Below are 136,555 nucleotides of genomic sequence, written 5' to 3'. Positions count from 1 at the left end.
AAGGGTGAGGGATTTCCCCCCTTGCCCTTCAGAGTGATCCTTCCCTCCCTCTCCTTTCTCTTTTCTGCCCTCCGGCAGCTAAACCCTAGTACTCCTCAGACAACTGAGGGTCTCTGGCCACGGCAGCTCCCTGGTGTGGTTTGAAGGTCTGAGGGCAAATGAGTTGGACTGCCCATGACCTCCCCTGTCCCACTCTGTCCCCTGAGGCCTCCTTTCCCAATGTGTGGCACAATTGGCAGTGGCAGCCCATCAAAGGTGAATCTGCACATTTTGCAGACTTGGTTGGGACCCTTTCCTGAAACTGGCTGACTCTCAGCCGCCTTGCTTCTTTCAGCACTCCCTTTGTTCCCATGGGTCCAGTCACCATCTTGATCTACAGGCACAACACATTACTATGGGTCTGAGTGAATGCAACAATTCCATACAAGAATGCTGATTCCACAAGGGTTCCAGCCCATGCCATCGGAGGGTCCCCTCCCCCGAAATCCCATGGACCTGGCTATCAGAGAATTTCACTCAAATCCCCTCTCAGCATGTTAATCTAATACCATCCTCTGGTCTCCAACTGCACAGAACCCCTGATGGACACTTTAGGTAGGGACAGCCTCCCCACCTCTATCTAGCAGGAAGCAGCTACTGAAGATGAGCCCTCCACCCAAATGCCAAAGATTTGTCATCATGGAACCATCAGGGAGAATGTAGAGGCCACTTTTAGGCAAACAGGCTTGAGTAATGGAAGCCTGAGTGAGGCAAAGAGCCCATAGTGACTACTGAGCTAAGTACAGACAGGCCCAGCAACTCATCTCAAAATAAAAATAGGCCCTACCAATGGGCTACTTACAACTGGGAGGGAATAGGTACCAAATATGTTCCTATGCCTTCTCACTCCCATCCATAGCTACAGCCCCCCCCCCCCCTGCCCACCTCCTGGCAGACAGTCTTTCCTTTGTTGACTGCCCTGCTGCTCCCCTGCAGTGTATTCAATAAACTTCTGTCTCCTTGTGAATTAATTAAAGAAAAAAAAAAAAACCACTTGTAACCTCAAGTAACTTGACCTAGCCTCTCAGTTTTCTCATCTGTAAAATAAGGATAATAACAGGATCTACTTCATGTGATTTTTGTGAAGATTAAGTGAGATAATCCATATAAAATACTTTGCACAGTACTGAACCCAAGAAATAAAAGTTATTCAAGTGCTTTTCAAGTGCTTTTATTAACCAATCAAGAGCAAAGTCAAAACTCACTCAGCAGATATGTGATAACAATTATTTTTGTGCCAGGCCTTGTCTAAGGTGTGATTCCAAGGTGAATACCCCCAATCTGGTAGAGAAGGCAGACACGAACATGAACATACGTAAAGGCCATGTGCAGTGGGGTCAGTGCTATGACAGAGGTAAGTACAGAGGTGGGATGAAAGGTGGCAAGTGTTACTGCTGTTTCCTTCCACTTGTCTTAGAGTTAGGGAAGCTCGAGTGGATTTCTGGTACTTTCCTGCATTTGACATTCACCAAAATAATATGTATTGCTTGCGTTAGCTGTTGTTGCATACCAAACCATCCCAAAACTAAAATGGCTTAAAACAACCACGGATTGTTAGCTCAGTGGGATGGTTTGTTTCTGCTCCATATGTTGTTGGCTGGGTGACTTGACTAAGGTTGGAGGATCCAAGATGGCATCCTTCACATGTCTAGCGCCTCGGCTGTGTTTGCTGGAAAAGCAGGGCCTGGTGTTTGTTTTTCTCTCTTTGTGGTCTCTCCACACTTCCCTTTTTGCTGGACCCCCCTACCAGGGGCTGAGGGCTCTAAGAAGAGGAAGGCTTAAGCTGACAGGTGTCTTAAGACCTAGACCCAGATCTGGGCAACAAGTTACTCAACCTCTCTTCCATGCTCTTCATCTGTAAAATGAGGGGCAGTAAGATCTAACTTGCCAGGTGTTTTTTGAGAATGAGAGAGGGTGCAATGAAAGCACTGGCACATGGTAGATGAGACAGTTGAGCAGTGATAGAATATTGTTTTTGCTAGTTTTCTTGACTTTCTTCTTAAGTAAGGTAATATGACTGGTATATTTGGAAACATTTTTCCCCCACCTGTTATGGGAACACCCAACAGACCTCTAGTATTGCCTGCCCCTCCCTAAAAACCTCAGCAATTATGCCATGGAGTTGGGGCTTGGCTTTGCGAATTTGTTCAACCTTTTGGAAAGCAATTTAGTAATCATTAACAGACTCATAAAAAACGTTCATATCCTTTGACCCAATAACTAGATTTTCAGAAAATTATCTCAAAAGAAAAGCCACATACACATCAAGTTCTTCATTGCCATTTTCTGTAGAGCAGTCTAAAATAGAGAAGCAGGGACACCTTGCTGGCTTAGTCAGTGGAGTGTCTGACTCTTGATCTCAAGGTTGCAAGTTCAAGCCCCACATTGGGTGTAGAGATCACATAAAAAAATAGAGAAATAGCTTAAGTGTCCAATAGTAAGGGAATGGTTAGCTAAAATATAATACAAATAAATACTTTCTGGAATATTATACAATTCCTAAAATGACTATTCTTATCACTATATGATAGCATGGAAATTTTTATAAATAAAATGCTAAGTGACAAATTCAGAACTCAAAAATGTCTCTACATGAAAAAAGACTAGAGCCAGACATGGAAAAAAAAAATCTGTGTTTGGGAAGTGATTTTGGAATTGATTTCTTTTCTTTTCTTTTCTTTTTTAAGATTTTATTTATTTATTCACAAGAGACACAGAGAGAGACAGAGGCAGAGACACAGGCAGAGGGAGAAGCAGGCTCCATGCAGGGAGCCTGATGTGAGACTCAATCCCGGGTCTCCAGGATCACACCCTGGGCTGAAGGTGGTGCTAAACTGCTGAGCCACCTGGGCTTCCCTGATTTATTTTCTTTAAAAATGTTTTTTATTATTTAAAATCAAAATCAGGAGAAAAATTTAGGCAAGCCCATATAGAAAAAAAATGGTTTACTGAAAAAGAAAGGTCATAGAGTAAATGCTAGAGAATAAATTGCAGAGCTTTTAAAAATACAAGTGCCTGGGGCACCTGGGTGGCTCAGTCAGTTAAGCGTCCAACTCTTGATTTCTGCTCAGGTCATGATCTCAGGGTTGTGGGATGAAGTCCCACATCAGGCTCTGCACTCAGCAGCTGAGATTCTCTCTCTTCCTCTCCCTCTGCCCCTCCCCTGCTCACACTCTTTCTCTAAATAAGTGAATAAATAAAATCTTAAAAGAAAAAAAATACAAGTGCCTAAGCTTCGTCCTACAGATTCCAATGCAGAGTCTCAGGTAGGGCTTAGCTATTTTTTTAAGATTTTATTTATTTATTCATGAGAAACATGGAAAGAGAGGCAGAGACATAGGCAGAGGGAGAAGCAGGCTCTGTGCAGGGAGCCCGATGCGGAACTCGATCCCAGGACCCCAGAACCATGCCTTGAGCCAAAAGCAGATGCTCAACCACTGAGCCACCCAGGTGCCCCAGGTTTAACTATTTATATTTTTTCAGAGTTCCACAAATTATTTTGATGTACACCAGGGCAAGACCCGCTGCGATGGAAACATCATTATTCTTTCAAATGATCTAATAAACACTCTGATCAGAAATAGTAATACAGGGGCGCCTGGCTGGTTCAGTGTTACAGCATGTGACTCTTGATCTCAGGGTCATGAGTTTGAGCTCCAGGTTGGACAGAGAGTTTATTTTTAAAAAATAGTAACACAAGGAAGATTTACATAATTAAAACATTTTCCCCCTAATAAAATATGTTCCTACTTGTGGGCCTTTTCTATTTCCATTTATTTACTTGTACTCTGATAAATTTGTAGCCTTTGTACATAATCCAGAACACAAAAAGGACAGCTTTCGATAAACACATGTGGTTCTGTACAATGTAAGGAAAAAAACATGGCATAAGAGCTGATGGCCTGAGGTTTAGCAGGAAGAGTAATAGAAGCAGAGAAAGATCTCATCTCCATATCAGTCAAAATATATTGACAGAATTTCAAGGACGATCTCCCGCTGTGACCAGCTGTGGACCTTTCCTGAGGAATAGAAGTAGTGAGTAGTTTCATGAGATTTGATATGCATATTTTTCTTTCTTTTATAACACTGGCATTAACTCACAGGGATTTATTATTAAAGACTGAAGAGTAGAAACTGAAAAAGCCAAATTGAGCCTTGTTCTACCCAACTTAGCTTTCAGAGAATATGATGAAAGAGACAGTAGATTCTTTGAGAAAATCCTGGAGTTAAGCAATTTTCATGATGACTGTGTTTCCTAAGACCATCATTTCCCAAAGTCTGCTCTTTGTATAAAACAGTCCCTCAGAAGACTGGAAGATATTGCTTGAAAAGGGATTTCACCATAAAGTTAGTTTGGAATGTAGGATTTAACCAAGTTAGAAAGATTTCTTAAAAAAAAAAGAAGAAAGAAAGAAAGAAAGAAAGAAAGAAAGAAAGAAAGAAAGAAAGATTTCTTTGCAGGACTTCTCAGGGCCTTTGTGAATCTCTAAGAAAGAATATAGTAGGAAACATGAAAACCTTATGTTGGTGGATGGAATATACTTTACAAAACACTTCCATAGGCCATGAGATTTCCAGTAAAAGCTAAATAAATATTAGTTGTTAAAAGCAAAGAAAATTAGTATAGGGTATTATGGTCCTAGGTTTATATTATTTCATTTGCATTTTCACCAAAGAAAAATTAACTTTTATGTGAAAATCAGGAGATAATATTTAGAAAATTCAAGAGCTTCTCCAGATAAACTCTTAGGATTAATGAGAAAGTTCACTAAAGTTTCCAGACATAAGATCCTTGCCCCCTCCCACAAATAGATTTCCTATATACCAATAGCAAACAATTAGAAACTTTAATCTTAAAAATATCATTTATAATAGGGCCAAAATCTATACACTATCTAGAAAGAAGTTCAACAAAATATGGTCTAACTACTATGTATAAAACTTAAAGTCTTTATTCAAGGATATAACATAATTCATAAACAGAGAGAGAAATTATATACCATGTTTATGGTTGGTGAGACTCAATATGGTAAAGATGTAACGGCCTGCATCTTTCACTTACTTCATTTCCTGACTAAAACTTCTATTTCTCTTTTACCTTTCATTTTCTTGTTTCTTGTAATATCTAAGAACAAAGATGGTCTCCACTCTTACAGAAGGTCTTCCGCCTGTCTTAGCAAGCCTCTCATGAGACATGTTTCAGAGCTCCGTGTAGAGATGCCCAGTAATACCTGGCTAGCTCAGTTGGAAGGGCATGTGACTCTTGATCTTGAAGTTCTGAGTTTGAGCCCCATGTTGGGTGTAGATATTACTTAAAAAATAAAATCTTAGAGGACACCTGCGTGGCTCAGTGGTTGAGTGTCTGCCTTTGGCTCAGGTAGTGATCCCAGGGTTCTGGGATAGAGTCATGTATTAGGCTCCCTGCAGGGAGTCTGCTTCTCCCTCTGCCTATGTCTCTGCCTCTCTCTCTGTGTCTCTCATGAATAAATAAATAAAATCTTTTAAAAATAAAATAAAATAAAATCTTAGAAAGAAAGAAAAAGATGCCGAGTAATATATCCTGGTGGCTGTTTGTAAGAGTTCCAGTACAGTGCAGAAAGGTCTTAAAGCATTTTAGTGTACTGTCAGATTTTCTGAGCACCTATGCAATTTATTTGTGTCTTCCAACCCTTAGATATCTCTTTGGAAACCTTAGCTAGAAAGGGCTTTCTTTGTGCCCCAAACTGCCCAATTTAAAATTGTTTGTAGATGTAAATGAAGATGGCTTCCTGGCTCACAGCAATACCCACAGAGGCCACATTTGTGCAACATTTCCTCTGATAATAAATTCAACCCCAAATCATAAAGATGGAGAGGAGGTAATCCAGGCTGGGTAGATTATAATGCCTCATTCCTCTGCCCTATAATTGGACGAGATGGTGAACACATGGCCCAGGCTGAGCTGATCAGTCTTCCCTGATGGAGGAAAGAATAAAGCTAACAGAAAAAGAGCAGAAGAGACCAGTCATTTTTGAACTTCTGGCTTTAGTCACCCCTGCACTTTCATGGGTTGAGGATATGAGCCAATAAAGGTCCCCTTTTTTTTCTTAAATTTGTTCAATATGGCTTTCCGTCTCTTGCAACCAAAGAATCTGTAATAAGTGGGACACCTGGGTGGCTCAGCGGTTGAACATCTGCCCTTGGCCCAGGGCATGATCCTGGAGTCCCTGGATCGAGTCCCACATCAGGCTCCCTGCGAGGAGTCTGCTTCTCTCTCTGTCTATATCTCACCTCTCTCTGTGTGTCTCTCATGAATAAATAAATAAAATCTTAAGTAAATAAATAGCAAAAAAATAAAAGATTATTTAAAAAAAAGAATCTATAATAAGTAAGCAGATGGAAGCTTCCATGCTTCAACTGCCCTGGAGTCTACACAGGCTACTAGTAGTATAGTCAGAGGTTATTCAGGGAAGCAGAAATGCTACAAGTTATGGGATAAAGAATTTATTACAGGAAAGAGAGCATGCACCATGGTGAGAGTAGCTCAGGAAGTACAGAACCCGTAGGAAAGTCAGGGGTCAGAGAAGAGGTCACTGTTTGGTCAATCTGAGAAGTTAAACACATCCAGAACTGAAACGAGATGGCAAAGGCAAGTTCACAGGAGGTCAGTGGGAAGCTGTGCCCCTATGTAGTTACTTACTTTGAGGATTACTGTCAAGCATCTGGCATTGAGTCTTGGGCCACCATCAGTCAATAGGGTCAGCAGTTGGTAAAAAAAAAAAAAAAAAAATGCAGATCAGGAGCAGAGGAGAATAAGAACAAGCTGGAACCCACAGGCACCTCTGTGTCTATCTGTAACTGCTTCCAACCTTGACAATCTTCATAAGGTAATGACTGCTGCTTCACCTTCACCTTCCAAATCTTAAGCAAATTTCTCTAATGGCTAACTCCCACCTGGAACCATACAGAATCTGGGAAATGTAGATTCCAAGTCCACTGCTTGGGTACACAACACAAAGTTAAGTTTGCTCAGAGACCACCTCTGACTTCTTGCCCCTGTCCTAGGTTCTGTTGTCTGACTTCTGCCTTGCTCTCGGAGCTGAAAAATGCCCTTTTGATTATCTGCTGAGAATTCTCTTTAGGCCCCCTAGGACTAGTCCTTGCTGTACCCTATCAACCGCACCCAAGTCCTCTGACCTCTATCTGGGAGCAGTGGGCACTACTTGCAAGCATGCCTTCCTGATATCAGCTCCTTCAAGTTTGATTTCTGATTGCAGCACACCCATGATATGCTTGAGCAATACTCCTCCAAGCCGTTTTGAACCTCTACATTGTTTGTACAGGTGGTTCTTACCCTCCAGAAGCAGAGTCACCTGCTTGTTGTACATAGTCTCATCACATTTTCATCTCCTTTCCAACTTTCACTAAAGTGTAACTTTCCCTTGATCACCAGCTTTTGTGCCATACTTAAATAGCTTTAATTTTTTTTGTATAGAGTCCAATTGGGATGTTCTTCCCTTTAACCCAGCACAGCTGATTTCAACATTCAGTTTTATTTCATTCTATGACTGAATTCCTCTTTACTTTAATACTAGCATCAGCAGCTGACTTTCTTTTCCAAAGAGAAAAAAATTGTGGTTATTGTTATTTTTTTAATCACTTAAGGAAAGTTTCTGCATGACTAATCATGAGCTAAGAACTAGAGTCATGGTGAGATGGGATACTGGTCATTCATTCAACTGGATTCCATGGATCAGATATTTAAGATGCTTGTCCTGGCAAAATGACAAATGACTACATGTCACAGATCTTTAGGGTCACTCAAAAGTATCTTTAGTGGTGAATGTGGCATTCAAGAGTGCCAAAGGTGTTAATTTATCTCTTGCTCTATTGCTACCCTCTGTCAACCTCTTGTCATATCAGATGACCCTGATATCTCCTGCTTTACTAAATAAATTCTTATCATCAATTGTCCTGGTCCCCAGATTCCATGCTTTGCCTACAAATTAGACAGCCTCCCAGAACCCACACCTGTGGACCACCTTCCTTGGGTATATCCTGAGTGGGTGTGGTTTTTTTTTTTTTTTAAGTAAACTCTGCACCCATTCTGGGACTCAAACTCATGACCCTGAGATCAAGAATCATATGCTCTACTGACTGAGCCAGCCAAGAACCATTGAGCAGGTGTGTGCTCTTTCTCTTTCTCTCTCTCTAAAAAAAATTTTTTTAAAGATTGATTTTATTTATTCATGAGAGACATACACAGAGAGAGGCACAGACATAGGCAGAGGGAGAAGCAGGCTCCATGCAGGGAGCCCGATGCAGGACTTGATCCCAGGTCTCCAGGATCACACCCTGGGCTGAAGGCAGTGCTAAACCACTGAGCTACCTGAGCTGCCCCTAAACAAATTTTAAAATTTAAAAATTTGGGGCACTTGAGTGGCTCAGCCAGTTAAGCATCTGACTTTGGCTCAGGTCATCTCAGGGTGCTGGGATGGAGCCCTATATGAAGTCAGTCTCCGTGCTCAGTGAGGAGTCTGTTTGTCCCTCTCTCTCTTTGCCCCCTCCCCCAACTCATGCTCACTCTCTCTCCCTCAAATAAAAAATAAAATCCTTTAAAAAAATTTTTAAATCTTAAAAAATCTTTTAAATTAAAAAAGTAGGTTCCATGCCCAACATGGGGCTTGAATTCATGTCCCTGAGATCAAGAGTTGCATCCCCTACTGACTGAGACAGTCAGGTGCCCCGAACATTTTAATTTTTGCTTTTTGTTTTAAGATTTTTTAATTTATTTATTCATGAGAGACAGAAAGAGAGAAACAGAGATATAGGCAGAGGGAGAAGCCTGCTCCCTGAAGGGAGCCCGATGTGGGACTTGATCCCAGGGCCTGCGATCATGACCTGAGCCATAGGCAGATGCTCAACCTCTGAGCCACCCAGGTGTCCCTCATTTTAATTTTTGAATGATCCACTCTACCACTGAACACATCATGAAAGTTCTGCCTGATTTGTGCACTGAGGGTGTGTGTCTGTAGCAGACTGGGAGGAAGGGGATGGTGTGGAATGGATATGATCCTTGGAGGAGAAGCTCCATTCTCACACTGATAACTGTGACAAGTTTCCTAAATAGTAAGAGAGAGAGCAGAGAGAGACAGAGAAGAAAGAAAAGAAAAGAAAAGAAAAGAAAGAAAGAAAGAAAGAAAGAAAGAAAGAAAGAAAGAAAGAAAGGAAGGAAGGAAGGAAGGAAGGAAGAAAGAAAGAAAGAAAGAAAGAAGAAAGAAAGAAAGAAAGAAAGAAAGAAAAGAAAAAGAAAGAAAGAAAGGAAGGAAGGAAGGAAGGAAGGAAGGAAGGAAGGAAGGAAGAAAGAAAAGAAAAGAAAAGAAAAGAAAAGAAAAGAAAAGAAAAGAAAGAAAAAAAGAGAAAGAAAGAAAGAAAGAAAGAAAGAAAGAAAGAAAGAAAGAAAGAAAGAAAGAGAAGGGAGGAAAGGAGAAGAGAACGGAAGGGAAGGGAATGCAAGACAAGAACCTGTGAATTCACTACCTTACATCGTATAGGAGACTTGATGGATGCCATTAAGTTACAGGTCTTGAGATGGGGAGATTATCGTGGATTACCTGAGTGGGCCCAGCAAAATCTCAAAGGTCCTTATGAGAGGAATGTGAGAGGGTTAGAGTTAGAGAAGGAGATGTGACTATGGAAGCAGAGGTTGGAGTGATGGGGCCATGAGCCAGGGAATGCAGAGAGCCTTATAAAAACTCAAAAAGGCAAGCCTACGATTTCTCCAGAAAGAAGGCAACCTAATCAGTATCTTAGCCCAGTAAGACCCATTTTGGACTTCTGACATCCAGAACCGTACGTTTGTGTCATCTTATTACATGAAATTCGGGATGATCTGTTACAGCAGCAATAGGAAACTAATACAGTGCCCCAGGCAGCATTGACTGAAAGGTAGAGATGGCAGGGTTATCGAGAGCTGTGCTGCTCTGATGGCAGCCACTAGTGACATGCTGCTATTGAGTAACCACCATGTGTCTAGTCTGAATTGAGATGGACTGCAAGTGTAAAATACATATCATATCTTAAGGACTTCATTAATATTTTGGGTACATCAGGTTAAATAAAATATACTATTAGAAATACTTTCATTTATTTTTACTTATTTAAACGTAACCACAAGAAAATTAAGAATTCCATGTGTGACCTGCATCCTATTTTTATTGATCAGAGATTTGGATGAATCTCGCTGCTGCAGTTCCTGACATTACTGTGAAACCTGGGTTGGTCCAAGCCTTGCACTTCTAGCTCATATGTCTCTAGTTCCTATCAAGTACTCCAGGATGCTGCCAGAAGGGAACATGCCCTGAACTACCCTAAACCTGCCTGGCTTGAGTCTTGGCAACCTGCTTTAAGTTTTTCAAATTTATGTTTTATGAGCTGAGGCCATCTTTAAAGAAAAGATCACAGGAATGCCTAGGTGGCTCAGTCAGGTTAACTGTCTGCCTTCGGCTCAGGTCCTGATCCCTTGGTCCTAAGGGGCTCGCTGCTCCGCAGGGAGTCTGCTTCTCCCTCTCCCTCTGCTGCTCCCCCTGCTTGTGCACTCTCTTTGTCTCTGTCTCTCTCTCAAATAAATAAATCTTTTTTAAAAATCACAAAATTAGGTATGAGTCTTGGAGTAATCTGTACCAAGTGAAGGACCTCAAAACTTCATTAGCCTCACCATGAATCTGCCTCTGTCTTCACTCTCAAATCTCACCTGGAATGGCTCCTTTCTTCTAGTTTCTTTCTTTCTTTCTTTTTAAGTTTATTTATTTATTTTTTTTAGTCATCTCTATGTCCAACATGGGGCTGGAACTCACAACCCCAAGGTCAAGAGTCGCACACTCAGGCAGCCCGGGTGGCTCAGCGGTTTAGCGCTGCCTTCAGCCCAGGGCCTGATCCTGGAGAAGACCTGGGATCCACTTCCACGTCGGGCTCCCTGCATGGAGCCTGCTTCTCCCTCTGCCTGTGTCTCTGCTTCTCTCTCTCTCTCTCTCTCTTTCTCTCTCTGTCTCTCATGAATAAATAAATAAAATCTTAAAAAAAAAAAAGTCACATACTCCTCTGACTGAGCCAGCCATGTGCCCTTCTCCCAGTTTCTACTCTGCCAGAGATCTCACTTCCCATAAATCTCTCACTCGTTCCTAAGATAATATACAAAGTGGTCACCACTGCCCTTAACTCAGGCAAAAGAGGCCTGGCCCTTAAGCTTTGGAGGACACCATATATCAGGAACACAACAGAGAGGTATATTAAAGAATGTAAGAGTGCCTGCCAGCTGAGATTTGGCACTCAGTGCTACTACAGCACAATCCATAAGCCCTAAACATTCATTCTGGTGACTAACCCTGTTCAGGTCCCAAGAAATTGCTTCATTACATTTCTAGCCTCATGTCCTTGAAACAAAAAGGGACTGAGACCAAATGCCATGATTTGTAAGTTGTACTGCTGATAACAGAGCTAGACACTGCTCTGGAATACAAGGAGGAGGAAGCACTTAAAAAAAAAAAAAAAAAAGACAAATCAATTAACTTGTCAACCCTTCCTCCCAGCTAGCATGAATGCAATGGGCTCTTACATAACAAGGTATCATTTCCGAGGGGTACCTGCTGCTGATATTTGCAACAGTTGCAAGTGACAGCTAAGGAATATTTTGTAACATTAAATAATTCATTCATATTACTCTTGAATTTATATATATTCAGGTCTAGATGCAGCATTCATGAAACATTATATGACTTGGCAACTAGATAGACAAATACATTGGCAACTTGATGCATACTGAATGCTAGAATTATGAGTTTTTATAAAAATTTTAATAAGAAAGTAAATTTTTCAAAAACTTGGTTATAAATTTCCACTTTATTGAAATAATTTTGAAAGTGAGTACAACTCAAGATTATCACAGAGGCAGAAAATGCAGAAGTGGAGTTCAGAGAAGGAAAAGCCTGAAGGAAGAGGAAATAGAAAGTCATCTGTTTAAATTTCTAAAAACTGGAAATAGTGAAAGTGAGCTATGATCCACATAAAAAACTGCACACAGGACTTTACAAATCTTTAGTCAATAAAGATTCATTACCAAATGAACAACGAAAATAAAAAAACTCCAATCTCAAAAAAAAAAAAAAAAAACCTCCCAATACACATTTTGAAAAGATCAGATGAAATTTCTGCAACTCCTCATTTTTCATTAAATGAAGATTTAATTATTGGTTAAAACAATGAGAAAAAAAAGAATTATTTATAACAAAGTCATAACTCAGCTGAATGCAATTCTGGGCAGTCCATTAGCACATGAAAAAAACTGCATTTAAAAAATCTGTAATTGAATGTAAAAAATCAAAAACCTCTGGACCTTTAATATGCTTATTGGATAGTGATCCTGAAAAATGCCTGTCACATCTTTTGGGCAGTGTAAATACATCCCTAGCAAAGTGCAACCTAACTCAAATTAATGGCTATAATTTTCTATTGCATGAATGTGGCAGAAAATTTAGTATTTAACTTTACAGCAGAATTATTTTAGACAGAGAAAGAAATTGTAGAAATCACTTTTATATGTTTGTACATCAGAGGTCCCAAAACAAATATTTTGTTACTACTGCTGTGACAGAGTTTTATAACTGATCCTAAAGATCAGCTTAGGCCAATTAAGTTATTTCTGTCCGGAAACATGCAGGTTCTTGACTAAAGTGAAACTTACTGTACCACCCAAAAAATACATATACAATCACTAGAATTAATTTTTTAAGAGACTGAATAAACAGCAAAACAAAAATAGTATTCAGTATAGATAAATGGTGTTCTTCTGTGATATATGATGTTATTATAAAATTATGTGTATCTCGTATTTAATCGAGGATAATGATGCTTTTTGTGGCAGCCTCAACATGCATGGAAAACAATAGAAATTTTCTAGGTTTCATAGAAATTCTTTTGAAATGTGATACAAAAAGGTTCCACATGCAAGGGTGCCTGGGTGCCTCAGTCAGTTAAGCATCTGTCTTCGGCTCTGGTCCTGATCCTGGGCTCCTGGGATAGAGCCCCACATAGAGCTCCCTGCTCCTCGGGGAGTCTGCTTCTCCCTCTCCCTCTGCCTGCCACTCCCCCTGCCCTATTTATGCTCTCTCTCTCCCTCCCTCTCTGTCAAATAAATAAATAAAATCTTCTTTATATTGTTCAACACATAATATAAGTTTTAAAATGCACCAAATGAGGGGAACCTGGGTGGCTCAGTCAATAAAGCATCTGATTCTTGATATCAGCTCAGGTCTTAATCTCAGGATTGTGAATTTAAGTCTGGAATTGGGCTCCATGCTTGGCATGGAGCCTTCTAAATACATACATGCATGCATACATACATAAAATGCACCAAATGATCACTATGTGGAATGGAGTACTCAAAATGAGATTATTAATTTAATGTGCTTCAATGTAAGAGAAGAAATCATACACAACATATTTAGAAGTAAATCTTTTATTTTTTTAAGATTTTATTTATTTATTCATGAGAGACACACACACACCGAGGCAGAGACACAGGCAGAGGGAAAAGCAGGCCCCATGCAGGGAGCCCGATATGGGACTCAATCCCAAGACTTCAGGATCACACCCTGGACTGAAGATAGGCACTAAACTCCTGAGCCACCCAGGGATCCTAGAAATAAATCTTTGTTACTCAATTTACCTAGATTATATTATGATATATAATAATATTATTTATTTTTCTTTTATCATTTTAAAAGTAATAGATTTTAAAAAAATAAAATAAATAAAAGTAATAGATTTCAAAAGCCACGAAAAACAATTTATGCATATTATATACATAATCACCAAAAGAAAAAAAAGGAAATGGAAATTAATTTTCATTAGTTTTACATCTGCAGTAATAATTATATTCAGTTATCTTTGCTATTTTGCTGGTTTTCAGTCATATAAAAACTATAGTTTTATGGATTTTTTTAGAAGATTTTCTTTTTAAGTAATCTCTACATCCAACATGGGGCTGGAACTTAAAACCCGGAGATCAAGAGTTGAATGCTCTACCAACTGAGCCAGTCAGGCACTCCTTATGGATGTTTTTTGATGTTTTAAGCTTTTAGTTATTTAAGACCTGGTACATTAGTATTTTATTCTTATCTTATTCTTTGTTGAGAGTAGACCCAGTGTCCACTACCAGTGTTGCTACCCACTGACCTCACTTTCTCAGATACAGAGCCCCAGAGCATACAGGAGCCAACCTGGCAGCTGGATCTGTTGCCAGTTTGTGGTCACTCCAATTCCCAGCTTCTGCCTCCACCTACCCAGCCTGTTGCTGACATACCAACAGGTGTCAGGATCAAGAGCATCAGCCAGTTCAAATCTAATTTCTGTCATTTGCAACTGAAAGAGATTTGTAGTATTCATTCATAGGGCTCTTTACAAATTTTCCATTTCCTTATTTTCAGACACACGATAGGAGCATACTTCCACATCCTCTTTGAAGTTAGGTATGGTTATGGCACCTGTTTTGACCAATACCATGTAAGCAGAGATTTTAAGATCCAGTACAAGATCAGCCACTCTTTTCTCTCTGTCATAGCAAATGGCAACACTCCAGATGCTTTCTTAAGTTGCGTATCATTTAAATATTTTTTTTAATTTTTATTTATTTATGATAGTCACAGAGAGAGAAAGAGAGGCAGAGACACAGGCAGAGAGAAGCAGGCTCCATGCACCGGGAGCCCGATGTGGGAATCGATCCTGGGTCTCCAGGATTGCGCCCTAGGCCAAAGGCAGGCGCCAAACCGCTGCGCCACCCAGGGATCCCAAGTTGCGTATCATTTAAAAATCATCATCATGCACAGCATGTACTTAATGCCACTGAACTATATACCCTTAAAAATTATTTCTCCCTTCACCCTGGCTCCCAAAGTGAGGATAATGTGGGACAGAGCCCCCAGCAACCTGCAATCCATAAAACTATAGTTTTTATATGACTGAAAACCAGCAAAATAGCAAAGATAACTGAATATAATTATTACTGCAGATGTAAAACTAATGAAAATTAATTTCCATTTCCTTTTTTTTCTTTTGGTGATTAATCTATGTATATAATATGCATAAATTGTTTTTCGTGGCTTTTGAAATCTATTACTTTTATTTATTTTATTTTTTTAAATCTATTACTTTTAAAATGATAAAAGAAAAATAAATAATATTATTATATATCATAATATAATCTAGGTAAATTGAGTAACAATTGCTCATGTAAGCATGAGCAAGAAACAAACTTTTACTTTTTCTTTTTTTAAGTAAGCTATATGCCCAACATATGGCTTGAACTTATTTTTTTAAAATTTTTTTATTTATTTATGATAGTCACACACAGAGAGAGAGAGAGAGGGGGGCAGAGACACAGGCAGAGGGAGAAGCAGGCTCCATGCACCAAGAGCCCGACATGGGACTCAATCCCGGGTCTCCGGGACCGCGCCCTGGGCCAAAGGCAGGCGCCAAACCGCTGCGCCACCCAGGGATCCCTGGCTTGAACTTATGATCAGGAGTTGCATGCTCTACCAACTGAGTCAGCCAGGCAGCCCCCTAAACCTTTGCTTTTTTTAAGCTACTGAGATTTTGGAGTTTTTGTTACCACAGCATAACCTATGACATCCTGACCAATACGAATGTTGACTAGTTTAGGGACAAAAAAGCATTATTGCTCTCTTAATTTGCATATCATTTAAAAATTATCAGCTTGCACAACATGTACTTAATGCCACTGAACTATACACTTAAAAAGTATTAAAATGGTCAATTTCATGCTGTCTGTATTTTACCACAATAATAATAATAAAAGAGATTATCAGCAGGCAATTGTATATTAGCCACAGCCCTAGGGGTAATTTCATGTAAATGGCTATGATGGCTCAAAAAAGGGTCTTTCCTGCATTCATTTGGCAAACTTTTATTGAGCACCTACCTACCATGTGCTCACCACCATGCTAGGCACTGGTGGTACCAAGACTATACTTCTTTTTTTTTTTTTTTTTTTCCCAAGACTATACTTCTGACCTTGAAAAGCTTTCTTCCTATAACAGAGCCCTCATCATAGCTGTCTGCCATCCATCCTAGCCCACCTTCCACGTCCCCTGCCCCAGCCCCTCTTAGATTCTTGCTTTATCAGTAGACCCATCAGTAGCCCATATCAAGCAGTGATAGCTATAGCTGAAAGCCACTGTAGCCACTTAAGGAACACTTGCTCTTCCTAATCTTTTTGCCCCTTTCCTTACTAGTGTGGTGTGTAAAAGGACCAGGTCTCCAGTCCAGCAAGCCAGACTCAATTCCCTGCTCTACTACATCATAGTTTGGTGACATGGGCAAGTGACATAATTTCTCTATGCCCCATTTCTTCGCTGGTCAAGTAGAGATACAAAGAATGCCTGCCTCTTGTGATCATTGCAAAGATTACATGAGTTATTTCATATAATCATTTAGCCCAATGCCTGGTACAGATTAAGTGCTGAATAAATATTAGTTATTGATGAGTTGTTGTATGCTCCTGGTTTACCCTGTGATGCTGGTGTATCCAGCCCACTAATGGAAGTTACAGTCAAGGATTCTGCACCCTGGACTTCTCCAGGTCTCTATCCACTGATACTTCTATACTTACAGTTGGGCTCTCACATCTTGCCTTTCTCTGCAGGGGACTGTTGCTGGTACACAGCCACTTGGGAGCACCCTCGAGTTAAGCGCGATCCGTTCTCTCTCCTGACAAGGTGGCTCAGTTCCCAGCCAGTGAGTTCAGTGAGAACCTTTCACTTTCAAATCTAGCCAGAGCTGGGGAACTGGGTGTTTCCTCTCAGACACTTGGCGGGGAAACTGGCTCTCAACAGTGAAGTAGCAATAAACCAGGAGGTGCCTGGCTGGCTCAGTTGTTGGAACCTTCAACTCTTGATCTCAGGATCATAAGTTCAAGCCCCACACTGGGTATGGAGGAAGAAGGAGAAAGAGAAGGAGAAGGGAAAGGAGAAAAGGAGAAGAGAAGAAAAAAAAGAAAGCCATAAAACTGAGACCACTTCCACAAGCGAAGACTTCTTTTTTTTTTTTTTTTCACAAGCGAAGACTTCTAACAGCACAGTATCCCAACCTCTGGAGGCAATCTGAATGTAAAGTCCTAGATGATGATAATTTTCTTTCCATCATTCATGGTTATCTCAACCAAATCTAAGTTCAGTAGTTCAGTGACTTCTTTCTTTCTTTTTTTCTTTTTTTTTTTTTAGCAACTGTCCCTTATTCAGAAATTCCAAAATATATAATTTGGGGTTTTTCTTCTATTTTCCTTATTTTGTTAAAAATTAGCAGATGGGATGCCTGGGTGGCTCAGCAGTTTAGCACTTGCATTCAGCACAGGGTGTGATCCTGGAGTCCCGGGATCGAGTCCCACGTCAGGCTCCCTGTATAGAGCTGACTTCTCCCTCTGCCTATGTCTCTGCCTCTCTCTCTCTCTCTCTCTCTCTCTCTCTCCTTGTCTCTCATGAATAAATGAATAAAAAATCTTTTAAAAAAGTTTTTAAAAAATTAGACTTGATTTTTTAAGATCAGTTTTATTTTCATTAATTGTTTAAAAAGATTTTATTTATTTATTTATGAGAAACACAGAGAGAGGCAGTGACATATGCAGAGGGAGAAACAGGCTCCTAGCAGAGAGCCCTATGCAGGACTTGATCCCAGATCCCGGGATCATGCCCTGAGCTGAAGACAGATGCTCAACCGTTAAGCTACTCAAGCTTCCCTTTAGAGCAGTTTTAGATTTATAGAAAAACTAAGCAGAAAGTAGAGAGAGTTCCTATATATGCTCTCTCCCCAGGACATACTTTCCCGTTATTAACATCTTGTATTGGTACATTTATTATAATTAATGAATCAATATTGGTACATTATTGTTAAGTTAAACCCATAGTTTACATTAAGCCTCATTTTCTGTGTTATATAGTTCTATAGGTTTTTTATTTTTTTTATTTTTTTTTAAATTTTTTTAATTTTTATTTATTTATGATAGTCACACAGAGAGAAAGAGAGAGAGGCAGAGACACAGGCAGAGGGAGAAGCAGGCTCCACGCACTAGGAGCCCGATGTGGGATTCGATCCCGGGTCTCCAGAATCGCGCCCTGGGCCAAAGGCAGGCGCCAAACCGCTGCGCCACCCAGGGATCCCTCTATAGGTTTTTTAAAAAATATTTTATTTATGTGTTTGAGAGAGAGGCAGAGAGAGAAAGAGAGAGAGAGAGAGCATGAGTGGGGCAGGGAGGGGCACTGGGAGAAGGAGAAGCAGGCTCTTCACTTAGCTGGGAGCCCAATGTGAGGCTTGAACCCAGGACACTTAACCAACTGAGTTACCTAGGTGTTCCTATAGTTCTATAGGTTTGGACAAATGCATAATGTCATGTACAGTAACAGAATAGTTTCACTGATCTAAAATCCCCTATATTCCACTTAATCGTTCCTTCCTACCATGCCTCTCCTCTAACCCCTGGCAACCACTGTCTATGTCAGTTGCCTTTTCCAGAATGTCATATAGTTAAAATTATACAGTGTGGCTGTAGCCTTTTCATACTGGCTTCCTTCACTTAGTAATATGCATTTAAGTTTCCTCCATGTCTTTTCCTGGCTGATGGCTCATTTCTCCCTCCCCTCTCCATCTTTATTAAGAAATATTTGACACATAACATTGTGTAAATTTAAGGTATAAACATATTGACTGCATACATTTATAAATTGCAAAATTATTACATTATAGTATTAACTACCACCTCCATCCCATCACATAATTACCACTTCTATTTTGTGTGAGAATTTAAGATCTCATCTCTTTGCAACATTCAAGTATATGTGTTGCAGGATCATTAAGTGTGGTCAAAGAAAAATTCTTTTTTTTAAATATTTTATTTATTTATTCATGAGAGAGAGAGAGAGGCAGAGACACAGGCAGAGGGAGAAGCAGGCTCCATGCAGGGAGCCCGATGTGGGACTCGATCCCGGGACTCCAGGATCACACCCTGGGTGGAAGGCAGGCACTAAACCACTGAGCCACCCAGAGATCCCAAGGAAAAATTCTTGAGATGTTTTATGGTACAAATCAGTAAGTTTAAGTAGCACAGGGACAGGACCAGTGGGCAGAAAGAGCCGCAATTTTTGCTCTATGAAGCTGGTGACCAGATGCTTAATGCCCAAGGGGAAGGGGATGTGCAGGGAGTATGAGATCATAAATGTCTTTGAATTTCTACACATAAAACTACTTTCGCAAGGTTTCTCTGCTGCTTATTATTTAGTTTGATATTAACTATGGGTGAGATGTACAGGCAGTCATGGGACCCTTTAAGAATGCAGCAACCAGCACGTATTTGATCCTTATCAAAACTATGCAGGCTTTAGGCCAGCCTTCTGGGATAAAGGTGAACATTTTTCTGCTTCTGTCCCTCATCATTTCTCCCCTAACTAATTTTCAGATCTTAAATCTTTAAGGTTGTTGAAGGGCAAAGGGCTCATCTTCTGTAACTTCTGCAAGCTGACAAGGGCCATAGAGCTGTCCCTACCTATGGACCAAAATTGGTCTCTATCTGTCCTTACAAGTAACTATAACGGAAGGCCATTGCTATAGAGTCCAGAATGACATCAGAGTGAATTTGTTTAGAGTAGTAAGAATCATCTGCTGGCTGGGCGAAGGAGTCAGGAACTGCTTGCATGTATCTCAACAATAGGAAAGAACAAAGCAAAAGAGACAACACATTAGGATTATTATGATGATGAAAATAAGAAGAGCAATGAGAAGACCCTTTGGTATAGTCCATAGTCCTCTTCCTGACCAGGAGTGTATCCAATCATTAAGTGGCAATATAGGGCCTTTAAGAGCACCAATTTGATTATTCATGTCAGTAAGTACTCCTGTTATATTTTTGTTATAATCTGGAATGTAGACACAGAATTCTGCTTTAAAAATGGCACGTATTCCTCCTTGCACTGCTGTTAAGACATCTAACACCATTCTATTTTGTAACTGCTTTACCCACTTAGATCATTCTAGTGTTTTATAATATAATGCTATTTTGAGAGTCATTTAAGGCCTTAATTATGTAGTTATCAAGGACCTCCATGTGCTATTTAACATCTTATAGTCCTAGTGATGGAAGAAAAACAGATGTCAGATGATCATACCAATGGAATGCAGGTCTTGTCCATTATTGTTTTAGATATGGAAGATTAGCTCAACTTGTGATAATCTTATTGCTATGACCACGTGTCCAGGCATAATCCATAGTACATTTTCCAATCCAGCCTGATGGAAGCCATGGCCATAAACTTGACCCACATAACCATTGTGTTCCATTAGGTGCTAGCCATCTGACATCTTGTCAGTTTGTCCAGTCCGTAGCAAACCAATTGGTTGCCTTAAAATAATGGTATCACCACATACTTCCAGAGGGAGCCATCTCATTTGGCAAGTACTATCGGACCATGAATTGAGGGTATGGTTTTTCTATTCCAAGCATAAAAGGGCCTTTTGGCTTAGTTGTCCTATTGTGGGAGTAAGCCACATATATCTATCCTATATTTGATATAATCCTTCCTGAGTGTATCAATAGGAAGAATTACATAATCAAGAAATCTGTTGTCATAAGCCTACCTATGGGTTGGCATAATTGGTTAAAATTTTGATAGTTTGAGGATAAGAGAAAGGCCTCATATGGCCTGGAGAGTCCCATGTAACATTTACCATGTAACATAGGCCAGCAAGAAACATTCTTTTTAGTAATAGAGATATCCCTATATGTACTAGTATTAGGGTGATGTATCATATCGACTACATATTGATATAAATAATGCCAATCTGTACTTTGTCACAGAGAAATCCACCAAGGAAGTCCTGAGGGGCTTGATATGGGCAGTAAGCCACAAATCCAGCATGTAGATTGGTTTTGGAGTTCAGAGTAATATGCCCATTGTCGAAAAAGTTTACCATTTAGGTATGGTTTGCAGATGGCAGGTAGAAGAAAAACAACCTACACTCTTTTTTCTTATCTCATTGTTTAAAGAGGAGTTTGATATCTTTCACCAGTTCACAGAATATGAGGACACGTTGTCCAGTTTGTTGTCAGCCTGTGTTAAAGAAGGTATAAGTTTAATTCTGGAAATACGAGTCCATGTTGAGTGGCTTTCTGGTTTTATCACAGTGGGAGTGCTTAATATACCCTGTAAATTCCTTTGCATTTAGAAATTAGTTGTCCAGAGTTATCTGCCTTCCAATCTTTTATATATATTTTTAAAGATTTTATTTATTTATTCATGAGAGACACAGAGAGAGAGGCAGAGACATAGCCAGAGGGAGAAGCAGACTCTCTGCAAGGAGCCTGATGTGGGACTGGATCCCAGGACTCCAGGATCATAACCTGAGCCAAAGGCAGATGCTCAACCACTGAGTCACCCACGTGTCCCTCAACCCTTTAAATAGACTAGTTCTCCAGGGTTTACTTGCAAAGAATTTTGAGTTTCCTTAGGTCTGGTTTTGGCAGTTCCTTATTAGCATATTCATTGAGAGTTTTATGGATTAATCTAGCTTCTAATAAAAACTGTAAAAGATTATTATAATCTTGGGTCTAAGGATAAGTCAATGGTAAGGAAAGGTCTGCCATGTATTAATTCAAAAAGGCTTAACCCCAATCTTTCCCACGGGGTGTTTTTTAAAATTTTACTTATTTGAGAGAGAGAGAGAGAGAGCAAGTGGGAGGAGGGGCAGAGGGACAAGCAGACTCCCTGCTGAGTATGGAGCCCAAGGCAGGGCTCTATCTCAGAATCCTGAGATCCTGACCTAAGCCAAAGTCAGATACTTACTGAGAGCCATCCAGGTGCCCCTCCCATGGGGTGGTTCTTATTCTCAAGAGACCTAGTGGTAAAGAGTTATCCATTTTTCTTGTGTTTCTACATTCATCTTAGTGAGGTGTCTTTTTTTCTTTTTTTTTTAATTTAATTATTTATTTATTTTAGAGAGAGAAGGTGAGCAGAGGGAGGGGCAGAAGGAGATGGAGAGAAAATCTGGAGCAGACTCTGAGCTGAATGTGGAGCTCAATGTAGGGCTTGATCCCACAATTCTGAGATCACAACCTGAGCCAAACTCAAGAATCAGACGCCTAACCTACTGAGCCACCCAGGTGCCCTGTGAGGTGTCTTTTTAAATTATGGCTAATCTTGGGGCACCTGGGTGGCTCAGTTGTTGAACATCTGTCTTTGGCTCAGGTCATGATCCCAGGGTCCTGGAATCGAATCCTGCATTGGGCTCCCAGTGAGCCTGACTCTCCCTCTGCCTATGTCTCTGCTGCTCTCTCTGTATCTCTCATGAATAAATAAAATCTTAAAAAAAAAAAACAGAATCCCATAAATTATGTTAATCTTTTTAATTTAGTGTGATGAGTGAGGATGCCAGGTTCTATGCAAAAAATATTTAATTTTAAGGGCTTGGCCTACCTGTTGAGTTAGTTGGGCTGTAAAGGATGAGCTGTTGTCACTTTGAAGAGATCAAAGGAGCTCAAACCAGGGATAATTTCCCTTATAAAGTCTTTGCTACCTCAGTAGCCTTTTCTGTCCTACGTGGGAAGGCTTCCACCCATCCAGTAAGGTATCTATATAAGCTAATAAATATTTATATCCCTTACAAGGTGGCATTTGTGTGAAATCAATTTGCCAGCCTTCTCCAGTATATGTTCTACATCTTTGTTCAAGTGTTAAAAGAGGGGGTAGCCAGGTTACCTGGCTGGCTTAGTTGATAGAGCATGTGACTCTTGATCTTGAGGTTGTAAACTTGAGCCCCATATTGAGTGTGGAGGTTACTTTAAAAAGTTTTTAAATCTTAAGGGATGCCTGGGCTGGCTCAGCGGTAGAGTGTTTGCCTTCAGCCCAGGGCATGATCTGGGTCCCTGCATGGAGCCTGCTTCTCTCTCTGCCTGTGTCTCTGCCACTCTCTGTGTGTGTCTCTCATGAATAAATAAACAAAATCTTTAAGAAAAAAAAGGTTTTGAATCTTTAAAAAAAAAAAAAAGAGGGGGATGGTTGTAATGTACCTTCTCAGTTAACCTGGGCACATATTGCCCAAGATTTACATGTCTTTTGTAAAAGCACTCTTAATCCTATTCTATCAAACAAGGATTTGGTGAAATCCCATAAAGCTTCTCTTCCCATAAGAGAGTAGCTTGGTGCAGGCCTGTTGCTAATTTCCATTGTTTTTCCTTAGGGACAAAGATTTTTCCTTCATCATTCTTATACTATCCCTTGGCAGTTTTAGTAGTTCTTTCAAGTGCTCTGTCGTTCCCTTCTATAGTATAAATGGGAACAAAAATGCTTAAGGGATTAGAGACTAGTATAAAACCCCTAACTAGTTTAGTTTGAATTGCCAATTTGACTACCCAATTGGCTAAATTATTTCCTTTGGATTCTAACCGTTTTCCTTTTGGATGTCCTAAGATATATTACAGCAACTTCTTTAGGGAGATGAACTGCCTTTAATAGAGTTACAATTTCAGGTCCATATCTAATAGGGGAATTATGACTAGTAAATAATCCCCTTTTCTTTCCAGATGGCACCATGTGCATGAGGTACAAGGAAAGCATATTTTGAATCTGTATATATATTAACTCTTAGGCCATTAGAAGAGCTGGAGGGAGAACTATCAGTTCTGCCTTTTGAGCTGAAATATTGATCAGAGGGTTCCTGGCTGGCTCAGTCAGTGGAGCTTGTGACTCTTGATCTTGGGGTTGTGTGTTTGAGCCCTATGTTGAGTGTAGAGATCACTTAAAAATAAAATCTTGGGGTATCTGGATGGCACATTTGGTTAAGTGTCCAACTCTTGATTTTTGGCTCAGGGCATGATCTCAGGGTCATGGGATAGAGAACTCTGCTCAGCAGGGAGTCTGCCTAAGGATTCTCTCTCCCTCTCCCTCTGCTCCTCCCCCCACTTGCACACACACACACACTCTCTCTAAAATAAATAAGTAAACCTTGAAAAATAAAATCTTAAAAAAAAATACTGATCGGTAATGAATTGGCCTCAGTAGTCTTCATTAAACTAACAATTGCATAGCCAAACTTTCTTTGTTCTCCTTCTGTAAAACTACTACCATCCATAAACCAGCTATCATCAGCATTATCTATGGCTTAATCTTGTAGATCTGGATGGCTGGAATAGACTAGTTCTATTACCTCTTTACAATCATGTACAGACACAATAGTGGCATGGTCTGATCCAGGCATGAGGGATGCTGGGTTTAGAATTTGACAGGTTTTGGGGGAATCTAAAGGTATAGCTTGATATTTAGTCAGTCATTCCCCTTTTATCCATTGATGCTCTTTAGTTTCTAAAACTCCTTGAACCTGATGAGGAGTCATCACTGTCAATGGCTGTCCCATTGAAAGTTTAGATGCTTCTTCTAGCAGTGCGGTAGCTGCTACTGCTTGGAGCACATTGGCCATCCTTGGGCTACCTTATCAATGGCTTTGGAACATATCCTACAGGTCTCCATGCATACCCTCATTTTTGTATTTGTACTCCTAGGGCTTGGCCCTGTTTCTCAGGAACAAATAAGGTAAACGGCTTTTCTAGCTTTGGTAGAGCTGGAGTCAGGGCCAAGGATAGCTTTTATTTAGTTACTGAAAAGGCCTCCTGTTGTTTTTTATCCTATTTTAAAGGCTCTTCATCTGGCCCTCTAGTGGACTCAGAGAGTTTTGGCTAAGACTCCAAACTCTGGGATCGATAGGCAGCAAAATCAGCCATTCCTAAAAAGGTTCAGAGTTGTTTTTTTTTGTCGCAGGTAATTTCAACTCTATATAGCTCTTTTTCCCTCAGTTGACAAGGAATTATGTCCAGGAGTTAATTCATACTCTAAGGATTTTACCTTCTGTTTAGAAATTTGAGGCTTTTTTGATGATATTTGATATCCTCTCTCCCTAAGAAAGCTTAGTACAACAATAGAATTATAGTCCAAGGCCTCTTTCATGAGGCTACATATTAAAATATCATTGACATATTATGCTATTGTTCCTCAAGTCAATGTAAGATGTCTCAGTTCTCTCCTGGGTGCATTGCCAAACAAATGGGGACTGTCTCTAACTCCCTTGTAAGCTGGCATGCTTCTTCTACTATAGAAGATGAGGTGCTTCTTCTTCTAATGGAATCCATTCAAAGGTGGATAGAAGCTGGGCCCCTTCCCTTAAGGGATTACAAAAATGAGAGAACAGCAAGTAGAGGGGGAGGGAGAGGCAGGCTCCCCACTGAGGAAGGAGCCTGGTGTGGGGATGACCCCAGGACACTGGGATCATGACCCAAGCTGAAAGCAGATGCCCAACTGAGCCACACAGGTGCCCCTAGGTTCTCCTTCTATTCCAGTAATTTTCTGTTTAGAAAGGTCAGGCCAGAATGCTGAACAAGGACAGAGTAAGTGGCTCTTGTATCAATAAGAAAATTGATGAATTTACCTCCCACATCCAGGGTAACTCCAGGGCTCAGCCATCTTCATGTTCAGGGGAGCTGGACCAGCCTCAGGACCCTTTAACACCATATCTTCTTTCTCTCTCTCTGGTGAGAAGGGTAGTCCTTTTTCCATATCCCTCTGCCCTGCAGGTAGGACACAATCTTGGTGGAGGGCATTTAACAGGACATTCTTTACTTCACTGTCCCTAAACCAACTATCTATAGCATGAGGTCTTACCTGGACTTCTGACTGATACTGGCTTCTCCTGTTGCTCCCGGCCATCCTGGCATTGTGGGAGATCCACAGTTGTGCAGCCAATATTTAAGGCTACATTCTGCCCCGTATTTTAGCCCTGAGGTCCTTTTCCTGTCTTAGAGCCATATCTTTGTTATTAAAGCCATATCTTTGTTTGGAATTTAAGGGCCTATGGGCATTTTTGCTAATTTATGACCAATGTCTGGTTCTGACTGGCTCGTAACATGCATATTTAAGACAGCCATCCCTTCTGGTGTGGTTGGGTCTAAATTTGTATATTTATGAATTGCTTCTATTAAACATCCCTGAAATAAGGCTGGATTTTCATCATCTGCCTGGGTTACTTCCCTAACTTTATCAAAATTGACAGGTTTAGAAAATCCTCTTTTCATTCCCTCCGATAAACAGGTGACCATATGGTCTCATCTTTCCCTGCCAGATCTGTCCTCTTGGTAGTTCCAAGGAGGCACTGCATTAGGAACAGTGTTTCCTCCTACTGGATAATGATTTCCCAATTTCCAGCTTATCTGCAAATTCTTGTGCCCCAGCCCAAATTTGAGCCTTTTCTTCTGGGGTACAACAGTGTGTTAGGATAATATAGATAACCTGCTAGGTTAAATCAAATGTTAGAGACACCTGGTGAAATCTACCTATAAACTTGGAGAGATTCTCTGAGTGTCATCTTAGCTGTTTTTATTTGAGCCAGATCTGACATGGAAAATGGGACATGGGGATCCCTGGGTGGCGCAGCGGTTTGGCGCCTGCCTTTGGCCCAGGGCGCGATCCCGGATACCCGGGATCGAATCCCATGTCGGGTTCCCGGTGCATGGAGCCTGCTTCTCCCTCTGCCTGTGTCTCTGCCTCCTCTCTCTCTCTCTGTGACTATCATAAATAAATAAAAAAATTAAAAAAAAAAAAAAAGAAAATGGGACATGGACCTTAATTGTGCCCATTTCCCCATTTGCTACTTTCCTAAGTAGATACAATCCTGCCTTAATGTGAGTGTTTGGTAGGTATGATGTTCCACTTCCAGTATGTCTGCTGGACTAGAAGTGGAAGGCTCCAAAGTTTTGTATGGAGGGGGAATTTCTCAGGGGTCTGGGCTCACTTGCAGGCTTATTTCAACTTTTTCTTCTGCTGATTGATTTTCTTGTTTGTCTGACTCTGTTGGTTTCTTTGATTGGGGTAGTCTACTTAAACAATCATCTTCTAAAATACCTATGGTGGATGGGCCTGTAATCTTACCAGAACATCCTACAAGTCTTTCTTGGATTAGGACCCTGACTTAGTGGCATTAAGGCCTGGTTGTAGGGCACTTTGGTCCATTTTCTTTGATGCCTGTAAAAAAAAAATTGATAAATACAACTGAAGTATTAGGACCTTTTAATGGGCTATTTTTCATCATCCTCCAGAGAACATTAAGGCCAAGGAATTACTACAGAAGAAGATGAGGTGCTTTTTCTTTAAATCCTGTTGTCCAAATTGACTCCAGTGTGATAGGAGACAGGCCAAAGGGGAATCCTCTGGGATCGAGAAAATTGGTTCCATAATTAACTCCTAAAAATGAAGAGAGTTCATTAACTAACTAGGGATCCATTACCAAAATCCCCCTCAGCTTTCAAATGGTGTCCTGTTAGGAATACTGCTGAATGTTCCTGGGGTTCAGAGTGGTGGGAGGTGTCCCTCATTTTCAACTGCTCTGACACCTTTATGCCACTTAAGGGATGTCAACTTCCCTTCTCCTTCCTACTGCATCCTAGGCTACAGTAGATGCTGGTGAATGGACTGAAGTGCCACAGAGATTGGGGCTGCCTCTTTCCATTTTGAGAGAGTTGATATATTTGGTGACCAATGATACCACCCTTTGTAAACCTCTAGAACTAGTATTAATGGATGGGGTAGAGGCCATGGCCTTTGTTAAGAAAGGGTAGCTATTTTATATCGTATTAAGAATCATATATCTAAGCTAGAAGTACTTTCAACATGAGAGCAGAACGGAGAATGCCAAATAGCCCATGGGGAAGGACAAATGAGAAACATGAAAAGACCCCAAAGTATGGAATGCCTGTCTAAATCAAGCAACTTTCTCGTGAGTTTTATCTGTGATCCAGTCCTAAGGGAAGGGTCCCCTGTTGGGTGAGTGCTTTTAAAGCCTCCGGTCCCTTTCAGGTAAGAAACAAAGACTAGGGGCTCCCTGCTGGCTCAGTAGTTGAGCATTGCCTTTGGCTCAGCTGTTGATCCCGGGGTCCTGGAATCAAATCCCGCAGTGGGCTCCCCTCAGGGAGCCTGCCTCTCCCTCTGCCTATGTTTCTCCTCTCTCTCTGTGCTCATGAATAAATAAATAAAATCTGAAGAAGAAGAAGAGGGAGAAGAAGAAGAAGAAGAAGAAGAAGAAGAAGAAGAAGAAGAAGCAGCAGCAGCAAGATTTATCAAGTCACACTAAGGCTCTTGGACTCACTCTGTTATCCCCATATGGGGGACAGCATAGGTAAAAGAATTCTCGAGCTGTTTTACTGTGCAACTTAGTAAGGTTATTTAATTAGCATGGGGACAGTACCCGTGGGCAGAAAGAACTGCACTTTTGCTGTATGAAGTTTGTGGTCAGATGCTTAGTGCCCAAGGAGAAGAGGATGTGCAGGGAGTAGGAGATCATAAATGTCTTTGAATTTCTACATATAAAACTACTTTTGCAAGATTTCTCTGGTGCTTATTATTCAGTTTGATATTAACTATCAGTGGGTTAAGGGGCATGAGACCCTTTAAGAATGCAGAAACCAGCACATATTTGATTCTTATAAAAACTATACAGGCCATAGGTCAACCTTCTGAACTAAAGATGGACATTTTTCTTCTTCTATCCCCCATCATATAGTACAGTATTATTAGCCATAATCGCCATGCTGTACATTAGATCATCAAACTTGTTAATCTTATAAATAGAAGTTTGTGCCCTTTGACTGATGTCTCCCTATTTCCTCCATCCCAACCCCCTTGTGGCTCTTTTTTTTTTTTTTTTTTAATCATCAAACACTATTCCACTGTCTGCATGTACCACAGTTTGTTTATCCATTCACCTACTGAAGGACATCTTGGTTAGTTCCAAGTTTTGGCAATTATAAATAAAGCTGCTATAAACATTCATATGAAGGTTTGTGTATGGACATAAGTTTCCAACTCATTTGGGTTAATACCAAGAAGTGTAATTGCTGGATCGTATGGTAAGACTATGTTTAGCTTTGAAGAAACTGCCAAACTGTCTTCCAAAGTGGCTGTACCATTATACATTCTTGCTTTTTTGGATTCTCATTTTTTTTCCTTAATGTGTAATGAGAATTCAAAGTCACTTAGAGGAAATCTGAATATAGACTTCTAGATAATAAAAGCTTTATTTCAGTCCCTCACAGAGATCAACCCAATTCCAATGAATTAGATCCAGTCAACCAAATCAAATTCTAATGATATTTTTTACATTATTGAGAGATTCCAAAACATCTAATTTAGAATTTTCTTCTTTTGTCCATATTATCTTTTGAAAACCTTTTTATTACAGAAAATTTTGTACATAGTTCAAAAAGCAGATAATCAGTGTAATGAAATCAATGTGTAAACACCCCCCTGACCCACCAACTGGAAACCAACTTGTGGCCAACACTGTCTCACCCATAACCCTGTCCACTTCCCCTCCCATATCTTAGTTTTCCAACTAGTAATTTTATTGAGGTTATTTCTTTATTTCTTTTTTATTTTTTAAAGATTTATTTATTTATTCACTCATTCATTCATTCATTCATTCATTCATGAGAGACACAGAGAGGCAGAGACATAGGCACAGGGAGAAGCAGGCTCCACACAGGGAGCCTGATGTGGGACTCGATCCCGGATCTCCAGGATCATGCCCTGGGCTGAAGGCAGGTGCTAAACCGCTGAGCCACCCGGGCATCCCTGAGGTTATTTCTTTATTAAGGTAAAATTCATTTACAATAAACTGCATACATTTTAGTCTACAGTTTGATGAGATTTAACAGATATATACACCCTTGAAACCACTGCCATAATCAAAATACTGAACATTTCTATCATCCCCCAAATTCTCTTGTGTCCCTTTACAGTCTCTTTCTCCTTCTGCTGCTAGTTCCAGATCACCATGATCTTCCCTTTTTTCAATATACATCCCCCCTCATATTATTTTGAAGCAAATGTTAGATATCAGTTTGTTTAGAGATATTTTATGTTTAATAAATATTTTAGGATACATCTCTAACACATAAGATCTCCTTTAAAAAAAAAACCAGCATAACCACAATACCATGATCACACAGCATAATTAACAAATGTTCCTTAACATTATTACACATCCAGTACAGAGCAGATGCATAACCTGCACACTAGGTTGAAGCCTCCAAAAGCTGGGAAAGGGGAGACAGGTAGGGATCATGAGCAGAGCAAGGAAGCAGTATCCACTGCTAGCTGCACAGTGCTCAGGAGCAGCTTGCCTACACCTGGCAGATGCTGAATGCCTTCTCCTCAGGTTGTCAGCTTTATTTTTTTTTTTTAAATTTTTTATTTATTTTTGATAGTCACAGAGAGAGAGAGAGGCAGAGACATAGGCAGTGGGAGAAGCAGGCTCCATGCACCGGGAGCCCGACGTGGGATTCGATCCCGGGTCTCCAGGATCGCGCCCTGGGTCAAAGGCAGGCGCCAAACCGCTGCGCCACCCAGGGATCCCGGTTGTCAGCTTTAGGAAATAAAAATACAGGATATTGGGATCCCTGGGTGATGCAGCGGTTTAGCGCCTGCCTTTGGCCCAGGGCGTGATCCTGGAGACCCGGGATCGAATCCCACGTCGGGCTCCCGGTGCATGGAGCCTGCTTCTCCCTCTGCCTATGTCTCTGCCTCTGTGTGTGTGTGTGTGTGTGTGTGTGACTATAATAAATAACTTTTAAAATTAAAAAAAAAATAAATAAAAATACAGGATATTGAGTTGGATAGTTGAATTTGAATTTCAGATCGGCAATGAATAATGCTTAAGAACACCTAGGTGTAAAAAAAAAAAAAAAAAAAGAACACCTAGGTGTTACATGGGACATACTGATACTAAAAAGTTATTTATTGTTTATCTGAAATTTAAATTTAGCAGGTGTTTATCTGGCAATCCTACACCTTCTCCCCAACACACACATACACATTGATACAGAACACATGCTCTTCTAGGCCCTCAGCTCCATGTGACCCTGCCTTCAGTGCAGGCAACCAACCCCCACATCTATATATGGAACACTGTCATGAGCCCAGGAAACATCTAGAGGGCTGGTAATTCAGAAAGCTAAGTTCCATCTTGACCAAGGTGGGACTGGATAGAAAGAGCTCAAAATCCCCAAAGGAGAAAGGATATCTCCTCCCAGTCCCCCTCTTCTTCCCCACCCTCTTCATGGACAGAGATTGACCTCCAAGTTCCTCTTGTGTATATCCAACTGGTCTAGCTCCAGAGTCTCAAACTTAAATCCAACCCAAAAGTTCCCTCTGCTTTTTTTTTTTTTAAGTGTGTTTGTTTGTTTAAGTAATCTCTATGTCCAATGTAGGGCTCAAAATCACAACTCCAAGATCAAGTGTTGCATGCTCTTCTGACTGAGCTAACCAGGTGCCCTGCCCCCACTCTGTTTTTTTGACAGGCTCAGAAAGAGAATAAATTAAAACGTCATTAATTGGAAGTACCCAGGGAGTAAGCTTTCCCTCACACTTTTGTACAGAGTTGCTCTTTGCTGTGGAAAGCTCCTAGTGGCTACTGTTAAAACATGACTAGGGTCTCATTCTTTAGCAGTCCTTTTGGGAATGCTTGGACATGTTGGCTTAAATGGCAAGATGATCTCACTTGATGAAGATGAAGCACTGTCCTCCTCACAATTTATTTTGGGTATAATGCATGTTACTGTAGTGGTGAGCCAGGCTGCAGGTGCACCTGTGTGGGACATTTGCAGAAGGCAAAAAGACCTTTATGCCCCTTGTGTGTCTGAAGAAGAGAGCTCTTTACCTGCCATCACAAGTGCCTGCACCAGGCCAATAACATCCCTCATGACACAATTGTTTTTTACTGGAGTTTTATTTATTGTAAACTATGTCATACATACAGAGGAGTAAACAGAGCATATGTACAGCTACATGTATCATGATAAATTGGACAGCCACCACCAGATCCAGAAGAGTACTCAGCTCTCCAGAGGCCCTTTGTACACCCACCCCTCCACGTTCCCTTCCTCCCTTCAGAGATGGCCACCACCCTAATTTGTGGAAATCATTTTTTACTTTTCCATTCAGTGTGTCTAAACAACCCCACCACTAAACAAGCTTCTGTTTCTGAAGTTCATATAAATATTCTTTGTGACTTGTTTCATCCTTAAAATTGTTCTTGGACTAACGATGTTTTTAAGCTTGTGAATTCAGGAGTATGTGATCTTCACAAATATTAGTGGCCCTGATGTCACATGGACCAGCTTCAGCCTCCTAGCTCAGCCACTTACTTACCAACAGTGTGGCTCCTCTTTTTCTCCCTTGTAAAATTGAATAAATTATGCCTCTGGACATGACCACCTCAAGAACAGGAAGTGTACTTCATTTGTCTTTCTGTTTTCAGCAGTTCAGCGCCTGCTAGCTGATGAATCCTAAGTGAATAACAGAGTAGGGGGCCCCTGGCTGCTTTAGTTGGTAGAGCATGTGACTCTTAATCTCAGAGTGGTGAGGTCAAGTCCCATGTTGTGCTTGGAGCCTACTTAAAAATAAATAAAATAGGGATGCCTGGGTGGCTCAGTGGTTGAGCATCTGCCTTTTGCTTAGGGCATGATTCCGGAGTCCTGGGATTAAGTCCTACATCCGGCTCCCCACAGAGAGCTAGCATCTCCCTCTGCCTATATCTCTACCTCTCTCTGTGTCTCTCATGAATAAATAAATAAAATCTAAACAAACAAACAAATAAATAAAAATAAAGGAGTAAGGATGAGGTGATATGGTGAGGACCTAGTACCACCTCTAATTCATAGCAAATGTTCAACACATGGTGGGTAAACTTATTACTATTGTCATTATTGTTTTTTGCTTTTTTTTTTCTTTTAAGTAAGCTCTACACCCAACATGGGGCTTGAACTCAGACCCTGAGATCAAAGTCCCATGCTCCATCAACTGAGCCAGCCAGGCATCCCCCATTAGTGTTATTTATTTGAATATGCTATGGGAGGCAGCCTCTGAAAGGGCTGCCAGTGATCCCCAACTCCTGGTATTCTTGTACTTGTATCTTCCTTGAGTATGGCCTGGACTTACTAACTCAATTCTAACAAAACAGAATGTGGTAGAAATGATGGGATGTCACATCCAAGAGGAGGTTATAGAAAGCCATGACTTCTACTGTGGGTCCTCTTTCTCACTGCCTCTTGGGCTGCTTATCCTGGAGGAAGTCAGCTGCTATGTCATGAGGTAGTCCTGTGGAGAGGCCAAAGTGATGGGGGCCCATGGCCTGCCAAAAAACATGCATGTGAGCTCAGAAGCCTATTACCCTTCCAGTTGATCCTTCAGGTGAGATGGTGACCCCAACTACAGCTTGACAACAACCTCACACTAGACCTTCAGCCAGAGGCTCCCACCTAAGCCATGCCTGGACTCCTGATGCACAGAAACTGTAAGATAACAAATACTTGCTATTTTAAGCTTCTACATTTGGGGGCAATTTGTTATACAGCAATAGATAACTCATGCACACCCTTCTCTTGGATGAAAGGAGCACTGGCAATTTTTAGAGCATGTGACAGATGAGGAGATGCACTGCTCAGATCTCCATTTAAGGAGATCTTAAATGCCCGATGCAAGGAGTGCAGTTCACTGACAGCCTTGAGGGGCCAGACCAGTTTTCAACCTGAGATCATGGCATGCTCTCCCCAGCTGATGGGTGAGCTGAAGTAGTGGTACAAGGGTCCACCCATCTCTGCCCAATGCAGGCCCCCTTGAATGGGCAGTCTTTGCTTCAGAGCTCTATGCTGGGCTGGCAGAGATTTTGTCTGGTCTGTACTGCATCTTGCCCATCTGTGGGTGTCACTCCCCAATAAACCTCTCTCATTCTCAATCCCACTTTGGCCTCAATCCCTCTTTTACCCATTCTGTAACCAAGGGCAATACCTGCTTCATAGAAATCTGAACTTTCTGGTCAGCTCAGACCTGGGTCTGATACAAACTCCACCCCCTCCTAGCTCTGTGACTCTGGGCAAGTTACTTAACCTTTCTGAGCTTTTTCTTCTCACATGTAAAATGGATGATAGGCTGTGGACTGTGGGCTGCTGGGGTCAGTGAAGGATCTCAAGATGGCCGGGTGAAAACTTGCTCTAAAAACCATTGACTGGGTAGCTTTTGGGGAGATCATACCCTGAAACCAGAAGGCCATTGCCAACTCCCTGAAATCCTGGAATGAGATACTTACCTCCAGGTTGGCTACTCTTCCTGAGAAACCACCTGCTATTGACTGGGCTTACTGTAAGGCCAATGTGGCAAAGGCTGGCTTGGTAGATGACTTTGAGAAGAAGTTTAATGTCCTGATAACTCCTTCTTGTGCCAGAGGATAAATACACTGTCCAGGTGGATGCTGAGGAAAAAGAAGACATGAAAAGCTGTGCTGAGTTTTTGTCTCTTTCAAAGGCCAGGATTGAAGAATATAAAAAAGAGCTCGAGAAGATGAAGAACATAATTCCATTTGATCAGATGACCATTGAGCACCTGAATAAAGTCTTCCCAAAAACCAAATTAGACAATAAAAAGTATCCCTATTGGCCTCACAAGCCAATCAAAAATTTATAAACTTGAGTTGGGGAGAAAGCCCTGGCCCTTATATTATAAACTTTGGACATTAAAGATAATGATATGGAAATAAATAATAAATAAATAAATAAATAAATAAATAAATAAAATGGATGATAAATAATGTGGAGCTCAGGTGAAATATTTATAGAGTATATAACAGAATGTGGAGCACATAGTAAGTGCTAAATAAAGGATAACTATTGCATATCCACAGAACACACACCAACTAGCCACTTAACATTTTCCATAAAGTTGTATTGGAAATCAGTTCAAGATACTGTGTAGTGTATCTATATGGTAGATCCTGTTTTTTCTTTTTTAAAGATTTTATTTATTTATTTATTAAAGATACAGAGAGAGAAAGGCAGAGACACAGGCAGAGGGAGAAGCAGGCTCCATGCAGGGAGCCCAACGTGGGACTCGATCCCGGGACTCCAGGATCACACCCTGGACCAAAGGCAGCACTAAACCGCTGAGCCACCCAGGCTGCCCTCTATAGTAGATCTTTGACATTCATGAGGATTATACCCATTACCCTTATGAAAACTACCAAATGCCCCCATAGCACATATTATCACCCATAAAATGAAATAAAGTACAACTGAACATTATCCATGACATTTTAACATCCTTAATAGTTCTGTAAACAGGGAACTAAACCTTTATAAAGCTGTTAAGTTGTGCCAAAGCAATTTAGTGAATTGTTTCTCTTGTTTGCATTGGACTTCATCACATCGAAGGACTGAGTCACCTCTAAATGCCACCTTTTTAATAAACCCAGACATCTGAAATTTAACATGCCCAAACCTATTCCTCCCACAATCTGCTTCACTTTGGTAGATAATTCCAAGCCAGAAAACAGGAAGCCATCTATGGCACCTCCCTCTCTCTCATTCCCACCTTTGATCCAATAGCATGTTTTGTCTTTTTGTTTTCCCTTCAAAATGCCCTAAACCCAAGCACCTCTATCTGGCTCCATTGACGCTGCTCTGGCCTCTTTCTTCTCTTTCAAGAACCTCCTAAATGGATTCCTCTTGCATTTGGAATAAAGAGCAAAATCATTGCCAAGGCTTAGAGGCTTTGCATGAGCTGGCCTCTGCCCCTCTGCAATACTACCTCCACTCCCCAAACACGCTGGAGTGCCAACTTTGCTCCTCCTATAGGACCATCCCACAGGCACTTCCTGTGTCTGGAACTCCTCTCCACCTACTCTTTGCATTGCACACTCCTTCTCTGCCTTCAGTTCTGAATCTCCATGGCACCTACTAACCACCTTCTGAAGTAGGTTCCAGGGACGCGTGGGTGGCTCAGTGGTTGAGCATCTGCCTTTGGCTCAGGGCGTGATCCTGGAGTCTGGGATGGTGTCCTGCATCAGGCTCCCTGCATGGAGTCTGCTTCTCCCTCTGCCTATGTCTCTGCCTCTCTCTGTGTGCCTCTCATGAATAAATAAATAAAATCTAAAAAAAAAAAAAAAAGTAGGTTCCATCACCCACAGCCTCCTCCCACTGTCAACTGCAGCAGCCAGGCCATTTCCTTTGTTGCATGCATCTCAATTTGCCATGACATACTTGTTTATTTATTGAAGGCTTTCCTCAGTTCATTGCAGCTTCTTTGAGTGCATGAGTCTTCCTTATCCTTTTTGCTCAATCAGTGCTAAGCCCGGGGCTGGCCATACCATAGGTTTAGTAAACACCTTTCGAATGGATTTCCCAGCTAAGTATGCCTATTTTGTCCTTAACAGTCATTTTCCCCCAATTGCAAAAGCCATATGTTTTCATTGTATAAAAGATTATATTTAAATACAGATTTAAGAAAAGGATAAAACTGTGTCATCTCTCATTTAAATTTACAGACAACCACCATTAACCCCCAGATACATGCTTCTAGGGCAATTGTAATGCATCTTAACCACATATATAGGGACATATATGTTCCCAAGTCCTTCAGCTCTCTGTGGTCACTCTTACAACAGCCAAATAGAACATCTTGGTCCCCATGCACACCCTGAGGGAAATCAGGCCTTCCGGAGGGGCAGTAATGGGGGCTTGGCATCCTTGTTTACAAGGAGTAAAGAGTACAGATGGTAGCATTCAGTGACAGCCTCTGGGGAGGTCCCCAGAAGCAGAGGAGGAGCAGCTCACATGGACAGCAACCCAGAGCTGGTCAAGAGAGGGAAACATACGGTTCATAATAAATGTGTCTGACTTAGAGTTTCCCACCAGTTTAGATTTCCTCGTGCTTCTTGAGACAGCCTGAACCTCTGAACTAACCCAGTCCTATTTCAGCCAACCTGCTTGGCAAAGCTGAGGCTAATGGCATGTCCAGACAAACAGAGAGGAACAATTACCAACAAGTGAGGTTAACCTCAGCCAGACTTAACCAAATGTGGGAAAAGTCTGAAAAGTCTAGGAGCCCCCAGAGCCATTTAGAATGCATGTGGAGGGATGCCTCGGTGGCTCAGTGGTTGGGCACCTGCCTTCGGCTCAGGGCGTGACCCTGGGATCTGGGATTGAGTCCTGCATCAGGCACCCTGCATGGGGTCTGCTTCTCCCTCTGCCTGTGTCTCTGCCTCTCTCTCTGTGTGTGTCTCTCATGAATAAATAAATAAATATTTTTTAAAAAATAGAATGCATGTATAGTCATGCGGAGTGGGACAAGGGAGCCACTGGGCCATTTCATGATCAGACCAGATGAACAGGACGTGGCCAGACACTTTCCATGGGAGTTTATTTTCCCAACAACCCTGCAGGGCAGGGGATGTGTTTTTCACCCCTTTCACAGGGAGGTTAAGTCACGTGACCAGAGTGACCCAGCTAGAGGGGACAGAGCTGGGATTGGAACAAATCTGTTGGACTCTAGCATCTGAATTCTTTCTGTGGGTCAGAAAGATAGATAAAATGATAGCATCAAAACATGTTATTCATGGCATGGTCCTATGTTGTTAGAAAGTCATAAAATAACACCTAATATTTATCACCTTGTGCTAAAATTCATATGTACATAACTTCATTTACTCCCCCCTGATAATCCTATAAAGAGGGCACGGTTATTTGTCTTGCTTTTACGGATGAGGAGACTGAAGTGCAGAGAATCAGAATGATTTGTCCAAGGTCTAGTAAATACCTGTGCTAGAAATCGAACCCAGAGAATCTTGCTCCCAAACACACCCATTTATGGCCTGTGCTATGCTCCTCCCAACAGAACCAGAGGCCAGCAGCTTTCAGGCGCTACTTGCAATAGTTCCAAAGCGCTGTCCAGGAGGAGGGACAGGACTACCCAGATCATGGAGATGGGGAGCTCTGGGGTTTGGCAGTGCTGAATCCATATTTAGCCCGGCCACCTCACCTTGGGGCTGTCCCCTCAGCTCAGCTCCAGGCCTCCATTTTTCCACCCCTGAACACCTCTGGTTGCCATCTCCTTCCTGCCATTTTGCCAGGACTGTGATGTGAACTCACAGAGGAACGAAAGTGCCACAGCCCTGCTGGGGCTTTCCTACCTCCTGCATCCAGCACCGTTCTCTCTCTTTTTCTCACCTTATGTCAACAGACTGTGGGACTCAGCGCCTCCTTAGTTTCCAGAAAGATTGTGCTCGCCCACACACATAACAGGGAACACCATCTACTTGAATGAAGGTTGAAAGCACAGCTGGGGAAGGGGACCCACAGCCCACCACTCACAGAAAACCATTATTCTAGTTTCATTCTTCAGCACTTCTCTCCAGCCTGCCACCCAATTGTTTGGCATCCCCACCTTGGCTTTTTTCCCCACACATATCCCCTGCCGTCCAGGGTGGCAGATGGTAGCCCAGAAAGGACTTCTCTCTTCTCTGTGTCTTTGCTTTTCACTTTCCCCCTCACCCCCTGGGCTCACACAGATTCCTCTAAGAGCCTTGTCTGGCTTAGCCACTATCTTTTTTTTTTTTTTCTTTTTTTTTTTTTGACTTATTAAGTAATCTCAACACCCAATGTGGGGCTTGAATTCAGGACCCTGAGATTGAAAGTCCCACGCTCTAGCAACTGAGCCAGCCAAGTACCCCAACCACTGCATTTTCTTATATAGTACATCCTTTGCAGTCCTCCATCCAGCCCAGGTGATTTGTTAAAGGATTTGCTCCAAATAAGTGCTGTTCTCACCCCTGCTTAGAATCCTGGTTAATGCATGAGCTCCCTCTACCTCCCACTGCCTTCACTGAAATGAAGATCTCTAGAAAGAGGATGTTGGAAAAGCCTAGCCAGAGCTGTGGTGCCCATGGTGTGGAGTGGGGTGGGGTGGGGGGGTGGGGGGTAGTTCAGCTGCCTTTGCCTGTACTGGCCTTTTCTCCACTTCCTCCGTTTTTAAAGGTCATTGGCTTCAAAGGTCTTGGCAAGTGTGTCCCAAACTTTTATTTTTCCATCTGTGGGTTTCTAGCTCCTCCTAACAGCAAGAGGGATTTGTCTCTGGTGAAGGCTGCCAAAGGTAGTGGCAGGAATCTCTCAGAGAGCAATTACCTTGAAGAGCCTTCCCTGGAGAACAGGCTCTTTCTCTTCCAAATTGGAAAATTCTCACATTGTGCCAATTAGTCCAGAGGGCACTTGGAACTTTACCAGCTGAAATACGAAGGACTCTTAAAGGGAAAGTGAGCAAGGAATGAAGGCGCCCTTCCCTGTGCTGTGGCAGCAGGCAGGTGGCTTTCAGAAAGCACAGGTTAATAATGAGCCGTTATCCTGGCTGAACACACTGGAATAGAATGTTAAAACTCATCACCAATTAAAGTTAAATGCAAGGCTTACCTCTCCCTCCCCTGCTCCCCAAGAGAGTATAGATTTCATTGCCAGGTTCTCCTTTACCCTAGAGGTGAAATACCTATTCTGAAAAAGACATAATATCAGAAACCTTTTTTAAAAAAGATTTTATGTATTTATTCATGAGAGACACAGAGACAGAGGCAGAGGGAGAAGCAGGCTCCATGCAGGGAGCCCGACATGGGACTCAATCCCGGGACCCCGGGATCATGCCCTGAGCTGAAGGCAGATGCTCAACTGCTGAGCCACCCAGGCGTCCCTACCAGAAACCTTCTAAAGTCCACACATAAATAGATAATTTGACCTGCTGAAAGTTAATTATTTATCATAACAGGAGAACGGCTGAGGATGGTTGAATGTTTTCATTATATTGGCTTTGGGATGCACTGCACGATTTCTTTTTTTGTGTGTGTGCGTGTGTGTGTGTGTGTGATTTTATTTATTTATAGGAGAGAGCACATGCAAGAGACAGGGAGAGAGAGAGAACAGGGGCAGAGGGAGAGGGGACTTTGGGATCTTGGCCTGAGCCAAAGACAGACACTTAACTGACTGAGCCACCCAGGTGCCCCTGCATGATTTCTTTTGAGACAGATTTGCTACCTCTGTCAGGCTTTGCCTAAAACAACACTTAACTTTGTTTGCTTGCTTTCCCCACATGGGCAGCAACTGCCTGGAGTAGTCCAGAGGTGTGCATACTGGCAGGAGGATGGCTGGGTCAGGTTAACACGTTGCCAGTGCAAAATCACACGCTGCATAGCCTCTCTTCCGGCTCACTTGAGAGTTGACTGCGCACAAACCTAGCTTCAGTCCATAGCGAGTTAGGTGGGAAGAGGGAATCTTGCAGAAACTGGCCAGAGCCATCATTCTTGGTTTGGTAGAGGGGACAACATGCAGGGAGTTTGGAAAAGAGAGTGAGCTCTGCACACCAGAGGACATCAAATTAAGCTAACTTGATGCTACTATTTAATTCTGGAGAGAATCATCTGAGTGAAGCTCTTTGCTTTTGAGTCTGACCCTGATTTTCACTGCTGACCAATTCGAACTTTGGCAGGAAGGAGTAAGCACTAGGATTCCTCTAAACATCACAGCAATATATTGCACCTCCCTTCACCACACCCACAAATAACTTTTTAAAAAAGTAATCTCTACACCCAACATGAGGCTCAAACTCACAACACCGAGATATGAAGAGTTGGATGCTTTACTGATTGAGCCAGCTAGGTGCCCAGTAACCATCTTTTTTTATTCGAGGAACAACAAACAAAAAAACCCTGATTCCCCAATCCTAATGTATTTAATTTTATTTTTTTTATTTTAAAAAATATTTTATTTATTTATTCATGAGAGACACAGAGAGAGGCAGAGACACAGGCAGAGGGAGGAGAAGCAGGCTCCATGCAGAGCCCAATGCGGGACTCCATCTCAGAACTCCAGAATCATGTCCTGAGCTGAAGGCAGACGCTCAACCGCTGAGCCACCCAGGTGTCCCAGTCCTAATATTTTAGATCTGACTCCCAAAGTGTGTTTTCAGCAGACTTGATTTACTGTAACCGAAGTACATTCTAGCATAACCTTATTTGAACTTGGCATTTTGCTTTTTAGATTGGCATTGTTGTTTTAAAATATTTTGTCAGTGGTTTTCCTTTTCCCAGCCCAGATGAAAACATGATTTGACTTGAGCTTTTTAGCAAATTAAAACAGGTTATTCTTCTAGGAGCAGAGTTAAATGTGTTCCCAGAAAGATGCCAAATGCCACTTTATTTTTGGTTGCAGTTCTCTCAAGAGGGCCTTTTAATAGTTCTTGGAGTGGGGATGGTAATCTCTGGAAACAAGATAAACTGGGAGAAGATTACCCTGTCCCAAGTCCTTTCTTTTCCCTTATATTCAAGGCAACTATATTAGAAATTGGACGTCGTGAATCTCACAGTTTAACTTGGAATTACCTGCTTGCTGACACTAGATTTTGTGTTGGGACCAGGAATACTTTAAGAAGCTAAACCTAATGATATGGTCTGAAAATACATTTGAAATGCTTCCCATGGCAATAATTCCCAATGTCTCTGGGCTTATGAAATGGAGTGTAGCAATGCCACTCCTAGTTTCTAAAACCACACTGTATTAGAATTAGGTTTAGCAGATGGCTCAGCGGTTGAGCATCTATCTGCCTTCGGCTCACGGTGTGATCTTGGGTCCTGGGATCAAGTCCCACATCGTTCCCTGCAGGGACCCTGCTTCTCCCTCTGCCTCTGTCTCTGCCTCTCTCTGTGTGTCTCTCATGAATAAATAAATAAAATCTTAAAAAAAAAAAAAAGAATTAGGTTTGGCCATATGTGGTAGGAAACCCAAACTACCAAGGGCTTAAAATAGAACTTTCTTTCTTTCCCATGAAGAGAGGGAAGTGGTGGAAAAGTGGAATGGTGGCTCTGTACTTCAGAGTCCTCAGAGACCCTGGTTTCTTCCAGCTTTTCTCCCAACTATGCCTGTGCTTTGGTCCTTATGCTCATTACCCCAAAAGCTGTCATGCACTTTCTAGCCACTAAAATGAAAAAAGGGGGGAAAGAGGGCAAAAAAGACCTAATGGGAAAGGTTTTGAGCCATCAACAGGGGAATATTTCTGCTTCTATTTCATTGGCCAAACCTTGGTCACATGGTTGTGCTGCGCTACAAGGGAGGCTGGCAAATGTAGTTCTTTTTTCTAGACAGCAGTGTACCCAGTTAAAAATCCTATTTCTTTGTCATATACTCTAGGGCTTATATTCTTAAAATTCATCAGTGTTTATCAATTTATCTTGAAAAAATTAGAATGGCTCTTGAGATTATTATAGAACAATACAAGATGGTGTAAAATCAGTATTAGAGGGATGCCTGGGTGGCTCAGTGGTTGAGTATCTGCCTTTGGCTCAGGTTGTGACCCCAGGATTGAGTCCCACATCGGGCTCCCTGCATGGAGCCTGCTTCTCCCTCTGCCTATGTCTCTGCCTCTCTCTCTGTGTGTGTCTTTCATGAATGAATAGATAAAATCTTAAAAAAAAAAAAAAAGAAAGAAGAAAGAAAGAAAGAAAGAAAGAAAGAAAGAAAGAAAGAAAGAAAGAAAGAAAGAAAGAAAGAAATGCCCCACTTGGGCACCTGGGTGGCTTAGTCGGTTGAGTGTCTGCCTTTGGCTTGGGTCATGATCCCAGGGTCCTGGGATCAAGCCCTGTACTGGGCTCCCTGCTTAGCGGGGGAGCCTGCTTTTCCTCCCTCTGCCACTCTCTGCTGTGCTCTCTCACTCTCTCTGTCAAATAAATAAAATCTTTAAAAAAAAGAAAGAAATGCCCCACTCTATAATATTCATATTATTTGACCAGTAATTTTGCTTTTGGTAGTTCATAGTAATTAAATACTTCTAAATACAGAAAAAGTTTTAAACAAAACCATTATTAATCACATGGTTATTTATAACTGCACACACACACACACACACACACAAACAAAATGGAATTAGAATACCAAAATGTGAGGGAATGGGCACATCAACTATGGAATATGTTCTTAATGAACTACTATACCTCTGTTAAAAATTAGGTTTACAGGGCAGCCCCGGTGGCTCAGTGGTTTAGCACCGCCTTCAGCCCAGGGCATGATCCTGGAGACCCAGGATTGAGTCCCACGTCAGGTTCCATGCAGGGAGCAGATGCAGGACTTGATCCCAGGACTCCAGGATCTCGCCCTGGGCTAAAGGCAGGGAGGCACTCAACCCCTGAGCCACCCAGGCATCCCAGCATCATTGTTAACACCACTTGTAATGGGAAGTCACCGTTCCAACTTGCCAGCATCAAGGGAAATCCTCTGCTGGAGAAGTCCTGGGGTCTCAAGGGTGTTAGACCTCCACTACATCTGCTCCTTGGCAATTAGAGTGATGTCCTGTGACCCATGCACACTGATCAAATAAAATAAAGCACGGGATATACTTTAAAAATAATCCATTGGGGGGTGCCTAGGAAGGGGCACAGTCAGTTAAGCATCCAACTTTTGACTTCAGCTCAGGTCATGATCTCAGCATCAAGTATTGAGCTCCATGCTCGGCATGGAGCCTGCTTAAGATTCTCTCTCCCTCTGCCCTTCTCACCCCAATCGTGTGCTCTCTCTAGCTCTCTCTCAAAAAATAAACAATAATAATCCATTTTGGAGAGGGTGGTGGAATGTAGAATAGGTAAAAAAAGTTTGCCCATGAGTTGATCATTGTCCAAACAGAGTGATGGGAACATGGTGGCTCATTATACTATCATCTCTACTATCGTATTTGCTTGAAATTTTCCATAATATAATTTTGTAAAAAATAGTACCTAGGATTTACTCCAGTTTCTGAAACTGGCTGGCTAGGCAAAGCCAACAGTTCATTTAATTAAGCATTAACAGCTTTGAACAAAGCAGTGAAATTTAAGGCAGGAGGCAAATATGAATTAGGTACCACTTGTATCATTTAGGGCTGTTTCAGTTGCAAGTGAAGGAAAATATAATTCAAAATGGTTTAAGGAATTCATTGGATTCCACAGGAAAAAGTTGGAGAATACTTCTCCCTTCAAATATTATTTGATACAGGGTTCAAATATATCATTACGTTGGGACTCTATTGCTCTCCATTTCTTGGCTCTGCCTTATGCCAAATTAGCCTCCTCTTCAGGTTTCCTGAGGTGTCTCTTGAGGGTCACATCTGTCCTGGTTCAACCCCGGCAGAAAAAAGGTTGTGGCTGCTGTTGGTGTCCAGGAGGGTCCTCCCACCCATGCACACATGCACACACTGTATCGTACATTTCTGCATCCCACCATCATCCGACATGGTTCCTGCACATGGAAGGGGTTCAACAAATGCTTCTGAATACCTCTATAAATGGAAAATGTTGTGCCAGTGTACCATCACGGGATGAGCCAGCCAGACTCAGAGGAGGAACTCAGTACCACCCCAGAGGGAACGGCCTTCCATTAGGCCCATCTGATGACTAATGTTTATTAATTCTGTGGAGGATAACACCATTTGCAGGCTTCTCGAGGGATTAGCCTTTACCAAAACAAAAACAAAAACTAAAACTAAAACACCTTCCTCTTCTGTGGAATGATTAACAATGATAGCAGCTGATGCTCACTGAGGGTTTACTGTATGCCCTTCACACTTAACCATCACAATAACCTTACAATATACCTTTTCATTCTTTTTTAAAAATATATTTCTTTAGGTAATCTCTATACCCAACGTGGAGCTCAAATTTACAACCCCAAGGTCAAGAGTCTCATGCTCTATAGACTGAGCTAGCTTGGCATCCCGGTTATTATTATTATTATCCCTATTTTACAGAAGAGGAGGTTGAGACACAGATCACCTGGGTAGCAGTGACCTGAGCCAGGACTGAATCCAGGTAATTTGTCTATGAGATGATTCTTTTAACCTCTCTGCTTCCTGGTCTTGGAGACGCTTACTTCCAAGCACTCCTTGCTCAACACTGATTTCAGGTTTCTTCCTACTTCTCCAAGTTCTCTTGTAAGTCTGCCTCCTCTGTCAGGTTGTTACATGTTTCAAGTTCCCATAGGATTCTCACTAGGCCTCCCTCTCTCCTCACAGTCTAGACTCTCCCTGGGCAATTCCAAAAAGGCCCCCTGGGTTCAGCAGTCATCAGTAGCAGGGTAGCATTTGCCTACATGCAACAGAAAAAGTCATTATACTATAACTTAACCAAAGAGGGGCTTATTTTTCTAGTAAGACTACCTGATCTGGGACTGGCACAGTAGCTCTACAATGTCATCATTGTCCCTCTCCTGTTCTTCTCCACCATCCTCACACGTAGCTTGCACTTGCATGCTCTTTTTTGCCTTAAGAAAGATGGATGCTCTGCCTCTAGCAAGTTTATATTTGGGGCAGATGGGGAAAAGACAAAACTGCACTCAAGTCTCATCTATCCCTTTGTATAAAGTATGCTGGTAAACTATCCACCTACTTCTCCTTCCCTCCCATTGGGCAAAGCTGGCCATTCCTAGCAGCCAGGGAGTCAGAGAAGGTATCTTCAATGAGGCACACTTCACTCTGAACAAATTTGAGACTGACAGAATGAAGAGAATTTACATATATGCAGTGGAATATTATTCAGCCATAAGAAAGAAGGAAATCCAGCCATTTACAACATGGATGGACCTTGAGAGTACCATGCTAAGTGAGCTAGTAAGTCAGACAGGGAAAGGGAAATACCATATGAAATCAGTTACATGTGGAATTTTAAGAACTCATAAAACTCATAAAACCAGAGAGTAGAATGGTGGTTACCGGGGACTGGGAGATGGGAGAACTGGGGAGATGTTTAAGGTTACAAACTTGCAACTAGTAAATAAGTTCTGGAGATTGAATACACAGTATAGTGATAATAGTCAACCATACTATAAGCTTCAAAGTTGCTAAGAGATTAGATCTTAATCGTTTTCCCCATGAAAAAGAAATGATAATTATGTGACATGAAAGAGCTGTTAGCTAATGTACTCTAGTCATCATATTGCAATGTATTGCAATGTAGCAAGCCAATATGTTGCACACCTTAAACTTACACATTGTTATATCCACTACATCTCAATTAGAAAATGAGAATTAATATTGGACAGGCAACCAATGCACCATTTATACACCACTGATCCCAAATTTACCATTCTATTTCAGACCTCTGCAGAAACTCAAGATGAGTTGAGTTCCCTATTGCCAGAGTTTTACTAACCTCAATCTCTATCCTTGGATCTATCCTCATCACTTTAATTAGGCTCCACTTTTGTAGATCTTTGATACCATCTGTGTGTAAGGCACACATTCTCCACCCTTTCCTTGCAGGGCCTTTTTTTCTCAAATACCTTTTCTTTTATATTGCAAATCAAAAGCTATGGTTCCTAATTTTTTTAAAGTAATCTCTACACCCCTACATGACCCCAAGATCAAGAGTTGCATGCTCTACCAAGAGCCAACCAGGTGCCTCTATTTGCATTGTTCTAATAGCGCCAGGCCTCCCTCCCTCCCTTCCTTCCTTCCTTCCTTCCTTCCTTCCTTCCTTCCTTCCTTCCTTCCAAGTAGACTCCATGCCCATTGTAGGGCTTGAACTCACAACCCAGAGATTGAGAGTTGCATACTCCTTGGACTGAGCCTGCCAGGTGCCCCTCTCCAGGCATTTTAGATGTCCCCGGATAATTTGGTGAAGGGCCATACACTCAGTAAGACAGAGAAAAAAATCACAAGTATTAGCATTTCAAAATATTATCTTGTTGTAGATAAAGAATGCTTGTGGCAGTAAATGTAAAGAGAGGCTAACATAAACATAAAGATGAATGACATCAACCATTACAAATCAATTTCATGGGGCAGCCCCGGTGGCCCAGTGGTTTAGCTCCTGCTTAAGCCCAGGGCGTGATCCTGGAGGCCCGGGATCAATCCCACGTCAGGCTCCCTGCATGGAGCCTGCTTCTCCCTCTGCCTGTGTCTCTGGGTCTCTCTCTCTCTCTCTCTCTCTCTCTCTCTGTCATGAATAAATAAATAAATAAAATCTTTTAAAAAAAATCAATTTCATGGAATTAACTCTGAGTCCAGAAAATGGGAACTATAAAATTTACATAAGTACCTGGAAAGATATTGTGGTTATTATTTTATTTACTATTACTGGTTTATTAGAAAGGATGTAACTCAGGAACAGCCAAATGGAAGGAATACATAGGGTGGGGTATGGGGGCAGGGTGAGGTGCACGGAGCTTCCATATCCTCTGTGTATGTCACCTGTTCAGCACGTTGATTTCTTCACCAGTCTGGAAGCTCCAATCACTGGAAAGTTTTCTATGCAATACTATTCAATTCTGCCCACTAAACAGGCATAAAATAGAAATTCATGACGTTTAAAAACATATCAAAATTAAATTTCCTTAGGGATCAAAACTAGAAGAGCTTATACTTAATCTTTCTAAACTGATTTCCTCATAAATAGGATGATTTTTTTAAGATGTCCATTTCATGAGGTCAGTGTAAAGAATAAATAAGACAAATGAGGCATGTATGAATGCCCAGCATTTCATACACAGCAGGTGCTCAGTAAATGATAGTTGTTCACATGGTATAGTAGTCAGAAATGCAAATTTTAAGATGATAAGGTAGGAAAGGCACATTTTTTTTTCAAAAATTATTTCAAGGTCACACATTTTTAAGAAAAAAGGATCTTATGAAAACTTGTTTCACTTAATGAAACCAAAGTGTCTGCTGATGACCTGATCAGAATCCTATGTATCTCCAAGACCAGACATATTAAACTCCTCATCAAGACCCTGAGGTAATGAAACAGTGCAACCCAAGTTTGGTTCCCAGTTAGATTTGGAATATTGTTGGAGTCCGGAGCCAACAGCCAGGAAAGAATTCTTGAGATGTCTTTGGTACAAAAAGGTGGTTTTATTAAAGCATGGGGATAGAACTCGTGGGCAGAAAGGAGCTGCTGCTTTAGGATTTTGAGGAGCAACTGATTATATACTTTGGGGCTGTGGGATGTAAAGACAAAGGGAAGTTCCAAAAGGATGTTCATATGGTAAAGAAGACTATTACAAGGTACTGGAGGCCTGGCTCTTGTCAAGCTAAGGTTGTTTTCCCCTCTAGCAAAGTATTAACATTAAAAGGGTTGAGAGTTTCCTGGAGGAACTTTATACTCTGCCTGCCTCAAGTATTTGTCAACTGGCTACAGGTTATAAGGACATTTAATTTTATCTACATTTCCTTCTGCCTTTGTTTCCCACATCAGGTCATGCTACAGGTCAACCAGACAGAGCTCTCCAGATCATTCAAAGAAGGAGCACCTGGCAGGAGTCCACGAAAGGTCTCAGAGTGTGGTGAGAGATGGGTGAAAGGGGAGATAGACTTTCTTGTAAAGGCAGCCTTCTCCATTTCTTAGGTAGGCTCTATGCTTCCAACATGATGCCCACAATTTCAGTTCAGCTAATATTTATCAAGTCCTCTTTACCTGTCAGGATGTGGGCCAGGTGCTTGGGATATAGAGATGAGTCAGACACTTTTCTGTTCCCTTGAAGAGCTCTATTGCCTGGTAGAGGAAAAAGATAATGGTGATTCCAGGGACAGTCCTACATCAGAAGCTTTACCAGATGACAGAGAGTCTTATTAATCTGGGGACAACGTGGAGGTGAAGTCAGAGAGGGCTCGTCCAGGTAGTTGAAGTCCTCTAAGATATAAGACAAATCCATTTTGCAGCAAAGAAGGCTTTGGTACACTCAACCTACAACCTGCTTGATAATCAATACCACTGCATGGATATGGACTTCCATAAAGTCCAACCTCACAACAGGCAGCTCTAAGTCACAGCACAGTTCCTTGTGAGAAATGCCCTTCTTGCAGTCACTGAAGACACTACTCCCAAAGATCCGACTATGGCAAACCTCATCTGCCAAAACACTTGGAAAAAGGGCGGCACAAATAAGGAGGCCAAGTTTCTGAAAGGAGGAAATGTGGCAAATTTTCATAAACAGATGAGACAAAAAGTGGGTGTCATCATTAAGTGTTGAAATCCCACCAAAGTAAATGAGGTAGGTAGGAGCCTGCAACAGAGCAAACTCCAATGAGCCAAGAATGAAGCTCGAGGGCCACACTTCCCAATCTGGAAGAGGTCCATCGTGTCCTTCCTCCGTCCTCACCCCGGAATGCCAGCCAGCCAGCCAGCCATCTAATGAACACTGAACACCCTCCCTGCACCAGGGACATGAGGACATCATCACAAGGAGCCTGAGGGTTAGAGTATGGGTAGGGTGCTAGGAGGGGAACTCTCAACCTCATGTGGGGGATCAGAGAAGGCTTCTGGGAGGGGGTCTTGTTTATGCCAAGACCTGAAAGGTAAGTAAGGAAGTAGCCAGGTGGGGAGAAGCAGGACATATCTCATCGAGAAGGGCACGTGACCAGTCCAGGGCTGGCTGTTGGAGTAGGGAGGAGAAATGCCTCTTCCTTATTTCTGGTTTTAAGTCTTCCCTAAAGACTCTTGGCCTCTGGCCCTTAATCCTCCACAGTGAGGAAGGGTGAGTTATTTGGTGGGTATCTGTTTTGTGTTAGTCTCAGCCTATAGACAGTAATGTGATAGCACCAGCCAGGAATGCCTGGGAGCACTCACCTGGGCCCCTACTACTGCTGTGCGCCTCCCCTCCTCCCACTGGAGTCAACCCGGAGGCTGGACTGCAAGATGCACATCCCAATAAGCTTCAGGGAACTTGAACAAAACGAGGTTTATTACTCACAAGCCCCAGAGGGGGCATGACAGCCTGAAGGCCACACCCTGAGATCAAGGATAGAGAGCAGCAGACCTGGGACTCTGCCTTTTCTGAGTTGAGTGTGGGGACCTAGGTTTCACGAGTTCACTCTTTATCGGTGAATTTAAAACATAAGAGCGGGTAAACAAGTTCTGGAGATCTAATGCACTGCATAGCAATTACAATCAATTGTACTATAAAGTTCAAAGTTGCTAAGAAACTAGATCGTGACTGTTTTCATCACACACTCAAAAAATTCTGTGACATGACAGAGGTGCTGGGTCCCGTTGTGCTGTAAGCATGCTACAATACGTAAGTGTAGCAAGTCAACAGCATCCTATGCCTAAGACTTACACCGTGTTGTGTATCCATTATATCTCCATGAGAAAAAGAAAAAGAATAACTTTAAAAATAAAACATAAGAGCAGAATTAGAGCCCAGGAAGGGAAAGGCAGGGACACTCACGTGGCCAGTTATATAGGTCACCCCGGGCTCTCTAAAAGGGGAACTTCATGGATGGGGCAGCCTGGCTCTCTATCTATGTGTGTAGCTGGCAGTGTGTTTATTGGACATGAACGATTTTAAGATGGATGCCTTGGCAATCAAAGGCTTAGTTAATGGCAGGCACTTGTGTCAATGATCTAAAAAGCTAATTGTCAGGCTCTGGCACTACAGTATCATTCAAGTTTGGTGCAAGAAAGAAAAAGCTCTCTAGATGCTTTGGGTAGGAAAGGATTTACCAGGTTTCTGTGCTTACATCATTGGAAAGACTGAGAGGAGGGGAAGAATTGGCTCTAGGATAAGGCCTCCAGGGTCACTCCAAGAAGCCAGGAGAAATGGCCCATGAGTGGGGCTACTACCTTTAAGCCCTCCACTGGACTATTGCCTGAACACAGACCTCCATAGTTGCCAGTCAGAGGCCTGGAGACCTTAGTCAAGAAACTGCCACAAGAGCCTGTTGATATGTTCCAAGAATGAGTGCTGGATGGCTGCTGCAGAACAATCTCATGTTTCTACACCCCAACCTGTTGGCAACAACAACAAAAATAAAAAAAGGGCCACCATCAAATTTGCACCTATTTCCAACTAGACCCCTAGCTACAAAGGAGTCTGTGACTACATTTTTAGCCTTCTGACCTCTGCAGTCAGGAAGGTGCCTTTGAGGGTGGGCTGGAGGTTGGAGAACTGAGCCACAGTACTCATCATCACAGTGGGGCACCGACATTGGTCAGCATTTCTTGACTGGGTAGATCCAATCTAGCATAGGCGCTGGATCTCAGGATTTGGTTTTTCCTTTTTCTCTCTCTACTGGGATAAGTGAGAGGCAGTGTCTGGCTTCCACGGGCCACCTTTCCCTTTGTGGGCTGGTCCAAGGTCAAGATTGGGGACTGGGAGTTAGCAGGTGGATTTTGACTCAAACACTGAGCTATGTCCTCCAATCTATTTTGGTTTTCTTATCTGCTGACTTTTTTGTTTTGGGGTTTGTTTGTTTTTGAATTGTTTCTTGGGAACCCCAGGTGGCTCAGTGGTTTACCGCCGCCTTCAGCCCAGGGCGTGATCCTGGAGACCCGGGATCGAGTCCCACATTGGGCTCCCTCCATGGAGCCTGCTTCTCCCTCTGCCTGTCTCTCTCTCTCTCTCTCTCTCTCTCTGTGTGTGTCCCTCCATGAATAAATAATTTTTTAAAATTTTTATTTATTTATGATAGTCACAGAGAGAGAGAAAGAGAGAGAGAGAGAGAGAGAGAGAGAGAGAGAGGCAGAGACACAGGCAGAGGGAGAAGCAGGCTCCATGCACCGGGAGCCCGATGTGGGATTCGATCCCGGGTCTCCAGGATCGCACCCTGGGCCAAAGGCAGGCGCCAAACCACTGCACCACCCAGGGATCCCTTTTTAAAAAAAATTTTTTTTTTAAATTTACCTCCATGAATAAATAAATAAAATCTTAAAAAAAATTGTTTCTGAGTGTGGGTAGGGAAAAATACAATGTATGTAGGATCCTCCCAAAAACCCATCTTCTAATATGCTGCAGTGCAAAGAACTAGGGATAGAGAGACACCAAATGAGGCTGAAGAGAATGATTCTATTAGGTCTTCTGGGTCTACTAAGGATTGTGGATTTGAACATAAGGCCACAAGAGAGCCATTAGAGAAGCATATTTGAAGGGATAGGCCTAAAGTAAAAAGGCATTAAGTGGACAAAACAGCAAAATGAGGAGAAACCCATTGCAGGAAGGTACGATGAGCTGGTTCCCTTGTTCTGCCCCTTGTGGGCTGTGTGACCTCTGGGTCTCAGTTTCTTCATCTGTAAATTGGGCATAATTAAATCTTTATCTCAGGAGAACAAGAAGGGAAAACTGCCTAGGATGGTGCTTGCCAGAAAAGGGTTGAATCTGAATCCAACTTTGTAATCACTAATGAGGCAAGTTCACAAAATGAATTTGGACGAAAACAAAGTAACCTAAAGCACCCTCTCTCTGAAACCAAACCCCAAACAATGAGTTTGCCTGAGAGCATTTGAAACTTTGTATGGTGGTTACACACTTACATTCCCAATCTTCCACCCATAGCTGTGGGAACGCAGCCAAGTTATGTGATCTTTCCAAGCCTAGGTTTTCTTTAGTGCTTTAAAATGGCAACAAATAGGGGCAGCCCTGGTGGCTCGGTTTAGCGCCGCCTTCGGCCCAGGGCGTGATCCTGGAGACCCAGGATCGAGTCACACGTCAGGCTCCCGGCATGGAGCCTGCTTCTCCCTCTGCCTGTGTCTCTCTCTCTCTCTCTCTCTCTCTCTCTCTGTCTCTCATGAATAAATAAATAAAATCTTATTTAAAAAAATGGCAACAAATGATTGTACTTCACTGCAGAAGCCTGGGGGAATCAGATGTGAAAATCCATGCAGAGCGTCTAGCACAGAATAAATGTTCCAAGGCTATGATACAGTGTAGATGTTACATGTTGTTCATCTGGACCAAACTGTCAGAGGAGGAGCAGGTTTGAGACACAACTCCCCCCTGCAAGGCAGGAATGCAGTGTGGTGCAAAGTGAGTGGATGCCAATTCTTAAGGGTCGCACCACTGCTCCTCCCACGTGGCAGGCAGGCATCAGGAGGGATCTAACACATTTTGGTGAGCTCGTTCTTCCACCATAGCAGTGTGGGGAGTGAGGAGAGCCCAAAAGACCACACGTCACCATGCTTTCTCCACCGACCCTATTCCTGACAGAAAGGGATCTGAGGTGAATAAAGATAGAAGCAAGTATGAGAAAACAGTGTCAACCCACCATGGTAGCTGGCTTCTAAAGGATTCCCGATGACGGTCCGGCTCCTGGTACTCAGGCCGTCCTGTAATCCTCTCTGCTCCTGTGTGGGCTGGACCTGTTGACTTGCTCCTAAAGAACAACAGGCCAAAGCGATGAAGTAGCATTTCCGAGATCACTTATTAAAGATGGTGACCTTGATCTTGCTGCACTGACTCCTCTCTTGCTTGCACTGATGAAGCAAGCTGTCACACTGAGCTGCCCTCGGGAGAGGCTTACAGGGCAAGTAACGGAAAGGCCCTCAGAACAACAGCCTGTGAGGAACAGAATCTTGCCGACGACCTCATGAGTGAGCTTGGAAGCAGGTCCCACTGGAGTCTTGAGGCAACTATAGCCCCGGCCAACCCTGTGATGGCAGCCTAGTGAGAGACTCTTAAGTACAGGACCCAGCTAAGCCACACCCAGGTTCTTTTTGTTCTTTTTTTAAAGATCTTATTTATTTTTTTATTCATGAGAGACATACAGAGAGAAGCAGAGACATAGGCAGAGGAAGAAGCAGGCTCCCCACAGGGAGCCTGAGTGGGACTTGATCCCAGGACCCTGAGATCACGACCTAAGCCACCCAGGCACCCCATACCCAGGTTCTTGACCTACACAAACTATTGGATAATAAATGTTTTAAGTCGCAGTTTATAAGTAATTTATTATGCAGCAATAGATAATTAATCTGCCCAGCAAATAAGAAGTCCCTAGGTCTCTCTTGACTTTGCTTCTTACCAAAGTGGTTGGTTGTCCATCCTGAAGCAGAAAACACAATGAATACAGGGAATACGTTCCCAATAATTACTGCCCAATCTGCCAGCACTCCCTCCCTCAGGCAGCGGAAAGACTAAATGGACCATATAGAACCACAACATCCAATCTTCCTAAATAAGAACTAAGTAAGTGAACGATCTAAGAAATAGCCAGATGAACTGGATGGGGAATTAGAGGATTCCCATAACCACCCTCATTCAAACAGATACATGTACAAAAAAGCAAACACACAAACATGAAAAACACACAAAAAAACCAACGCTCAACTAAAATGGAGGAAGTTAATGAGAGATACAAAAGATAGATGAGGAACATTCCTTCGAAGGTTTATACTAGGAAAGTCTAAATACTTTGCTCCCTCTCAAGGAGATTAGAGCAAACATGAAGTCCAGGAATTAGGAAATGAAGAGGCAGACAAGAAGACATCAATAAGAAGGTGAAACAGCAGCTGGTGTAACTGGGGGAGATTAGGAAAAAGATAGTTATAGAAAATAAAAACGCTTTAGAAACATCAAAAATTGACCAAATTTGGGGCACCTGGTTCAGTCAGAAGAGTGCATGACTCTTGATCACAGGGTCATGAGTTCAAGCTGCATGTTGGGTGTAGGTAGGGGTGACTTAAATAAAACTTAAAAAAATATTGACCAAAAAAAATTTAACTCAGAGTTTACCAAAAATTATAGTAATATTGATGTAGTCTTGTTTTTCCCAGATTTTTTTTGAGATATAATTGACATATTGTGTGAGTTTCAGGTGTACAATGTATTGATTTGACAGGTTTATACATTGCAAAATGATTAGCACCCTAGTAGTGCTAGCTACTACCTGGCAGCAGTCTTGGTTAAAAGTACCCAGGATGAAAACCAAACGACAAAAAGTGGGAACAAGAAGTTGAAACGATAGGGTAGCCTGGGTGGCTCAGGGGCTAAGCGCCGTCCTCAGCCCAGGGTGTGATCCTGGAGACCCGGGGATCGAGTCCCATATCAGGCTCCCTGCATGGAGCCTGCTTCTCCCTCCGCCTGTGTCTCTGCCTCTTTCTCTCTCTCTCTCTCTCTCTCTCTGTCTCTCATGAATAAATAAAATCTTTAAAGAAAAAAAAAGTTGAAACAATGTTCACATAAACAGTGGAAAGCATTGCTGAACTGAAGATCTGAATCCAGAAACCAAAATGCTCACTACAGGGTCACCTGGGTGGCTCAGTGGATTGAGTGTCTGACTCTTGATTTTGGCTCAGGTCATGATCTCAGGGTTGTGAGATCGTGCCCCCTGTCAGGCTCCGAACTCAGCACGAAGATTGCTTGAGATTCTCTCACTCCCTCTCCCTCTGCCCCTCACCCCTCCTCATTCTCTCTCTCTCTCTGAAAAAAAAAAAACAAACAAAAAAAAACTTCCAAAACTCACTAAATATCAGGCAAAATTACTTAAAAACTATAAACACCAGAGATGCCTGGGTGGCTCGGTGGTTGGGCATCTGCCTTTGGCTCGGGGCATGATCCCAGGGTCCTGGGATTGAGTCCTACATTTGGGCTCCTTGAAGGGGGCCTGCTTCTCCCTCTGCCTATGTCTCTGCCTCTCTCTGTGTGTCTCTCATGTATAAATAAAATCTTTAAAAAAACTATAACCATCAATGTACCATCTGTAGTTACCAACTAAAAGATTAAACGAAAAGGTGTATAGCATCCAGGTATCCAAATTAACTGTTTATAAAAGTAAAGAAAAAGCAAATGAACAAAATCAAGTTGTTTTCAAATTTCTCAGCAACAGTTGAAGCTAACAGTGAAGGAGAGATGTGACCCAGGGCTCTGCATCTGATTAAGTTGGTGCTCACATGTACAGAACAGAAAGGCATTATCGCACATGCAGATTCCAGTTGTGGGGACCTTTGAATCCATTAAAGAATAATTGAATTTAATTTATGGTATCAGTCAGCATTCAATCAGAGAAGCAGAACTGTGTGCATGCACATCCATGTTTGTGCATTTGTGTGTGGTGGGGGGATTTGACTCCTGCGGTGTGGGAGCTGAGTGGGCAGCCTTCTTAAAGCTGGTGCCTTTGAAATGTGTTGCTGGAGACTGAAGGACACAGGGCCAGCAGTCGGAAGGGACAGGAGACATACAGTAGAGAAAGAACAAGAACAATCTGAATCCCATAAGTTGGTGTCCAGGAGGACAGTCCATGGGACAGAAACTCATGCCAGCTGGGTCCTTATCACAGAGCTAAGCATGCTCAACTGGCCCAAGAGGCAGAGAAGCTCCAGGAGGATCCAGGGGAAGGTGGAGCCATTGCAAGCACGGCTGCTAATGAGCTGAGCCGACAGATAAATGACAGCATGACTGGGCTGAATTGGCCACTGTCTCATGTCCATCCTCCAAATCTCCATGAGCATCTCTAGTCTTGTGGGCCATTCTAATCAGAAACATGCAGGAAAGGTAATTCTAGAAAATATAATTTGGCATAGGCAAGTGGAAACACTACAAAGATCCCACACTCCATCCCTTTTTGTCTTGGCATCTGTACACACTGCCTTAAACCACACTTATTCTCCAAATAGAGATAACAACAAAATCACGCTTCTGCATCACATGACACAATATTCCCTGTGCACCCAAAACCACACTGACCTTCTCCTCAGAACAGTCTCAGGGTCCCTTATGTCTTTGAATAATGTGCTTTCTTTTCTGAGCTGGTTCATACTCTCTTTCTGACATCTTATAATTTAAATACTTACATATAAAGCTATTTACTATGAGCATATCTTAAATTAGAAAATAAAGGGTTGGGAGAAGAGATTTTAAAAATTTGGCTAATATTTATTAAAATATATTCACACTCAAATAAGGAAGAAATAATTTAACTATGACAGTCTTTATTCTATACCAGGTAATGAGGTCACAACTAGTATTTATAACTACAATCATTCATTACTTATTTCATATTTCTTTTGTCCTCAGCACATACCTCACGTGGTTGTAGTCCTTTGCTTGGTGTAATGACCCATCTGATTATTAAAGCTTTGTGGAGGGTGTGGGCCATTACCAGTATAGACTGGGTTATTACTGTTTTCCTTTGACTTTAATCAGAGGCCATGGGGCTACTATAAGGTACCGCAAAAGATCTCCTGCATTCTCCCTCCTTATCCTACTGTGTAGTAACAACCCAATTTCCTTTGATAGCTAGGATCAATCAACCCACCAGTCCTTTGCCTGTTTATTCAGTGCCCAAAGATACCAGATGGCAGCTTCAAGCTCCATTTCAAGGCAATCTTTGCTGTATCTCCTGGTGAAAGCATTTCTCCCTTTATAACTAAGACTTCTAGACCAGCAGAGGCTAAAGTTGTAGGAAGGGGAAGCAAAAATTTGACTAATGTGTCAATAGGGCTGATAATGAGAGGAGTGACATTCAGTTTTAATGCCTTGATTGCTGGACTCCTGGATCCAGGGTGTGGGAGAAGCATGATGCTGATTTAGAGCATATACTACATACTGAAGGACACTGCCTCAGCCCTGCAAGGTATCACCACCTAGCTGGTACTGTAACTAAATCTTCAAAAAGTCATTCAACCATGCATCAGGGCAGTTGCCTCAAGATGACGGGGAAACATGGTAAGACCAATGAATGCCAAGAGCACGAACCCACTTCTGCATTTCGTCTGCTATGAATACCATGATGGTGGATGACACATTCTGTAAGGCCACAGATGGCAGTTTTGGCAGAAGAACTGTGGGCAGGGAAGGCAAGTCTATATCCGGGGCAAGTGTCAACTCCAATAAGAACAACTTGCTGCCTCTTTCATAGTGAAAGTGGTCCAATGTAATCAACCTAACACCAGGTAGCTGGCTGATCCTTCTGGGCAACGGTGACATATCAGGGGCTCAGTGTTGTCTCTTCTGCTGCAGATTAGGCTCTCAGCAGCTGTAGCCAGGCCAGTCTTGGTGAGCACAAGTCCATGTCCAAGAGCTAATGCATGACCTCCATTGCTGTCACTGTGGCCACTTTGGTTGGCTTTGAGTTCACAGGAATTGCTGGGGAAGGAGGCTGTCTGATGTCTACGGAATGGGTCATCCTACCCATCTGATTATTAAAATCTTCCTCTACCCTTTGGCGAGGATTCACATGGAACACAAATTAGCTTCATATTTTGCCATAAAGGTCTATCCTCATACCTCTTCCTCAGGCCTTTTGATTTTTCCGTTGTGTTCCTTCTAAGTCCAACTACTCAGCCAAAAGAATGAGTTGGTACAGACCCTTTCTTCTGACCATCTCTCTTTCCAGGAATGAACAAACAGGTACATGTTCCAAGTTCTGTCCACTGGGGGGATTTCCCTTGCTCATCTTTCAGGGCTGTCTCAGAAAAGGGCTTTAGTGCTATAGCTGTCCACTCTCAGGTGATGCATGCCCACCATGTAGAACCATCTGTAACTAAACCCCAGACTTCCTCCCCAAGGTAACTGATCATAGGGAATTTCCCATGAAGGCATGAGTGTGGGTTGAGAAAGAATGTAATGTGGCCAGAAGAGGGCTTTGGGCATCTTGTAATTGGTTATAGGATCTTAGGGAAAGAGAAGATTAACTTCCTTAGGCAGGGATGGAAGAGTTGATTCTAGTGGCAAAAAAGGTTTGAGGTCCCTAGCTTCCAATCTACCCATGTGACTATCCTAATGTTAAAACTCAGATTCCTTCCCAACTATTACCCTAACTTCTTTTTCTTTTTTCTTTTCTTTTTTTTTTTTTTAAGTAGGCTCCACACCTAACTTGGGGCTTAAACTCAGGACCCTGAGATCAAGAGTCACATACTATACCAACTGAGCCAGCCAGGTGCCCCCTAATACCCTAACTTCTAACGAAAGAGACCCTGTGAGGCTGGGAATTCAACTGTGTTGTAATTCAATGCTAGAAGGACTCACAGGACTCAGTAAGTAGTTACATTCATAGGTAAATCTTTCAGTAAAGGATACCCAGCAGAAGCAGCAGAATAATATGCACTGGTGGAGTCCAGGAGGATCCAGCATAATAAGCCTGTCATGTTCGTCCTTGACCAAGGGCACACAGGAGTGCTTTCTCTCCAGTAGCGAACCACGGGTAAGTGCGGGCTGCCCCTGCCCAAGGAGGCCTGCTTTAGTCTCAGCTCCAAGGGGGCAGGCTATATAGGTATAATCTGTTTGTTTGTTTGTTTTTAATTTAAATTCAATTAGGGCCACCTGACTGGCTCAGTCGGTTGGTTAAGCATCTGCCTTTGGTTCAGGTCATGATCCCAGGGTCCCAGAATCAGGTCCCACATCAGGCTCTCCACTAAGTGGGGAATCTGCTTCTCCCACTTCCTCTGTGCTCTAATAATAAATGAATGAATGAATGAATGAATGAATGAATGAATAAATAAATAAATAAATAAATAAATAAATAAATTCAATTAACCAACATATAGGTTACATCATTAGTTTCAGATGCATAACCCTCTATTAACACTCTCCTCAGGTTCCACAGGAAGACTCTGGGTTTGGTTTTCTTTTTCAAGATTTTTTTTTTTTTTTTTAAATTCATGAGAGGCACAGAGAGAGAGAGAGAGAGGCAGAGACACAGGCAGAGGGAGAAGCAGGCTCCATGCAGGGAGCCCGACGTGGGACTTGATCTCGGGACTCCAGAATCACGCCATAGGCCGAAGGCAGGCGCCAAACCGCTGAGCCATCCAGGGATCCCCCTGGTTTTCTTTTTCTTTTTTTTAAAGATTTTATTTATTTATTCATGAGAGACACAGAGAGAGAGAAAGAGAAAGAAAGAGAGAGAGAGAGTGAGAGGCAGAGACACAGGCAGAGGGAGAAGCAGGCTCCATGCAGGGAGCCCGACGTGGGACTTGATCTCGGGACTCCAGAATCACGCCATAGGCCGAAGGCAGGCGCCAAACCGCTGAGCCATCCAGGGATCCCCCTGGTTTTCTTTTTCTTTTTTTAAAGATTTTATTTATTTATTCATGAGAGACACAGAGAGAGAGAAAGAGAAAGAAAGAGAGAGAGAGAGTGAGAGGCAGAGACACAGGCAGAGGGAGAAGCAGGCTCCATGCAGGGAGCCCGACATGGGACTCGATCCCAGGTCTCCAGGATCATGCCGAAGGCAGCACCAAACCACTGAGCAACCCGGGCTGCCCTGGGTTTGGTTTTCAATGTCTCAGTGCCACAACCACATGACATAGTGTTTCTTTCAGGGCCATCATAGAGGCCATTACACCCCTTCTTCAGACTGCGAGCTGCAAATTAAAACTTAAAAGTCCTGATTTTAAAATTAAAGACATCATTTTAATTTTAAAGAAGTTACAATTCTTTGACTAAACAATTAAGCCTTTAGGAATTTACTGTAAGAAAATAATAAGGATGTGTATAAAAATATAATTGTCAGGATGAATCACCAGAGCACTGTTTATAGCAGTGACAAACTAGATGTTGCTTCCGTGAAACAGTTGTGCATTTGGTACTAAGTGACAGTACATCCACAAAATGGAATGCTCAGCAGCTATTAACAACGTTATAGAAGAACATTTATTGACATGAAGAGGTGTTTGGGGCAAATTGATATGTGAACCAGGTAGTAAAACAACATACAGTAATGATTTCATTTTTGTCAAAAATATATATGCATATAAAGCAGAAAAAGACTTGCAAGGGTAGATGCTAAATTGATAACAGAGCTTATCCCAGGGAAAGGAGTAAGAGGGTGTTTATTTTACCTGTATCTCATTTTTGTCCTATAAATTACATAATTTACTTTTGTAATACAAAAATGTTAACTATTTCAACTCTTCATTTTGATGAAAACAAATCCATTAAAAAAAGATTGAGGTTTCTTAGAAGCAGAAATGATTTCCAGGTGCACAGAGGCAGCGAGTGTTTTCTGGAGAAGTGGGCGGGAACCATCATGGGCCAGGCAAGCCTTGCAAGCCAGGTGCAAGCCACAAGCCGGTGGGGAGAATGGTGCCTCCTACAGCTTCAGGGTCCTTACTCCGGCCTCCTGGGCCCCAAGGCCAAGCACTTCACCTCCAGACAATCCTACTCTTGCTGAGTCACCATCCTCATCATCTTCAGAGCCATGTCCCCTTGGTCAGAAGGAACCTAGAACCAAAGAGTATCTGAGTTTGCACTCCTGGTTCTGAGTTCAAAGGGGTTCAGGGATGACATACCAAGACCCTGCTCTTGAGAGGAGTGCCAGCCGCCTATGATGCCCCTGAAGGAGGGTCCCATCTGTGCAATGACCCCTGCATGGGACAAAAGCTCATCAGGTTGCAGGGGTCTAAAGAAGTTAGCATTTAGGAAAGAATGTGCCACTCCAATTGGAGCTGATCTGCTTGCTTGCTTTTTCTTTTTTTCTAAAGATTTTTTTTTTTTTTTTTTGAGAGGGAGGGAGGGAAAGGCAGAGGGAGATAGGAGAATCAACAAGTGGATGCCCTGCTGAGCAGAGTCCAACTCAATCTCATGACCTAGAGCCAAAATCAAGACTTGGATGCTTAACCTACTAAGCCCCCCAGGCACCCGTTGATTTCTTTACAAGACCCTTGATTTCTTTATAAGACCCTCTCTCTGTCTCTCATGAATAAATAAATAAAATCTTAAAAAAAAAAAAAAAAGAAAGGCCAGTGCTTCTATTACCAGGACCTAGCCTGTTCAAGGAAGAGGGAAGATTCTAAACATTTTTTTTTTTTCTTTTTAAGATTCTAAACATTTTAAAGGATTCTCTGAGTACAAGGGATCCCAGACTGGGAATGGAGTACAAAATAGCCAAGAGGGAAGCCAATAGTAAATCTATCAACAGATATAACAAACAGATGCTTTGTTTGAGTGGCATCCCATTTTTTTTGGGGGGGCATCTCATTTTTTATTATTGTTATTATTCAATTTTCTTTTGTTTTTTCTTAGATTTTTCTTTTTCTTTTTTTCTTAAGATTTTATTTATTTAAAAAAAAAAAGATTTTATTTATTCATGAGAGACACTGAGAGAGAGAGACAGAGAGGGAGACATAGGTAGAGGGAGAAGCAGGCTCCCCGCAGGAAGCCTGATGTAGGACTTGATCCCAGGACCCCAGGATCACGACCTGAGCCAAAGGCAGACAGTCAATCACTGAACCCTCCAGCTGCCCCTTCCTTAGATTTTTCAAGTAGGTTCCACACCCAATGTGGGGCTCAAACTCATGATCCTGAGATCAAGAGTCACAAGCTCTACTGATTGAGCCGGCTAGGTACCCTATCCCTTAGATTTTTCAAATAATTCCTTTATAAACCTCCTTCCCATACACCATCAAAAAGGGGAGGGACAGAGGCCTCAGTTTCTCCTCCTCAAAGATGGATGTCGAGGTCAGCCCAGGTGGCTCAGTGGTTTAGCGCCACCTTCAGCCCAGGGCCTGATCCTGGAGACCCGGGATCGAGTCCCATGTCGGGCTCCCTGCATGGAGCCTGCTTCTCCCTCTGCCTGTGTCTCTGCCTCTCTCTCTCTCCTCTCTGTGTATTCTCATGAATAAATAAATAAAATCTTAAAAAAAAAAAAAAGATGGATGTCGAGTTGATGGTCCAAGTTCTGAGAGTCCATAGCTCCTTGCTTCTCTATGGCACACTACTGTCCCCAACCCTCCTGTTCAACTCCAACCCTGAGACACAGGCACAGTGGGGTATACCAGAACGACATTTCATCCACTAAAGGGGAAGTGGTTGGGGATAATTTAATAACAGTTTCCAGGAGCTATTTTAAGGCTGTGCCAACTGATGTCTTGGTTCTATTGGTGACAAGCCAGAGGAAATGGCCTGAACTCCAGCATGCCAGCAAGAGAGCATGCAATCTCCTTCCTCTCCCCTTTCCTCTTCCCCTCCCACCTGCCCCTGCAGGGACCCTTTTCTGGTCACAGTACTGTGCCCTAAGACCTCCTACTAGCTTCTTCCCTAGCTGATACTGAGGGTACTCAGACTATCTAAAGCCCAACAAAATGCCTTCCTAACCCTGGGTCCTGCTGGGTCTGGCTTCCCTCTACTGGTCTTTTCAGATCAAGTTTCTTAAAGGGGCAGGCCACTACTTCCTTCCAGGTTTCCAAGAAGTTGTCTTCCCTCCCTCACTGCTCATTCATCTGCTCCACCCTCTCCAGGCTGGCTTCCAGGCCTGCCACTGCACTGAAAGCGCTTGCCACGAGCAACATGGATACCAGTGCGCCCAACTCACTGCTGACACTTTATGCCTTTATCTGAAATGGTGGCAGCTTGTGTCACTATCAGGCCCCTTGAGACTTTGCAGATGCCCAAGCCCCTGGTCTCCCTCCTATTTTTCTGGCTATCCTTTCTCAAGCCTTATTTGTAGATCCTTCTTTCACTTTCTGCCTCTTAAATACTGGCGTACCCAGGGCCCCATCCCTAGCCTTTTTCATATTTGACTTCCAAATCTCTCTCTCCAAGAACAAAAATTTGACTCCCGATCATATATGCACAGTGTATATATTCAGCTGCCTTATGAGCCGTCCCACTTGGCAGTTCTACAGGCAAACAGTTACCAAGTCCTGCCAGTTCCCCCTTCTGATACTTTATGAAATTTCCTCTACTTCTCTCTCCCTCCTAGATTACTATAAAAGTGCCTTAGATCAGCTCTTTGTACCCATCTTATCTCAGGCCCTTTGCTGCTAGAATGCCATTTCTTAAACAAATCTGGCAATTTCACTCCTTTGCTTTAAGATCCTCAATGGCACGCCATTGCTTTCAGGATATGTGTGAGCTCCCTGGCAAGGTATCCCCAGCCTCATCTCTCCCCAGTGCCCTGCCTGAGGCTCCTCTGGACCTGCCCGTGCTGTTCTGGCTTCTATACCTCCTTCTTGCCTAGCTCATACCCCCAAGGAGTTGGTTTGTGGAGAGGGAACTTTGGCCCCTGCTGACATCTCTGTTAGCACCTCCTCTGCCATCCAAGTAAACACACTATGTGTGTTTGATGTGCAAACTATGTGCCTGATGCACAAATGGAGCTTAAAGGCCAGTTCTCTAGCCAGACCACTGCCCCTCAGCAGTGGAGATTCTCCATGGAGATTCTATCCTAAGCACCAGGGGGACAAGTGGGGAGAGCTGCCCAGAGGGCAAATAACCACCCCTCCCAACAAATCTCCTCTAGGAAACCACTGTCCTGGGAAGAAGAGAGACCTGTATTTAAGTGGCCAGACCAGAGCATAACCATGAGGGAAGCACCTGGCCCCTCTGGCACCTTTGCAGATGTCTGTGTGTGTACACTATGCAAATACATGTGTTTATAGTGAATTTATCCCTCCATAATCTCCCTCAGCCCATGGACAGCACCCAGTCAACCTACAGCCTGGGGAAGATATTATGTTTGCTTAGCAAGTGCAGGAATCAGACAGCCCCATATTTGTGCAAAAAGCTGCTTCCAAACTGGAATTCTGAAAGCTACTGCTGCTCAGAGACACTCCCCCCACCTTCTACCATGCACTGCGACCTTCTACCATGCAACGCCAGAGTGTTGCACTTTGGTTTCCACTCCCTGAAAATGTTAGGGGAAGACAATTTCTCCCTTCTTCCCCTAAAACAAATTATTAAGAGGAAAGTAACGTTAAACTCAGTTCAACTAAAAAGTAGGGGCACCTGGGTGGCTCAGTCAGTTGAACATGTGGCTTCGGCTCAGGTCATGATCCTAGGGCCTTGGGATTGAGTCCCATGTCAGACTCCCTGCTCAGTGGGGAGTCTGCTTCTCCCTCTCCCTCTGCCCCTCCACCCCACTTATGCTCTCTCTCTCCCTTTCAATCTGTCTCAATTAAATAAAATCTTTAAAAAAAAAAAAAAAAGAGTAAAAGAGAGCTCAGCTTAATGCTCTCAAAAGGATTTAGCTTTTTAAATGAGAATTTCTCGATTCAAAGGAATGAAGCATTAACAGCAGGATTTCATTAGAGACCTGGAAATACTTCCACACTCAAAGCACTTTTTCTAAGACCAGTCCAGGCAGTGTACCCGTGTGTAATCAACTGCCCGTGGCTTTAATCTCAGATCAGCTAAGGGCCCATGACAAAGGCTGAGGATATGGCCTCACCATGTGCCCAGCTCTGAGGATCCAGTAGAAAGCCAGGTTCTTGTAGGACTTGACGAAAGCAGACGTTTCCGAAGATTTAGGGTCACTATACAGGGCCTTCCACTTGAGCTGATTGAATTTGGGCAGTTCTGCCCACTTCAGTCTCCGTATCCAGGCCTCCTGACCTGGAGAGAGGAACAAAGCAGGGCCCTGCATTAATAGCTGGCTGGGGAGAAACAAAAATCTACATCCCATAATTTCACATTTACCAAACTGTAATGGGCACAGAACTCATCCCAAGATCTTGTTAAAAATGCAAATTCTGAGTCGGTGGGTCTGGGTAGGACCCAAGACTCTGCATTTCTAGCAAATTCCCAGTGATACCCAAGATACCTGGGAGAAATCTAAAAGCTGAGAGCCTGACTACTTGTGCCTCCGTGTCTCCTACCACTGTAAGCTCTGAAGGAAGGAAATTGGGGACCTCTGGAGGTGGCAGGACTCTCTGAGGACTAAAGTCTCAGCGTTGGGAAGTGCTAACGTGGATCACCTGGGCAGGTCATAGAAGAAACCCAGAACACTTTCAAAGTGTCCTCAGTGCCCTTGGCTTACAATTGGTGGAAACAGTCAATCCTGCTGACCTCAAGAAGTATATCATACCTGTTAGATAGTGTGCCTCGATTTACCTGCTGGTTCGGAGAACCTGCCTCTAAGTCTTAACCTGGTCCTACTGAAACCAGAACCACAAAGGCTATTCCCTTGGGTCCTCACTTACAGAGTCAGTAGGGTTTAGCTTTAATTCAGCTTGCAGTGCTTACCACTGTGACAGTGACAAAAACTCAGTTCAACAGTGCATTTATACCATGGCCAGGAAAATGTCTCCTTTTCTATTTCTGCGGGAGTAACTGTTGTGTTTTTCTTAATCATACATAGGGGCCTTAAATCTGGCAGGCCCAGGCTTCTCTAAGGGGTCACAGTGATGAGGGAGCAAAAGGCTAGCTAAGGGCAAAGCACCAGCTGACACCCTGCAAACTGCCCCTCTCCTCCAAATGGGACATGTGTACATTCATCAGGCACTCTTGGCTGCCCTAAAGCTAAGGGAAGGAAAAACAAATGGTTAACTAATAGAGATCACAGTCTAGCAAGACATGAGTCGCCCTAAGGTTACAAATATCTTCATGATTTACAAGCAAAAACCATTCTTATCAATAACCTCACTTCCAGAAGGAAACTCTCAATTATCTTAATATTAATGCCTTACTAGAGGGAGAAACCTTAGCTTGACAACAACAAGGCCTCCAGTATCTTGTAGGTCCTCATTAGCATACAAGACTTCTTTTGAAAACCTCCCTTTTTCCTTACCTCCCCCAACTCCCAAGTATATAATCAGTTACCCCTCACAACCTCGGGGCAGCAGCTCTTTTTGCCCATGGGTCCTATCCCCATGCTTTAATAAAACCACAATTTTCCACCAAAGACATCTGCAGAATTCTTTCTTGGCCATCAGCTCCAGACCTCACTCCACCAAACCTCACCTATGTTCCAAAACTACATCAACAGCTCTGTCCTCTTCAAAGAGGTCAAGGTCAGGGAGGATGGACCTAACAGAAAAGGGCCTTCCTCCTGGCATTTCAGTGTCACCAGGCCCAAGTGACTGCCACATCGGAGGTCAGTTCCCTTCCAGCTCAACCCACAGAACTGCCTCCACCTGCCCCTCAGAGTGTGCTCCTACCTATGGTATCCACGATGAGATCGAGCTGTCCGTTATACACGGTCACATTGACCCCAGCTTCCAGCAGCTCATCCACAATGCTGATGGCCGGCTTCATGAAGTCCCCTTCCATGTTCTCAAAGACATTGGTAGACTGGCCTGCACATGAGGATAGAGAAAGAGGTAACAGCCTGCAATCTGCCACAAGAGGCACCTTTCAGACCAGAGCCTCCTGGGTCCTGGTGCCCACTGTACTTCACCTAAAAAGGCTGAGAGCACAAGCGCTTCAGCCATGGGGACCAGCCAGCCCAGAAATCCATGCCTTGAGCTAGTCACCTAAAAGGGAAGCATATTGGGATGCCTAGGTGGCTCAGTGGTTGAGCCTTCGGCTCAGGTCGTGATCCCGGGGTTCCAGCATCAAGTCCCGCATCGGGCTCCCTGCATGGAGCCTGCTTCTCCCTCTGCCTGTGTCTCTGCCTCTGTCTCTCATGAATAAATAAATAAAATCTTAAATAAATAAATAAATGGGAAGCCTATCAAACACATGTGCTCTATTCACTCAAGTGCTTGTGATGACAGCAGACGCATTTTTTTTAAAGATTTTATTTATTTATTTATTTATTTATTTATTTATTTATTTACCTATGAGAGAGAGCACGAGCAAGGCACAGGGCAGGATAAGCAGACTCCCTGCTGACCAGGGAGCCCTTGTGGGGCTCAATCCCACAACCCCGAGATCATGACCTGAGCTGAAATCAAGAGTTGGATGCTTTACTGACTGAGCCCCCCAGGGTGCCCCTAGTTGTCATTTTTTTTTTAAGATTTTATTTATTTATTCATGAGAGACACAGAGAGAGGCAGAGACACAGGCAGAGGGAGAAGCAGGCTCCATGCAGGGAGCCCGATGTGGGACTCGATCCCAGGACCCCGGGATCACGCCCTGGGCCAAAGGCAGACACTCAACCGCTGAGCCACCCAGGCGTCCCCCTAGTTGTCATTTTTAAAGAGGAATTGAAACCTAAAGAACGCTAATGCCCAAGCAAACAGGGAGTGTCACAAAACACTTGTTTGGCCGGTCCTTTCAGGGAACAATGGGGCAGGTGTGAGCTTTCCTTGTTAAGTAACACCAGGGCCAAGTTGTAAGCTCTGAACGAGTGGGCACATGGGCCATGTAATAAACCAAATCAGACCTAAAGCCACGCTGAGCTGGCCCTCAGGAAAGCCACGAGGAGGAGGACCCCCCGCAAGAGAGAAGCTGGTCAGTATAGTGCATTCCTGCTGGATTCCGGACCGTCGTCACCACAACGCTGTATGGGACGCTAAGAGCAGCTAGTGTTCATTTGTTTGCCAGTCACTGCGTGAAGCAAGCACCTTACAAGCGATACCCCATTTCCTCTTCACCAACCCTGGGAGGTAAGGAGCCTTAACTCGTGCAGCAGTTAAAGCAGATGAGGCTCAGAGAGGCTGAGAACCATGTCTAGGGTGAAAGAGCTAGTCAGTGGCAGGTGGGGCTGTGAGCACAGGGTTGGGGGGCTCCAGAGCATGTAGGCTTTGTTAAAAAATAATTTAAAAAAATATTTTATTTATCTATTCATGAGAGACACACAGAGAGAGAGAGAGAGAGAGAGAGGCAGAGACACAGGCAGAGGGAGCAGCAGGCTCCATGCAGGGAGCCCAACGCGGGACTTGATCTTGGGTCTCCAGGGTCACGCCCTGGGCTGAAGGCGGTGCTAAACCGCTGAGCCACCCGGGCTGCTCCAGAGCATGTAGGCTTAACTACAAACCAGAGCGCAGGACACTGGGTGTGGATGGCAAGTCTGGCACCCACAGCACAGGACACTGGCGGGCTGACAAGTCTGTCCCTTCTGCACGGACACAGCTGGGGCCACAGAGAGTTTCTCCATCAGTCATTGTCTGCAAAAATGGAGTCCCCTTGCCCGTTCAGCTGCATGGGGCAGGGATGGAGGGGCCCCATAGCCAGAGAGGCTGGCTCTGGAAAACGAAGTCACAGGGATCAACTGAAGGGGCAGTGCAGAAATGGTGCTCTAGAAGGCTCGACCTTTAGCTGCCTTCCCCCAGTGGCTTACACCCCTATACTCTGCCACGACAGCTCCCCATGGTGGTACCCACCCTAAAGCTCTGACACTGTATCCTTTCACTTAATCTAATTAACTCCCTCCCCCTCATTTCTAGAAAACTCTGAGGGGTGAGGTGGAAATGAAGACGGCCCATGTGCCCCGAGAGAGCCAGGGCCAGAGCGGAGTCTTAGGCTCTCAGCAGCTATCAAGGGGCTGCCCTAGAAAGGCATAGCCTTGGGATAACTCAGACCTCAAGGAAGCCCTCCTCAGCCTGGAGTGTCTCTTCTCCAGGACTCTGGGCGTCCTGCTGGCTCACAGCCTCCCTATAGGACCAAGCAGGAACTTACCCAGATTTCTACCTGGTCTGGGCCTCTGAGGACCCCCAGTAGTTCCTAATATGGCCTCCAGAACAGAATGCAGTAGACCCCAGACCACATCTAGCATCAGGACCTGGGGGAGTGAGGGGGGCTGGCCAGGAAGCTGGTCAAAGCCTGCCCCAAAGGACCTTTGTCTGGAAGTCATGCCCACAACCAACAGTGGCTTTGGAAGTGGCTTTTTTATCTCAATTTGTTTTATTATGGAAAACTCCAAACTGATACAAATGTCAGATCAGTGAGAGGATTCCCAGGTGCCCATAATTTGGCTTCAACAATGATCAACACCCAACCCATCATTTCATTTCCATCCCCACCCACTTCCCTGACAGCCTCTTAGTCTGAACCAGTTTTGCCATGTTATTTACTGTCTATATTTGTTTGCTCATCTATAAAATGTGGCTAGTAATGCTGTCCTACCTGCAGCATATTGCCACCACTGACAAAACCCACTCTTCAAATTAAGGCATCTGAATTGGCACTTCTATTGCCCTATAACCCCACAAATGGCACTTAATTAGGTCATAGAAGTACCTCCCCAGGAGCAATCCTCAGGAATAATTTTAAGCTTCTTTCTGATGGGTCCATTCATGAGCTGACTTAAGGCATCCCGTTGCAGGTGTCTCACGTGGCGTTGGTAAAGATGAACTGAAACAAACTGGTACACGGTGAGTCAAAGGACTGGAAATAAGGCCAAGAAAATGTCTTTCCCAACTGCTGGGATAATGTGTCAAAGAGTGAGGCTTTCAGCTGGAAAATGAAAAGCATAATCTTAATTCACCCCAGATGGAAGAAGAAAGCCAGAAAGGTACCAAAAGTGGAGATGCTTTATTAATTTTGATTGCTGCATTTTATGCACTTTGGGGCCATGGAGATTATCCAGCATGGCCAAAGGAAATCAACTGAGAAGTGGAATCTAGAGGCTCCTGCAGCCTTTATAGTCCTCCTATGGGAGGCCAGGCATTCAACATCCAGAGTGAAACTGGGTCAGCTGAAAGACAACTCAATCCAGCCTTCAGGAGGACTGATGTTGTGATGTGATGTGCAGAAGTTGGAGTCTAAACTACAAAAACACTAAGCAAGCAAAAGAAGCCAGATGCAAAAGACCACCGAACTGCATGGTTCCGCTTATATGAGTTGTCCGTCCCAGAAAGGCATCTGTAGAGACATCGACAGATTTGTGGTTGCCTGGGGCCAGGAGTGGGAACAGAAACCAAGGGCCAGGAGACACGGGATCTTTTTGGTGTAATGGAAATGTTGTAGAACTTGACTGTGGTAATGGCTGTGCAGCTCTGCAAATGCACTAAAACTGCTGAATCATACACTAAAAATGGGTAAATTCTGTGGTATGTAAATTATGTCAATAAAGTTAAAAGAATGGATTCCCTCTTGCACAGAGATGGAGACAGGGGTCTAGCCACATCAAGGTTGACTTACCTAGGTGGCTCTGGGTGAATTCTAAGCTCGACTTCATTGCAGATGTGGGAGTACTTTTAGTTAAGATGTTATAGAAGTTCACCCCATCCGTGTTCTGAAATACAGAATTATATTTGGCTGTTTGTTTTATTTATCCACTATCGAAGCTGCAAAACAGAAAGGCAACTGGCTCTCCGTCTTATCCAAGGACAGCTTTAACTTTGTAGATTTGCCCAGGCCAGAAAGAAACGCAGCTCTGGGGGTATCCAGGTGGCTCAATGGTTGAGTGTCTGCCTTTGACTCAGGTCATGATCTCAGGATCAGGCTCCCCAAAGGGAGCCTCCTTCTCCCTCTGCCTATGTCTCTGCCTCCTTCATGAATAAATACATAAAATCTTTAAAAAAAAAAAAATAAAGAAGGAAGGAAGGAAGGAAGGAAGGAAGGAAGGAAGGAAGGAAGGAAGGAAGGGAGGAAGGAAGGAAAAAAAAAGAAAGAAGAGAAAGAAAGAAAAAAGAATGCAGCTCCGAGGGCTGAGACCAGCTGTCCGCCTGATCTTGGAGGGGTAGTGAGTAGCTCATCCGAGTGGAGCTCAGATGCTGGAGAAAACCAAGGGCCCACGTGTTAATTTACAGGGCAAACAGGGCCACAGAGGGTCCTGCACACTCATCCTCAGCTATGCATTCTTCCCTCCTGGCTCACTGGGGCACAATGTTGTCTGGCAAGAATTCAAACATTCACTTCTGCAAGACGTATTGTTTTTTCTAGCACGCATACATCCAGTCAAGGGGCAAGCAGGTCTTGCAGGCCTGGATAGCTTTCTGACCTCATCACTGCTCAGGTTCGTTGGCTTTGTCATTCACCATGTGATCATTTTCAGATTTTCGGGGAGTTTCAGGATAGACCTAAGTCCTGACAGCACAAACCAGGGGCCCCTGCTCCAAGGGAACAAGCCAAGTGGGCTGCACCTGAGTGTGTCCTGTTACCTGTTCAATGACCATTTCTGCTTTCCCCCACAGCTGCGTGGCCTCTTTGTAGAGCCCCTTATTCACAGCATCCAGGACTTGCTCTGCCACCTGAGACACCTCTGCCAAGCCTTGGTCGTCAAGAAGAGACTGGAACGCAAATGGAGAATGCAAAAGCTCACTTTGCGCAGAGTCACAAGCCTAGCATTACTACAGCTGGGGACGGGTGACAGAAAAAGTGGGAGGAGAAAGGAGGACTACATATGGAAATCCATGGCTGTTAGTCACATATTCATTAATAAAAGAAACAGCAAAACAGTTGTAGAGTCCAGATGGTGGCTACCTGGGTATGCACAGGCATCTTCCAGCTTTTTTGCACATGTGAAAAATTTTATAATAAAAAGTTGAAATTTTAAAACCTGTGTTTCTTATACCTGGAGAAATGGGTAACTGTGCTGATAGTTCCTTAGATTTTCCCTCAAGGAGCAGCATCAACCTCCTAGGCAAACCTAGCTAGCCTATTCTTCCTGGGGACAGAGCCAGAAGAGGTCAGCTGGGCTGCTTACCATGGAGGGTGAGCAGGTGGGGACTCATCTACTCACCACACTGTACAGGTAAGGTCCCCAGGAGAGCACTGAATCTAGAGGAAACCACATAGGTACAAAATAAGTCTGTTATGCCTCTTTTCCCAAAGAAAAACCCAACGAGCTTCCCTCCCAAAGCAGAGAAGGAAGCAAGAAACCAGGTGGCTTTGGGTCTAAAGGCTCCTTAACTCACTGGTGTCCCTGCAGGGCCAATGTCTCAGTAGTCAGGAGGTGGGATGATGTGGGAGCCTTTCTGTTGACTCAGGACTAATGACACGTTAATTTGGCCTGATACTGGTGCAGCAAGTGAGTCACAGCCAGTGATGGCATCCCCACAGAAATGCTGTGTGTGTGTGCGTGTGTGTTCCTCTCTGCCAGACCTCTAGGCTCTTTGACAGCTTAGAATATTTCCCCTGCCCTCGCATTTCTGCTGTGTATTTGCTCCTCCAGTTTGGGGACATTAGCTTCTGCCAAGGAGCTATTTAAGGAAGAAGACTAAGGATTTTGTAACTCAAGTGTCTATGACTATACTGTCAATCAATTCTTTTCTATTTCACAAACGTATTGAGAATTTACTAAGGGTCTGAAGCCATCAAGGAGTTTTAGATCTCTAAATGAGTAAAACAATGCCTGCCCTCAAAGAGAATAGGTGGCTTGGTTGGACAGATTCACAATTCACCTACCTCCCAACAGAAGGCTAGGACCACAGAGATGTGCCAAGAAAGTATCAAGGACCACAACCTGCACATTTGAATGTGTCACCCCTTTGCTTAAAAGTCTTCAATTATTCCCTAAGGCCAAGCATCCCAAAATATGTTTCAAGTAACCTCAGTACTGTAGGAGTTCAGTCTAGGTATTAGAGTAGAAAAAATGATTCTTCAGTTAAATATCTTTAAGGCTATGCAAAATAAAGTATTCCACACTCCATCCCATGGGACTTCGCAGAGCCTTTAACATCTGTGTGAAACCTTGGGGAGGTGGAGCCAGTACTTAGCACTGGCGACTTACATGACCACGGAGCCATTTGTATAGCACCTCACTGGTCTGGTATTCTTCAGAGTACACCCTGAGAAATGCAGGCATACCAGGTCCTCCGGGACCTAGCTATCATTCAGCTCTCCAGCTTAATTACCAAGCTTGTGCCTTAGTTTCTTGAAATACAGAATCATGTGCAATTTTCCAATGTGCCCCATTCCTTGCTTGATCTAGACCAGGGAGGGACAAAACTTTTCTGTAAAGGAACAGTCAACATTTTTTGCTTTGCAGGCCAGCCAGTCTCTGTTGCAACTACTCAACTCTACTGTGGCAGCCTCCAAGCAGAGACAGTATGTAAACAAACAGGTGTGACTATGTCCCAATAAAAAGCTTCTGTACCAAAAGAGAGTAGCAGAACAAACTCAATTTGTAGGTTGTAGTCTCCAACCTCTGATGTCCAACAGAACTTTCTGCCATGATGGAAATATTCTATATTTCTCTGGTCCAGAATGAGTCAATAGCCACATGTGGCTACTGGGTGCTCGAAATGTGGATAGTGCAATCGAAAGATGTATTTCGGGATCCCTGGGTGGCGCAGCGGTTTAGCGCCTGCCTTTGGCCCAGGGCGCAATCCTGGAGACCCGGGATCGAATCCCACATTGGGCTCCTGGTACATGGAGCCTGCTTCTCCCTCTCCCTGTGTCTCTGCCTCTCTCTCTCTCTCTCTGTGACTATCATAAAAAAATAAAAAAATAAAAAGAAAGAAAGATGTATTTCAATTAATTTAAATTTAGTTGTGTATGGCTATGGCTACCATCTTGAGCTGTGTAGATCTTCTTGAAGACATGGAGCAGGTCTGCGCATCTTTTGTAGCACCTAGCACATGCCCACTACCTAGCAAATAATAATGATTCATACAAATTTAACAGTATTTCTTTCTCAAAAAAGGAGTACTGGGAGGGAGGGGTGGAACTTAAGTGGATCTCAAAGAAGGGATTCAGATCTGGGTAGGAAGATTTATTTTTTCTCTTTCTTTCCTTTTTTTTTTTTTTTTTTTTTTTGTTAATTTAGAGACAGAACGGTGTGCATGAAGGGTTGGGGATTGGGATAGGGAGGGAGGGGCAGAGGGAGAGGGAGAAAGAATCTTAAGAGGCTTCATGCCCAGTGCAGAGCCTGATGCGGGGCTCAATCTCACAACCCTGAGATCATAACCTGAGCCAAAATCAAGAGTTGGATGCTTAACCGAATGAGCCACGTAGGTGTCCTTGGGCAGGGAGATTTCTAAAGGGGAAGCTGGTCCCAGCAAGGTGAAAAAGGATAAACTCTGGACAGGATGAATAGCACTTGCAAAGCCATGGGGCTAAACTTCCTGGTCTTGTGTAGGTAGTGTAGTGTAATGGGTGAATGCTTAGATTCTGCATAGCCTGCTGCCAGGAGGTGAATGCTAACTTCAGCTGTGTGACTTTAGGAAAATTGCTTAACCTCTCTGAGTCTCAGTTTCATCATCTCCAAAACTGTGGTAATAACACCATCCATCCCATGGAACTGTTGTAAGCATTCAATGAAGTTAACACATGCAAAGTCTTGACTGCTGTTAGGAAACTGTGATGAGACCCCAGCAGGCACTGTGAGGCCAATGGCTAGGATTGTGAGACAGGGGGCCTCATACCTCTGATCAAGGCTTCCAAAACTTCATGATGTCCCAGGAGGTTCATCCAGGAAGGAAGGAAAAACCAAGAGCAGCCTTTCTCCTGATGCTAACTCAAGAGCTCTCAGTTATTCCATTTCAGGCCTGGATGATGCCAAGAATAAGGGCAAGAAATGCCATTTCCAGTAACATCAGAATTATGTGGCCTAAAATGTCAATAGCCCTGAGATTTAGAAATCCTGTGTTAGAGTTAACCCCACCAAGATGACTATTTCAGACATCGGAAGCCACCCCCTAGATGTGTACATCACAAACAACTTTTAACTGTACTTCCAAAGAGGACACTCTAGTTATGAAACTAGGAACCTGAGCTGCAGGACTTAATAGTAACCTTGTCTCACCACCAGTGTGAGCAACAGATAGGAATTTCACCCCTAATGTTCATTCTAGTGGTGGTGACAAGTGACCAACAGACCTAGGTTTGAATCCTGACCAGGCCACTCATGCTGTGTGTCAGAGAGCAAATTTCATCACCTCTCTAGTCTTTAGAATGTTTTCAACTGTTGGGGCACCTGGGTGGCTCAGTCGGTTAGGCATTAAAATCTTGATTTTGGCTCAGGTCATGATCAGGGTCGTGAGATCAAGCCCTCTGTTGAGCTTGTGATGGGCATGGAGCCTGCTTAAGATTCTCTCTCTCTCTCCCCCCTCTGCCCTGCCACCTTCTCAAAAAAAAAAAAAAAAAAAAAAAAAAGCCAACTGTAAAATGTGATTCTTTTGTTGTGAGAATCAAATAAGAGAATTCAGTCATTCAGTCCAGTCAGCAGCAGTCCATGGTAGGAGCTCTATAAATGAGTTCTCATCCCCAAACTTGGATGCTCCTGAGGCAAACACTTCCTGTGTTGACATCTCTAAGGACCCAGAAAATTCTGTCACCCTGTTTTTTGATCTGGACAGCAAAGCCCAAAGTTCCAGGGAAAGATGGAGGAAAGGAGTAAAGAAGTATCTGAGAATTCTGTACTTACGAACAGGAGAGATCCACGAGTCACCCAAAGCAACACCGGCAAAGTTGCACTGGATGGTCCCTTGCTGAATGGCCTGAAAGAAGAGCCAAGAAACATCCTTGCCAAGGGAACCCAGAGACCTCCATCCCTTCCTCAGCAGGAGGGAGCCAAGCCTTTATGCACCACCCTTCCTGAGCACAGAAAACTTCGGCTCATCCTTTCTAAGATTCCCAAAGACCTAAGTGACCCAGTAGAGAGCAAGAGTAATTCTTTTCCTGCTGCCATTTGCAAAATGACAAAGAACTGTTTGAATTTCTCTCTACTGTTTTCATGAGTGTTGGCATGAATTAGTTAACATAAGCATGGAATACCTCTGGAATGATACAGAAGTAACTAATAACAGGCTAACTTAGGAAACAGGATTGGGGCAAGAGGGAGATTTTTTACAAAATACCTTTTTCATTTTTTGAATTTTAAATTATGTGTGTGCATAAACTATTCAGAGATCTAAAATAAAACAATGAACATCCTGAATCTGAACATTAGCAATTACACAGAAAGAATTATGCATTTATCTGGGTTTTCCAAAAGGAACTTACTTCTTCTTTAAAAAAAAAAAAAAATTTTTTTTTTTTTAATTTAAGTAATCTCTATTCCCGACATGGGGCTCAAACTCATGACCCAGAGATCAAGAGTCTTACACTCATCCCACTGAGTCAGCCAGGCACCCCAGGAACTTATTTCATAAGTTACCTAAGTAGTTCAGACGATAAGGGAAAGTTCCACTTTATAAAAGAATACCAGCTAATAGGTGTGGGAAAAAAAAAAAAAACCAAACAGGAGAAAACCACCATTTTGAAACTCCTAATGAAATTACTGACTACGTGAGAATTAAAAATTGATATTAAAACCGTTAGGTGAAAGATGGATGAAGAACTGAAGATCCACATAGTTTGAAGAAAACACCACTCAGATAATTTTCTGCCCAGGCAGAGGGTGAGAAAGTCCAGTTGAAAAATCAGACTAGATCTAGATGCTATGTGCTTTCTGATTTGAAGCCCAATGAAGTACACAGCATCATAGATATCAGAGGCTGGCAACTTATTCTATAAAGGGACAGAATTTCAAATATTGTAGGCTTTGTAGACCAGTCTATGTTGCAATTACTCAGCTCTGCCAGTGTAACTCTAGAACAGCCATAGGCAATAGGTAAACAAATGAAGAGTTCTAATAAAACTTTATTTGTGGATGCTGAAATTTGAGTTTCATGTAATTTTCATACCATCATGAAATATATATGTATATTTTTTAAAGATTTTATTTATTTATTAATGAGAGACATAGAGACAGAGAGGCAGAGGGAGAAGCAGGCTCCATGCAGGGAGCCCAACATGGGACTCGATCCCAGGACTCCAGGATCAGGCCCTGGGTTGAAGGCGGCGCTAAACCGCTGAGCCACCCGGGGATGCCCACCATCATGAAATATTATTCTGCTTTTGGGGCACCTGGGTGCTCAGTGGTTGAGTGCCTGCCTTTGGCTCAGGTCATGATCTCAGGATTGGGCTCCCCATAGGGAGCCTGCTTCTCCCTCTGCCTCTGTATGTGTGTCTCTCATGAACAAATAAAATCTTAAAAAAAAAATTATTCTGCTTTTATTCCCCTCCCTACATCACCACCACTTGAAAATCTAAAAGGCACTCTTAGTTCATATAAAAGCCCTTCTTAGCTCACAGATCATATAAAAACAGGCGGTAGGGGCGCTCAGATGGTTAAGCGTCTGCCTCCAGCTAAGGTCATGATTTCAGGGTCCTGGGATTGAGCCTCAGTCGGGGTCCCTACTTAGTGGGGAGCCTGCTTTTCCCTCTCCCTGTGCCCCTCCTTCTGCAGTTCCCCCTGCTTGTGCTCTTTCGTGCTCTCTGTCAAATACATAAACACTTTAAAAAATAAATAAAAACAGGTGGTGAGCTGGATTTTTCCTGAAACCTGACCTATTACAATATATGCTAGCCAAAACTTTTACCTTGAATCTATTAGACTTTATCTATAACTTACAGTTTTGTAGGAAATACAGTAAAGAGAGAATTTAAATAAACACCATGAAGGCATGACCAGACAAAAAAGGAGACAAGCCAAGTAGTCTGGTTTCTTCACGGAGTCTGAGTCATTTTAAAGGGACTGTGCTAGATGAAAACAGACTTTAGAGACATCACAGCCAGCTGTGATTCCTGCATCTGCTTTGATGCAGGACCAACCAGCTACCAAGGACACGTTGGGATCATTAAAGGAATCTGAATATTTGAGATGAAAATGTGCTGAAATGGGAAGGTGAGGACTAGTGATGAAGAAAGCAGGCTGTAGACATGATGTCTAAGATGACCTCATATTGGTTTAAAAAGGATTTTATAAAGTGCAGAAAAAGATGTAAAGGCACATCCACTAAGGTGTTAACAGGGCTCTCCACGTGGTGCAAAGGTGACATTCTAAGTTTAAATTTGTGCTTTGCTGTATTTTCTAATTTTCTGTTATCACACATATACTATTTCTTATAAAAGGTTAATTTTTTAAAAAAAATTAATAAATCTTAAAAAAGCAAAGGCCATAATAAGAGCATTGTAAATAAATTTAAACAGTGCAGTGGACGGGAGAAAATGTGGAGAGACTTGCCCTCTGTCCCACATGGCCAGCTGGCCACAGTTAACATGTTACATACCCTTCTAACCCCTTTCTTTGCTTTCACAAGCTTATACACACAGATATAGAAATGTAGCCATTCTTTATACTGGCTGCAAAGTGTCCTCTCATGGAAGGATACATTTATTTTATCTAACTAATCTTATAGGGACAGCCCTGACCTTGTTTCCTGTTGAAGGGCATGGTAAACAATAGTGTATTAAACATCCTCGGACTTGGGGCGCCTGGGTGGCTCAGTTGGTTAAGTGTCTGACTCTTGGTTTCAGCTCAGTTTGGGATCTCAGGGTCATGAGATTGAGCCCCATGTTAGGCTCTGTGCTCAGCTGGGGGTCTGCTTAAGTCTCTCTCTCCCTCTGTTCCTTCCCCCACAAACTCTCACTTTCACTCTCTCTCTCTCTCTCTCTCAAATGTTAAAAAAAAAAAAAACTCTCACACACACACACACACACACACACACACACACACACAAGAATTCCCACAGGACAGATTCCTGGAACTGAAATTATTGGGTGTGAGGGCATATAGATTTACAAGTTGACAAAGACTGCCAAATTGCCCTTTTAAAAGGATTTATCGGGCATCCCGGGTGGCTCAGCGGTTTAGCGCCACCTTCAGCCCAGGGCATGATCCTGGAGACCCGGGATCGAGTCCCATGTCAGGCTCCCTGCATGGAGCCTGCTTCTCCCTCTGCCTCTGTCTGTGCCTCTCTCTCTGTCTCTCATGAATAAATAAATAAAAATCTTAAAAATAATAATAATAAAATAAAATGATTTCCCAATTTCCAATCTCACCAAAAGTGGAGAAAAACATTTATTTCCCTGACTTCTTACCAAAACTGGGTGTCACTAATCTTTTAAATATTTGTAAACCTTATAGATTTGGCTAACAAAAGTTGAGCATTTGTCATATGTTCACAGGCTGTTTGCATTTTTGCTATACACTGCTTTATATTTTTTGCCAATTTACTTCTAGGATCTTGTCTCTTTTTATGGTTATCAATATAAGTACTTTTTTGGGACGCCTGGGTGGCTCAGCGGTTGAGTGTCTGCCTTTGGCACAGGGCGTGATCCTAGAATCTAGGATCGAGTCCCACACTGGGCTCCTTGCAGAGGGCCTGCTTCTCCCTCTGCCTATGTCTCTACCTCTCTGTGTGTCTTCCATGAATGAATAAATAAATTCTTTAAAATATATATATAAGTATTTTTTCTAGCATATATTTATGCCGGCATACATATATATGTCTTCTGAAATTATGGAACTCTTGAGTTTTAAGTTTTAATGTGGTCTAAATATATCAACTTTATCCTTTTTAGCCTTTGGGTGTTTCATCTTATGAAGGAAAGCTTCAGGGACACCTGGGTGGCTCAGTCAGTTGTACCCAACTCTTGATTTAGGATCAGATCATGATCTTGGGTTGGAAGATGGAGCCTCATGTTGGGTTTTGCAAAGTCTGCTTGAGATTCTCTTTCTCCCTCTGCCTCTACCCTCCTCCCTGCTCACACACCTACACTCTCTCAAAAAATAAAAAATAAAAGAAAATAAAAATTTTTAAATGAAGGTAAGCTTCAGGTTCTCTTATAGTTTTGATTTTTATGTTTGGATTTTTTCTTTATGTTTAGATGTTTATCTAGAACTGATGTTTTATGAAAGGAATTCAACGTTATAGTTTTTTAAAGTGAGAACCATTTGTTTCCATGCCATTCACGGAATATTCTATCTGCTACCCAATGATCTGAAATGCCATCTTATCATCGGATGTGATAATGCCATATGATCATATGCATTACATATATATGTTATTTACATACACATGTTTATACACCAGTATATGTAAAATCTGTTTCTGGATCCTTTATCCTGCTGCATTTAATCTGTTAGTCTGCTGCTGTGCTAGCACAACATTGTTTCACTCACTGTAGCTTTCTTTCCAGCTTGTTTCACAACTGGTAGGGCAATTTTCACTGTTCTCTCTGAAACTTCTTGTGGCGATTATTACAGATTTTATATAAGGTCCAACTCAAAGTATATTCAGTCTAAGGTGATATAGAAAAGAACAGAATCAGTTTCTGTCTGAAACCAAAACAGAATCATCTTTCCCATTACCTTATAAAGTTCTAGACCAATGCCAGCAGCCATTTTGCCTCCGTAGGACTCTGAGAAAATGTAGAATGGAATCGTCTAGCAAGAAAAGGAATTTACAAAGAATTAAACATCCCAAATGCTTTTTTATTCACGTGAATTTCAAATTTTTATTGCATGTCATGGCCAGACAAGACAAATCTGCTTTTATTGGTCTTTCCCCCCTATCTGATCAGAATACTGGACTCCAAGGTCATTCTTTCAAGCTCAAAACCACTTTTAGAGATGACAGAAACAAAAGGCCACAATCTGACCTCAGGTGCAGAAAAGTTTTCTCTGACAATGGCTAGACACTGATCTCTTGGGGAAATTTAAGTTTATTCAGGTGGATGTAGTTGTGTGACCGCTAGCCCCTTTGCTTAGCTGTGCCCGAGTCACTGCTCACCTGGAATTCCTTGTGGCAATCGAAGAAAGTCTTCAGGAGAACCATCATGTCTGACGCCACTGTGGCAAGGTCTTTGGCATATGCATCACTCTTGTTCACGTAACTGAACCCAGTGCCCACAGGGTTATCCACAAATAGGAGACTGGCTGACTGGAGCTACATGTCACATAGGAAAGTCAAGTGGTACAATCACTCAGTCACTGACTGTCTTTCTACCATCTTCTATGAACTCAACAAAACCCAAGGATGTGAAGGTACCAGCATGCTTACAATCCTACTGCTAAAAGGGATTTCAAAAAATAGTAAGGGACAGGAGGGACACCTGGCTGGCTTAGTCAGTAGAGCTTGCAACTCTTGATCTCAGGGTTGTGAGTTCAAGCTCCACATTGGGCCTGGAGCCTACTTTCAAAATAAATAAATAATAAAGGCCAGAAACAGAGACTAAGACAGAGAAAGGCAAAGTAGAAGTGATATTTCAGTCAGAAACAAGCTCAGGAATGTTCCAGGCTAAGGAAACGGCATGTGCAAAGACTCAGAGGCAAAAGTAAACTGCACTTAAGGGGGCAGCCCCGGTGGCACAGCGATTTGGTGCCGCCTGCAGTCTGGGGTGTGATCCTGGAGACCAGGGGTCGAGTCCCACATCGGGCTCCCTGCATGGAGCCTGCTTCTCCCTCTGTCTGTGTCTCTGCCCCTCTCTCTGTGTCTATGAATAAATAAATAAAATCTTAAAAAAAAAAAAAAGGAGGACCAGAAGGGAGACACAGAGAATCCAAGGACTCAGAGGGACATGGAGGAAGAATGGCCCTGCACTGAGTGACTAATGGAGATGTGAGTATGGGAAGCTAGGTGTGAATGAGTGGTCAAAGGAATGAAGTCCAAGCCAAGGAACTGGCCAGGCAGAGGCCTGAAGGTAGAGTGTAGATGGACAGATGTTGGGAGATGTGGCAGGAGGTAGGGAGAGAGCAGGAATCTGGATCTGATCTTCTGGGAACTGAAAGAGTGATTAAACTAAGGAGAGATCTGCATTGGAGATGCACTCTGAAAGCAGCCACTAGAGAGGATGGAAAAGGGGTGGATGAAGAATATTACCAATGCTCGGGTGTTAAAGAGAGTTCTCATGTGACACAGCAATTCTATTTTGAGGTATATCCCCCTTCACCAAAACTGAAAATAGGAACTCAAATAAATGTTTGCCACCAGTGTCCCCTGCACTATTCATTGAGCCAAACCATGGAAACAACCTAAGTGTTCATCAGCAGATGAAGAGACAAAATGTAAAAAAAAAAAAAAAGAAAAAAAGAAGAGACAAAATGTGGTATAGCCATACAATGGAGTATTATTCGCCCTTACAAAAGGAGAAGAAGTGGCACGCACAACATGGATGAACCTCGTAAATATTATGCTAAGTGAAAGAAGCCACACACCAAAGGCCACATACCATATGACTCCATTGTTACAAAATGGTTAACACAGGCAAGTCTACAGAGACAGAAAATAGATTAGTGGTTGCCTAAGGAGAGACTGGTGGTTAATAGTTAAGGGGTAGGAGGCTTTCTGGGATGGGAGAGTAGTAAAATGTTTTGAAATTGATTGTGGTAATGGTTATAAAACTCTGAATATACTGAATGACGCTGAATTGTATACTTTAAATGGGTGAGTTGCAGGGTATGTGAATTATTTCAATAAAGCTATATTTTATGAATTCATTTTTTTTTAAAGATTTTATTTACTTATTCATGAGAAACACAGAGAGAGAGGCAGAGACACAGGCAGAGGGAGAAGCAGGCTCCATGCAGGGAGCCCAATGCGGGGCTCAATCCCAGGACACGCCCTGAGCCAAAGGCAGACGACGCTCAACCCCTGAGCCATCCAGGAATCCCTACGAATTCATGTTTAGGGGCGCCTGGGTGGCTCAGTCAATTATGCATGACCTTTGACTCAGGTCATGATCTCAGGGTCCTGGGATTCAGCCCTGTGTCAGGCTCCACACTCAGGAGGAAGTTTGCTTCTCCTTCTGCCCTTACTCATGCTCCCCCTCTCTTTCTCCCTCTCTCAAATAAATAAATAAGATCTTTAAAAAAGAAAAAAGAATTTATTTTTAGTTAAAACTGATTGGATGAATGGGTGAGGAGCACAGGAAGACAAGGATGGCTCTCTGGTTTCTGGCTCAGACAACTGATTGGATGGTGGTACCATCTGCCACAATGAGGGACACATGGAGCTGGCTGGTTTTGTGGGTGGGTAGAGGGTACGGTGTACTAATGAACATAGATTGGAATATCTTGAATAGGGGATGTATGAGGGACATCCACACGGAGACATCTCAGAGGCAAATGGAGAAATAGTTCTGGGGCAAAAAAGTTCTGAGCTAGAGATACTGACTTGGGAATCATCATCATCTATGTATCATTAAAGCAGTCTGAGAGGATAGGGCTGCCAAAAGAACATACATAGAAGAGAATATTACCAAGGACACAGTATGGGAAACAGCAACATCTAAGACATGGGAATGGCCAACAGGATAGCAAAAAAGTCCATGAAAAGAATCCCATGAAGGATCTGCTGGACTTGGAATTGGGAAGCCAGCATGCCCCTGAGGACAACAGCTCCAGCAGAGTTAGGGGAAAAGCCAAATGGGTTAGGGCAGTGCTTCCCAACCTTGTCTGGGCCATGGAGGAGATACGTGTACTGTACCCTAGAGCTAATGTGCGTTGGGTTCCCTAGCACCCACTCTCTCCTGCCCCCAGCCCCCAGCCCAGAAAGCTCTAGGCTAAAGCATATATAGGAAGTAAAGACTAGACAGCAGTATACAGCACACCTCATTTTACTGCTCTTTCTATAAATTGAAGATCTGTGGGCAATCCCACATTGAGCAAGTCCATGAGTACCATTTTCCCAACAGCAATTGCTCACGTAATGTCTCTGTGCCACATTTTGATAATTCTTGCAATACTTAAACTGTTTCATTATTATTGTACTTATTTTAGTGCTCTGTGACCAATGAACACCACTCATGGGAAGTTCAGATGATGGCTAGCATTTTTTAGCCATAGGGCACTTTTTCATTAAGGTATGTACAGTGTTTTTTTACACATCATGTTAGTGCCCATGTAACAGACCACAGTATAATGTAAGCATTAACTTTTATATGGCCTGGGAAATTTAAAAAATTCAAACCAAATCCAGAACCAAACCCACAGTGTCTCCACGGTATGCCTATATAAAGAACTCTCTTAAGAAAGGGTAGTAGCTAGGGACACCTGGGTGGCTCAGCGGTTGAACATCTGCCTTCAGCTCGGTGTGATCCTGGAGTCACTGGATCGAGTCCCACATCAGGCTCCTCACGGGGAGCCTGCTTCTCCCTCTGCCTGTGTCTCTGCCTCTCTCTCTGTCTCTCATGAATAAATAAAATCTTTAAAAAAAAAAAAAAAGGTAGTAGCTGGAGTGGCTTGTGTAGTAGGTTGTGGGAAACCTGTGTACCCCGCACCCCAGGAAGAAGAGAGCCTAGAGACAGCGTAAGGATGTGGAAAGGTACTAACTGTCCAAGTTAGGAATCTTGGAGGAGGGACCTCAGCAGGGAGGAGCCTCGTGTGTTGTTTTGAGACGGGAGGGTAGTGAGGGGCAGGGCAGTGAAGCACTTATTAGCGAGGCCAGGGGCTAACTGGTCACAGGTGATGGCTCTGCTCTCTCGGGGAGGCGGGGAGGCCGGTCAGACCGGGAGGGGAGCGGGGCCCCAGCACACCGATGAGGGCGGCCTCGGCCCCTCCCTGCCAGCCAGACGGTTTTGCCCACCAGCATTTGGCACCCGAGAGGAGATCCAACCAGGGGGACAGTGGGACTGACACAAGCCTGGGGGTGGCATGGCTGGTCAGGGAGAAGGATGAAGGAGCCAGGGGTTGAGCAGAGAGGGGTTAGGGCAGGAAGTGAAACTAAGAATGAGGGAGGGAAGGAGGAAGGCAGAGCTAGAGAGACACCAACAGGGTAGAGGACAAAGGCTCTGAAGTCGTGATGAAGTCCAGAAGCAAGGTGGTAGCGAGGGGGTGAGAGGGGGTTGGCATGAAGGTGGTGGCCAGAGGCAGGGACCCTGCAGGTGGATGACAGAGATGGCCCATATGGGGGGAGTCACAAGGACTCTGGTGTCTGCGAGAACAACCTTCTGCCGCGATGTGGGAAAGCCAGAGAGTCCCGGGAAGGGATAAGCTGTCCTGAGAAATGGACACAGGGAAAGGGATGGGGCAGTGCTGCTAAACTTGTGACCCGCCCCCCCAGACTGCGGGAGGGCCGGGGTGGGGGTGTTCAGGCTTGGCGAGGCCATAGGGCATGTGCAGATAGGGGCTACGCTCACTGTACCCAGGTGGTTCTTCGTGGTTTGAGATCACTATCAAGGGGCCCGATTTCCTCAAAGTTTCCAAATCCAGTGCTGGAACCACCTGGACCACCCTGTGGAAGAGAAAATAAACCCAGAGAAAACATTAGTCAAAGTACCATAACACTGACCACATTCACGATAAACAAGTTATGATTTTTTTATTTTTATTTTTTTTTAAGTTATGATTTTTTTTAAAGATTTTATTTATTTATTCATGAGAGACAGAGGCAGAGACACAGGCAAACAGAGAAGCAGGCTGCATGCAGGGAGCCTGATGTGGGACTTGAACCTGGGAATCCGGGATCACGCCTTAAGCCAAAGGCAGGCACTCAACTGCTGAGCCACCCAGGGTTCCCAACAACTTATGATTTAGTGATGGCTGGGTCAACATTATAGGAAAGACACAGCTGACCTGGAGAACCGGGGTGTCTGTATCAACAGAACCCCCTGGTAATTGACTGCTCAAGCTTTCTTTTTTTTTTTTTTAATTTTTATTTATTTATGATAGTCACAGAGAGAGAAAGAGAGAGAGGCAGAGACATAGGCAGAGGGAGAAGCAGGCTCCATGCATCGGAAGCCCGATGTGGGATTCGATCCCGGGTCTCCAGGATCGCGCCCTGGGCCAAAGGCAGGCGCCAAACCACTGCGCCACCCAGGGATCCCTGCTCAAGCTTTCTACAGGGAAAAGACCCAGGGACACCTGGCTGGCTCAGTACAGTATGTGACTCTTGATCTCAGGGTTGTGAGTTTGAGCTTCATGTTGGGTGTAGAGATTACTTGAGAATAAAATTAAAATCAAAATTAAGTAAGTAAACAAATAAATGGAAAAGATCTGGTCTAAGAGCCCCAGAAGGGACTTTCCTACCCCTGATCCTCTGAGATTGAACCCTGGCCTGCCATGGGGTTCACTGATCTTCACAACACCTTGCCCAACCCCTAGCATTTCCAAGATGAGCAGTAAGTCCAGGGAAGGGTCATACCCTGTGACTCTCCACCACACCACTGTCTCCTCAGTGTCCCTGTGAAATGACTAGGGCCACAGTTTAAGGGGCAGTGTGATCACATGGATCCCTAGGATATAATTTAGCAAATGCAAAAGTCCCAGAGCAGGGAGGGCTGGACACTGTGCGCTCAGGGCTGAGAGCAGGTGGGGCAGGGCTGTGAACAGAGCTCAGTGTCTGGGCCCAACCACGGGAGCTGGACGTCCCATGGGTTGTGAAGGGCTAAGCCAGGGAAGGTGGCCCTTTGGGAGACAGTCAGGGGAAAGCGTGGTCAGTGCTCTTCTGAACAAAGCCTCGGGGACCAGCTGAGCCAAGGGCACAGGCATTCAGAGAAAGGATCCTGCCTCCCTGTGCACGAGCAAGATGGACAAGAAAGGATCATACACAAACACTGGAAGGAATAGCTCCGGCAAAACAGAAGCCAGGGCTACTTGTACAGGGCAATCTAAAGGGGAAAAAAAAAAAGACAACGTCAGGGTCAGGGCTCAGGGGTAACTGGAAGATTCCAACAGGGAAAGACTGTGTGAAACTATGTAATGTTTTGAACCTACCCCAAACTATTATAAAACTGGGAGGCTATCCATCCCTCTAATTATATGCACTCAGTATCTTAAGCTTTCCCAATATCATGGTAAAAAGCTCACAAACCAGGGGCAGCTGTTCATCACAGTGACATTTATGACAGTGAAAGGATGCACCTCCAATGCCCCTCGCTAAGGGAACAGATCAGTACAGACTGTGAAACAGCCATTTAGAACCACAAACTATATGGAATTATGTGGCAACACTGCAAAATGCAACACACAGTAAATTAAGAGCAAGCGTGTATCTCCAGGTGGCTGCTGGGCCCCTTTCTCCTAGTGGACTGACTGGGAAACAGGACAGGACAGGACCAGAACAAAAGGAGGGAAGCTGGGAATCCTAGGAGGCTTGGCCTTGGTGGGACAACTCCCAATTTTCTGGGCTGCTTTTGATAAGCTGGGTCGGAGGCAGGAGATGACACCCCTCCCTCCCCTAACCCCAATGGCAACAAGAAGCTGGCTGAAAGATGTTTCTGTTCTATTTGAGAACATCCTACCGCAAAGTCTTTTTTTCCCTTAGAACTTCGGGATGGGGTGCTTTCATGGCCCAGGACTATCCAGTGACTCTGAAATATGGGAAACATGTCAGCAGACCAACTGGACTGCTTAAATGACTTGAAAGTGTATCGAAAATAGCTCACTACTGCACTCAGAGTTACTTCACTCTGGTGACATGACCTCAATTACTCAAAGACCTGCCCACAGAAGTCAGTATGTGTGTCACCAGTAGGCTGCTAAAATAGATTTCCTTTTCATCGAAATTAATTATTTCTTCCCTAATCATAGTGTTTTTCCTTCTCCTGTGGGCCTCAGAGGAAATGAAGGGCAGGTTGGTTACTTAGCCTGTGGATAAACTTCAATGAGTATCTTAGCTCAGAGGGTTAACCTAACCAGTCATACACTGGGCGGCGCGACAAAGTGTACGCAGAGCAGAGAAATCAGCTGTGGGCAGAGGGAGCCCCTCCTCCAGAAGCTCCTGCCTTGTGTGAAAGGGGCCACGGTCACTCAGCTTTGGGATAGCAAGTTCAGGACCCAAGGTGCCATGTCTCCTGATTGTTGGAAAAAGGAAAATGTTTTGAATTTAAGATGTTGGCAAGTGAGATGTTTGGTGGTGCATTTGGAGTGTCCAACTCTTGGTTTCGGCTCAGATCATGATCTCACGGTCATGAGATTGAGCCCCAAGCTGGGCTCCACACTCAGCCTGGAGTCTCCTTGGGATTCTCTCTCCCTTCTCTCTCTCTCTATCAAATAAATAAATAAATAAATAAATAAATAAATAAATAAATAAATAAATAAATAACAAAAAAAAACGTTCGCAACTAATTCAGATAGAACAACCACCTCACTCTGCAATCAACCAAAGGAAAGATCTGCAACTCTAAAGTTGAACAGTTTTCAAATTCCTAAGAGCCCAGAAACTGCTTCAGGGGCAGCATGTGACAAAGAGGATGCTGACTGGGTAGCATCTGGCCTACACTCCAGTACTTCTGCTTTCTGCTTTGGCTCCGTCTGTAAGCTTTCACTTGAGGTTGGAAGAAGTCCTGCTGATTAACAAAATCCTCAGATGAAAAACCAAAGCTCAGAAAACAGAACTCTGCTGCATTTCTGCCTCCGGCAGCCCCGAGGTAAACAGAAGTTCATGGGGATACACACATGCGTTCTTCTTATCTGCATCCTCAAGCGGGGCCTCACGTCCAGCCCTCAAAGGTAACAGTTGTGATAATGCTACAAGGGAAAGGGCCTTTCCCTACAAAGGGCTCCTCTGAGCCCTATCTCACCAGAAAGTCTGTGGGGGTTAGCCAAGGAGGCCAAGCCCAGGGCACTGGCAGGTTGCTGGTGAATGCTGACATTCTGGGAGGAAGTGACATTTGCATCCCTGGGAAGGGAGAAGCAGGACACTTATTTACCGATGAGCCACCTGGAGCCCAATCTGGGCCATACCTCCAGTCTCTAGAGGCTGAAGCAAGAGCGTGTTCCTCAACCCCTCCCTACAGACTGGTCTTCCAAGTGGGTGTGGGCCACCTCTGGGCAGGTATTTTAGGAATGCAAGGAAGGCTCCTCTGACTACCCCCAAATACCCTTCAGCCAGTCCCCTGCCTTCCAGCCTACAATCAGAGCTCAAGATGAACATGCAAACACACTTAGGGAGAAGGATAGGCCCAATATTTAATACTAAGATACAAAAGGATGAATCCTTTACAAAGATCAGCTTTTCTGGGGGTGAGGACTTAGGGTCTAGGAGGGACTAGTAGAAGAGGGAGAGGGAGGGGTGCTCAGAGTGCCCTAGCCTTTGCTTTGGAACCTTTCAAAACATTTCTGTGAGCATAAAGTCAAATGTGTCTTTAAGAGCTTCCACGAAGGCGTCCTGCCACTGGCTGAGCTCGATATAAAAAGACCTCCCACAAAGGCTAGAACCCCTCACTCTTTGATTTGGCCCCCTCGGTAGACCATTGCCTTTGCTTGCCCCAGAAGGACACCAAACCTCCAACCCTAGGAGACCCTCCATCAGCTGCTGGATCTGATTAGTCCTTCACAGCTGAGCTGTGAGACCTTAAGAGCAAGCAAAGTGGTATGTGGGGAAAGCTGGCTGGGCAGCCAAGCCACTTTTACCTGAAGCCACATGACCAGGGGCAGTTCTGAAAAGTTCTTGCAGGGGTTCGTGGCATAATAGAGCCACCAGAACATGTGGGCATCCTTGCGGACGGTCACGTAATCCCATACTTCCTTTCCCTCTTCTGCGGGCCAGTCAGTGACCGCTCCTAAAACAGAAGTACAATGTGATCTTCCCGAAGAATGTGTAACATCCAGGTAAAGTCCAAACCTGCAGAGACAGCCATGCTAAACTGGAGAAAATTTGGTTCCTATTTGAGGCAATTTACTCACTTTAATATATTGTGGAGATAAGGAAAAGCACTTAAGTTAATGAAAAAGCAAACCAGGAGTGCCTGGGTGGCTCAGTCAGTTAAGCACCTGACGCTTGATCTCAGCTCAGGTGTTGATCTCAGGGTCATGAGATCATGCCCTGCATGGGCTCTGTGCGGAGCAGTCAGCTTGAGACTCTCCTTCTGCCTCTCCCACCCACTCTCTCCTTCTAAAAAAAAAAAAAAAAAAGAAAAAAAAGCAGAGCAGCCCGGGTGGCTCAGCGATTTAGCGCCCTCTTTGGTCCAGGGCTGGATCCTGGAGACCAGGGATCAAGTCCCACATCGGGCTCCCTGCATGAAGCCTGCTTCTCCCTCTGCCTGTGTCTCTGCCTCTCTCTCTGTATCTCTAATAAATAAATAAAATCTTAAAAAAAAAAACTATTTAAAAAAAGGCCAACCAAACTTTTTTCTTTTTTTATGATAATCACACAGAGAGAGAGAGAAAGAGACAAATCAAACTTAATAGTGGCAAAAGAGGTTAAGGGCTTTCACTTTTTCCTCTGCAATATTCAGATTTTTTTTTAAAAAAAGATTTTATTTATTTATTCATGAGAGACAGAGAGAGAGAGAGGCAGAGACAGGCTCCCCATGGGGAGCCTGATGCAGGACTCGATCCCAGGACATGAGGATCACGACGTGAGCCAGAGGCAGAAGCTCAACCACTGAGCCACCCAGGTGCCCCAATACTTAGATTTTTAACAATAAGCCTGAAACACATTTACAATTCTATTTTAGAAAGACAGATTCACATTTCTGGAAAAAAAAGAAAAACTGCAAGATGCTGGCTTTTAATATCTCATTTAATATATGATTAAAGAAGTATCCTAAATGAGAGGGACCAATATTCACTTTATTACTGCTGGGGCAACTGTTAGCTTTTGTGAGGGAGAAAAAAAAAAAAAACAACACAGGTCCTTACTTGACACTGTAAACCAAAATAAATTTCAAGTGGATCAAGCGTTTCAATTTAAAATTTTAGACATTAAAAAAATACAAAAATATAATTGAATGCTTTTCTGATCTCTGGTTGGGGAAGTGATGTGGCCATACCCCCAGAGACTACAAAGAAAAAGATAAACAGAGTTGAGGACAGAGGCTTGTTATATATTCTGTACAACAAAATTTATGTACATCAGAAATAAAATTAAAAAGCATACAAGAAAGAAAGATCTGCAACAAATATGAAAAAAGGGTGATTTTCCTTTCTCATGTAGATCAATTTCAAAAAGTAAGATCAGGACAGCCCGCGTGGCTCAGCGGTTTAGCGCCGCCTTCAGCCAGGGTGTGACTCTGGAGATCCAGACCCAGGATCGAGTCCCACATCGGGCTTCCTGCGAGGAGCTGGCTTCTCCCTCTGCCTGTGTCTCTACCTCTCTTTCTCTCTGTGTCTCTCACGAATAAATAAATAAATAAAATCTTTAAAAAAACAAACAAACAAAAAAATCCAAAAAGGAAGATCCTAATTAAATGTGTGAAGGCTCTGAGGAAATAATTTACGAAAAGGAAATTTGAATGGCTAATTAATATGTGAAAAAAGAGTTAACATCACTAATACTCAGCTATGAAAGTCAAATCAATATGAGGTCACTAAAAAAACGTTGGCTTGGGGGCAGCTCAGGTGGCTCAGCGGTTTAGCGCTGCCTTCAGCCCAGGGCCTGATGCTGGAGACCTGGGATCGAGTCCACGGTCGGGCTCCCTGCATGGAAGCCTGCTTTCTCCCTCTGGCTGTGTCTCTGCCTCTCTCTCTCTCTTTCTCTGTGTCTCTCATAAATAAATAAATCAAATCTTTAAAAAAAAAAAAAAAAACGTTGGCTTATTTGATGGATAAAAAAATAATGGCAGGTGCTCAATGTCCACAAGGAGACAGGAGATCAGTCCTCAGCACTGTCAGCAAGAGTGCACGCTGGCATCACCTTTGGGGAAGGCAGCTTGGCTTTCCAAATATCAAAAGAAAGATATTCCATAGATCAAAAGCTATATATATACACACATGCACACACACATGCGTATCCTTTAATTCCACAGCCTCAATTTTCCCTAGTTAACTTTGTAGCATCTGAAAAGATGTTGTATCAGAAAAGAGTAGGTTCGATACATTTTCTGTCACCTTTGCTAAAGTAACAACTCTCAAGTCAACAGTTGTTTTCCTCAAATACCCCTCTGTGGGTAAGAAAAGGCTGAGGTTAAAGACGATGAGAGCTGACCCTCCATGATGGGAGTTTCCTGCCTTCTACTTCCTCTTTGCTGAAATTTCAAGCCCCCGTGACAAGGCAAGGCACAAAAACTGGTCTGAAACAGAAGAGAAGGGAGTAGACCAGGACACTACTCCCTTGGGGGTGGGATTTTGGGGTTTTGTAAGAAGGATGTAGATTAAGAAAACCAGAAAGTGGCTTGAGGAGCAAAACAGAATGGCTAGATCACAGGTGTGGCTTAAAGATTCTCTGTTCAAGTGACCCAAGATTACAGCCTCCTGGAGATATGACAAATAGGGTTTGCATCCCTTTTGACTTAGCGGCTGGCACTCCTCCCTTCCCTGGCAGTGACCACTGTTAAACATTTGGGGAGGGCGATATATTTGACAACATTTCCCAGACCCAAGCTGAAGGGCCAGAGGATCCCCAGTTTACAAAACGGAAGAGAACTCCTAAGCACTCCGCCTAAGATCACAAGGCAAGTTTGTGGCCAGTTGGAATTCTCGGGACCTTGATTCAGACCACGAGACATTCTGGTGAAAGAGTGAAAACCAATGTGCAAGTCATCCTATTAAACACGAATTTGTTTTTGTCAAAAAGAACTGCAGTGAGGGGAGATGTTATCCCGTCCTGATGAGGAGAGAGAGAAAGACCTTATCTCAATGAAACGTCCCATTCGTGATAGGGTTTGTTTTTCAGGGTCCTTCGCACCGCATGTTTCAGCTCAAATTAAAAAGTCCTCATGGGGGATCCCTGGGTGGCGCAGCGGTTTGGCGCCTGCCTTTGGCCCAGGGCGCGATCCTGGAGACCTGGGATCGAATCCCACATCGGGCTCCCGGTGCATGGAGCCTGCTTCTCCCTCTGCCTATGTCTCTGCCTCTCTCTCTCTCTCTCTGTGTGACTATCATAAATAAATAAAAATTAAAAAAAAAAAAGTCCTCATGAACCCACTTAGCAGCCAATCACCGCAGGAAAAGGGCGGTGGACTTAGGATCGTGGAAACCTCATTGATCAGCAGTTTTCCCAAGTCATGTATTTTGCACAACTGCTTCTACCTAGGGGGTAGGGAAGAGAGGAGGAGTACCAGACCACTCAGCCAGAAAGGGGTGTAGAAAAAATACTTAGCATTAAAAAAAAAAAAAAAGAAAGAAAGAAAGAAAAGAAAGAAGGAAGGAAAGAGAGCGAGGTTCCAAAGCAGTATAATGATGCAAGGTAGAAACTGGGGGAAAGAGATTTGCTTTCAAAAGCGCGAACCCACTAACACACGCTCAGCCCTGGAGAGAGAAGGAGGCACCGGCCGCTGATGCACCTTTTGCCCGAACCTACCGGTGCTCAGGCCCAGAAGTAGCAGCAGCAGCAGCGGCACGGAAGAGGCTCGGGGCGTCAGCTCCATGGCGAACGCCGGGCGGCAGCATCAGCAGCTGCAGGCTGCACCCCGCGCCCCGCCACGTGACGGCGGCGGGTGGGGCCTGGCGGGGGGGCGGGGCCTGTCTGAGGGGGCGGGGCCTGGGCGAGGCGGGGCGGGGCCAGGGCGGCGGGGAGTGAGCCCCGGTGGCTACCAGTGTCCCCGGCGCGCTCTGCTGGGCTGGTCCCCCCGGAGCAAGACGGCCGCGCTCGGGGTGTCCCGTCTGCCCCACCGCATCCTCCTCGGCGTTTTGGGGACAGATCAGAGAGGAAGAGGCGGAGAATGCATTTGATGGCCTGGGTCATGGGACGGGACTGAAACGCTGCAGAGAAGTAACCACGAGAACCGCCCTTCAAGCCGGGCTCCTCTCTTCCTTCCCCCCAAATAGGCCTGGCATTTCAAAAGCTACCGCGCGTGTACCTCCGAGAGATGAAGCCAGAACCAGCTGGTTCGTAGAAGCCTGCGATTCCGTCTTCACAGATTTATCTTTAAAATTACTTTAACTATAAGATTACATATGTCACGGACATTTTGGAAATTACAAAAATGTGTTGGATCCTACAGAACCGTTGTTGGCATTTGGGGTATATATATATATTTTTTCCTGTGGTCTTCATCTTTTGAAGTACACTGATAAAAAGTTTTATTGTTTTTTTTTTTTTTTTCTGTGTTGATGATAATTTGTCATTGTCAGAATTCGGTGTTAGCATCGTCTTCACAGCGGTCATTTTAAAGAGGAAACTGTAGGTTTGGGGAGGGAGAGGGGGGAAATGAATGGTAGAGATGTGTGTGTGTGTGTGTGTGTGTGTGTGTGTGTGTTAAAAGGTCATTTTTCCCCCTAAGGATGTACTGAACAACACCTCGTGGAACTAGGAAACAAGATAATACAAGGACAGTGTGAGGGTCAGGTTGTTGCTAACTCCTCTATTTCAAAAAGCGCACGTGACAGAAAACGAAACAGAAAAACAAAGTCCAGGTGACTAGGACTCCTTCTCCTGTTCCCCTCAGCATCCCTCTCCTCCTGACTCTCATCAATGATCAGGTGTTTTTATCTGCCACCCTGTGAAGTGACAGTCCTGCCGGTGATGGGCAAAGGCCCCGAGACTGAGGCCAGAGAAAAGAAACAGGTAACCAGGTTCCCTTAAGCTTTAGCTTGGGGGGTGGCCCCCGGGGCGGTGTAAAATGCCATATTGAGGGTACCAGCTCGGTGGGGGGGAGGGTAATAAACCTCTAGGGGAACATTTGAAAAATATACAGATTACACCCTTAGTGAAACAGAAGTAACTATCTTACAGACATTGTAACAAAGCTTCCAAGTTGGTCTGTGTCACCAGAGCTTCAAATCCTCTTAATCAGTTCCAGTATAGCTAGACTTTCAGAGTTTTGTGTTTTCTTTTTTTTTTTTTAATTTTTATTTATTTATGATAGTCACACAGAGAGAAAGAGAGAGAGGCAGAGACACAGGCAGAGGGAGAAGCAGGCTCCACGCACCAGGAGCCCGATGTGGGATTCGATCCCGGGTCTCCAGGATCGCGCCCTGGGCCAAAGGCAGGCGCCAAACCGCTGCACCACCCAGGGATCCCAAGTTTTGTGTTTTCATTGCAAAAATAACACTATAGTAAATATATTTTCCGTATGGTATTTTCAGGGAATTATTTCTCGAGGATAAAATAGAAATGATACTCTTGTATGAAAGTCTACAAATGTTATATAGCTTTATTTTTTTTTAAGATTTATTTATTTTAGAATGAGAGAGTTGTGGGAGGGGCAGAGGGAGAGGGAGAGAGGATCTCAAGCAGAGTCCCTGCTAAGCAGGGAACCCCACTTGGGGCTTGATCTCACGACCCTGAGATAAAGACCTGAGCCAAAATCAAGAGCCAGACTCAACCGACTGAGGCAACCAGGCTCCCCACTTTAAGCCCTGGGGTGGGCTAATTCAGTAGGGGTGATGGAGATACAGGTAAGGGCCAGGGAACTGCCTGATAAAACAATGATGGATGTATGGGGTACCCAGGTGACTCAGTCCAACTCTATCTCTGTTCAGGTCTTGATCTTAAAAGTCTGAATTCAAGCCCCATGGTGGGCTCCCCACTGGGTGTGAAGCCTACTTAAAAACAAACAAAATAATGGTGTAAAAATCAATTAGAAACTATGGTTACCCCTCAAGGATAAAGGGCAGACATTGACAGGGGTACGGGACATAAAGTAATTTCCTGAAATAACAGTAATGTTGTATATTTTGATAGGTGTGTTGAACAAATAAAATACAACTGAGTAAAATTTTTTAAAGTTTTATTTAAGTCATTTCCACACCCCACAAAGAGCTTGAACTCATGACTCTGAGATCAAGAATTGCACACTCCTCCAACTGAGCCAGCCAGGTGCCTCTCAACTGAGTACATTTTAAAGATCTTATTCACTGTATTCAATGATTCATGAATTTGGCAGCACACCATCCAGCAGATAGAAAGAAAGGGGATCCAAGGAGCTCTACAAAATTGAAGGCTTTTTATAGGCAGAAACCTCTCAACAAGGAAGTCATTAACAAAAGAAAAGAAATAAGAAATAAAATAAAACAAAAAAGAAAAGAATTGTTTCAGGAAAGATCCTCTTTCTTGCAGGGGAGGGTGGGAGGTGGGCTTTATCAGGCAGATTACCTAACTAGTGCTGATTAGCAGGCTCTAGATTCACTGGGGCACCTGGCTGGATCAGTCAGTAGAGCATGTGACTCTAGATCTCAGGGTTGTGGGTTTGAGACCCATGTATGTAGAGATTACTTTAAAATAAAAATCTTAGGGGTGCCTAGGTCTGCCTTTGGCTCAGACTTCTGGGATCAAGACTGACATCAGGCCTCCCTGCTCAGAGGGGAGTCTGCTTCTCCCTCTCCCTCTGCTGCTCCCCCTGCTTGTGCTCTCTCCCTGTCAAATAAATAAATAAAATATTAAAAATAATAGTCTCTTAAAAATAAATAAAGATCACATTTCTGCAATTAAGTTTTGGTTTGCTGGGATGCCTGGGTGGCTCAGTGGTTGAGCGTCTGGCTCAGGTACTGGGATCAAGTTCCGCATCGGGCTTCCTGCAGGGAGCCTGCTTATCCCTCTGCCTATGTCTCTGCCTCTGTGTGTGTGTGTCTCTCATGAATAAATAAAATCTAAAAACAAAAACAAAAACAGAATGAGGGGGTGCCTGGGTGGCTCAGTTGGTTAAGTGTCTGTCTTCAGCTCAGGTCCTGATCCTAGGGTCCACATTGGGGGGGCTTGATCCCAGGCTAAGCTGGGAGCCTGCTTCTCCCTCTCCTTCTGCTGCTCCCTCTGCTTGTGCCTTTTTGCTCTCTCTGTCAAATAAATAAATAAAATCTTAAAAATAAATATAAATAAATAAAACCACAATGTGATACCACTACACATCTTTCAGAATAGCTGAAATGAAAACCAGCAACGAAGGATATGAAGACATTGAATCACTTCATACATTGCAAGTGGGAAGGCAAAATGGTACAGCTACCCTGGAAAACAGTTGGGCAATTTCTTAAAAAACTAAACATGCCGGATGGCTGGGTAGCTCAGTGGTTGAGCATCTGCTTTTGACCCAGAGTGTGATCCTGGGGTCCCAGGATTGAGTCCTACATCAGGCTCCCTGCAGGGAGCCTGCTTCTCCCTCTGCTTGTGTGCCTCTCTCTGTGTGTGTCTCTCATGAATACATAAATAAATACTTAAAAAAAAAAAAAAAACTAAACTAAACATGCAAGGGTCCCCAGGTAGCTCAGTTGGTTAAGCATCTGCCTTTGACTCAGGTTGTGATCCTGGGGTCCTGGGATGAGCACTGTGTAGGGCTCCCTGCTCAGTGGGGAATCCACTTCTCCCTCTCCCTTTGCCCTTCTTCCCCCCTTGTGCTCTCTCTCTCTCTCAAATAAATAAATAAAATCTTTTTTTTTAAAAAGCGCAAAAACTAAACATGCAACTATCATATGACCCAGCAATTGCACTCCTGGACATTTATCCCAGAGAAATGATTTACATAAAAACCCACCAAGGAATGTTTATGGCAGCTTTATTTGTAATAGCCCCAAACTGGAAATAACCCAAATGGCCTTAAACAGGGTCAACAGGCCTTCACCCCAAATGATTAAACAAACTGTGGTTTACTCAAGCCACAGAATACTGTTCAGCATAAGGAACAAATTATAGATACACATAGCAGCATAGATGAATCTCCAGAGAGTTATGCTGAGAAGCAAAAAAGTCAGTACCAAAAGGTTACATACTTTACAATTTCACTCATATAGCATTCTTGAAATGACAAAAAAAAAAAAACATAGAAATAGAAAGCACTGTGGTGGCTATAATAGAGCAACAGGGAAGATCATTGTGATAATGGAATTGTTCTGTGTTTTGGCTGTATCAGTCAATACCCTGGTTATCACTGAGGGAAATTAGCTAAAGGGTACATGGGATCTCTCTGTATTACTTTCTACAACTGCATGAGAATCTATAATTATATTAAAAAACTTAATTTAAACATACTGGATCGATTGATTTAAAGTAGGCTCTCCCTCAGTGCAGGACTTGAGCTCATGACCCTGAGATCATGAACTGAGATCAAGAGTCGGATGCTTAATCAACTGAGCCACCCACTTAAAAAAAAAAAAAAAAGGTTAATTTAAAAAGGAAAGCAAATCGAAGCATAAAACATATAGTGCTCTGCTCCTTGCTCTTTTTTTCTCATTATATCCTAGGCACATTTCCATGGCAGTATATTTGGAACTACCTCAATATGGATTTCATTACATAAATTTTGATACAGGGACACCTGGGTGGCTCAGCAGTTGAGTGTCTGCCTTTGGCTCAGAGTCCCAGAATGGAGTCCCTTGCATAGGGCTCTCTGCAGGGAGCCTGCCTCTCCCTCTGCCTGTGTCTCTGCCCACCGCCCCCTCCCCGTGTCTCTCATGAATAAATAAATAAAATCTTTAAGAAAAAAATAATAAAAAAATAAATTTTGATACAGTGAAATTCTATACAACCTTGGATGTACACTAATTTTATTCAATTAAATCTCTGTGGATGGTTATTTACTTTGTTTCTTGTTATTTGGTTTTTACAATGTTTCAGGAAACATTATATAGGATTCTTTGCTCATAGTCTATACATGCCTAGATATGGAATATGCCTAGATATGACCTATCCTATATGGATAGGTCAAAGTACATGAAAAAAAGGGATACATGAATTTATAATTTAGACAAATGTTGTCAAATGACCCTTTAGAAGTTTTTAAAGGGTCATTTGACAAATGATAGGTCCTTTCAATAAATTTTTACAGTCATGAACGTTGCAAAATACAGATAAACACATATAATTGGGTACCTACCACTCAGTCTTATTAAATTAATATTAATACTTTGGTTCTGAGTCTTAGATTAGATCTGATCAGATTTAATCAGATCATATCTAAGACTAAGTCTGACTCTTAGATTTATCACTTTGAATCAATCCTTTGTCATCACTCCAGGTTCCATAGTAAAGAGAATGGTGGCATTTTGCCTATCTCTAGGAAGGAAACAAGAATAGGCAGGCAAGTACTTAAAAGCCACCTGCTGCTTAGGTAACTTTCCATTTTTGGAGTAGCAGTCTTGTAGGGGGCGGCATAAGTCAGGCCTAAGGAATACCCAAACACTTCCTAAGGAGAAACAAGCATGTATGGTTTTAAGAGAATTAAGTTATACTTCTTGTTTCACTTGAACTTCTTCCTAAAGTTGCTTGCCTGAGAATGTGACTGCACTGTTTTCTGTTCTTCGAAAAGAAATGTATCTCTTGGGCAGCCCGGTGGCTCAGCGGTTTAGCGCCACCTTCGGGCCAGGGCCTGATCCTGGAGACCCGGGGTGGGAGTCCCGCGTCGGGTTCCCTGCATGGAGCCTGCTCTGCCATTCTCTCTCTGTCTCTCATGAGTAAAAAAATACAATCTTTAAAAAAAGAGAGAAATAAATGTATCTCTTTCTCTCTCCTGCCCCATATAGATAAGCCTCACTGGCACCTACTAGGTCATTTGTTTCTACCATGTATTATTAAATTTACATTAACTTTAAGGAGGGACACCTGCACCCCGATGTTTATAGCAGCAAGGTCCACGATAGCCAAACTGTGGAAGGAGCCTCGGTGTCCATCGAAAGATGAATGGATAAAGAAGATGTGGTCTATGTATACAATGGAATATTACTCAGCCATTAGAAACGACAAATACCCACCATTTGCTTCAACGTGGATGGAACTGGAGGGTATTATGGTGAGTGGAATAAGTCAATCGGAGAAGGACAAACATTGTATGGTCTCTCATTTGGGGAATATAAAAATTAGTGAAAGGGAATAAAGGGTAAAGGAGAGAAAATGAGTGGGAAATATCAGAGAGGGAGATAGAACATGAGAGACTCCTAACTGTGGGAAACAAGGGGTGGTAGAAAGGGAGGTGGGTGGGGGGTTGGGGTGACTGGGTGATGGGCACTGAGGGGGGCACTGGACGGGATGAGCACTGGGTGTTATGCTGTATGTTGTTTATTGAACTTCAATAAAAAAAATACAAAAAAAAAAAAACTTTAAGGAAAAATGAGGGCCCCTGGCTGGCTCAGTCAGTAGAGAATGTGACTTTTGATCTCAGAGTTGTAAGTTCAAGCCCCACATGAGTTTAGAGGTTACTTAAAATTAAAAAACTTTAGGGACACCTGGGTGGCTCAGCAGCAAAGTGCCTGCCTTCAGCCCAGGGCCTGATCCTGGAGACCCAGGATTGAGTCCCACGTCAGGCTCCCTGCATGGAGCCTGCTTCTCCCTCTGCCTGTGTCTCTGCCTTTCTCTCTCTGTTCTCTCATGAATAAATAAATAAAATCTAAAAAAAAAAAACTTTAAAAAAACTTTAAAAATGTAGTGCATTCTACTGTAATAATGCACATGACAGCAACCATTGATACATAAAATCTAGTAATGCCCTGAACTTGAGAACAGCTTTCTTGTATTGGGATTAACTCCTTTCTCTTAGATATTGATACTCTCTCTTAATTCAAATGCATTCTTATAAACACAATTGATTTCAACTATCAGATTAAATTGCTAATAAATCTATGACAGTTCACAAATGTCCATCACCCTATCCATGAATACGCAAGTCTTTGATTACAATCCCCATTTCAATGGAATTGTCATTTTTACCCCAGTTTCATCTAATGTTAGCTCCAGAAACCAGGCACCTCTAAGTGTAAATGGTATAATAATCACTTAAGTCTTTTTTTTTTTTTAAGGTTTTATTTATTTAGGGCAGCCTGGGTGGCTCAGTGGTTTAGTGCTGCCTTTGGCCCAGGGTATGATCCTGGGGACCTGGGATTGAGTCCCATGTTGCCTCCCTGCATGGAGCCTGCTTCTCCCTCTGCCTGTGTCTCTGCAGAGAGACACACACAGAGAGAGAGGCAGAGAGACAGGCAGAGGGAGAAGCAGGTTCCCCACAAGGAGCCCAATGTGGGACTTGATCCCAGAACCCGGGATCACGACCTGAGCCAAAGGCAGATGCTTAACCGCTGAGCCATCCAGAGGTCCCTCATCACTTAGTCTTAGTAGACCCTTCCCAGATATTGAGAATGTAAATGACTCTAGCAACTTGGTAAACACTTCTTTGGGAAGTCAAGTGTTTGTTTTTACATTTAGTTTGTTACATTTTAACAATTTTTTGTTTTTAAAATATTATTTTTAAAAGATTTTATTTATTCATAGAGACACACAGAGAGAGAGGGGTGGGGGGCAGAGACGCAGGCAGAGGGAGGAGCAGGCTCCATGCAGGGAGCCCCACGTGGGGCTTGATCCTGGAGCCAAGGGACGACGCCCTGAGCTGCAGGCCGACACTCACCCACTGAGCCACCTCGGCGTCCATACGGCTTTATTTTAAAACGGCGACATTTACAATACACTGGGAATTGCATGAAAAATTTTGTCAATTAAATGTATTGGGGGGGGATTACTGTTTTTTGAGATTCTTTTCTGTACAAAAGCAAATATGTTAGAAGACAACTACTAAGCAGTGCTTATTTTTTTAAGATTTTATTTATTTATTCATGAGAGACACACATAGAGAGAGAGAGAGAGAGAGGCAGAGACACAGGCAGAGGGAGCAGCAAGCTCCATGCAGGGAGCCCGACGTGGGACTCGATCCCACGACTCCAGGATCACGCCCCGGGCTGAAGGCGGCGCTAAGCCTCTGAGCCACCCAGGGATCCCTGAGCAGTGCTTGTTTATCCAGAGAGTTGCCTAAATTCGGACCCCGCACAGAGCTCAGCGGGACAGGGATTCACTTATCCTCTTTCCTAGCCCAGGGACGACCCGAATTGAGGCCCGCAAGCCCCACGGCGTTGTCGCGGGGTGCGGAGCCTGTAGTAGCCACTTGGCGCCCATAGGGGGCACACGTTAACAGGCCGTCGGGGGCGGGCCGCCGAGCACGCCTCTCCGTAGCCCTGTGGAGCCTCTCGGCTTCCGTTGAGCACCGGGCAAGATGGCGGCCTCCGAGACGGTTAGGCTACGGCTTCAGTTTGATTATCCGCCGCCAGCGACCCCGCACTGCACGGCCTTCTGGCTTCTTGTCGACTTGAACAGATGCCGAGTGGTCACGGATCTCATTAGTCTCATCCGCCAGCGCTTCGGCTTCAGTTCTGGGGCGCTCCTGGGCCTCTACTTGGAGGGGGGGCTCTTGCCCCCGGCCGAGAGCGCGCGCCTGGTACGAGACAACGACTGCCTCAGGTGCGCGCGGCGCGGGGGCGCGGGGGCGCGGGCGGGGGGGGGGGGGGGCCGGGGCCGCGCCTGCGCAGGCCCGCGGTGCGGTGCGGTGCGCGGGAGGGGGGGAGGCCGGGGCCGCGCCTGCGCAGGCCCGGGGCGCGGGGGGTCCCGGGAGGCCGCGCGTGGGTGGGGGGCGGGGCTGTCAGGCGGCGCGGCCGGAGCGGCGGGGCCGGAGCGGCGGGGCCGGCGCGCCCAGAGCGCGGCGCCCAGGCGGACCGTCCGCCGTGTTCTCTCCGGAGCGTGCGGTTCGCCCTGCCTTCGCGCGCCTGCGAGACCCGCGGAGACCGACGCGTCGCCGTCGCCGCCGCCGCCGCCGCTCGTGGGGGCTCTGTGGTTCTTTTACACGGCGTTTGGGACCTTGTGGCTTGCGACTCGGAAAAGAACATGGTTTTAAATGTGCTTTTAGAAGTCAAAAAAAAAAAAAAATGATGCTGCGTATCCAGGCGCCGTTGTGGTATGAAACGTATACGTGTGGTTGATTTGTGTTGGTAAAATGCTAAGACGTGATCGTATCAGTTTGGATTTTTGGACTAATTTATTCAGGGCCTCTTTTTTTTTTTTTTTTTAAAGGTTTTATTTATTTGTTCACGAGACACACACAGGCACAGGGAGAAGCAGGCTCCATGCAGGGAGCCCGACGTGGGACTCGATCCCGGGTCTCCAGGATCAGGCCCGGGCCGAAGGCGGGCGCTAAACCGCTGAGCCACCCGGGCGTCCCTAAACATTTACAATTCAATTGCAAGGACCGCCTCCCCCTCCTATTCAGAACTATCTTGCCTTTTTACATTTTTTTTTTTAGGATTTTATTTATTTATTTGACAGCGCGAGCACAAGTAGGGGGAGCGGGAGCGGGAGAGGGAGAGGGAGAAGCAGGCTCTCTGCCGAGCAGGCGCCCGGAGTGGGTGGGGCTCTGTCCCAGGACCCTGGGATCCTAACTTAAGCTGAAGGTCGCTGAACGGACCGAGCCACCCCCGCGCCCCTGAACTATACCATGTCTAATGAATTAATAATTTGCTGCTCACTAACTGCAGTTATACCTCAATTAATGAATCATCTGGGAATTATACTCTTTATTTTTAAAGATTTTATTTTTCATGAGAGAGAGGCAGAGACACAGGCGGAGGGAGAAGCAGGCTCCATGCAGGGAGCCCGACGCGGGACTCGATCTTGGGACTCCAGGATCGCACCCTGGGCTGAAGGCGGGCGCTTAACCTCTGATCCACCCAGGGATCCCTGGGAATTATACTCTTTCTGATGAAATTAATGTCAAAAGCAATCCATGACAGCTGTTAGAAGAAGAAATAAATACAGCACAATGGCAGGCAGAATTTCTCCTAAACACTTCAAATGCATAATTGTGTGTGATAAGAAATAACCTCTGCAGCTGGCTTCAGTGATAGATGGGGGGTGGACTTTAGGAAAAAACTGAATTTGGAAAAATTTTGTATATTTTTGTGGTTTCCTATTTTCAGTCATTCTGTCTTTCAACAGATTTCACCTTTCTTCAGAGCTACAGAAGAAAGCATAGTCTCTTTTCTTAAAGGTTCCTAATATTGTGGGAGTAGACCAAAATAACTAGTTTCATGCCTCTGCATATTACTTTCTGGAGTGATTCAGGCAGTCAGCCTGGATAATTATACTAGGTTGTGCTGCTAAGTGCAGAAGATGATTGAGAAGGGAGAGAGGTCATCGTGGAACACAAATGGTCAGGGAATTTCACAGTTCCTTGATGGACATGTTAGATGGCACAGGAGAGTTGTAGAGGCAAAAGCTAACCTGACTCAGTGAAGAGAGAAGTCTCACCGCAGAAGGATTCTGTACGATTGCTGGGAGTACTGAGAAAAATCTAATGAAGAACGGTGGAGCAGGAGGCTTGCAAGGATTCTCCCCAGTGCCACGGCCATTTCCTCATAGCCCATTCTTTGAAGCCCCCAGAACCTGACTTTTTCTACTCTGACAGATGAAAAAAAAAATATTTCAAAATAGTTCAGGGTAAAAAGTTCCTTATTTGTCTTCTCTCATATTCTTCCCACATCCCCCCTGTCTAGAAGTATCCTCAGTTAAGTTTGGGGTAATCATTCTTTTTAAATGCCGTGTAGTATTCTTTTACATGACCATGTCAATTTATTTAACCAACCTGTTACTAATGGATGTATTAGGTTACCTTAATTCATTTGGGCTGCTATAATAACAGGCATTTATTTCTCACAGTTCTAGAGGCTGGGGAGTACAAGATCAAGATGCCAGCAGATTCAGTGTCTGGTGAGGCTTGCTTTCTGGTTCATAGATGGCACCTTCTCACTGTGCCCTCACTGCAGAAGGGACTAGGGAGGGCTGTAGGGTCTGTCTTATAGGAGCACTAATCTGGTTCGTGAGGATTCCACCCTCATTACATAAGCACCTTCTAAAGTCCCCACCTCCTAAGTCCATCACATTTGGCAGTTAGGATTTCAGCATATAAATTTTGCAGCGACACAAATATTTAGACCATGGCTTTTTTTTTTTTTAAGATTTTTATTTTTAAGTAATCTCTACATACAATGTGGGGCTCAAACTTATAACCCCAAGATCAAGAGTCACATGCTGCATTGACTGAGCCAGCCAGCTTGCCCCCATGACAGTTGTTTTCTGTTTTTCACTGGTACGTACTGCTGTAGTGAATGGTCTTGTACATCTTTGTGTACTTGGGCAGTGGTTCAGCAGCATACATTCCTAGAAGAGGTACTTTTTGGTCAGATTTTAAAATTTGATAAGTACTGTCAAATTGGCCTCCAGAAAAAGTTGTATAGGTCTGTATTTATGCCAACAATATGAGTTACTTTTGTTCAGTATTGTGTGAAAGGCAAGAGAGCAGAATGATTAAAAGTTCACGGTCTGGAGTCAGAACCCTAGTTTGAATCATAACTCATTAGCTGTGTTCCCTTGGTCAAGTAACTTGACCTCTATGAAGGTGATAATGCAGCAGCCAGGCAGGAAGGAGCCTGCAGGGACTGAGGGGACCCAAAGAGAGTGCAGCTCTACCTTTTTACTTTTCTTATTGAATTTCACCCCCATTTCTTTTTTTTTTTTTAAGTAGAATGCTTTTTTTTTTTTTCTTTTTAAAGATTTTATTTATTCATAGAGACAAACACACACACACACAGACAGAGACAGAGACACAGGCAGAGGGAGAAGTGGGCTCCATGCAGGGAGTCCAACGATCCCGGGTCTCCAGGATCACGCCCCGGCTGCAGGCGGCGCTAAACCGCTGCGCCACTGGGGCTGCCTTCACCCCCATTTCTTGAGACAAATTCATTAAAAACCCACCAACTCCTGCTGTCAGAGGACTTATAATTATTGTTTTAATAAAAATTAGAGTTAACATTTGGATACTACTTGTTCAGAGTCTGGCACTGCTCTAAACATATGATAGTTCATCTGAATATTATAATTATCACTATTCCCATTTTTACAAATGAGGTAATATTTAAAAATTTTACTTAAAGTGGCAGAAGAAGGATTTGAATCCAATCACTTTGGCCTTGGTAGGCGGTGGGTTTGGGGTATCTGGCTGTGCAGTTGGGCGTGGCTGTATTTCTCTGTGATAGAATCCTAGAAGTGAAATTTCACACTTAAAGGGAGTACCTTGCATTTTCGGGTGGCTGGGTGGCTCAGTTGGTCAAGCATCTGACTCTTGGTTTCTGCTCAGGTCATGATTTCATGGGTCCTGAGACTGAAGCCCATAAGTTGGGCTCTGTGCTCAGTGGGGGAGACTGCTTAAAGATTCTCTCCCTCTGCCCTTCCCCCCACTTGCTTGGGTGCGTGCTCTCTCAAATAAATAAATCTTAAATACATAAATAAATAAAGGAAGCGCCTCTCATTTTGATAATACTACCCAGTTTGTCCAAAGAGTGCATCAACGGTGGAGAGTCTGTTTTAAAAATTTCTTGGAATTAAATCTCTTTCATTGCTAATTACCTAGGTAATTCACTTCTCTTTGTACAAGGACGGCTACATTTGTTGTCTGTGATCCAAGTAGAGAAATAAAGGAATTGCCAGGGAGAGTGTATTCTCTAAAAGGAATGGTAACTCAGCAGACCCAGGTGAACTGTTTCTCATCCTCTGGATGACATTTTGTCTCTCAATCTTACAGTGTTCCAAATAGAAATGCTTCTTCTCAGGAATGGGAGATAGTGAGGCTGTAGTAGTCACAGGTCATACCTTCATATCAATATCCACAGATAGATGCCTTCAGAATGGTTGAGGTAGTGCCAAGGGCTGCTTTTGAAAGCATGATGGTGTAACAAGCTCCTCTGAAAGGCAGCAGGTGCTGTGTTCCAGTGATTTAATGAGCCACAGTGACTGAACCAAGAGTATTGCAACCATTTTCAAAGTTTTTTTTTTTAATTTTTAAAAAAGATTTATTTATTTATTCATGAGAGAGAAAGAGAGGCAGAGACATAGGCAGAGGGAGAAGCAGGCTCCCCACCAGGAGCCCTATGCGGGACTTGATCCCAGATCGCTAGATTACACCCTGAGCCAAAAGCAGACACTCAACTCCTGAGCCACCCAGATGTCCCACCATTTTCAAAGTTTGATGAAAAAATTGGTCCTTATTGGTTACCTCAGAATTGAAGCTTGAATATTTAGCAATAACATTGCTACAGGTAAAACAAATTAAGAATGTCAAGGGACAATCCAATATTCTGTAAGTTCCTCAGTGGTTCTTGGGTTCACAGGATGCCAACCTAGTTTTTGCCCATTTGAGAACTACTTCCTTGCTGCTAGTTGCTGAGGTCCATCCTGGGAATAGAGGGACTTTTATTTCTTTCTTTATCCTGATATAAGTAGCTTTGATTTTAATTTGATTTGTATATATCTGTGTATTTGTGTACTCTGAAGAATAATAGTGGATGTTTTTTCCAACTACCACATTGCAATAAATCACAGCATTACTATCCCATAAACATTTAAAAAAAAATGCTTGATCTGCTTATCCACCACTTATACCTTATTTTCAAATATGATTAATCTTTCTGTGGTCACTAAGAAAACTTGATGAAATGTATAGCTAGATATAAATGTATTAAAAGTATAATGTCTTTTTTTTAAGATTTTATTTATTAAAAAAAAAGATTTTATTTATTTATTCATGAGACACACAGAGAGAGAGAGAGAGGCAGAGACAGAGGTAGAGGGAGAAGCAGGCTCCATGCAGGGAGCCCAATGCGGGACTTGATCCCAGGACTGCGGGATCACGCCCTGAGCCAAAGGCAGACACCCAACATCTGAGCCACCCAGGCGTCCCTAGAATGTTTGTTTTTAGCAGGCAATTTTGAGCCCCCACTATATACTTGACATTGGGGACACTCTCAGCTTTCCATCATTGGACTGCACATATTAGAATTAGCTGTTGCCAGTTCACCGAACAACAGAATTCCTTCACTATAATAGTCATTTTGGATGGAGTGTATGTTAGGGTTCTCCAGAGAAATAGATAAAATAGGAGATAATAAATACATATAGAATTGAATGTGTTATAAGGAATTGGCTCATGAGATTATAGAGGCTCAGAGGTCCCAAGATCTACATTTGGCAGGCTGGAAACCTAGGGGAACCGATGATATACTTCTAGTCCAAGTCCAAAGGCCTGAGGTCCAGAGAAGTCAATGGTATAAGTTCCAGTCCTAGTCTGAGTCTGAAAGCAGGAGAAGGCTGACAGCTCAGACAGTTAGGCAGAGAGAGGGGATCCTCTTCAGGCATTCAGTGGATTGGATGAGGCTCACTCACATTAGGGTGGACAATCTTTTTGATTTAGTCTCCCAATTCAGATGTTAATCTCATCTAGAAGCACCCTCATAGACAAACCCAGCAATGTGTCACCAAATCTCTGGGCACCCGAGGCCCAGGCAAGTTGACACATAAAATTAATCATCATAGGTTATCATGGAATTTTATAATGGCTGTTATGAATTGTTAGAATTCTTTCCTAAAATTCAACAAAATAAAAGTAAAATCTGATTTTAAGAAAAAGCAGCCCATATATAAAAACAAAAGTGGGTACTCTGCATTATCACCATTTGGAATAGGTAACATAGTAGCGTGGAAAGATTGAACTTTGAAGTTAGACAAACTACGGTTTGAATGCCATTTCTGCTGCCTCTTAACTGTTGAGTTGCTTACTTGTCTGATCTGTTTTAAAATGGAAACCTACTTCATGTGGCATTTAGATGAGAGAAAAGGTCTAGAAAATATTTGGGATGGAGTAGATATTCAATAAATAAAACTAGTCATGGGCAGCCTGGGTGGCTCAGCGGTTTAGCGCCACCTTTGGCCTAGAGTGTGATCCTAGAGACCCAGGATAGAGTTCCATGTCGGGCTCCTTGCATGGAGCCTTCTTCCTCTTCCTGTGTCTGTGCCTCTCTGTCTCTGTGTCTCTCATGAATAAATAAATAAATAAAATCTTAAAAAAAAAAAGAACAACAGAGGAAGATTTTAAAAAAATAAAATAAAACTAGTCGTTTGACAGTTGACCATGATACCACATAGGCCAGTTTGTCAAAAAGAGTCTTTTATCCTTCAGTGATTTGACATTTTTTCATTGACTGATGGCAGGAATGTCTACAGTCATCTCAGTATGTAATTGTGTCCTGGAGAAATGCTTATGAATTACTCACTGCAGCCTTCTCTCTTGTTGTTTTGATAGAGTTAAATTAGAAGATAGAGCAGCTGCTGAGAATACCGTGACGGTCAAGAATGGTGATGATAGTCATTTATTACCTAGAAAAGCAAAGAAGAGGGCATTTAAGTTGGAGGAGGGTGAAGAAACTGAAGTAGATTATAAAAATTCAAAGAAGCATTGGAAGAGGCAAGAGAACAATAACGATGAGAAGACTTTGGACCTAGAACCAAAAACTGTCACAGATTTGAGTGTGAGGAAAAAAAGCAAGAGGAAAAACAGAGCCACGTGTAGTGTAGTGGATGGTGATGACGAAGAAACCAAAAGAAAATCACCAAAGAGAAAGGAGAAATGTGAATATAAAAAACAGGCAAAGAACTCCAGGTCTTCCAAAGCACAGTCAGCAAAGGACTGGGCCATCCCCAACGGTGGTCCTCCAAAGGGCTCACCTGCTAGAAGCAGCCTGATCAAAACCAAAAGGAAAAGTGGTGCAGGCATTAGTACAAAAGATAGTCCCATTTCCTCCTCAGAGTCTGAGTCCTATCATGAATCAACCAGTGATGGTCTCAGCCATGTCATCTTGGAGGTCAGAAATTCCTCAGAAAAAATATCAACTGAGATATCAAAGGAAGGACTCTCTACCAAAACCACAGCTGCAAACAAAGTTGCCACTAAAATTGGCTTTAACTCTCCTGCTGTCAAGGGCAAGACAACCAGAACATCATCTTCTAGTTCCGACTCTAGCTCAGAGTCAGATGATCAGTGCACAGTGTCGAAGAGTACCCCAGAGCCCGCTGCAGGTTTCCTAAAGCCAGTAGGCCTCTTTGCCGGACGAGGCTGTCCTGGCCCGGGGCCCTGCGCACAGACTCCCAGTGCTGCTGGGTGGAAGCACTCTGACGCAAACGGGGTCAGGCAGGCCCCTCCTGGGCCTCCTCCCAACGTGACTCTCCCCACCACTTTGGGCAGAGGTTGGGGGAGAGGCGAGGACCTTCTTTCTTGGAAGGGGGCTAGGGGTCGGGGGATGCGGGGGAGAGGCCGAGGCCGAGGGCAGGCTGTTTCCTTTCTGTTAAATAGAAATGCTGAATATCAGAAGAACCAACAATTGAATGAAATGGTAACAAACACATCCACTATTATCCAGGCAAGTATTATTTCTCCTGAGCATACCTCTTTCCCTTCTCCCATGGGGTGTGTCTGGAGTAGATGTCACAGGTTTGCTTTTTTTCACCAGTAACAAAGTCACATGACTAATGCTGTTTTTCAGAATCCAATAGAGACACACAAGAAGGACTACAGTTTGTTACCACTGTTAGCAGCTGCTCCTCAAGTTGGAGAAAAGATTGCTTTTAAGGTATATTTTGAAACCATAACAATTATAACAAAGAAGATTACCTTGCCTCCGAATAAATTTACTCATTAGCAGGTCACAATTATATATGCATATGTGTACAGAGCCTTTCCAGATCATATCTGTCCTGTTCTTGTGCCTAGCATGTAATAGGTGCCTACTTACTGTTTTCTGAATGAATAAAAATGGCTTAGCCTGGTGCTGGAACATAGCAAGTGCTCAATAAAAAAAGCTTTATATAATCACAAAACCTGCCCTCCTAGCCTCCTGCCCCAAACCAAAGAAACCTTTTCCACTAGAACCCCTGTTTTGCCACAAGTTCATGGTAGGGCACCCAGAGCGGTGGGGTGGGTACCCCAACCCAGCACATTTTCTCAGGGGCAGAGGAGAGGAACTGCAGAGCTTGTGTATTTGTGGGCTCTTTCTTCTTTTTTAGCTTTTGGAACTAACATCCGATTATTCTCCTGATGTCTCTGACTACAAGGTAAGGCTGTTTATTTAAAAAATAACTGTCTTTATATTAAAGAAGCTGAAGTCATATTTACTGCTGCTAATATGGATAATTTTGATTTTTTGGAGTAAATAATGTCGAGTAGAAGATGCGCACATTTTCAAAATGTAAACTTTTTAATAGTCTCACCGTGGAGCTCCCAGGGTTTTCCTTGCACTTGGGGATGGATGTAGGGCAGTGATGAGTTTTAAGCTTTTTTTTAAAAAGATTTTATTTATTTATTCACGAGAGAGAGAGAGAGAGAGAAAGAGGGGCAGAGAGGCAGAGACATAGGCAGAGGGAGAAACAGGCTCCATACAGGGAGCCCGACGTGGGACTTGATCCCAGGTCCCCAGGATCAGGCCCAGGGCCGAAGGCAGCACTAAACCGCTGAGCCACCCGAGCTGCTCAAGTCCTTTTTTTCTAATCAGCTTCAGTACTTGCAAGCTTATCTGAATGCCACTCCCCCCAGAACCTAAACTTTGAAAGGAAATAATAAATAGTTCTCAGCCAGAAAATTTGATTAATTTCATCATAACAATCGGTATAACTGTGGATTATTGCAGGTTCTTTTTTTTTTTTTTAATTTTTATTTATTTATGATAGTCACAGAGAGAGAGAGGCAGAGACTCAGGCAGAGGGAGAAGCAGGCTCCATGCACCGGGAGCCCGATGTGGGATTCGATCCCGGGTCTCCAGGATCGCGTCCTGGGCCAAAGGCAGGCGCCAAACCGCTGTGCCACTCAGGGATCCCTATTGCAGGTTCTTATGGTCAAACATGGCCCCTTTTGCATTATCTGTTAACCACAGGTAACCCACAAATATTATCCTTGGAATTTATTCACTACGCATCTGTGTGGGACTTCACATTGGCATGAGCTTTATCATACTTCAGGAAAAGTTTTACTCCAGTGGGATTACAGAATTACATGTTTCCTTCCCTTTTTCACTCTTTCAAAATTTTGTTAGAATGCATAATTTCTTATTTTGATGTAATATGCAAAATATAAGACCATTTAAAAAACAATGATTAGTAATGTTAACATAGTAATACAAAAAAAGTACAAGGAGATTTGATTTAATTTGAGTTGATACCTTGGAAGACCTTTTTTTTTTTTTTTTAAAACGTTGTAAAACTTTTAAAATCCTGGTAAGAACCTTTCCTCAAAAGCAAACTAGAAGAAGAATCAGTTCATGAAGGGGTTTGGTAGGTCAGTTCTGGGTAATTGGTATTTTATCATATTTTTCATCTTAGTCCCTTAATGTAGGTGACATAGAAGTTATCTAAAGCAGGTTCCTTGTGAGTGAAAAGGGTTAATATTATATTAATAACTATCCTGGAAGGAAAATGTAAATGGACCTGTCTAGGGCAAACCAGGATGTTTTGTCACCTTACCATAGTGATATATGAGGAAATAGAGATAAATATAGAATTGATATGTCCTATAGCCTCTACATATTATGAGTCTAGATAATACTGATTTTTAAAAATGCGTAGTAAATCAATGTTGGTCATCACAGTTATTACCCTAGAAAGCTATCTGCTTACTTTCCCAGTATTTTTAGAACTTTCTGGAAATTATTTTGAAAACCATTTGCAGGGTGAAAATCAGTCCCACTTTTTTTTTTTTTTTTTTTGCTTTGACCTCAAGTGCTGTTATCTAGCTCAATTACTGGTTGTTTTCCTGAAGCTTGCTTCAGAAGTCAAATCTGTCTTCAAAGAATGTAGTCTCCTCTGCCCTTGACCCTGTCTCATGTGTACATACTTATATGTGGGATTTTAATCAATAGAGGTGACTGAGTGATACCACAGGAATCCGTGCAATGAAAGAAGAATTTATTACTTATATTTCCTGAGGGGGCAGAGAATGCCGTGCTGTGCAGGCCCCTGGGGGAAAGCATCTGGGTGCCATTCAGAGACAGAGGTAGGCAGAGGCCCAGAACCTGGGCCAGGGACTTTATTGGGATTTCCTTGGGATAGGCAAGGCAAGATGGGGGAGCAGTTTAGAATTGGCTAGTTTGAATAATTAGCAGGCTTTGGGCTACAGGAGCTATGCCTATATGTGTGGTACTTGCCCCTGGGATGATTTAGACCAGGGGAAATATTGGCTTGGGGTGTGGGAGTTTTATTTCTCCTACAAGTTGATTTATTAATAGAAAGTTTGAATACTGAGATAAAATTTATATAATGTAAAATTGACAATTTTAACCATTTTGAATTGTATAATTCGGTGGTTTTAGTATATTTGAAGTGTTTCACATGTTGGTTTTTGACTTGGACTTTTATTTTTGAAAGGAAGGAAAAATACTAAGCCACAATCCAGAGACCCAGCAAGTAGATATAGAAATTCTTTCATCCTTACCTGGTGAGTTTTCTAGAAAAGAATTTGAAAATTTAGGCTCTTCATATCTACTTTGCTTTCTACATAGCTTTTATACTCAGGGGCTGCTCCCTGCCTTGGCCTCTGTGGCTATCTCCACTAACCCCCTCCACCCACCCCCAGCACAGAGTAAGCCCTTGGGACCTATGCTCCTCCTAGTGGAGGTGTGTGGCTGCTAAGGGTTGTTGGGTTTGTTTCCAAAGCTGTTGGGCAAGTTGTTCTTATTCCTGTAATTATGTAATTTCATAAAAATTACATAAACTCATATACACTGATTATAAAAAGAATTATTTCTGTGAAACCCAAATTGAATGCAGACCCAAGAGTGTAACTAAGAAATATACTATTGAATTGTGCATGAGTGGATCTGCTGTAAGAGATTGGGAGGAATTTGATAAAAATCTAGAATGATTCTGAACTTAGACTGCCTTGCTAGTGTTTTTGCATTCTTGCATCCCTTTAAAAAAAAAAAAAACTCAGAACTGGAAATTGTAGAAATTGCAGACATACTTTAAGTATATGGTTTATAAAAGAGAGATGACTAGTCAGTGGGCTCCTAAGGCCTACTCAGCTCTATTTCAAAAGATTAGCAAATGAACATACTTTTGTGTGTTAAGTTAAAATAAAATGTCTAAAGTGTATGTGCGCACACACTCTCACACATTAATTCAGATGCTTCCCTGCCTTTTTTTTTTTTTTTTAAGATTTTTAAAATTTATTCATGAGAGACACAGAAAGAGAGAGAGAGAGAGGCAGAGACATAGGCAGAGGGAGAAGCAAGCTCCATGCAAGGAGCCCCATGCGGGACTCAATTCTGGGACTCCAGGATAACACCCTGAAGCCAAAGGCGTCCCTGCTTCCCTTCTTTATCTCCGATTCACTTCACCTGTTATTGGTTCTAAAATCTAGGAATAAGAGAGCTTTTACTGTATATGGCTTCAGTTGTGTTGTGTTATAGGGGTTCCTGGCCAGGGAGCAGGAGAGATCCCTCTTTCTTTAGCAGACCCTAAGGCAATTAGTTGTATTCTGTTTGTATTTAAGTATTGTAGTGGGTAGAAGATTCAAAGCTCCAGTACACAGAAGTTAAAGTTTTCCAGCAGAATCCCCTTATATTAAGTAAATGATTAGATATAACTTAAATTGGTTTTCTAGCTTTCTTTTGATTAGGTTTTATTTGAAGAAATCTCCCTTCCTAGGAATGGTGGACAGAGAAGTTTGTTCATGGTCAGATTCCATGGACACAGCCTGAGCACTGCTTGTCTCAGGTGATTGACAGAACATCCAATTAGACTTTTCTTCTTTGGAGCATCTAGAAATGGCTTTATCTGTTCACTAATAGAAATACAGATAGTCCTCACTTTGCATGGTTCTGATATATATATATATGAACTTTAGTTACCTTGGCTTGGTTAAATAACAACAGTTTCAATGATATTAGGTATGCTGTGAACTGTGAATAACTGCATAAAGTACTGCTAGCTTTTTGGTCCACAAATCACTGTAAATTACAGATGCCCATCATGATTAGTGACCAATCACATCACTTCCAAGTCTCCTGGTGATTGGTCACTGTGCATCTGTTACTCTGTTTCCATACACCCAGCAATGCATGTAGCTGTGCTGCCTCCTACATGGCATTTTACAAAAATAGTTAATTGAGATAGGGAATTGGTCAAGAAAGATGAAAGTACAACAAAGAAGCAAAAAGTGATGATTCTGGAGGTTACATCCAAGAGGAGTTCAAATGAAGTGGGGTTAGAAGAAACAGCTAACCAAAGGGATGTTGGCACTGCAGTTTATGTGAACTCCTTGACATAAATGAGGAAGGGTGGTGGTAACAAAAGGGATGAAGAGGTCCCCAAAGTAACATCAGCAAAAATGTCACACAATTGCAAAAAAGCAACAGAGGAGCTCTGAGAGCTATTTCATGTTCATGCTAAGAGCTCAAAGGATAAAATACTCAAAGCTCATCCACACTTAGGAGTCTGTTGGTTCTGCAAGGTGTAGAAAAGATTGTTACCCTGTGCTGTTACGTGACAGGAAAGCAAGCACTATTCAAACCACTCTTGATACATTTCCTTTTTTTTTTTTTATGTTTTTTTTTTTTGATGTTTATTTTTAAGTAACCTTTACACCCAGTGTGGGTTCAGACTCACAAACCCAAGATCAAGAGTTACACAACTCTACCGACTAAGCAAGCCAAGTACCCACATAAGTTTCTTAACAAAGAAATAGGACATTAATTCTTAGTCTTTCTGGTGTTTTAGATTACAGTGTACTATATTTACTCTTTTTTTCATCTCCCAGTACAATAGGTTTTAATGTTTTGACAATTTTTAAAAGGTCCTGATAATTTTCCCCATTTGATTATTCAGATTGTTTTGCATGATTTCAGCCTGCAAGGTCATTTTTGTAGCCTCACACTACCATACAAAGTGAGGACTGCTGTATTACCAAGTTGTAAGCATGTTTAATTTCTGAGGACACAGAGCAAGATAGACAAATTTTGCAGAATTCATATTGCCTTTCCCTGCTGGAACATATCAATGATCTTTTGGATTATCTAATGGTTACACATATATTTTTTTTTCTGAGAGTACTAATAACAGGGTGACAAGCTTGTTTATTTTTTGATGAAGGAAAGATTGTCTCTGATAAATGACCAAGAAACTACCTCTGCTGTTACAGTTTTTTTTGTTTGTTTGTTTTTTTGTTTTGTTTTTTTGTTACAGGGTTTTTTAAGGGTCTCCTGTCACTGAGCACTCCATGCTTTCATGTGCATACCCAGCCTCTACATCAGTGGACAGTTTGTTTGTGGTTGTTTTTCTAATGATATAAGTTCCCTGTAGATGAACATTTTCACTACCGGGAAATGACTTATTGTCTCTCCTTCCTACCATCTGGTTTCAGCCATGAAAGAACCTGGGAAATTTGATTTGGTTTATCACAACGAAAACGGAACTGAGGTAGTGGAGTACGCTGTGACGCAGGAGAAGAGGGTAGGCACGCTTCTCTTCTTGGGATTGCTTGGTTGTTCATTCTCTCTCCACTGGCTCCTGGTGGTCTGGAAGGTGACATTGCAGCTTCCTGAACTGCCTATGTTAAAGCCATAAAAGATGTAGGCCCTGGGATCCCTGGTCTGCCTACAGGGTGGCAGTTTCAGTGTCCAGTGCCAAGTTAGGGTGCCATCTTGGATCTCAAAGAGCCTATGTGACAAGGCGCACAAATAGCAAAGTCTTATTGAAGACTATAGAGTTGCATAAAATCGTAGTTATGTCACAGTTTTGGTAGAAAAGAATAGTGTATTTAAAAAACTTTATTGATATATACATTGAGAAAAGTATACTTAAATATATAGCTTGAACAGTTGTCACAAATGAACATACCCATATCACCAGCACCTAGGTCAAGAAGCAGAACATTAATAACAGCCCCCCTGGAAGTCTCCATCATGCCTCCCTGTAGTTACTACTACCTCCCGGTTGTTACTGTGATTGTGACTTACAACAGCATAGATGGTTTCAAAGAATGACATAAAATGACGATTCTGTCTTTTGACTTCTGCTTAAATCCTTAAAGTGCCATTTTAGGAAATATCTGGTTTAGAGCTTTTAGGCAGCCAGACTTCCAGAATTGCTGGCAATGACTGACTCATGAGGCTGTGCTAACATTAAGCTAAATAGAATTTATATTTAAGAAAATGCTTCCTCTTAAGGTGTTTATATTTGAAATGTTATGGTTATTATTCTGTAACTTTCAGTATTGAAAAGTCACATTTTAGAAATGTAAACTTGTAGAAACCCTAACCAGACTATGTTTTGCTTTGTCTTTAGGATAGATGACACTTTTAGGGATTTATTCCAAAAATACATTTTTAGGGTCTGTGGGATCAGCAGATTTGGCCAAGTCTCCTGTACTTCTTTATTTGCAATGTATGCCTGTTCACTTTTTTGTTGAAATGTATTCTTGGAAACTACATTGGAAAATTAAACCTTGGAAGCTTTCCTCTCTATGCCTTATTAAATGGGGCCTGAAGCAGAGCCTGTCATTCATTAACCTTTCTCTGACACTAGATGGCCCTCGTGATTCATCCACATGGCCAAGCGTTAGTATTTGCTCTTGGTAAAACCTGAACCGCCTAGATTTAGGTAGCAAAGGATAGGAACTGTAGAGCTGTGCAAAGGAACATCAGGAGTCCAGTAATAACCCTAATGGGCCATATCTGCCTATGAAGAGTATTTGTGCCACTGAGCCACAGGGTCTGGTTGGGCAAATCCTCTTGACCCTGGGTAACCAGCTGCCCCACACCCTAGCCCATCCCACCCCCTGCTTGAAATGAGAGAAGGGTGAAATGTGTTTATTTATTTTATTTATTTATTTATTTTTTGTGAAATGTGTTTAAAGTGTAGTTGCATTCTAGGTAAACAGGTGCTTCTGTCCTAATTGAACTCAGCTTACTGGGACTCAGATCATTCCAGGTCTTCTTCAGCCAATTCTGCACAAATGGAAATTTACTTGACTGAAGTTTTTAACCAACTAAAATTTCTGTGACCTCAAAATGAAACCTCTAAACCAAATATTTTGTGTTTTTCCCCAGATCACTGTTTTTTGGAGGGAGTTGATTGACCCAAGATTGATTGTTGAATCTCTGAGTACCACACCAAGTACAGAGCCTGCTTGAGGATGACCTCTCCACCTCATAGTTTATAAATGTTTTGTTGGTGAAAGCGACTATAACCTGAACTTTAAGAAAAAAAAAAAAGATTCGAAAGTTGTATGCATTTTTTGTTCACTTTACTGCATAGGAAAAAAAATCTACCTCATCATTTAAAATAACATGGATATGCTTTTTGTAGATCTTTTTTTTCTTCTTCCAGGCTTAATTTCAGTAACAAAATTTAAAACATGACATTCCCTGCAGGCATTGTTATATATCAGTATATATGGTTTCTTCTCTTTTTTTATTTATTTTTTGACCATCAAGTAGCCAACGTCAGTAGGAGTTTATAACACCAAGTACAAGAAAATGCTGCATATCTTGTCTCAGTAAGTTCTATTAAGTAACATTTTAAAACATGAAAGCATGTTACTTGACCTAATTTTTTTAACATTCGAGTTGTTCCATTAAATGTGGAACATCTTATAAATTGCAAGTATTTTATACTTGTAACTGTCAAGAATTTAAAAGTAACTGGGTTTGTTGCAGGCAATGAGTTAAGGAATCCTTTCACATTTTTCTCAACTTTAAAATTGAGGATTTCCAGAGCCCTGGGTAGAGCAATGAAAATAAGACTTTGTATGTTTGCCTGGGGACGAACTGGTATTCCACCTGGGTGAGGGGATTTCCTATGAGTTCAGGCCAGGGAACCTGTTATCTTACTACAAGATCCCAAGCACCTGGCTGAGTGTGCTGGAGTGAGGACTGAACAGAAACTCTGGTTTCTGTTATTATTCAACACAAAGCTAAAATGGCTAAATATATACTGTGAAAATTGCTTCCTTTTAACAAAGATTAGGTTCCTCTTCAGCTTTGCAAATTTTTAAATAAAATCATATTGAACTAAACTTCCATGCTGAGTCATCATGTTTAGTTGAGTATTGTAAACTGCCGTCTTATTTCACAATAACACGAGAGATACAAATGTTCTGGAACAGGAAAGTTTGCTTTGACTGAAGAGTCTATCGTTGCAAAGCTTAGTCCAATGAGATGCATTAGATCTAGGAGCTATTGGGCCGGTGGTGCTGTCCAGTTTTAACCTGCATGACATTGATGTGTATCAAATGTGTATTTATTGATCTGTAATGGGAAGTGTTACTCCAGAAGGAGTGAGATCAACGTGAATGATTGGATCTTGGCACTAGGGTTCTTGCATAGCACACTTTCTTTCCAGGATCTGAAAAACAAGGTAACTAGTAAGTGGCAGCAGGCATATGAATAAATGTTCAATATCATTCATTATCAATTATCAGGGAAATGCAAATCAAAACCTCAGTATCACCTCAGAACTGTTAGAATGGATATTATCAAAAAGACAAGAAATAACACGTGTTGGTGAGAGTGTGGAGGAAAGGGAATCCACTGTTGGTGGGAATATAAATTTGGTGCAGCCAGTATGCATCCCTATGTTTGTTGCAGCATTATTTACAATAGGCAAAATACAGAAACAAGTGTCCATCGACAGATGAACGGATAAAGAAAATGTGGTATATGTATATGTATGTACTTTTTATTCAACCATGAAAAGGAATGAAATCTTGCCATTTGCGACAACATGGATGGACCTTGAGGGCACTATGCTAAGTGAAGTAAGTCAGAGAAAGATATTGTATAGTCTCACTTCTATATGCAATCTAAACATCACCACCATCATTCCCCTGCTCCCCCTCCAAAACGAATTCAAATACTGAGAACAGATTCATGGTTGTCAGTGGTAGGGGGTGAGGGGTGGGCAAATTGGGCAAAAGGGGTAAAAGGTACAAGCTTCCAGTTATAAAATCAGTCATGGGCATGTAATGTACAGCATGGTGACTATAGTTAATAATACCATATTCTATACTTGACAGTTTCTAGGAGAATAGATCTTAGAAGTTCTCATTGCAAAATGTTTTCCATACATAGTGGTAGATGTTAGCTAGGTTTATTGTAGTTATTGTTTTGCAAAGGGTATATGCAAATATCGAGTCATGTTGTGCACCTGAAACTGTTACATGTCAATTACATTTCAGTTAAAAAAAGATAGTAAGCATTGACCAAATGGAAGTGTTGACCTCAGGGTGTCTTTTCTTCAAGATTATAATCAGTTTATGAGTCCCCTTTCTCCTCTCTAGTGGTGTTTTTCAAGTTACTAGAAGGGTCATGATGTCAAATTAGAGGGCACAACCTTTTTGACAGATGCAGTATGATAGAAAAATACTGTATCCAATAAATTTCCATTTTCTTTATAAAACAATTTACAGGGGCACCTAGATGACTCGGTTGTTTAAGCGTCTGCCTTTGGCTTGGGTCATGATCCTAGGATCCTGGGATTGATTCCTGTGTCAGGCTCCCTGTTCTGCAAGGAGCCTGCTTCTCCCTTTCCCGCTGCCTCTCCATTCCCTGCTTGTGTATGCGTGCGCTCACTCTCTCTCTCTCTCTCTCAAATAAATAAAATCTTTAAGAAAGCAGAATTTACATATATCCATGTGTATTTACTGGATCACCATGTAAAAAGTAGCTGTATTTCTTCTTGCTTGAAATCAGATCGTTGTCTGATGTGGCAAGTCTATACAGTTTATCCCAGGAGTGAGAGAGAAGAAGGGAGATGAAGAAAGATGCTGGGCAAAGAGTACCTGCCAGAGACGAAGTCTTTGCCTCACTTGTTTTGGGTTGGTGGTCCTGTTATAGATGAGGAAGTAGCGAGTACTCAAGAGACCAGTTCTAGCCTGTTGGTTTCAAGTAGTTACACATCTAACTCCTCTCAATGTAATATTGAGTAACTTGCCAAAGACAATACAGCTAGAGGAGAAAGTCTAGTGTAGTTTCAGAGCAGTATTTTTCCCCAAGGTGTTTTAGTGGCTGTCCCTAAAGCTCCTGTGTCTCAGCCTGAGTGTAAGCAGTAGTATGCTCTCTACACCCTTCCCGCCTGCTGCCTGTGTCATTTGGAACATGAAACTTCCGGCTAATGAGCCTTCTGCCCCCACAGCTCAGTCTGGTCCATCCTCGGGTTGTCTGCTCACCATTACGTTCTTTTTTTTTTTTTTTTTAAGATTTTAATTATTAGAGTGCACATGCACAAGCACAGAGGAGAGGCAGAGACAGAGGTAACAGGGAACCCAAGGCCGGACCCGATCCCAGAATCCTGAGATCATGACCCAAGCCAAAGGAAGACACACAATGGACTGAACCACCCAGGCGCCCCATTTTTTTGTTTTTTAACTGAGTGTTTGTTTTTACTTTGTTTAGATTTTAAAAATTATTTTTAAAGAGCTTTATTGAGGTATAATTGATATCCTAAAAACTACACGCATTAAATATGTTTAGTTTGATGAGTTTGAACATCTGCATACACTCATGAGACCATTACCACAGTCAAGCTAATGAACATGACCTCCAAAAGTTTCCTCTTGCCGGGTTTTGCTTTTGTGTTTGTTTTTTGTGTGTATGGTAACAACACTTCACAGAGACCTACCCTCTTAACTGTTTATAGAAATGGAATCAGGAAATACTTGTATCTTTACAATTGGTTTATTTCACTTAGCATAGTGCCCTTTGGTCCATCCATGTTGTTACAAATGGCAGGATTTCCTTTTTTTTTTAGGCGGTACTGATGATACTCTGTGGTTTGTGTGTATGTACCATGCTTTTTATCCATTCATTCGTGGATGGGCATTTAGGTTTCTACATCTTGGCTATCGTAAGTAGTGCTGCAATGGCCATGGTCAGCGTTAAATTCTAAACTGCTTTTGCTCCTAGACATTCACCTCTCTCTAAAAAGGCTGCATGCGATCCACACTTTATTAGTCCAAAATCCTGCTGGATCTTTTTTTCCCTTCTGAAAACTGCAGGTTCTCCAGCTCCAGTCACATGCCTCATATAATTGACCTCTGCTTTGCCGTCCTCATCTGGGGCACTGTGGTGTTAACTTCCTACCTGCTAACTTTTTTTTTTTTTTTTTTTTTTTTTAGCTACTTCCAAATCTGGATTAGTTGGGTCATTCACTCACAACCTTTTTAACTGTTCTAAAGGGATGACTTCAGAAAAACTTCCCAGATGAGAGAACTATCCTATTCAGAATGTAGGTACTATTTGGTTCTTTTAACTTCCTTATTTATGTCTAAAAGAGCTGTTCCAAACTCCTCCTTCAACCCATGCCCTCTTTCCCCCATGTCAAGTAGACAGCTCTTCCCACTCAAAGATGAGGAGGACCAGCAGGATTACCTTTCCCCCACAGTAATGACTACTGGTTGGTTTTTCTTCCTTGGGCTCTGTTCTCAGCATTGGCTTGCAAGGCCTAGATCCAATTAGAGAGAAACCGCACAGTAATTCAAACAGGAAAAGTTTAGTATCAAGAATTACTAATTCTTAACTCCTCAAGACCTCTGCCCACTCCCCCCACCCCCCCGGGGCTCTGATGAGGGCCTGTTGGGAGGTCGTGGCCATACCTCACTGGAGGGCAGGGAAATTTCTGTGATGCTGTACTGGCAGACCTTGCTGGAAATCTGCCATCTCCCAAACATTTAATTACGTGATTTTTTAAAATTACATTTATTAATATTGCCAAATATCTGATCTCATCAAGCCAGCCTCTAAGTATTGGAAACTGTCAGTTCACTATAGCAGATAGATTTCCAAAATTCTAGCCAAATTTTCTCATTGGCAACTAACACGGTCAGTTGCTCTTGAAGTGAGAGACTCACTTGGCTCATTGTCAAGCAGATGTCTGCCAGACCCATGTCTGAACAGCCACATGTTCTCGGTCAGTAATTATTTCAAGTAACAATGGTGTTCCACAAAAAGCAGTTCGGCTCACCATGTAACATGCCTTTCCGTGAGAACACCACTGTTCTATGGTCTGTGGCAGCAAATGTTCCTCTAAAGGTCATGGTTTCATAACAGTAATTGTCCCTGCTCTATCAAGGACACTCTTAAGGCAACTGGCTTTTTTTCTTTTCTTCTTTCTGAATCCAGAGCCCAAGTGGTACCACTGGCTCAATTCATGCAAAAGTGTGGCAGTTCACTGCTTTTGCACCATCATTGCAAACATATAACATAATTGAAAGACAACATCTTCATAGTTTTGACCTCACAGACCCTCCGAAAGCATCTTGAGGACCTACAGTAGTCCACAGACTACACTTAGAGACCTGCTGGCCCACTGGAAAGACATGGTTTGTTTTTGTTTTTGTTTTTGTTTTTTAAGATTTTATTTATTTATTCATGAGAGACACAGAGAGAGAGGCAGAGACATAGGCTGAGAGAGAAGCAGGCTCCCCGCAGGGAGCCCGATGAAGGACTTGATCCCAGGACTTCAGGATCACAACTTGAGTCAAAAGGTGTCTAGCTTGGGCATCCCGGGTGGCTCAGTGGTTTAGCGTCGCCTTCGGCTCAGGGCGTGATCCTGGAGACCTGGGATCGAGTCCCACGTCAGGCTCCCTGCATGGAGCCTGCTTCTCCCTCTGCCTGTGTCTCTGCCTCTCTCTCTCTCTCTCTCTCTCTCTCTCTCTCTCTCTCTCTCTCTGTGTCTGTCATTTGCTCCCGGGGGGGGCGGTGGGTTTGCTGGGGTGTGGCCAAGCCGGCAGGCTCCTGCCTCCCCATCACCCGGTTAGGAACGAATGGAAGGAAACAAATACGCATTAGGAATTGAGCAAAAGGTTTGCGCCGAATCCCTTAAGAATATGTTCTTGCAAAAATTGTTAAAGGGAAAAAGCAAAACACAAATGAGAACAAGAATGTGCTTTTGGCCCACTGACAGCTGCTCTGTCTGTACATCATAAATACGGGGCTTGGTTTTTTGTTTTTTTTTTTTAACTTGTTTATAATAATGACCAATGCAATATTTTAAAAGTTGTATTTTTTAATGTAAATTCAAATGTATGTTGTTTCATGTCTGATCAGATTAAGATTTTTAACGACATACATCTTCCTCCTGTCCTGTTTTTTTCTTTTTTCTTTTTTTAAAGTTCTTATTTATTTATTTGGCAGAGAAAGAGAGAAATCGCACAAGCAAGGGGAGAGGCAGAAGCCGATTCCCCACTGAGCAGGGAGCCAGAGATCACACAGAGCACAGGACTCCATCCCAGGACACTGACTGATATCGACTGGAGCCGAAAGTAGCCACTTTTTTTTTTTTTTTTTTAAGATTTTATTTATTCATGAGAGACACAGAGGTAGAGGCAGAGACATAGGCAGAGGGAGAAGCTGGCTCCCCGCTGGAGCCTGATGCGGAACTCGATCCCAGGACTCCAGGATCATGATCTGAGCCAAAGGTGTCTGGCTGAACCACTGAGCCTCTCAGGTGCCCCCAAAGGCAGCCGCTTAACTGATTGAACCACCCAGTTACCTCCCCTCTGCCCATCCCATTTTTTTTTATTTATTTATTTATTTATTTATTTATTTATTTATTTATTCAGTATTTTAAAAAATTTATTTATTTTATTATTTTTTTAAATTTATTTTTTCAGTATTTTATTTTTTTATTCCATCCCATTTTTAAAAACAAATGCTGTCTTACAAAAACCCTTGGAATTTCAAATGCTTATTCCATTAATGCTACCAGTTTGCTAACCAATCTTTGGACCTCCTTTCAGGAACAATCTTGAGAACCCTTGTCAAATAATCATAGCAATAACAATAAGAAAAATATAGCTAATAGACAATTTGAATTCTCATTTTTAACCATAGATTTAATTTCTGGAAACAGCCAAGTTTGGTGACTCCTAATCCATTTTTAAAAATAGACTTTGCTTCTGGAGCAGTTCTCACAGCACAATGGAACAGAAAGTACAGAGTTCCCATATATCCCTTGACACTCTGCCATTATCAGCATCCCACACCACAGTGGGACATTTGTTACAATTGGTGAACCTACACCAACACAGCATTATCATCCAAAGTTCAAAGTTTCCATTAGGGTTCACTCTTGGTGTTGTACATTCTATAGGTTTTGCTAAATACATAGTAACATGTGTCAATTGTTATAGTGTTATATAGAATAATTTCAATGCCCTAAAAATCTTCTGGCTGTGCCTATTCATTTATTACCATCTCTTAGCCCCTGGCAACCACTGATCTTTTTACTGTCTCCATATTTTTGCCTTATCCAGAATGTCATATAGTTGGAATCATGCGTATAGCCTTTTCAGATTGGCTTTTCTCACTTAATAATATGAACTTAAGCTTCTTCTATGTCTGTTTGTGGCTTGGTGGCTCATTTATTTTTAGCACTGAATAATATTTCATTGTCCAGAGGTACCACAATTTATGTACCCATTCAGCCATTATAGAACATCTTGGTTGTTTCCAAGATTCGTCAATTATAAATACAACTGCTATAAATATCTGTGTGCAGATTTTCAGATGGACGTAAGTTTTCAATTGCTTTGGGTAAATACCAAGGGCCATGATTGCTGGATGGTACAGTAAGAATATATTAAATTTTGTAAGAAACTGCCAAACTGTCTTCCAAAGTGGGGGTACCATTTGCATTCCTTCCAACAATAAGTGAGAGTTCCTGTTGCTCCACATCCTCACCAGCATTTGATATTCCAATGTTCCAGATTTTGGCTGTTCAAATTGGGATATGGTCGTATCTCTTTGTTGTTTTAATTTGTAATTCTTTGAGGACATATAAACTGGAGCATCTATTTGTAAACTTATTTGCCATCTATTTTCTTTGTTGGCAAAGTATCTGTTCAGATCTTTTGCCCATTTATTATTTGAGTTTTTTTTTCTTGTTAAGTTTTAAGAATTCTTTGTATATTTTGAATGACTGTCTTTTGTCAGTGATGTTTTTTGCAAATATTTCTCCTATTCCGTGGCTTGTCTTCTTTATTCCCTTGATCTCAATCCATTTTTAAGATTGGAGACAGAGTTGGGGCACCTGGGTGACTCAGTTGGTTGAATGCTTGACTTGATTTCATCTTGGGTTGTGATCTCAGTGTCATGGGATCAAGACCTGGGTCAGGCTCTGTGCTCATCATGGAGTCTGCTTAGGATTCTCTCTCTCCCTCTTCCCCTCCCTCCCTCAACTCAAACTCTTCACTCTCTTAAAAAAAAAAGAGAGAGAGAGTGAGAAGAGAGAGAAAAAAATGACTTAAAAAAAAAAAGAAAGAAAGAAAGAAAGAAATAGGAGACAGGGTGGTGCTAGATTATCCAAACAGTGGACTAGGCCTAAATTCAGGGCACCACCAAAAGGATCATCAAAAGCATGAGGAATAAAATATTTTTGAAAGAATTTGGGCAGCCTGGATGGCTCAGCGGATTAGAGCCTGCCTTCAGCCCAGGGCGTGATCCTGGGGTCCCAAGATCGAGTCCCACATTGGGCTCCCTGCATGGAGCCTGCTTCTCCCTCTGCCTGTGTCTCTGCCTCTCTCTCTGTGTGTCTCTCATGAATAAATAAATAAATCTTAAAAAAAAAAAGAAAGAATTTGATGTCAGATAACATCCACTTTTGGCTATAACAGAGTAATTGGTACAAGAATTACCCTTCCACTGAACAACCACAAAACTGAACAAAATATGTTATGCAACTTTTTTCAAGTATTGGGTAAAAAGTAGCATAGGACTTTGATCCTGTGAAGGGAAACAAGTGAAGGAAGCCTCACAATTGCCCCAAACTCCTGTGTGTTATGGGTCACTGATCTCAAGTGGAAAGGTATCTTGCAGAACTGAGGGGACAGAGATTGGATTAGTGGGATACTGAAAAGTTAAGAATTGGAGGGCAGGTTCCTGAAGAAAAGGAAGCTGTGTGTGGGGAGGAGGATTCTGGAGATCTGCACAGGGCTCCGCCATGGGTCTTTAACTGGGGCTGCCATGCATTGCTGCAGTATGAGGCTTTGCAAGGCCTGGTAGGGATTGTCTGTTGTGGGATTGAGAGTTTGGTGATAGTAGAGTTTGTGTGGTTCTGAGAGATGTTAGTGCTCTGACCTGGCCAGACTGGAAAGACTTCTATGAGCTCCTTCAACTTTCAGGTGAGACTCCAGAAAAGACATGATTTAGGAGTCAGGAATATGTCTTAGTTTAAGGGCCAAGCCCTAAGATCAAAGCCAAAACTAAAATATATGCATTCTGGTGGGTATACTTTATTTATTTTATTTTTAAAAAAGATTTTGTTTATTTGAGAGAGAGAGTGCACAAGCAGGGGGAGAAGGAGAAGCAGATTCCCAAGAGGGAGTCCAACACAGGAATCTATCCCAGACCTCAGGACCAAGACCTGACCTGAAGGCAGATGCTTCACCAACTGAGCCAACCAGGTGCCCCTCTGGTGGGTATACTTTAGTAAAGAATAAAACCAAAGCTGACTTGGCCGAAAAGCCATGCCTGTGATTTAACAACCTAGCAGAACAAAAGTCAACACCCTGTAAAGGAAGATAGTATAATCCAGACTTCCAAAAATGTATCATCCAAAATATTATGTATCCAGCACACAATAAATTATTAATGTGGAAAAGCAGGGAGACTTGACCCTTCCTCCAAGAAAAACAAACAAATTTAAAAATCAATAGAAGAGACTCCAAAATATCACAAATGTTGGAACTGACAGAGAAGGATATTCAAGTAGCTATTATTATAAATAGTTTTAAGGCCTTAAAGGAAAATATAGTCAAAATGAATGGATAGATAGGAAATCTCAGCAAAGCAATCAAAACCATTAAAAAAGAGCAAAGTGGGGATTCGAGAATGGAAAAGCAAAATATCTGAAATTAAAATTTAAACTGTAGGATATTAACATCAAGTTGGAGACTTCAGAAGAAAAACTGAATAAAGCTGAAATCAGATCAGTAAGGATTATTTGAAGAATAGAAAGAAAAAAGATCAACAAAGCCCCAGCAACCTATAAGCAATATCAAGCAAGCTAACATATATTTTAACTAGAGAGAGAGCATGGGGCCAAAAACATTGAAGAAAAAGTCCAAGAAATTCCCCAAATTTGCAGAAAAACTTCAAGTTACAAACCCAAGAATCCTAGCAAACTCCAAGCAGAATTAAAGAAAAGACATCTAAGGCCATCATAGTTAAAATGCTGAAAATGATAAGAGAATAATCTCACAATTCACCAGAGGAGATAAAATACCTGCAGAGAAACACCTATACAGGGACAACTGGGTGGCTCAGTGGTTGAGTGTTTGCCTCAAACTGTTGGCTCAGGTCATGATCCCGGGACCTGGGTGGCTCAGGTCCTCGGATCCCACATCGGGCTCCCTCCATAGAGCCTGCTTCTCCCTCTTCCTGTGTCTCTGCTTCTCTCTGTGTGCCTTTCATGAATAAATAAATAAAATCTTAAAAAACAAAACAAAACAAAACAAAAAAACCACAACAACACATACAGTACAAGTGACAGTTGACATCTCATCAGAAAAATGGAATCCAGAAGACAATAGAATGACATCTTAAAAAAAAAAAAAAGATTGCTCGATTGATTGATTAGAGAGAGAGAGAGAGAGTGCATGCAGAGGGAGAAGGAGACAGAGAATCCTCCAGCAGACTCTCCGCTGAATGTGGAGCTCAATGCAGGGCTCAGTTGATCCCAGGACCCGAGATCATGACCTGAGCTGAAATCAAGAGTCAGCTGCTTAACCGACTGAGGTATCTTTAGAATGACACCTTTATAAAGAGTTGAAAGGAAAGAAAGTCAATTTAGAATGATATATCCTGTGAAGTTATGTATTAGAAATTAAGATGAAATAAAGGCATTTTCATATAACCAAAAGCTGAAAGAATTCGTTGCTACATGGTCTGCACTATAGGATATACTGAAGTCAACTGGTATGCATAAGAAGGAAGAGTACTGAGAATGGTAAATATGTTGGAAATTTATCTATATTTTTATATTGAACCATATTTTCTTCTCTTTTTAAAAAACTTTTTTGGAAGCTAACTGGCTTTAAATGTAACAATATATTACTGTTAAAAGATAAACTGAGGCACATGACATTTTTGAAGAGTTTATTTGAACAAGCACTGATTTGTATCAAGTAGCACTCACCCTGAAGTGGTTGGGGGTGCTCTACTGGCAGGAGCTGGGAGAAAGCTTTGTGTTATTAATTGGCTGTACCTTAAGCAGCTGCCTTATTTGGGAAAGCCTAGTTCACTGGTTGTGATTGATGGTTCTTAAGCTTTGCTTTCCTAACCTCAAGGCACTATTCCTCAAGGAATGGGCTCTGGCTCAGGTTTTGGTTTGGCTGCCAAAACATCAGAGCCATCCCAGACTAATGACTTCCTTGTTTAATGACTTTTTCAGTAGTTGTGGGGTTTATTATGTAAGTATATGTGACATATATGGCAACAATAGCAAAAGGTAATAAGATTCGCATATTTTATATGAATTATTAATGCAATATTAATTCTAAATAGACTGTGATAAGCTAAAGATGCATATTAAAACCCATAGAACAATCACTAGAAATATAATAAAAACTATAGGTAAAGGCCAATAAGAGGAAACAAAAATGAAGTGTATAGTGTGTGTATGTGTGTGTATGATTTTATTTATGAGAGAGAGAGAGAAAGAGAGAGAGAGAGAGAGAGAGAGAATAGTCAGGGGGAGGAGCATAGGCAGGGCTCGATCCTAGGATCCTGAGATCATGACCTGAGCTGAAGGTAGATGCTTAACCGACTGAACTACCGGGTGCCCAGGAAATGTATAATATATTTGATTAGAAAGAAAGACTGGAAAAGAGGAAAAGAAAAACAAAAAACAAAGAGATAACTAAAAAAAGTAGCAATTTGGTAAACGTAAAAATCAATAGGTACATTAATTGCTAATGGACAATATACTCTAACTAAAAGGCTAAGATTATCAGAGTGGACAAAAAAGCAAGATCCAACTATATTTAATCTACAAGAGACATATTTTAAACATAAAGACACAGAGAAATTGAAAGTAACAGATAGATATACCATGCAGGGAGTAAGATAATAAAACTGGTGTGACTCTTGCTATCAGATAGAATAGATCTTAAGAGAAAGATTAGTATGAGAGATAAAGGGGGACTTTTCTTTTTCTTTTTTAAAGACTTTGTTTTTAGGGTGCCTGGGTGGCTCAGTCAGTTAAACGTCTGCTTTCTGCTCAGGTCATGATCCCAGGATCCAGCCCTGCATCAGGTTCCTTGCTCAATAGGGAGCCTGCTTCTCCCTCTCCCTCTGTCCCAATACCCTGCTCATGCTCTCTCTCTCTCAAATAAATAAATAAAATCTTTTAAAAAATTGTTTTTAAAAATACTTTATTTTTGAGTAATCTCTACACCCATTGTGGGGCTTGAACCCACAACTCTGAGATCAAAAGTCACATACTCCACTGACTGAGCCAGCCAGGCACCCCAAAGGGGATTTTTCATGTTTATAAAGGAGTTAAATAATAAGAAATACATAAAATCCTTAATGACATGTACCTGTATTCGTTTCCTAGGGTTGCCATTATATAGTACCACAAACTAGGTGATACAAAACAACAAAATTTCATTCTCTCATGATTCTAAAGACTAGAAGTCTGAAATCAAGGTGTCAGAGTGACCATGCTCCCTCTGAGACTTAGGAGAGACTCTTCTTGCCTCTTCCTAGTTAATGGTGGTTTGCCATCAATCTTTGTTGTTCCTTGGCTTGCAGTTACAGGACTTCAATCTCTGTCTCCATTGTCACATGGCACTCTCTCTTCATGTGTGTTTGTCTTCACATTGCATTTTCCTAACTTGTGTTGAGTCCTAATGAACCCATCTTAATCGGTTACATTTGCAAAGACTCCTTTTCCAAACGAGGTCATATTCACAGATACCAGGGATTAGGATTTTATTTTTTAAAAGATTTTATTTATTTATTCATGAGAGACAGAGGGGGAGGGAGAGAGAGAGAGAGAGAGAGAGAGAGAGGGAAGCAGAGACACAGACAGAGGGAGAAGCAGACTCCATGCAGGGAGCCCCATGTGGGACTCGATCCTGGGTCTCCAGGAACAGGCCCTGGGCTGAAGGCGGCGCCAAACCACTGAGCCACCTGGGCTGCCCGGGATTAGGATTTTTTTAATTTTTATTTATTTATGATAGTCACCCAGAGATAGAGAGAGAGGCAGAGACACAGGCAGAGGGAGAAGCAGGCTCCATGCACCGGGAGCCCGACGTGGGATTTGATCCCGGGTCTCCAGGATCGCACCCTGGGCCAAAGGCAGGTGCTAAACCGCTGCGCCACCCAGGGATCCCAGGATTAGGATTTTAATAACGTATTTTGGGGAGATACGATTCAATCACTATAGTACTAATAACAGGACTTCACAATACATGAAGAAAAACGGGTAAGTGAAAAGTAAGAAATCGACAAGTTCATTATCATATTGAGGAATTAACATCTCCTGTCAGATACTGGTAAAACCTCTGGACAAAAGGAAAATTGAGAAGGATACAGAAGATCTGAACCTTGATATTATTGACATTAATACAGTCAATAACTGGAACACACAGTTTTCAAGTATACTAGGAATGTTCGTTAAGATAGACCAAATGCTGAGCCATAAAATAAGTCTCAACATATTTCAAAAGACAGACATCTTAGGTAGTAGAGGTGAATAAGATTGGATTAAATTAGAAATCACTAACAATAAGATATCCAGAAAGGCTTCAGATATTTGGAAACGAAGCCGTATCCTTATAAAGTAGCTAATGAATCGAAGAAACTACAAAGGAAATTAGACAATATTTTGAATGGAATGATAATAAAAACACATATATCAAAACTTGTGGGATATAACTAAAGCAGTGCTTAAAGAGAAATTTAGTTTTAAATATATTAGAAAAGAAAAAGTTCAGCAATGATGATCTAATGTTACAACTTCATGTAAGCTTGAAATAGAAGAGCAAATTAAACCAAAAGTAAATAGGAGGAAATAATAAGAAAATAAATCAATGAGAAAAAAAAGAGTACATAAATAACAGGTAAAATTAAAGCCAAACTTTGATTCTTCAAAAAAAAAATCAGTAAAATAAATAACAGAGGGATTAATCAAGAAAAAAAGAAAAACAAAAAGTGCTTATATTAGGAGTGAAAGAGGAGTTATTACTACAGATGCTACTGACATGGTGACTTCAGCAAAAATGGCAGAGTAAGAATCTTTTAGGGTTCCTGAACCTAATTCCAATGAGTGGGGGGTGCCTCCAACAACACCAAACAGTCAGTTTAGATGTCTTGGATGCCAACAGTGTGTCTGAGAATTCAGCTCAGTTCTGACACTTTCTACCTGGAGATAGCACCAGATTCTATAGGTTAAGGGCTCAGTCCTACAAGACTGCTCCCCATTTACAATGTCAGGTGCCCGTTGCAAGCCCCAGACTGTTTCCTGCACTTCTGACCAACTAGCTATAGATTGGAGACTCCAACAATCTCCTCCTTAAGTTTGATTAATTTATTAGAACAGGTCATAGGACTCAGGGAAATTATTTATGTCTACCAGTTTATAATAGGATATGATAAAGAATATGAATCAATAGCCAGATGGAGAGATACATAGGGCAAGATCCCAAAGGAGCTTCTGTCCTCTTGGAGCTTGGAGCCTGGCTTGGTGACATAAGAAAACATTCTGGTTCCCCAAGCATCAAGGTTCTCTGAAAAAGACCAAAAAACTATTATCTTGGAGTTTTATGGAGACTTCATTACATAGTCATGAGACTAAATTATTGGCCATTGGACTAATTAAACCTCCAGCTCTCTTTCCTCTCTGGAGATAGGGGTGGGGAATATTAAAATTTCCAACCCTCTAATCACTTGGTTGGTCCTCTTGGCAACCATCCTCCATCCTTGGGTGGGATCCAAAAGTCCCCCTCATTAATAAGAAGCCACCCATTTCACCTTTATGGCTCTGGAGTGTTTTTAGGAACTGTGGGTAAAGATCAAATATCTGCGAAATATATTTTGGTTATTCAAATGGCCAAATAGATATTTCTTATAAGTCATTATATTGTGAAAGACCTCTGAAAATTCTGCTTTCATAAAAGAAACCTATCAAAAATGGTCAGGATCAACCTTTTCAGAACTCTGGAAAAGAGTGAAGAGCTTGCAGCAAGCAATTCAGGGAATGCTTATTTAAGAAAAGTGGCTTAATATTGATGAGGACAGCAAGCTTTGGGTGTTTTTAGCTTGCTGTATTCCCATTATTCCCACCCCAGCTCCATGGTAGTCTTAAAAACCAACAGTCTGGGCAGCCCTGGTGGCTTAGCGGTTTAGCGCCACCTTCAGCCTGGGGTGTGATTCTGGAGACCCGGGATCGAGTCCTGCATCGGGCTCCCTGCATCAAGCCTGCTTCTCCCTCTGCCTCTCTCTCTGTGTCTCTCATGAATAAATAAATAAAATCTTAAAAAAAAAAAACAACAATATTCTGCAAACAAGTCTGAGCCCTTGGAAAATACTGGAAAACTTATTGGTTCTAAGGATTTAAGGAAATCTCTATCCAGTCATTAGGTGATCACTAAGCCAACTGAGCAGAGACTCAGTATATAGAATTTAGGGCATTAATTCAGGAAAGACACTAAACAAAAACAGAGACAAACAGCTATAACAACAAATCCTGAGGAGAGGAATCCAGCGTCCACAGTGTCATGCTGTATTATTTTAAATGTCCAGTTCTGAAAAAAAAAAAATCATGAGGCAAAGAAACAAGAATGGCCCATATAAGAAAAGAAAAATCAATAGATACTGTGTCTGAGGAAGTGCAGATGTTGGACTTACTAGACAAAAACTTAAAATCAGCTATTTTAAATATGTTCAAAGAATATTAGAAGAGCATTTTTTTGTTTTGTTTTGTTTTTTAGAGATTTTATTTATTTATTCGTGAGAGACACAGAAAAAGAGGCAGAGACATAGGCAGAGGGAGAAGTAGGTTCCATGCAGGGAGCCCAACATGGGACTCAATCCCGGGACTCTGGGATCATGTCTTGATCCAAAGGCAAGATGCTCGACTGCAGAGCCACCCATGCATCCCGAGAAAAATACGTTTAAAGAAATACATAAAAGGATGAAAATTATGTCCTTCTCAACAGTATCAGTAAGGAGATAGAAAAAGATTATTTATTTTTTAAAAGATTTATCTATTTATTTGAGAGAGAGAGAGATGGAGAAAGAGTGGTGGGGAGGGGCAGAGGGAGAGGGAAAGACCGTCTTAAGCCGACTCTGTGCTGAGCATGGAGTCTCCATCTCATGCCTGAGATCATGAGCTGAGCTGAGTTGGATGCTGAGTTGGATGCTTATCCCAACTGTAAGGTGCCTTCTCCCAATTATTTTTTAATTTTAAATTTTTGTTTATTTTTAAAAAATATTATCCTTTCCAGAGGTAAGCAAGCTTTTTTAAAAAAAATATTTTATTTATTTATTTGAGAGAGATAGAGCATGAGCAGGAAGGAGAGGGAAAAGCAGACTTCTTGCTGAGCAGGGAATGGGATGTGGGGCTCCATCTCAGGACCCTGGGATCACAACCCAAGCCAAAGGCAGACACTAACTGACTGAACCCTCCAAGCACCCTGCTAATTTTTTAAAAAGAGCCAAATGAGCGCTCACTTTGGCAGCACATGTAAAAAAAAAAAAAAAAAAAAAAAAAAAAAAAAAAAAAAAATTCCAACAAAACAAAACAAAACCAGAACCAAATGTAAATTCAAGAGTTGAAAAGTAACAGAAATGAAATGAAAAATTCACCAGAGTTCAACAGCAAATTTGAGCAAATGGAAGAAAGAATTTGTGATTCTGGATACACAGATCATTGGAGATGATCCAGCCTTGAAGCAGAAAGCGAAAAGAATAAAGGAAAATGAACAGAGCCTCAGAGATCTGTGGAACACCAACCACCATACCAACATTATAGAATGGGAGTTCGTGGAGGAGAGGGGAGAGTGTTGTGCCCACGATTGCGAATCCAAGAAACCACCGAGGAGCCGACACCGATGCAAGCGCACAAGGGTTTATTTACAAGCTCGAGCTTGGGTCCAAGCGTACCTGACACAGCGGAGCAGGGACTTGGACCCCGAAGTGCGTTACAGCTGGGTTTTTATAGGCTGGTCTAGGGGATTTTCAGAAGGGGGGGAGGAATTTCTCAAGTTCTGTTTACATTCTGATATGGGGCTTAAGGGCATTGAGCTCTGTTCTCATTCTAATATGGGACTTTCTACCACGGGCGTGGGCTCTGTTGTCTTTCTGATATGGGATTCTCTGCCAAGGACATTGAGGACATTCTGCAGTTTTTCCCCGTAAAGTTCAGCTCTTATTCACAGGGGCCTAAGATGGCTGTACTTGTGCTAATGCTAAACTTTAGGGGGAATGGCCTTGATTTTTCTCTGCCTCCACAGAGAGAGGGAGGGCAGAAAGAATATTTGAAGAAATAACAAAGGAATACAAATAGTACACCAGAAAATATTTAGCACGAAGGAAGGCAGTAATGGAGAAAGAGAAGAACAAAAAAGATATAAAACATAAAAATGAATAGCAAATGGCAGATATAAATCCTACCTTGACAATAATTCAATGTAAATGGCTCAAATGCTCCAATGAAAAGGCAGAGGTTGGTAAGATGGATAAAATAAACACAACCTGACCATATGCTGTCTACAAAAGCCATCCTTTAGATTCAAAGACACAAATAGGATGAAAAAAGAAATAGCATGCAAACAGTAATCCACAATAGACTACATTTAGGAGATAAAAGATGTCTCAATACCTTTTAAAATATTGAAACAATATAAAGCATATTCTCTAACCATGATGGGATGAATTTAGCATAGCAGTGACGTAGGCCAGCCTGGGCTGAGGGCCCACAGGAGTAGGTCCAATCGCTCCTCACAGGACCAGTCAGGAGGGCCCTTGGCTTCAGACAGCTAGAAATCGCATGTGAGCCAGGAGGAAGTGAACATGGGGTTTACTGAGCAGTGATAGGGTGTTAGCAAATGGAGTGTCTGGGAGACTCAGAAAAGAAAAAGTGAGTTTTCCCATCACTTGGGGCTAGGAGTTTATACAGGAAAGGGGTTCAGGGTACGTGTTCCTTCAGGAATCCAGGGTAGAGTCCAATCGAAGACGAGTGTCAGGTGAACAACAGGTGTTATTTCATAAATCACCACAGGTAGGGGTATTGATGCTAGCGTGGGCTGAGATTTGTTCAAAGCTAATGTCCTGGAACATGTTTGGGATCTGGTTCTTCTTAGATGTTATCCAGTGTTTAGGGGGCTGGGATGAGACTCGGAGAATGAATCACTCCCTTGCTTCCCCCTTGGAGTGGGAAAGTAGCTCCTTTGGTTTACCCACATGCTAGGTGAAATAGAGAGTGTGAGTATATGGGGCCTTTCGAAAATGGAGCCCCTTCAGCTTCCCTGTCTCAGGTCTTAGTAAGTATCTACTGCATGGAATTTGATAAAGATAAACTATGTTCCCTCTAGTCTTCACTAACAAGCCCTTCTAAACACTCAGAAAATTCTAGACATTCTGGATGAGTCACCAGGCCACCTCACCCACAAGAGCTAAGTCATAGGGTGTTTCACATAATTTATTTCCTGGAAAGGACTCCATCCCTCCCGTTGGGAGGCAACCTCTTCTAGTAAGAAATGTTTGGTTTCTAGAATATGATAGGCTGCATGCCTATCTGGCATCCCAGGCAAGCTACTTCGTTTCTCTAAGCCTTGGTTTTCTTATCTGTAACATGAGATAATAATACCTACCTTAAAGGTTTAGTGCAAGGATTAAATGAGATACTATATACAAAATTTGATTTCCTAACCCTTCCTTTCCTTCTGCCTTCCTCCTCCCCAAGCTAACAACAACAACAACAGCGTAATATAAAAGTGAACAAATGGGGTTGAGTCTTGGAGGAATAGAAATAGTAAAACCAGGAATTAGAATTTTAAGCAAAGCAGTCCTGAGCCACAATCTCAGCCCTGTGTTGTATAATATATGTGATCCTATTCTAGGACCCACCTTGGGTGGAGAGATTACTTAAAAAAAAAAAAAAATGGTGA

General features: G+C 42.7%; 2 protein-coding genes and 1 long non-coding RNA gene across 4 annotated transcripts; 1 reads left to right on the top strand and 2 right to left on the bottom strand.

Moving 5' to 3' along the window:
- Positions 1 to 31,803: 31,803 nt before the first annotated feature.
- Positions 31,804 to 53,401, bottom strand: LOC112655349 (uncharacterized). Its single transcript, XR_003133638.3, has 3 exons — positions 52,971 to 53,401; positions 48,406 to 48,483; positions 31,804 to 34,416 (listed from the first exon to the last, which is right to left on the bottom strand). It is a non-coding gene; the product is annotated as an uncharacterized LOC112655349 (long non-coding RNA).
- A 6,865-nt stretch (positions 53,402 to 60,266) lies between these two features.
- Positions 60,267 to 93,288, bottom strand: SCPEP1 (serine carboxypeptidase 1). Of its 2 annotated transcripts, XM_025440418.3 has the most exons (13): positions 93,136 to 93,288; positions 89,307 to 89,455; positions 85,096 to 85,185; positions 80,746 to 80,901; positions 80,325 to 80,399; positions 75,552 to 75,624; positions 71,925 to 71,962; positions 71,344 to 71,472; positions 70,382 to 70,475; positions 69,479 to 69,592; positions 66,514 to 66,651; positions 64,806 to 64,969; positions 60,267 to 60,859 (listed from the first exon to the last, which is right to left on the bottom strand). In XM_025440418.3, exons 1-13 carry the CDS (start codon positions 93,200 to 93,202, stop codon positions 60,797 to 60,799), a joined length of 1,350 nt encoding a protein of 449 aa, XP_025296203.3. In that variant the 5' UTR covers positions 93,203 to 93,288; the 3' UTR covers positions 60,267 to 60,796. The 2 variants fall into 2 exon arrangements, with proteins under 2 accessions (XP_025296203.3, XP_048970069.1); XM_049114112.1 differs by lacking the exon at positions 70,382 to 70,475 and having other exon boundaries at positions 69,479 to 69,602.
- Positions 93,289 to 101,704: 8,416 nt separating this feature from the next.
- On the top strand, positions 101,705 to 118,456 carry COIL (coilin). The gene is made up of 7 exons (XM_025440050.2): positions 101,705 to 101,979; positions 108,701 to 109,814; positions 109,938 to 110,024; positions 110,458 to 110,505; positions 112,807 to 112,876; positions 115,802 to 115,890; positions 117,489 to 118,456. The coding sequence occupies exons 1-7, from the start codon at positions 101,735 to 101,737 to the stop codon at positions 117,570 to 117,572; spliced, it is 1,737 nt and encodes a 578-aa protein (XP_025295835.1). The 5' UTR covers positions 101,705 to 101,734; the 3' UTR covers positions 117,573 to 118,456.
- Positions 118,457 to 136,555: the final 18,099 nt, after the last annotated feature.

The sequence above is a fragment of the Canis lupus genome, chromosome 9, assembly GCF_003254725.2.
Source record: "Canis lupus dingo isolate Sandy chromosome 9, ASM325472v2, whole genome shotgun sequence".
NCBI classification, from domain to species: domain Eukaryota; kingdom Metazoa; phylum Chordata; class Mammalia; order Carnivora; family Canidae; genus Canis; species Canis lupus.
This window is presented reverse-complemented; position numbering and strand designations above follow the sequence as displayed.

Excerpts from the sequence above, each read along its gene's own strand:
- SCPEP1 (XM_025440418.3), bottom strand. The coding sequence starts at position 93,202 with ATGGAGCTGACGCCCCGAGCCTCTTCCGTGCCGCTGCTGCTGCTGCTA. Across the intron at positions 80,400-80,745 it reads ATTGCCACAAGGAATTCCAG|ACGATTCCATTCTACATTTT; the intron begins GTGAGCAGTGAC and ends TTTTCTTGCTAG. Across the intron at positions 64,970-66,513 it reads TCTCATCGTGGATACCATAG|GTCAGGAGGCCTGGATACGG; the intron begins GTAGGAGCACAC and ends TCCTCTCTCCAG.
- COIL (XM_025440050.2), top strand. The coding sequence starts at position 101,735 with ATGGCGGCCTCCGAGACGGTTAGGCTACGGCTTCAGTTTGATTATCCG. Across the intron at positions 109,815-109,937 it reads ACACATCCACTATTATCCAG|AATCCAATAGAGACACACAA; the intron begins GCAAGTATTATT and ends GCTGTTTTTCAG. Across the intron at positions 110,025-110,457 it reads GAGAAAAGATTGCTTTTAAG|CTTTTGGAACTAACATCCGA; the intron begins GTATATTTTGAA and ends CTTCTTTTTTAG.